Genomic DNA, 144,179 nt, shown 5'->3' on the forward strand with positions numbered 1-144,179 from the left:
AACCTACACTGTGGCAGTATACACGAAAAAAAAACTTTCAGGGTTTCTCTTCAAAATAACATAAGTATGATATCTGTACAATATTTGGTTCGTGTACAATAAATAATTGAAAGTGTTCCAAGATTATATGTACAGCCTGTATTAAAATCAGTGTTTTTTACCAGTGATATAATGCATATGAAAAGATTTATTGGATTTTTGATTAATATTAATCCATATTTTAAATACTGTTGAAGATTCCATTACATAAAATATATTTTTCTTTATTATCTAAATTTGTTAATAATTTTTCTCCACTTGCAGGTGCCAGTCGTACATCCTTATGGAAATATTATAATTTTCTAGGATTAAAAATCGACTTCTAAGATATAACCATGGTTACTGTCAACTGGTAAGGCAAGTATTTTTCTAGAATGAAAATAATTTTTCTCTAACACTCTGAAATATTTAAAAGAGAAAATGGTATAAATGACTGGCGCCCAGATATATAATATAATTTTCATTGTTTCTATGGTCTAAAGTTGGTCATATATTTATTACTAGATCTGGCATATATTTTAATACTTTGAGAAATTCCTTCTCGAATTAGCTTTTCAATAAATAAAATAATGTCATAATCTGTTAATAACTTTAATGGAAATATCATCATCATTAAGATAGGATCCTAACATATATGAGGTCCAATAAAATATCAAGAAGGATCGAGTTTATAAGATTAAATCCAAGTATCTCTAAAATTTTCAGAAATATTTGTTCTCATTTATTATGTAATCATGTATATTCTTCTAATTTTTAATATTAAATTCCTCTTCATTAGAAATTCAGGATTTATTAACTCTTGAACAAAATTTTTTTTTGTTAGGTAATTTTGTTTCTTTTAACTTTCCTTCACATTTCATATAATAATAACGATAAATTCCTTTTGAATCATTGGAGCTAATTTTTCACCTTTGAAATATTTTGAAGTTTTTTAAATTATGCGTTTTTCATATCAGAAGACGTGCTCGAGGGCATAAATTTAAAAGTATCCAAAAATCTTGAAGTTAATCCATCTTCAACCGTTTTATTGAAAGAAATATATTTTTGTTTGTTATTTGGAATAGGATTAAAGCCTTTAATATCTTTTGTCAATACTTTGATAAGGAAATCAATTTCATAATTAAGAAAATAAGCAAAAATAAAACGGAATTTTATAATTAGGAGTATAACCTTAATGAGCACTACTTCAGTATTTTCCAGTAATTTGAGATGATCTCTTACTTTTCTTTCAATGTCAATAAACTTTTCTTCACAAATAAAACAAGTTTTTGAATTTTAAATATTTATTTTGTCTTCTTTAGAGGATATCATTCGTGCAACCCGTTCATCTACTTTCTTAATTTCTCTAGATATTTGTCTTGACATTTGAACGAATTTTTCCTCTGAATCATTACAGATAGTTTATAATCACCGTTAGAATATTTTACATAATAACTAAAAGAAAATATACATGTTTTCAATATTTTTCATATAAGATTTTCCTGGGTTTGGTTGACAAGTGATATTTCTAAAAGGCATTTGAAATTTTCGTAACTACAATGATTACTACAGTGGATTATTATAAATTGTAAATTTTTTCAGTTATATAGGTATATTTATTCGTATTTCTTTATGTTCTATGCAATTGTTTTGTGATTGTCTAATTTTTCTTATAAGTTAAAAAGTCATAAGGGTCTACCACAAGAATAAACTTTTTGTTTATAACTAGTTCTTTGTGCTCTAACAAATCTAGACAAATCTTTTATCTAAAAATAATGTGAATTTTTTTTATCTTTGTGCAAAAGAAGGTATACATGTTCTTTTGCTTTTTATTTTGTGTGGTAAAGTGGGTACACAATATTTTTGCCGGCCGAAGTGGCCGAGCGGTTAAAGGCGCTACAGTCTGGAACCGCACGACCGCTACGGTCGCAAGTTCGAATCCTGCCTTGGGCATGGATGTGTGTGATGTCCTTAGGTTAGTTAGGTTTAAGTAGTTCTAAGTTCTAGGGGACTTATGACCACAGCAGTTGAGTCCCATAGTGCTCAGAGCCATTTGAACCATTTTGAACACAATATTTTTCCATCACAAGCATAAAAATTAATCGAGGATTTTTATTTTTTCAAATTTTGGTATACCTGTTAATTGAATGGGAAAATTAATTTTTGAGAAATTATCTCTATTTCAAGATCGATATACTTTATAATTGATAATCCTTTCTAAATGCTATTTTTGGGGATTAAACTGATTGTATTGAATAAAGAAAACATTATTGATTGTTGTTTTGAATATTAACTTAACCTTTTTTGTTTTTAATTATTTCTGATAAATCAATGTATGAAGATGCAAAACCTGGAATATGTTTTATTAACACTTAATTCTAAATTATTTGTAAATAATGAAGAGCAACCAGGTTTATTCTTCTGCATTTCTTTCATATCTGTTTATTTGTTTTTGACATAAATCTTCTAAATCTGTTGATCTTAATAAAACTTCGCTAATTGTATAAAAATTTATTGTCTTCATCTTATCTTTTAAAATGACAAAAAAATTCATGTTAACTTTAGTCGATCTTCTGTGTATTGAAGTATGCTTAAATGTACAGATTACTTCTACTTGAACTTGATTAAAAATTCTTATGGTTGTGCTACAGTCATGGTACTTTTAATTTTATAACTTAATTTTCTTGATTTAATAGCTGCGATTTTTATGTGAATTTATTTATTTGTTTATATTCGTCATCATCAATATTTACAAAGCTGTGATCTATAAAGTTTTTCTGATTACTTACTGTTTAATTTCTTGATGTTTATTAACTCAAAGTTTTGGTGTAATTTTTTACGATCCACTATAGTTTTAATAATACTCTTCTTGGGATTTTCGAACGATTCTTGTTTGTTAATATTATACTCTGATTTTTCAATACGTTCCAGTTATTTTTGTTTATTAAGCTTAGAATATTTCTTTAAATATTCCGATTTACAATTTACTTGTTGTTCTTTTAGAGTATTGTTTTTCAATTCATTCTAGTTGTTATTAATATATCATTTTGATTTTTCAATAACTTCATTATTTCTTGTTTACTCAGATTAGAATATTTTTGTTGATTTGTTTTATTTATTTCATGAATATCTTTTAACGTTCTGTTTTTCAGTTCATTATCATTAGTCTTAATATTAAACTTACAATATTCAGTAAGTTCGAATAACTCTCGTTTATTAAGTTCAAAAAATTCTTTTTCATAATTTCGTTTTACTATCTGCTCGAAATTTATTCATAGGTTTATACCTTAAATCATTGTTATAATAATTGTTAATAAGTCTTGATTTAATTGGAACTTAATTCTGATTTATTCTTCAATTTATTTTTTTAAAAGACTAGGTGAATCTCATAATCTAAGGCTGTCCAATTGTTTGTTCACTTTTTTGCGTTACTTATATGTTGAAAATAAGGACTTTATATTTTAAATCGTTTATGATTCAATACACTTGAGAATTTTTCCTTTTATTTAAAGAAAAATTAGATTTTTCAATTTTTAACTTTTATTGTTGAAATGCAGATAATGAAAATCTATTAAATGATGTACAAAGTTATAATAAAGGAATTAGAGATGGATTTACTTAATTAACAGAATTGAAAAGTAATTAATGTAAGATTATTTCAAATGCTGAACTTTTGTCAACTAGATATGGTTAAAAAAATTTATTTAGTTTTAAATAATAAATATAAAATTATTCTTCCTGATTGTTATAATAAAATCTTTTCTATAAAAAAATAAATTAGAAAAATGATTAACTATATATTTATGTATAGTTTTAAAAAAGAAATTAATTATTTTTCAATTCGTGATATTGATTTTGAATAAGTTTAATTTTTTTCGTTTTAAAATTTAAACAAATAGATTTATTTTATTACATATTAATTCTTTCATTACCTCTTAACCCTGATGTTTTTGTTGGGGTTAATAAAAAGTTTTTTGCGATTGACTGTATCACACAATATGATTGAGAAAATTAGGTCTTACGTATTTTACATCTGAATGTTATCCTGATGATGAAGAAGTTGTATTCTCGTAATTCATAAAACAATTAATTGCTGAAAATGAGAGTTATTTATGTAATGTACAAGGAGGAGAAATTTGTATTGTGTATGAATACTTAAAAAAACAGATATTAGTTACTTACTCTGACACCTAAAATTTCTGCATGTTATATATTAGCGATTGGTTGAAAAAAAACTGTAGCCAGATTTTGCAAATTATATGTAATTGCGTATTTTTAATTTGTTTTTTATTTGTGAAGTGTACAATTTACATTTAAAACAAGCTGCTAATAATTGCACCACTATCGAATAGTCTTAATATCTGACAGAATATTTATGCAACTTCTTTCAGACAGTATTTCATTATAGATAACTGCGTTTTCTGCAAAAGTCTGAGGCTACTGTTAATATTGTGTGGAATGTTATTAATATTCATCATGAGCAGAAACACACTTCCCTGGGTCGCACCTGAAGTTCTTCTTCATTTGAGACTGATACTTTAGCCAAGATAATTTGCTGTCTACTCCCTACCAAAGAAGTCATCTCTTCAGTTACAAAGTTCTCTTGATAATGAACTGAATAAACACATATTATGTTTTGTTAAACTTACACAAATACAAGTTAGTAACACATAAAATGCTTTCTGTGTTCTTGATTAACAAACTTGTAACCATCACGCTGTATGAGTTTCTTTATACCCAGCATGTTAATGATACAATAGAAGGCAGTTGTTGACTTCTACCACTTCTCGCTGAGGTCACAACCCTGAGGTCTGACAGTTGCATGGCTTTCCCGTCTAGTTGATCCTGGAAAAATTCTTCACTCACTGAGTCAAAGGTGGGTTTTCTGAAGCATGAATTACTTACAGGTGCATCCCTCCACCACTAGCATTACATGCACATGTTTTTTTTCTTATCCTGGTGTTGGAAACGCTACTTACGAATTTCGAGATGGCGAAAAGTGAAATTATTTGTATGGGAGTTTCATAGATTTTCGCCGACAAGCTTATAGTGACACTGATGAAGAAAAAATTAAATTGTCCCACCGATGCTGGATATGGAAAAGGGAATTTCACAAGAATCGCTTAGGAACATTATACATGCTAATAAAGGAGTATTTGAAGATGTCGATTAATACAAGTATGTGAGATGCTGTTCCAGCTCGCATTAGTGCTACATGTAATGCTGAAATATCTGGCAATTGGAGTATACTGATTGCATTCCAAATAGCATTATGTTATCTACAATACATCAACTGCTCAGCTTTGTTTTTATTTTCATAAGGTTCTGATAGGTTATAGGTGCTGTAGATACACGCATGTTTTACCTATATGGTGCTTAATTTAAAAGCAAGCTTCACACTGTTATACACTGTTATGATTGCGATTATACGAACACTCTTATATTTATATTTTTATTTTAATAGCGATCAAGAATAGTTTTAAATCTCTAAAGTCGCAAATTTCCGTTGTGTCAATACAGCTGACTGTTTTTGCAGTAATATGAACCTAAATAATTTCACATTTTCAATTTCAATATTTTTCATTCAGTTCGTCAGTTCAAACGATGGTGCGTTGATCTGTTGCAAATAAATGATTATAAGGTGTTGCAAAGTGCTAGAATGATATTCCCACCGCATTGGTAAAGAAAATTTCCTACTTTAGAAAGTATTTGTTTACCTAGGTGATGACAGAGCTCATTATTTTAACATGGCCATAAATGACTTCTTACTTATATAAACAGACCACTATAGATAGGTTATGTTAGACGAACCGCAGCACAGTTTCTGACAGTTCTACATCCTAGCGTTGCACTCGCATCAGGGATCTATGGAACACGTAAATAAATAAATAAGTACAGCAGAATGAGAGAAGATTGACTTGTTTGTAAGTTGGTGGGAGAAATGACATCTTGTAAGGAAGTAGAACGCCAAGAAGTTTGCATGACAGTGTGCAAGTATGAAAGTATTAAGTACGGTGTTTCTACATGAAAGTTGACTTACGCGAGTGGAGCAGTGGTTTGTGGTAAGGGGATGAGCATGTAAGAATTTCATGGATGTGAAATAAAATGCCGGCTTTACGAACTAGCACGACAGAGTGCAAGGAGGGTTCTTTCAAATGTAAGTTGACTAGTGATGGGGAGCTCGTGAATGAGTCGTTTAAATGAACGCTTCACTCCAGTGAAGTGTGAACTAACTACTCAATTTCAATGAACTGATACTTCAAACTCTTCACAGATAACACACTCCACACTTTTTTCTAGTTCACTCACTCTCTTCCCCTCTCCCTCATCCCATTACATCGGCGCTACGTCACTTATTCTCCCTTCACTTCAGTTCCCCCTCTACTGCCTGTCGACGAATCGCGCGGCGTTTGTGGGAAACGATAGGTTTGATTGGGGTTTTGCGGTGAGGGGCGAGGGGAAGGCAGCGTCAGCTGCTTCCTGCAGTGCTGACATCATTACCCGTGACTATTTGTGCAGTTCAGTTATACTTCGCGTCTACCGGTAGCCTACCGTTGGCAGCGCTTGCGGACAAATGAATATTACAGATACAAACGATGAGGCTGGCTGTGTGAGCACGCACACCCAACATGTTAATAACACTGAAATCGTACCAATGACTACAGGTGACAGTTTACGTTTTGAATCTGGAGGGTTATTATTCTCAACAAAAATAAATCTACAGGAAAACGTCTGAATTATTACTTAAAGTAGATATATAGACTTTGTGACAGTGGTAAACATACACATTCTATTTTGGATTAAATTTGAAAAGGAACATAAAATTGGACTGCATTTCGTTGGTAGCCCTAGTTTTCAGTCCATGAATACAACAAATAATGTTTCACTTGGCAGATAAAGACTTTTTTGGGCGCTTCATGAGAAAATGTCGAGCAAGATTAGATGTAATACCTTCTTTATATGTGACAGGCTTCTCTGTTTATCTTTCCTTTGTCCCCTTCGACCATACCATACTCTATTTAAGTTAGCTCAGACGTTGTAAGAGCGTAAAACGTTGCGTGCACGTTACTGCATAGTTCGGTCATCTGTTGGTAAAATTATGAAGTATTACGAAGCTTTATTGTACGAGTGAGGCGAAGCGAGCGTAGCCGCGGCTGAGCGGCGAACTGGGCAACTTCGCCAGGCTTCCGTACTTCATGAATGAACTACTTCATTTGAACACTTCACGGCAAAGAGTGAAATGAATGAAGCAGTTCACGGGAATGAACGAGTTCGACCCATCTCTAAAGTTGACTTATGCGAGTGTTACTGCCGGTTTGGTCGCGTTGGACGTTGTCGTGAAGGGGTAGTGGAAGAAATTTCATGTGTATATAGGCTGGGTTTACACTAGCAACATATTGCAGCAATTTACTTGCGCGGAGGAACTTGCCGCGCGAGTTTCGAGTGTAAACTTATCGCCAAGTCGACTTGCGACCGTAGCAATTTATTGCGGAAGTTGCTTGCTGCACGTTTTCCGCTTCCAGTGTGAACACCACGCAAGAGCTAACTGCAAGCGACTTGCAGCTTTTAGGATTTGTTTCTATTTCCTGCAAGTAGGAAGCGCAAGTTATAGTAAGTATGTCGTCTGCATAACACTCATATTTAACAGTTTACTTAATGTGGTGACTTAATTTTATGCAGCTATCTCACGTATTATATGCCAACAAATTTCAGAAATGGAGGAGAAACGAGAGTGGACGAAACAGGACACAGAAAATTTTATTGAAGCTGTGGAGAGCTACCCCGAAATTTGGGACGTACACAACCGGGACTTTAAGGATCGAATGAAGAAGATGTGTGCATTGAACGAAATCTCGTCAATATTCAACACGTCAGTGAAAGAGGTACAAAGAAAGTGGCACAATTTAAAGACCCAATTTTCTCAAGAAGTTAGGAAACTGCAGAAAATTAAAAGCGGCTCTCCTGGCATAGTTTCGGATTCTCGGTGGCCGTATTTTTCAGCAATGAAATTTCTAGAGAGTAGTGTTGCCACAACCTCTAACAGAATATCTTCGCTATCAGCAAAGGTAAGTAGCTGTGAAGTTAAGCTGGGATTCCTTGTTTGTTTACTGTAGCTCCTTGTTGGGAAGTAAAAGTGGGGTAGGCTGCTCTTCATTGTGAGATTTCAATTTTATGACTTTTACCACCTATCTGTTTTATGTTAAAGAATTAACTGCTAAATACTGTGATAGTGTACTCTCATGATTTATTTATCCCCCTTGAGATGTTTGAGAACCTTGTTTTTGCCTCAATATTTGTGGAAATGATTTGGGTGGGTTCATATTTTTTAAGGCTTCTTATAACACTTAATAATGATTGTTTAGCATAATATCACTGTTCAGAGCCCAATAATTAAGTATCTGTGTAGTATTTCTCTACTGAATGCTTCAGCACAACACTTATCTCCTTCCAGCATTATAGTTCCTCATGTAGGTGAATGACCTTCCAGCTAATATCCAAGAAGCAGAATTAATTCTTTTTGTTGATGAGACTAGTATTGTAATCAATCCAAGCATTCTTCAACAAAAGAATTGGTAAACAGTGTTGTTAAAAGTATCGTTGCCTGATTTTCTGCAAATGGTCCCACCCTCAATTTAAAAAGAAAAAAAATCAGTCCTGCACATCCAGGTGTGTACTACACCAGTGATAAGTTAATAGATGGTGAGGAAATAATGAATTGGGTGGAAACTTCAAAATTCTTAGGTGTCCATATTGATGAAAATTAAAACTGAAAGAATCATTGGGGAGAGACAAATCAGTAAGTTGACATATTTTCATACAGTGTTATATGGAATAGTGTTCTGGGAGCAACTCATACCCAAGTAAGAAAGTCTTCATTGTCCAAAAGCGTGCTGTGAGAATAATATGTGATGCTCACCCACAATCATCCCGTAGACACCAGTTTAAGGTATTGGGTATTCTGACTACTGCTTCACAGTATATTTATGCCTTAATGAAATTACATTAATTACTCTACATTAAAGTTGTCTTCAGCGCACCATGCTGCAACTAAAAGTTTTGACTACTTACACAGTGATATGAAGTGTCTGACAGATAGTAAAGTAAAAAATTGAAAAGAAACTGAAAAAGTTTCTCTTTGACAACTCCTTTTCCGTAGAAGAATTTCTTTTACTGTGATGTGCAGTAGGTGGTGGGTACTAGCGAGTTTGTATGTTATAGACTTTTATGGATATAAAAAATATATATATGCCTTATAAATGCATGTAGACATGTTCACAAATTAATTTGCTATGTATAATGACTCCTTACACATTATTACAATTTATCATGCTAAATGATCCACGTAACATGAAACTATATTAGTCTTTGCAAATTTGATTGCCATGTGGAATTATACATTTGCAGTAAGATCATTAGTCATAGTATTGAGTAGATCCAGTTTTTGGGAATGTAAATAAATTATTTTCATAATACCACCACAAACAGAACCAGGGCTTGTAAAGCCCTGTGATGTTCAAAACAATCTTTTGATTGCTGACTTACACAATAGTTGTTCTCGCATAACATTAACACTGATAGTACAAAATGGTATAATTAATATGTATTAGTCACATTTTACATTGTGAACTTAAATTCTATTAACCTTAACTGTCTTTTGGTTGTAGTATGAGCAATATGCTTCCAATGAAGTCTATCGACACTGTATGGAAACTTAGTTATGTTCCATTTGTTTGCCTCTTGTATTCCTTGATCTGCTGTTATATTCAATTTTGTTACTTTTTGCAGGAAGAAGAAATAGTTACAGGAGATGATGTGCCTGTTGCTAATGAGGGGAAGAAACGAAAAAGAAAGGAGACTAAAGGAAGTGGTAATGGGCTCATTGAAAAGGCAGAAAAAATTCTGGGCCAGGAAATTGATGCTTTCCAAACCTTTGGAGATTATGTGGCTAGTGAGCTGCGGTCACTAAAGAATGAAAAAAATGTAAACAAACTGAAAATAATGATTCTGAAAAACATCATTGAAATAAGCGAGATTGACAGTGCAGAAATACCATCCACTCCAGTTTCGCCAGTGAGAGATGCAAGTGCTGCCAGTCAATGCATACTTAATGTTACAGATTTTATAAACATAGAATAATGATAATAGAATATCTGTATGATACCGAAATAAAACATTTTATTTTCAGAATGTAGTGTTTATTCAACAACCTTTAAAAAAAATGGCTCAGTAAACCTGTAATGATTGGTGAATTTAGGCTCACTGGAATGTGTACATTTTGGGCTTTTGTTAAGATCTTACAAATAACATCTTCAGAAATTGATTTTTTAAATGTTTCACATATAGGAACATAAATGCTTATTAAATCTGTATGATTATTAGCTAGAAACTTAAATGTGGTACACTAATGCTGATTGTATGAGTAGTAGTTGCATTCTAATTCTGTGCCAAAATAATTAGCCACAAATGTAAGATTATATTAATAACAAATGAAAGACAGTTCATAAAGAATCTGAATGGTAGGTTGTGCTTAGTTTCTTGGCCTACACAACTCTGTTGAAGCTGTAATTGTACTGTGCAAAATATTTCAAAATTGCAATGAAGGAAGGATTTTTGTAAAGAAACGAAGTGGGTTTCAATTCCTAACCTGACCTGGATCTCCTAGTGAAAGTTATATGCAGAATAGTTATTTTCAAAACTGCAATTAAGGAAAGAATTTTTGTGAAGAAACTAAAAGGTAGGTTGTGATCCTTTCTTGGCCTGCACAGCTCCTTGTGTAAATTGTATTGTGCAGACTATAGTTTATTTCAAAATTGAAATGTTTGGTTGCATGTCAAATATAGTCTATCAGACATATTAGCTGCCATTTCCCATGTTATCCTCCAATAAAAAACATTGCCTACATATTGCTACCTTCCAGAACAAAATAGTGAACATAAATTGCCAAGTATTGTGAATACCAATTTGCAGTAATGTTGGAGGAACCTGTTTACATTTTGATTCCTCAAATAACTTAAATGCAGTTGGGCCAGTGCCATTATGTCACTTTGTACTGTCACTGACTACATCTACAATTTCTATAAATAAAATAGTATACAGTTCTCCAAATGTGAGATTTTATACAAGACAAGAGCGCCATAATGTAAATGGAATATGAATGAATATTCTCCTGTTTCTAAAAATGTGTTAAGGGTTGTAATGGAATAAGCATACAAAACACACAGTTCACAATTTAAAGGTATTACACAAAGGTAAGATAAGGTCTGTAAAGAAACCAAACTATAGAAGATTCCTTGTCCGTTCATCATAATTGTTAATTTGCAAATATATTATTCATTAATAGTCGATTTCATAGAATACCCTACTGCACCACAGCATACCATACACATGATGTTCTATCCTCTGTGCAGCTGTAATTACATTGAGTGCCCATACATTATGGCCATGTGGAACAAAATTAGGCACAACCCTTGTCAAGTAGTGCAAGCTCCAATTCTTCTGATCTTAAACTGAATTTCACTACTTACTAACACGCTTCTTTGCAGATATTGATAGGCTTTATACTTCTTTTCACTGCAGCCAATCTTTGCAATTTAACATTAAGTAAACAAGTGTTCAACTGGTCCTGCAGTTGCACGTTAAAAGAAAATTACTCAAAATTACTGAGAAACTTTACTATAAAGTCCAGGAACGTGTATGTAATGTCAGAAATCAGTAACTCCAAAAACATGCTTAGGGCCATATAGAATGTAGTGAAATGAGTGCTGGGGCAGCCAGCCACAGAAAAGAACATCACTATTTGACTTAATGGTAAGGCTATAAATGATAAGTCGCAGGCAGCAAATATATTTTCCAAGTCTACAGTTTACATTTTAAATGTATCTGTACTGCCAAGGTACTTCACCTAATGGCGATACAAAGTAATTCATGAATTCTTCACGAATTGCTCTAGTATCGTGAGAATTTCTGTTACATTGCCCTGTTTGAATGGGGATTAAATTGTGTGTTCCTTGCTCTTCATTCCTCCATGAGGCCCCTATTACCTCACCATTCTGTACATCCTCTACATCAAAATTACTTCGGTTTGCATAACTGCCATCTTTCCTGTCCATTAAGAAATTGTGTAGGGCACATATAGCTGAAACTATTGTCACAGTTTTTTCAGGACCTAGTAACAATGGACGCCTCAATATCCTAAACCGTTGTGCAATGTGTCCAAAAAAATTTTCCACAACTCTTCTGGCCCTCGATAACCTGTAATTAAACACTCTGTTCGGACCCGGCTGGTTATGGAATGGATAGGGCTTCATTAAATATGACCTCATTGGAAATGCATCATCTGCAATGATTACAAAGGGGGTGTCCTTTTCTCTGCCAGGAAGTGGTTTGGGCAGAGGAATGTCAAGATGTCCTTGCTCCAAGGCTGAAGATAAGAAACAGGTACTGAATACACCACCATCTGAAACTCTTCCATTGCAGCCTACATCCATGTATAACAACTTGTAACTGGTATCTACAAGTGCCAATAATACAACACTGTGGCAATGTTTATAGTTATAATAACAGCTTCCACTGTCTTTTGGAGCTTGCATCACAATATGCTTCCCATCCAATGCCCCAATGCAGTGTGGAAAGTTCCAGTTCTCTTCAAACCCCTTTGCCACCTGCATCCACTCGCTTGTTGTTCCAGGAGTCTAGAAACAGATGATGTGTAATTATTACATGTTCTATTTAATTAGCTAGTCACTATCCATTTTATGAGCATTAGAAAAATTTTTTTATAAGTATATCATTCTGTAAAATGCAGTTTATTTCAATAAAAATTTAGATTCATTGTTGTGTTTCCACATACCTTCAAATAATTTTCCCTTTTCAATACGTCAAAAATGGCTCTACATACGTCAGGTACGATCATAGAAATCGTGCTGACCGGAATACGAAACAAGTACATCAGGGACTTGTATGAGTCTCCTACAAAGAAAAGATTTTAAAATTTAAACTTGTTTTCGTTCTATGTTTCACACAAATAAACGAAAAGGCCTGTTTTATTTGTAGCTCACCTGTAGCTATAAATCGTAGAGTGACAAGCAAACGTTCCTTTGCTGAAATAGCAGTACGGAACTTTGTGTCTCGTTTTGATATGACGGGCGCTATTAATGTCAACAAACACTCCAGATCATTTGAGGACACTCTGCAAAAGTTTTCAAACGTATCCATGCTCTCGATACTAAGTTCTTGCAAAAGGTTATTATAGGCACCATATTGCGATCTTCTCATTATCCACTCTCTAACCCAAATACTTCTCTTTTTCTTTTTCACGTTTTTCATTACAATTACAAGAGCTGCAGCATATCTCACACGCCTACTTGTCATTTTATACTTCGGCAGACACTCGTAGTGGTACTGAAAGCATATGTAAACAGTATCTGCAACTTGTGGACGCAAGTTTCTTGCCAAAGAACTTGCGGAAGAATCTTGCTTAATTCTTGCGTTGTAGTGTAAACACAGCTGCAAGCGGATCGTAATAACTTGCAGCAATAAATTCTGCAAGCGACTTGCTAGTGTAAACCCAGCCTTACTCGCAAACTAGGGACCACCAGGGTGAATGGCTGTTGTACGTGATACCTGGTATCTTAATCTCTATCGCGGTATATATAATTTCAAAAAGTCGATCGCACTGCTAAAGGCGTCTCTTTATAAAATCACTAAAAAAAATCACCTAAGAGCATTACCAAACAAAAAATTCCCTCCTCCAGGAATAATTCAGGTCTGAAAGGGTTAAATTGATGTTAAGTCTTTTTCAAAGACTGAGCTCAGTAGATTAACGTTTCACACAAGTCAGGTTCGGATCTAGCCAGTAATCATCCATACTCTGAGCCTTTAACGAATCTGACTCCTATATAAAAAAAAACAGCCTGCAATGTGTCACTACTTTGCAAATGAGTTGATGTGTTAAGTATATGACGTTAAGCACGTAAGCGAAAATACGTTTAGGGATGCTTTCAAATGAAGTTAAAGTTCTTTTTTTTCTCTTAAGTCGCTTAGTGCTCTCATTAGCAAACACTGGATGAGTGTGGCATGGCTATTTTGCGCTCTCCGTTTTAAGCAGAAGCTGGTTTTTCACGCATCTCGGTGTTTACGGCGCCACATCTCCCGAACCGTGCGTCGTGCTATGACACAGTTTTGCAGGCACGTCCAGTGGTACGAGTGGTACGTTGGGATATTTCTGCAAAATGGGTCGCGAATATTATTAGTAGTAAAGAAGAAATCAATCATACGTCACGCTGACGTTTTACTGCTCGGACAGCGAAAATGTAGTAAACGACGAAAGCGTAGTCGACGATAAACTTATTTCAAGACAGTATGTATGTCTCGAGGCAGCGTAACTCACGGCGCACAAATTACCCTGACTATATTCACCCTGTATTTGAGAATGACAGCACTCTGCGACTTCCAGCTAACTTCACAGATAATTTCGAAACATTACGAAATTTCCCCTTGCTGAGACCCCAACCCCCTTCCCACACCATAAATAATGAAATGAAAAACGTTTATCGTTGACCACGCTTTCATCGTTTACTATATTTTCGCTGTCCGTGCAGTAAAACGTCAGCGTGACGTATAATTGATTTCTTCCTTACTACTACTAAGCCTTTTTTTCTTTACAGGAAATGAGGCGTTTCGCCCTTTCAGGGCATCGTTCGGTAAGCGTAAAAATGACAGTGGAAAACCAACGTTCCTCCATGTTTGTGTGACTGGCTTGCAGGGCTACGTATCCTATTCTTTACCGCTTTATCTACTATTTGTCGGCTGTACGCAACGCTCCATGCTGTGTACGCCGGAACGCGGTTGCCTCACTGTTACATTCCGTAATGGTTTTATTTATCTCGTGACGATAGGACGATGGTTCCTTATAAAATTTTGTCTTAATGCCATATGTGGGCATTAATGGACGAATGTTGGTTTTCCACATTAATTTGACGCCAATCCGATGATGTCCCAAAAGGGAGAAACGCATCGTGTCCTGTGAATAAAAACGATTTTGCAACCGAGACTGTCTTATTTCAAGAAATTCATAAACGATTGCTGTACGCGGCGCCCAGTATGGAATGGAACCAATTTTACACACATACTATGTTAAACCTTTGACGTGACATTATATCTCTTAATGAGTGAATCATGACAGAATTCTGCATCTTTAAACTTGGTCGATTATTTTTTTTATTTAAATCATCCGTTTTGTGACTCGTTTGAGTCACGGCCGACCGCGAATTCCTGTCTCGTGCCAATCTTTTCATCTCAGAGCAGCACTTGCAACCTACATTCTCAGTTACATGCTGGACGTATTCCCATCTCTCTCTTCCACTACACGTTTTATCTTCTACAGTTCCCTTTAGTACCATGGAACTTAATGCCTATTGTCTTAATAGATGTCGTATCGCCCTGTCCCGTCGTCTTTTCAATGTTTTCCACGCACTCCTTTCCTCGCCCATTCTTAGGAGAACCACCTAATTCCTCACCTTATCAGTCCACCTAATTTTCAACATTCTTCTGTAGCACCACATCTCAAATGCTTCGATTCCGGTTTTCCCACTGTCCATGTCTCACTGTCAAACAATGCTGTGCTCCAAAAGTACGGGGTGCGTCTCGCAAAACCGGCCAGTAAAGTAAACACACTAATATAAAACGAATGTCTGATGATTGTGGTATCGACGTAATGTGATGGGAATGTCGTGATTGTGGATATATATATGGAAGCAACTTCAAATAGCTACAGGCAGCCAACCAAGGGTGAATCGCTTTGGAGAATTGTGCTGTAGTATCTCTGACTCAATGTTTCCCGCGGAATAGGAGTATTTGAAATTGAAGGTAATATGGATAATTGTATTTTGTATAGTGAATAGTAGCTTGCAATTGTAGTTATTACCGTGAAGATGACCTGGCAACTTACGGGGGGAGCACTTGCCGTGAGTTTTTTAGTTGGTGTACCATGAGGGATAGTTTTTGTAAACTGAGATTAACGTCGTGGTTTCACGTTATCAAATCTACAGTATACTCTCGGAATTAGCTGCAGCATAATGGGTGTGAAGTTTTGGAAGTCTTGTTGTTGCGCTACACGAATGTGACATTGTGAAACTACTGCCGTGTTCAAGGTCGACTGTCGCTTTATTAGCAAATGTGCAAGGCTTAAATGTCAGTGGTGACTGTCATATAGGTTGTTTCTAATTTGTTCTACATGAAGTTGATTTGATTTTCCTTTTAGGCCATGCAAGTAGCGGTCATTATGCCTGTTGGAGCATTGTAATTGATGTCTATTATATACATGTTCTACCAGTATATTGTAGTGCGACTCGTTTCCTAATCGTCACTTTTCCAATTTGCAGACTATAATGTGTGGCGGCACCGTTGATGAGCCAGTAATGCAAATACTGGTAAGTGTTACAGTTCTGTACAATCCCCTGTTTACTGCTAGCGTTTGTATGATAGTTTGATTATGTAAGTATGCCATCTTCGAGGAAGAATCGTACGTTGAAGTATCCCTTACACTAAATTGTTACGGTTATCACCCTTTGTTAGTATAAGCGATGTTCGTTTTTCTGCCAGTGCAGACACAGAGCCATAGATAAGGTGGCTGACTTCTTGCCCTCTTGTAAGAACTTCGATGAAGAAGACATATCTGATGGCAAGCACTGTAGGTCCACATTGAGAACATTAATATTATGATGCTACCTCACTAAGAAAGAGCTAATTTTGTTATAAAATGCCTCTCTCATTGGTAGGCGGAGGGTAAACAAATGATTCTTGCTCATATTTTACAAATTGAACAAATTGCCTTATCTTGAAGTTTTTGATACCGTAAAACTCCCTTTTAATTTGAAAGCCATTTGATACACTAAAGGAAATACGCAGCGATATTAGAGCCTACTGATTTTGTGTTAATGTTTACAAAATGTGAACATGTGGAACCAATTTTTGTATCTTCATACTTGCAAGATATAAAACTGATAAAGGAATTAACATTCCAAAGCATTAATATCATTTGGCATGCTGTGCTAAGAAGATAAACGATATTTCTTTTTGTATTTCGAACCAAACCACAAGCGAGAATACATAAAATTTGCAGGTAATGCAAATGGGAAATACGGAAGCGTCCGATCCCACCCGTCTGCTTTGACCCATGACGTCACAAATTTGGCGGAAACAAAAAAAAAAAAAAAAAAAACACACACACACACACACACACACACACACACACACTCTTTCCACAAGAAGTCTAATGACACTAACGGGACAAGCGCGGGAAATGGGGTGTTTTGGGTGGGGGGCAAACTAAATATAAACAAATTTAGACGCCTTGCGTAGCTACAACGTGTAAGTGAAGACAGCCATGCATGAATACCCACCCACTTCCCCAGGGGTCGTAACCCCTGCAACCCATAGAAGATAGCTGATTAGTGTTTTTTGTCTTTTTAAAAAAAAATCTCACGGGATAGAACGAACAGATCAGAAAGATAGAACGAACAGATCAGAAAGATAAATATAATAAACTAAAACAGAAATTCGAGGAAACAGATAATTAAAATAAGTAATAAGTGTTTTTAAATTAAAAAAAAAAAATCTCACGAGATAGAACGAACAGATCAGAAAAGTAAATAAAATAAGATAAAACAGAACTGGAGACAGCCACACTCAAACCAAACTCCGCGCCGTCATGACGTCACACACGACAACACCCTTTCGTCACGGGTCAAAGCCGACGCATTGGATCGGACGCTTCTGTCGACCCTGCGATTGAGCCAATAAAGAGAGGAAGTGAGAAATTGGTGTGAAATTTCAGTGTGTCTTACTTATCAGCATGATGGAGATTCCATTCTTAGATACTGAAGTTTTTCTTGTCAGAGCTCAGTGTGGGGGTTTTTAGGCAGTCTTCTTTCACTGAAAAGTAGCAGGCAACAAATACTCATGCCAGTGTGCGTGTAACCAATTTGATTAATTTATTTTTCGATTTGCAGGGCAGCAGGAGAATAACTGATGCAGGATCAAGTGAGAGATATCAGCTTCTGGTTTCTGATGGCTGCCACTTGAACAAGTATGCCTTGCTTGCAAGACATTTGAATGACAGGTTGACGTCTGGAGAGCTGTCGGTCTACTCCATAGTTCGAGTGAACCACTTGTTTACATCTATGGTTAAAAAATTAGGAAGGCCAGAAATGTAAGTCCTCATTTGATATTTGTGTTGCTTACTGGAGAGATTCACTTACTACTGAATTTTAAGAGCCATAAAATGAATCTTTGGTATATAATTGGATGGTAAGAATGGAAATGTAAGCTCCTAGTATGTTGGCGTAAGACGTTGGTTCGCCACTTTTCCTTTCTGTCTTACTGTGATTTTAGGCACATATTGACAATGGGTTTAGTTAATAAGGCAGTGTCCAATTATACCTGTTACATCATATAATGAAAATTCATGGAAATAATTGCCAGTTCGGGCTCAAGGCTTAGGAAGAAACCCATAGTCTTCATACGCGTCTGTGTCGGATGAAAACAGTGTTTGTGTAGTAGACAGCTGTTATTATTCAGTCCTTCTTGAATGTGTAGTCATAACTGCTGCTGAGTATGGAGAGTTCCTTTTAATGTGAGGTTTTGGGAGCAGTGGATCCAGCATTTTTTTCTGTAGAGTGTGCTCCCTGTAAGATTACATTAATAATTCATACATTAAGTAAGCTGAAAAATAACCCCTCCAAATTTTTATGTGAAAACTCTTAAAGTTATTTTAACTAAAATAAAAGTTGAAATTCAACTTCTTTATTTTTTTCTGTCTACATATGTGCAGCCCTATGTCACTAGAGGGCTCAAAATTGTAACATGTAACATGTTGGTGTCTAAAGTAACTGTTGCTGCATGAGAAACAGCATGTTGTGATAGAGTTTAGAAATCAAAGAGTTAATCCACACATGGCGAGTTCTGTCCTCCAGTATGACTATGCCAGACTACACAAGAAAGCTGCAACATCTGCAACAATTACACGCCTCAGATTCACTGTCATTGGTACACTCCATACAGTCCCAACTTAGCTCCATCCAGTTTTTGCCTGTTTCAGTACCGAGCGAGGTGGTGCAGTGGTTAGCACACTGGACTCACATTCAGGATGACGGCAGTTTAAAGCCGCGTCTGGCTGTCCAGAGTTGCGTTTTCCGTGATGTCCCTAAATCTCTCCAGGCAAATGTTGGGATGGTTCCTTTGAAAGGGCACGGCCGACTTCCTTCCGCATCCTTCCCTAGTCCGATGGGATTTACGACCTTGCTGTTTGGTCACCTCTCTCAAATCAACCAACCAACCTGTTTGAATACTTTTGAGGACTACACTGTGATAGTGATAAAGTGGTGCAAACAGAGGTGGGATTGTGGCTTTGTCAACGTCAAACATTATACATCGACTGTATCGGGAAACTGATTGTTGGGAGGAATGTTGGTTGGTTGGTTGGTTGGTTGGTTGGTTGGTTTAAAGGGGGGGGGGGGAGACCAAACTACTAGGTCATTAGTCCCTGGGAGGAATGTGTGTGTCGCCAGGGTGATTGTTGAGAAAAAATTTTGATATGAAAAATAAAGATGTAGAATGGTAATAACATTTTATATAGTACCCTGTAAAGTCAAATATTGTGAATTCGCATCATACCAATGCTGAGCTGATAATTGGAGGGAGGGTTAACTGTTTTTGAGTGCTAGTGCTTGTAGCTGCTGATTCTGGATGAAGCTGTCAACGCTTCTGACAAGTGCTGCGTTTTCTTAAGTGGTTTGGGTACCTCTAAAGCAACAGAATTTTTGATTTTTATTTTTCATCTAGAAATTTATTCAGACCTGGAGTCAATAAATATTCTTAAATAGGTTAAAAGCGGTTATGCTTTGTGTAAGACCAATGGAAATGAATACAAGCAGAAGGAGCATTCACAGTACAATCACTGTTTGTCAATACCATTTACTTGTAACAGTGAGGAAACCTCTGCAGTGGAGAAAATGGAAGAGAACATGAAAGAACAAGCACTAATGAATGCGAGTTGTGTGTTATATAACTCATTGGCACCTGGGTTTGTCAGTACGATGCTAGTATAGTCGTGAAATCAAACTATGAATACAAATAGGATTATTTCGTATTGCAAACACGTGGTACGGTTTTTGTATGACAAGTAGTGTGTTGTTGAATTGCTGTAGAGGAGAGAGGATATTGATTTATGAATGTTTATGCTTGGTGACAGTGGTACTTTTACGATTGAATTGCAGCTCCAGCCTTCCTAATACATGTTTCAGAACACATGTGTCAATAGACACATGTGTCAATAGACTATTATCTTGGGCTACTCATTGCAGATGAGCAAAAATTACAGAGCTGTTTCCTATCTACTGACAACAGTTATGAAAGGTGACTTTTAGAAACTGGTCACAGTCACACTAGTTGCAAGTATTTCTTTAATGTTTTACATCTTGTGCCCAGTTCACTTTGTTCCTCTTGAATTAAGCAATTAATGACTTCACCATTTTCTTCACTTAGAAATGTAGGATGTTGACTGCTTTAGAAATTTCCTGCCAAGCAAAATTTCTTTCTTCGTTTTGTGCTGTGGATGCCTGGCATCCAGCAAACTATGACGAGATTTATATTCTTCTGTTATAATGTGTTTAAAATTAATTGCAACTTTTGACAGTTCAGTACGGAGCAAGTGAAGGGAAGTGTAGTTGCCAGCATGTGCTGAGTACACATGCAGGTGACCATAAAGTCAGGCCTATGTGGCAGGCTTGCATGAAAAGCAAGTCGCACAAACTGGCTGATCTGGAGTCTTTCTCAAACGAATTTAGAGAAACTGTTTGGTAATAAACTCTGGTTCTTACACATCTTATAGCTTATTTCATCAGCTTCATGATGAACTGTCTATCATTTCATTAATGGTCATAATTAATGTGCTATTTCGATATTCAGTAAACAGTGCTGCATCAATTTTTTAAAGTCACTGATTTGCATTTGGTGCATGTTAGGTCATATGTTGTCATATATAAAATGTCAATAACATGTTGAATTGTTCTTTAAACTTGGAAGGATATCACTATCTGTCTCCAATCTCGAGAAAATGAAATGTGTGTAAACCATTCCATCACACACACAACAGCAAAAGAAGCTAGAATGAATTAATCATTAATCCCTCATATCTCATAAATTATTATAGTGGCCAAGATAGACACGAAACCCATGCCTACTACAGTAGTACAAGTTTATATGCTAACAAGCTCTGCAGATGACGAAGAAATTGAAGAACTGTATGATGAGATAAAAGAAATTATTCAGATAGTGAAGGGAGACGAAAATTTAATAGTCATGGGTGACTGGAATTCGTCAGTAGGAAAAGGGAGAGAAGGAAACATTGGTAATGGATTGGGGCTAAGAAATGAAAGAGGAAGCTGTCCGGTAGAATTTTGCAGAGAGCATAACTTAATCATAGCTAACACTTGGTTCAAGAATCATAAAGGAAGGTTGTATACATGGAAGAAGCCTGGAGATACTGACAGGTTTCAGATAGATTATATAATGGTAAGACAGAGATTTAGGAACCAGGTTTTAAATTGTAAGACATTTCCAGGGGCAGATGTGGACTCTGACCACAATCTATTGGTTATGAACTGTAGATTAAAACTGAAGAAATTGCAGAAAGGTGGGAATTTAAGGAGATGGGACCTGGATAAACTGACTAAACCAGAGGTTGTACAGAGTTTCAGGGACAGCATAAGGGAACAATTGACAGGAATGGGGGAAAGAAATACAATAGAAGAAGAATGGGTAGCTCTGAGGGATGAAGTAGTGAAGGCAGCAGAGGATCAAGTAGGTAAAAAGATGAGGGCTAGTAGAAATCCTTGGGTAACAGAAGAAATATTGAATTTAATTGATGAAAGGAGAAAATATAAAAATGCAGTAAATGAAGCAGGCAAAAAGGAATACTAACGTCTCAAAAATGAGATCGACAGGAAGTGCAAAATGGCTAAGTAGGCATGGCTAGAGGACAAATGTAAGGATGTAGAGGCTTATCTCACTAGGGGTAAGATAGATACAGCCTACAAGAAAATTAGAGAGACCTTTGGATAAAAGAGAACCACTTGTATGAATATCAAGAGCTCAGATGGAAACCCAGTTCTAAGCAAAGAAGGGAAAGCAGAAAGGTGGAAGGAGTATATAGAGGGTCTATACAAGGGCGATGTACTAGAGGACAATATTATGGAAACGGAAGAGGATGTAGATGAAATGGGAGATAAGATACTGCGTGAAGAGTTTGACAGAGCACTGAAAGACCTGAGTCGTAACAAGGCCCCGGGAGTAGACAAAATTCCATTAGAACTACTGACGGCCTTGGGAGAGCCAGTCCTGATGAAACTCTACCATCTCGTGAGCAAGATGTACGAGACAGGTGAAATACCCTCAGACTTCAAGAAGAATATAATAATTCCAATCCCAAAGAAAGCAGATGTTGACAGATGTGAAAATTACCAAATTATCAGTTTAATAAGCCACAGCTGCAAAATACTAACGCGAATTATTTACAGACGAATGGAAAAACTGGTAGAAGCCGACCTCGGGGAAGATCAGTTTGGATTCCGCAGAAATGTTGGGACACGTGAGGCAAGGAAAGGAAAACCTATGTTTCTAGCATTTGTAGACTTAGAGAAAGCTTTTGACAATGTTGACTGGAATACTCTCTTTCAAATTCTAAAGGTGGCAGGGGTAAAATACAGGGAGTGAAAGGATATTTACAATTTGTACAGAAACCAGATGGCAGTTATAAGAGTCGAGGGGCATGAAAGGGAAGCAGTGGTTGAGAAGGGAGTGTGACAGGGTTGTAGCCTCTCCCCGATGCTATTCAATCCGTATATTGAGCAAGTGGTAAAGGAAACAAAAGAAAAATTTGGAGTAGGTATTAAAATCCAGGGAGAAGAAATAAAGACTTGAGGTTCGCCGATGACATTGTAATTCTATCAGAGACAGCAAAGGACTTGGAAGAGCAGTTGAACGGAATGGCTAGTGTCTTGGAAGGAGGATATAAGATGAACATCAACAAAAGTAAAACGAGGATAATGGAATGTAGTCGAATTAAGTCGTGTAATGCTGAGGGAATTAGATTAGGAAATGAGACACTTAAAGTAGTAAAGGAGTTTTGCTATTTGGGGAGCAAAATAACTGATGATGGTTGAAGTAGAGAGGATATAAAATGTAGACTGGCAATGGCAAGGAAAGCGTTTCTGAAGAAGAGAAATTTGTTAACATCGAGTATAGGTTTAAGTGTCAGGAAGTCGTTTCTGAAAGTATTTGTATGGAGTGTAGCCATGTATGGAAGTGAAACATGGACAATAAATAGCTTGGACAAGAAGAGAATAGAAGCTTTCAAAATGTGGTGCTACAGAAGAATGTTGAAGATTAGGTGGGTAGATCACGTAACTAATGAGGAGGTATTAAATAGGATTGGGGAGAAGAGAAGTTTGTGGCACAATTTGACTAGAAGAAGAGATCGGTTGGTAGGACATGTCCTGAGGCATCAAGGGATCACAAATTTAGCATTGGAGGGCAGCGTGGAGGGTAAACATCGTAGAGGGAGACCAAGAGATGAATACACTAAGCAGATTCAGAAGGATGTAGGTTGCAGTAGGTACTGGGAGATGAAGGAGCTTGCACAGGATAGATTAGCATGGAGAGCTGCATCAAACCAGTGTCAGGACTGAAGACGACAACAACAACAACAACAACAACAACAACATCTCATAAATGGTTTGAGATATCAGAACAAGGTTTGGCAAATGATAACATTAGGATAGGATTTTGCCATATGATTAATGTGTGAAGCTTCCATCTCTACTCTGATATTCAAGATACTACAAATTTTTGTTTCAAATGAAGTAATGTGATTTTTAAGGACAATCAATAGCTAGTGAACCAAGAATTGCTGTGGGTTTTGCAACAATATAACTGAAGTTAAACATTTATTTTTATTCTGAGAATTGGTTTTTTCATGAACTGTGGACCTTTGTTGCCCTTAGATGCTAGTTTAATAGTACAGTGTTTCAGGATTCTGTTGCAGCGCCAACTGCATTAGAATGTTAATCAGATGATATTTGTAAAGTCTGCTGTGATTTGGCAAAAGAAGCAACTTTTAACATGGCAACAAGAGAAGTTGTGTGTTCAAAACTCGTCATTGTTTTTCATGAACCCTTGTGTTTTAAACTACCTTCTCGGTACGACTGACAACTCGAGACCTGTCATGTGGTGCAACATTTGCAGTGGCTTCTTTTGTTAGCATTTCAACCTCAGGGAGTGCAGACTTCTTGGTGGTTTTTGCCATGTTGCTTTTTGTCAGGGGCCCATATATTCTCAATCGGATTTAAATGAACGTGTTACAGAGGAAGCGTGATTAAACTATGTCCTTTGGCATCAACCAGTTGGTTGACCTGCTAGTGTGAAGTTTTTGGATTGTACAGCAAAAAAGTTCCATTAACTTCACCATATTTATACATGCTAGGTTCAACCTTCGCTGCATCGTCTTAGTTTTATGCATTACAACAGAATGGTGTGCCGCTTTGTCCATTACTATTATCAAATTCGGAGGAATATTTTGCAGCAGAACGTTATCTTCACAGCTGGTGAACGTGTTCTTGTCGACCACTTTTATTGTGAAACTTGTGTTCAGACATATTACACTGTTGTTATTAATGCAGCACCAAAATAATACATTTGTTCGCAGTACCTAATAACTGCAGATAACTTAAATGCCAGAAGAAAATGCTTTGCAAGTAATGCTGCTGAACATGGATGCATCTAATGCGCAATACCACTTGGTGCTTTTCATCCATGGCATGGCAACAGGGGCGTTTTACCAGCGAACTGTTGGCGGTGTGGTAGGGAAAGCCGGCTCGCCGTTGGTGTTACCTCGGCAGTGGCGTCACATCCCCTTCAGCGAGTAAAACATCAATACCGTATTTACTCGAATCTAAGCCGCACTTTTTTTCCGGTTTTTGTAATCCAAAAAACCGCCTGCGGCTTTGAATCGAGTGCAAAGTAAGCGGAAGTTCTGAAAAATGTTGGTAGGTGCCACCACAACTAACTTCTGCCGTCGAATATATGTAGCGCTACACAGGCATGCTTTGCAAGCACAAAGATAAATACTGACGCCAAAACCTCTGCGTCAGTAAATAAATTAAAAAAAGGTGGAAGACGAGCTTTTTTCTCCGCTCCGAGTGTCGACCACTGCATTTTCATACATTATCCAACGAAGTAAATACAAATTCCGTATTGTTCTTCTTCCAATGTAACAGCATTTCAATGGGCTACGAAAATCCGACTGGCAAGACTGGGATGTTTGTCAATATGGCCAACTCTACGTTCTGAATTTTTTCCTACCTGTGAGAAGAGATGGTTGCTAATAGGAACTTTTATGAATTGTGAATCACATGCAGTATTCTCTTCACCATAAGATTAATACGAATATAAACATTTTGCCATGTATTCTTTCGTGTTTGCTGCTATGTCATTTAAATTCTGTCTGCCTAATAAACTACGAAACTAGTGTGAGACAACAGCAAACGCGGAAGAATATACATACCATGTCATGTTTATATTCGTATTATTCTTATGCCTAATAGTGATACAGTCAGAAATAAAGCATGGCACTTGACTAGATTTTTAAATCTAAGATGACTCTAATTTCTGTGCAGAATGTAATGTACTAAAGAGGCGTCTGCTAAGATTTTCAAATGGAGAAAAATTTTCGCTAAACTCTCGTTCAGAACATCATCTGTCATACGCAGTCTATTATTGAGTTCTTGTTGATCATTATCAAAGAAAGCAGCAGTGTAACTAACAACAAATAGTCTCTTGCTATTGTTTCGCTAATGTGACGATTCTTCTCCCTCTCTCTCTCTCTCTCTCTCTCTCTCTCTCTCTCTCTCTCTTGCGGCGGTAGCGCGCACACAAAAGCAAGCCATGCCGCGAGCGGCGATAGGCCGTAAACACTCATTATCCGAATGCAATAAACAATGCATGACACAGTACGGTAATGCATTTTCAGCTTAGAGTGACGTAAACACCTATAACAAAGAGAACGGCACTTATCAGATCAAAGAAAAATAAGCAATCAATTCAAACCAGACGAAGCGCGTGAAAAAGGAAGGGTACCTGTATAAATGAGGACGGAGCGCCTGACGCATAGCAATGGCTACCTGGTAAAGCTTAACTGCTAAGCTTACGACTCGAATCAAACTACTGTAGCTGTATCGTCATTCATTCGACCTAAATTGTGTCTCATATTACAATGGACCAACTTTGTTTCGATTTGGAGGTGCGGCATAAAACTTTTCTCTCCCCTTGAATTTCGAGTCTCAAATTTCAGGTGCGGCTTAGATTCGGGAAAATTTTTTTTCCTCGATTTCAAGTCTCATTTTTCAGGTGCGGCTTAGATTCGAGTGCGGCTTAGATTCGAGTCAATACGGTAGTCGCAACTAATTTTAACCCTTTGACTGCTGCGGATGTGTTAAGTTGTCATGCCTCGCCGTTCCCCTGGTGTGCCTGATGTGTATACATGCGGCCTTGGGTCTTCCCTACAGTGCTAAGGAAGTGTTTACACGTCCCACGCCACCGGCCTTCCCACCGCTAGGGACTTGTTTGGGTGCACTGAGTCACAGCTACCTGAGTGCTACGGACGTCTATACACGCAGAGCTGTCTTTCTGCCTCGCTCTTCTAATAACTGTTCAGTGACCTGACCGTGTAGTTCGAGAGTGCATATTTCTTTGTTGCTGTGTTCGCTCTTTGCAGAATTCGACTTAGATTCCTGTATTTTTGTCAGTTTTCTTGTTTTCTATGTGACAAATGTCATGTCTCCGTGGTTGCTCAGATAAAGAAATCCTGGATACGCTCACTAAGAGCGACAGTGAGTGTGAATTATCTGACGTTGCTAACAGTGATGAGTCTTCAACAGAATCTTGAAGCTGTAGCCCTCAGCCCTTTACATCAGAGGGGAGAGCAAGAATTACAGTCAGCAGTTCCTCTGAATCCGAGGAATCAGACAGTGACAGTGAAACGGTTCAGAAAAAAGCACGCTTAAGTGACACATTTGCCTGGAGAGAAACATATTTCCAGCCATTCAACCATCACTTCAATGACTCTAGTTCAGGACACAAATGTCAATTAGATACTGACCCAAGCATTGTTTCATTTTTTGTGATATTTATGTCTGAAAAACTGTTGCAATTTATTGCAGACGAAACAAATCGTTTTTATGTTTACACCAGAGAAAATACTACAGAATCTGTGAATTCTCGACTGTCAAAGTGGAAAGACACTGGATTTGAGAAAATGTATTGTTTTGTTTCTGTTTGCCTTCTAATGGCGCAAGTTAAGAAGTTAAAATTAAGTGATTATTGGTCCAGAGATACCCTTTTGAACACACCAGTTTTCAGCGAAATTATGTCCAGAGACCATTTTTGTCTACTTCTGAGAATGTACTCTGCGAGCATTGGAGGCAACAGTCTATTTAAAGTTTGCACGATTGTTGACAAAAGTTCGTAAGACGTTTCGCAATTCATTTCACCCACATCACATGCTTTGTGTTGATAAAGTCTCTTGCTGTTCAAAGGACGATTATCTTCTAAGCAATTTATTCCAACCAAGCGAAGTAGATTCGGAATAAAGATATTTGTACTGTGTGACTGTCAGAGTGGGTATACTTTAGATTTTCTTGTATATACAGGAGCAACAATAGAAATTGGGTTCCACAAATTGGGAAAAAGTGGCGACATAGTGGCAGCTCTTATGGGACCATATTTGGAAGAGGGTCATATTCTATATGTCAATAACTGGTACTCCAGCCCGGTCCTGTTCCTCTAGCTTCAAAACCATGGAAGAGCCGCATGTGGCATGTTCGTAAGAACAGGCGCAACATGCCAAAACTGCAGAAGAAATTAAAACGAGGAGAAACTGAGTTTAGGTCCACTGACAAGGTCCTTGCCATCAAGTGGTGCAATAAGAGAGAGGTGTACATGTTGACCACAAGTCACACAACACAAATGGTTGAAACAGAGAAAACCGACAGAAATACTTGCGAAAAAATAAAGAAACCGCAATGTATTCTAGATTACAATTAGAGTATGGGTGCATTTGACAATTGTGACATGTTACTGAGCTTGGTGGGATCATTGCGTAAGACTGTGAAATGGTATAAGAAATATTTTTTTCACATTCTGGATTTGTGCACTCTAAATGCTCATGCTCTCCACTGGTTGGTAATGGCGAGAAATGGCACTCGCAGAGTTTCACCTTTCTCTCGTAAGGGAGATGGTAGAAAAATATGCTACAGAATGGGGAAAAGCTGGTAGGGGAAGGCACGACGACGACGAGAATCCTCTACGATTCGCAGGGAGACATTTTCCGGCTGTTATCGTGAGTGAACAGTCGCAGAAAAGTATGCTAATGCGCAGAAGCATGGTTTGCATGAAATAGAAAGTGTGCCGGGAAACTAGATACCAATGCAAAACTTGCGACATTCCATTATGTGCTGCACCCTGCTTTGAAACTTATCATACAAAGAAGCATTGCTAATCATTGGGAACTAAATCTGAAAAAATTTATTGACACTTCTGAATGAATTAGTAAAAAAAAAGACAAAAATGTAAAAATATAAATCTATTTTTACCTTCGCCGGTCCAAAGTACAGATCGAAAAGAAGTATTGGAAATAGATGCAACAGGTGTAAAATTATTCAAACGAATCCTAACATCATATGTAGCAGTTCACTGACAAATGAACGGACTTGGTGATTGAGATGGCACAATATCTGTACTGTGGCAAATGTAATTATGCCGAGTACATTGCACCAGTATAACAAAACCCATACGTTAATCTGCATATGATACATTTAAATTATTAACATGGACAGTTATATTCTTTTATCCTTAGTAGTACAAATGTGGAGCACACTCGGTCTACTTGTACAAAACATGTTTTCCATAACTGATTTAAACACCTTTGATCAATGTTAAACAACATGCCAAAGTTAAGACCCTTTTCTAAGTGCGATTTTTCTTGCTACTTTGTCTCTGTTGTTAGCCAAAATTAAAAATTTTTGTTCTGGGGAGGGTGGGGGCTTAAAATTTGTTGTTCGAATGAGACTGGCTTTGAAGCATTAATAGAAAACGATATGTGAAAAAGAAGTATCGAATACACCCTGCTTCCATCTTTTCATAAAAATCGACATCTTTTTGACTAATTTATTGGAAAATAGTAGGGGAATAAAAATTTTGATTCCTTATCGTTGTGCAGTCAATCTATTGCACTCTAAATTTCATTTTCATCATGCCTTCACACTACTAGACATGCTAACCTGAAGTTTACATTGATTTTTGTGCCCAACTTTCATTCCAGTTGGTATGTTTTATGGAGCATAGTTTTCTAGCAAAATCGGAGTGAAAATATTGCATTTTTTATGTTTTTACAAAATCTTCAATTTTGTGCTTAATTCATTCAGTTCTGAAAAGTGATATGGAAATGAAACTTTATCCTTAAGAACCTTGTGTTGTTAGGCTACTACATGCCAAGTTGCACGTTCGTCATAGCATTAGTTCGGGAGATGCAAGAAGCCAAACTTCGAAATTTTTTCGGGCGCCTATTTTTTTGGCTGATGTACCTAAAATTTTCTGGCTCAGTATGGCTCATAAAATTCTTTTCATTATTATTCTTAAGAGAACGCATAAAATTGTACAAGATGGCCAAATTTTATTTCTTTACAAAAACAATTGCCCAAGATATTACACTGTTCACATTTAGGCAAACGCAGAAGCAAAAACCCTGCCAATTTTGATTCTCTGGAAAAAACACGTAATGAAACAAGCGCTCATGCATTAATGCAAATGAATTGCTACTGAATGTTTTTAGCATCTGTTTGTGTCCCGTTTACACTGTGTTCACTCTTTTGCAAACCAGGCTTTAGATGAAATGGGTCTAGAGCTACCTCTATAAAATATTACAGTTTTTTATTATATAATTATTTGCTTCATTTTTTTTTTACTTGCCTATTTTTCAGCTGTCTTAAAATTCATAAAATTAAAGGCATAGGACTACCTAAAAATACAGTGGACAGACAACAAATGGTAAACAATATCTGAACAGCGATTTGTTGTGGTAACGCACAAAATTACTTCAAACTGAAGAGCCAGTATTATAGAAGGTCGAGCCATCTGAAACTGAACTAGCTGATGTTTGACTAGGAGAAAACATTTCCTGTATAATTTTCAAAAATGAATCACACATACACAGAAAAGTGGGAGTGAGTGAGTTTACAGGTTACACCTTTCATTGTTGTTTATTCTCACATTGTTCCAGTGTCCAGCCCCCTTCTTTTAGTAATGCATGTCATCTGAAATTTAGTGATTATTGCAAGTCTGTGTTGCAGGAGTGTCATGATAATCCATGACCTGACAATACTGGCAAAGGGTTCGGAGGTCAGCATGATGATCGGCAATCCTGTAGCCTTGCCAGAGGACGGCTTCAGTACGGCAGCACTGCCTGCACCCACAGGGCCAGCTATAACGTCTCTTGCAGAGTCCAGGATACAAGCAAATGGCAGTAAGTACATAGTCAGAAACTTGTTGCTCTGCCGTGTGATAGATCCAATCTGCTGAGAATGCATGTAGAGAGAGTGTAACTAGCTTTCCTATCCAGAATGAGATTTTCACTCTGCAGCGGAGTGTGCGCTGATATGAAACTTCCTGGCAGATTAAAACTGTGTGCCCGACCGAGACTCGAACTCGGGACCTTTGCCTTTCGCGGGCAAGTGCTCTACCAACTGAGCTACCGAAGCACGACTCACGCCCGGTACCCACAGCTTCACTTCTGCCAGTACCTCGTCTCCTACCTTCCAAACTTTACAGAAGCTCTCCTGCGAACCTTGCAGAACTAGCACTCCTGAAAGAAAGGATATTGCGGAGACATGGCTTAGCCACAGCCTGGGGGATGTTTCCAGAATGAGATTTTCACTCTGCAGCGGAGTGTGCGCTGATATGAAACTTCCTGGCAGATTAAAACTGTGTGCCCGACCGAGACTCGAACTCGGGACCTTTGCCTTTCGCGGGCAAGTGCTCTACCAACTGAGCTACCGAAGCACGACTCACGCCCGGTACCCACAGCTTCACTTCTGCCAGTACCTCGTCTCCTACCTTCCAAACTTTACAGAAGCTCTCCTGCGAACCTTGCAGAACTAGCACTCCTGAAAGAAAGGATATTGCGGAGACATGGCTTAGCCACAGCCTGGGGGATGTTTCCAGAATGAGATTTTCACTCTGCAGCGGAGTGTGCGCTGATATGAAACTTCCTGGCAGATTAAAACTGTGTGCCCGACCGAGACTCGAACTCGGGACCTTTGCCTTTCGCGGGCAAGTGCTCTACCAACTGAGCTACCGAAGCACGACTCACGCCCGGTACCCACAGCTTCACTTCTGCCAGTACCTCGTCTCCTACCTTCCAAACTTTACAGAAGCTCTCCTGCGAACCTTGCAGAACTAGCACTCCTGAAAGAAAGGATATTGCGGAGACATGGCTTAGCCACAGCCTGGGGGATGTTTCCAGAATGAGATTTTCACTCTGCAGCGGAGTGTGCGCTGATATGAAACTTCCTGGCAGATTAAAACTGTGTGCCCGACCGAGACTCGAACTCGGGACCTTTGCCTTTCGCGGGCAAGTGCTCTACCAACTGAGCTACCGAAGCACGACTCACGCCCGGTACCCACAGCTTCACTTCTGCCAGTACCTCGTCTCCTACCTTCCAAACTTTACAGAAGCTCTCCTGCGAACCTTGCAGAACTAGCACTCCTGAAAGAAAGGATATTGCGGAGACATGGCTTAGCCACAGCCTGGGGGATGTTTCCAGAATGAGATTTTCACTCTGCAGCGGAGTGTGCGCTGATATGAAACTTCCTGGCAGATTAAAACTGTGTGCCCGACCGAGACTCGAACTCGGGACCTTTGCCTTTCGCGGGCATCTGCCAGGAAGTTTCATATCAGCGCACACTCCGCTGCAGAGTGAAAATCTCATTCTGGAAACATCCCCCAGGCTGTGGCTAAGCCATGTCTCCGCAATATCCTTTCTTTCAGGAGTGCTAGTTCTGCAAGGTTCGCAGGAGAGCTTCTGTAAAGTTTGGAAGGTAGGAGACGAGGTACTGGCAGAAGTGAAGCTGTGGGTACCGGGCGTGAGTCGTGCTTCGGTAGCTCAGTTGGTAGAGCACTTGCCCGCGAAAGGCAAAGGTCCCGAGTTCGAGTCTCGGTCGGGCACACAGTTTTAATCTGCCAGGAAGTTTTAGCTTTCCTATGTTGTAAGGTTGTTTACTAGCTTCGAAACTGCAGGTCCTTGGTATTCTAACCTCAGATAATGAAATTGTCAGTGAGGTTCAATTTAAAACTTTAGGTACCCTCTCTCCTTAGCAGTAATGAAACAGCACCTGCATTGTGTTATGTGTAGTCATCTGCTTATGTTTGAAGCTGATTTTGTTTTGGAGTCTGTAAGAGAATTTAAAGGAGCTATTTATTCAGCACTACTAGTTATATATATAACGGGAGCACAATGATGTATGGATAATCCGTTATAAATACCAATGACAGAGCAACACAGGTATGTTTCACAGCAATGAATTTAACTAATTGTGCCACACCCTACCTTGACTTTTCCATGTAATTTTAAAGTCCTTTGAAAAATGGATCCTCAGAATTCGCAGTATATATTTTATACAAAAAACTTTTGCATGTGATGCACAACAGAAGTTGCTGCTTGAACTATACTTCTGCTTTTCGTTGACTTCGCCAACTCTTGACCCGGATGTAGACCTAGTTATGGAGCAGCCTGTCAGAACAATCTACATTTTTTTTTATTTATTTATTTATTTATTTTTTTTTTTTTTGCACATACATGTCACACAGTGTCTGCAGCTCGTGGTCTAGTGGCTAGTATTGCTGCTTCTGGATCACGGGGTCCCGGGTTTGATTCCCAGCAGGATTGGGATTTTCTCTGCCCACGGACTGGGCATTTGTGTTGTCCTCAACATTTCATCATCCTCTTAATTTGTGACAGTGGCTTGATTGGACTGTGAAACAAAAATTGACTGTGAAAAAATTGGGACTTAGGATGGGCGCTAATGACTGCACAGTTGAGTGCCTCACAAACCAAACCAAACATCATGTCACACTGCTTCATTATTTCTTAACACACCAAAGCTATATCAGTAATTCAACCAACAAATGTGACAGTATGTATTTTGATAAATCCACAACTGTTGCTACAATTTTTCATAATTAATTAATCTGATGTAGTTGTAATTGACAAATCCTTTATTTGGATAAAATCTTACACATCGGGAAGTAAATCCCATCGTCAAGCTTTTTTTTTTTTAAAAAAAAAGGTAAACTAAGGGGGATACTATTTAAAATCAATGTTAAAAGGGTCTATACAAATGTGAATGTCAGGTTATACCTGGATTTTGTAAAAGAAAATTGTACCAGTCATGTAAAACATGCAGCAAGTTTATTGAGTAGCATGTGAGCTCCTGTGTGGGTGAGTCATGAAAAGATCATTTCGGTCAACTAAACAGGGCATAAGTGAATAAAAAGTAATGAATCAACATATAACATTCATTGCCAGATTAATGTAATCTAAGAAAATTACCGAACAATCAGTTTAATAAGCCACAGCTGCAAAATACTAACACGAATTCTTTACAGACGAATGGAAAAACTAGTAGAAGCCGACCTCGGGGAAGATCAGTTTGGATTCCGTAGAAATACTGGAACACGTGAGGCAATACTGGCCTTACGACTTATCTTAGAAGAAAGATTAAGGAAAGGCAAACCTACGTTTCTAGCATTTGTAGACTTAGAGAAAGCTTTTGACAATGTTGACTGGAGTGTAGCCATGTATGGAAATGAAACATGCCGGTAAATAGTTTGGACAAGAAGAGAATAGAAGCTTTCGAAATGTGGTGCTACAGAAGAATGCTGAAGATTAGATGGGTAGATCACATAACTAATGAGGAAGTATTGAATAGGATTGGGGAGAAGAGAAGTTTGTGGCACAACTTGACCAGAAGAAGGGATCGGTTGGTAGGACATGTTCTGAGGCATCAAGGGATCACCAATTTAGTATTGGAGGGCAGCGTGGAGGGTAAAAATCGTATGGCTAGACCAGGAGATGAATACACTAAGCAGATTCAGAAGGATGTAGGTTGCAGTAGGTACTGGGAGATGAAGAAGCTTACACAGGATAGAGTAGCATGGAGAGCTGCATCAAACCAGTCTCAGGACTGAAGACCACAACAACAACAACAACAACTGCGAATGGTTAGACATGGTGTAGGCTTAAGTAAAATGAAGACATAAATATCATAGAATGCCAGTTTTTGAACGTTAAAAGTAGTTTACCGCATAAGTGCTCAGCCAACCACATGATATGGACACCCAGCAAGACAGTAAACAGATGCCACGTGAACTGCAGTGAGATGTCTCGGTAGACATGTACATCATAGAGTGGCTGTTGCCAGAAATAATACGAAAGGGGCAGAGGGGGAGGAACAACCTAAGAAATCACAGCTAATAACACAGGAGTACCCCCCACGTTTCCTCTCAAACACCACCTGCTACTAAAAGTGCTAAAGCCATATTACCATCTGAATGGCGTTACCTAAGATAGGTGTGGTACAGAGCAACTGATACACAATATCCTTGTCCATCTCTACACAATCCCTGCTTCCAACCCCTTGCCTCATGGCTCATATCCCTGTAATAGAGATAGATGCAAGACCTGTCCCGTATATCCTCCCACAGTCACCTACTTCAGTCAGGTCACAAGTATCACCTATGCTGTCAAAAGCAGGGCTACCTGTGAAACTAGTCATGTGATCTACAAACTAAGCTGCAACCTCTGTACTGTGTTCTACTTGGGCATGACAACCAACAAGCTGTCTGTCTGCATGAATGGCCACCAATAAACTGTGGACAAGAATCAACTGGACTACCATGTTGCTGAGCATGCTGCTCAACATGACGTTCATTTCAATGACAGCTTCACAGTCTGTGTCATCTGGATCCTTCGCATAAACACCAGCTTTTCTCAATTGTGAAAGTGGGAACTCACCCTGCAGTATATCCTACGTTCCCAAAACCCTCCTGAACTCGTCCTTCATTTGTCATTGTCCTTAACCGTCTATCCCTTTCCCAGTTACCGTTCCAGCATTACACAGCCCTGTACTGCCCCAAAGCACCCAGTCTTCTTACTTCTCTCCCTTCCTGCTACCCCCCCTCTCTCCCCCGCTCTCTAACATCCTCATTGCACCTAGCTGCCCTACTCTCCAACTCATCGCTGCACGATCCCACAAGCAGCACTTAACTGTCCCTCATCCCTACCCCGCTATACTTCCCCCTCCCAGCTCCAGCCTCTTCCTTACCCCCATCTGTGTGTGTGTGTGTGTGTGTGTGTGTGTGTGTGTGTGTGTGTGTGTGTAATTTTCAGCTAAGGCCTTGTTAGCCAAAACCTTCTTTTCTGAAAGTCATTTTGCTGTGTCAATCTGCAACTCGCCATCTCCGCTGTACAGTGAGTAGCAGCTATCCTTCCATTGTTCAATGGATAATGTGATTGACAAGAAATAAAAAGAATAAAAATGTACAATGAAATGATCAAGAACTAAAAATAATAAAACCATTGTATAAAATATGAGAGAGATCAAATTAACATACCACAAATTATCCATTATAGTACCTGATATGCCAGGTATACAGAGTATGTCATATTAAGAATACAAGGCTACGGATGCAGATAGTACAACACAATGTATAAAGTAACCTACAGAATCATGGTTCACAAAATCACCAGTAGCAGAGAAGACAGCATGTCTAGTAAATACAAGAAATAAACTGACGGTAGCTGTAAAGCTACACATAAGTTACGTAGTTGAGGAACAGCATATTATACACAAACCCATTAAAAGAAAAAGCTCTTAAAATGGTATGCAATGCCTTCCAGTTAACATGACTCATGACCTTCAACTTTAGGGGCCATGATGTCATATCTGTAACTTATACAAAGATGACAAAATATGACAGTATACTATGGTGGGGATCATGGTAGACATAAGAAATAGTTAACTGAGCATTCAATTTGCTCATTGCTGTTTGGATGTTGCAACTTGCACTTAATAATTTCTAACTCTTCCAAAATGTTAAGCACTGAGCCTTTTGATTGTCTATGCAAGATTTCTAAGTCATCTTTAATGTTACACAAGCTGTGCATGCTGTGTGCCAAATTCACCGCTAAAGATGACTTAGCATGACTAGTGGTACCATGTTCTCTGACTTTAGTTTGTTAACTTCTCCCTGTCTGTCCATTATACAAGGGTCGTCCACAAAGTAAGTTCAGTTTCTATTTCTATCCGCGGCAACGCTACAATCGCAGTTCCGAGCATGCGCGGCAGTTACTCTTGACTCAAGGAGAAGACATGTAAGCCATTTTCAGATTGCTACTACTGACATGTGCTTTGTAGTGCTTCTTTATGTCAGCTGTAATTGAAAATGCTGTCACATGTGAAATCAAACTTGTGATTTGTTTCCTAATGCAAAGAAAGTTAAACCAACGGAAATTCATTGGCAAATCTGTAAGGCTTGCAGCCAAAATGCTGTGAGTGATTCAATGGTTAGAAGATGGGTTCCGACTGTTCAATGAAGAATGTGATCAAGTGCACGATGAAGAATGAAGTGGATGCCCGTCTGTGGTTACTGATGAACTGGTTCACACAACTGAAGAGAAGTTTCAGCACAACCGAAAGTTTACACTTAGTGCCCTTGCTATGGAAGTTCCCAAATCTGAAAATCACTGATTCATGAAATTGTTACTGAAAAACTGAAATTTCGAAAACTTTGCTTATGTTGGGCACCCGAAATTCGTAGTCAAAAACACAAAAAACAATGGATGGGCAGTGCACTTCAGTTTTTGACATGCTACAATGTAGAAGATGATGGTTTTCTTTCTCGGATAGTCACGGGTGATGAACCTTGCGTATTGTATGACACCCTTGACACAAAATGGCAATCAATGAAATTGAGGCACACTTTGTCCCCAATGAAGGTTAAGCCTAAGCAAATCTTGACACCTCGAGAAGTCATGTGCGTTTTGCTGTTTGATTTTTTTTTTTTTTAGCATGGGGCCAGATAATCAATGCACATGGTTACTGTGAGACCATTAAGAATTTGCGCTGCACGAGGATTACTGTCAAAAGCTTCTCCCACCCCCCACCCCCCTCCCCCCGCCCAACGATAATGCCCCAACCTCACACAGCGAATGTGACCAAACAAATCTTATGGGAATTACACTGGGACACTTTTGATCATCCTCTGTACAGCCCAGACCTTGCTCCTAGCAACTTTCATCTCTTCTTACACCTAAAATCTGTCCTTGTTGGTCTACACGTCAACAATGATGACAAGCTGAAAGAATGTTACCCCATGGTTGAATACACAGGCGGCAACCTTCTATGAAGAAGGCTTACAAAAACTTGTGCCATGCTATGATAAGTGTCTACAAAATTTCGGAAGCTATGTAGAAAAGTAGTTTAACAGTTGTATATTTTTGTACAATAAATATTTTTTTCTATATCTGTACATGTTTGTTTTATATAACCAAACGGAACTTACTTTGTAGACATACCTTGTATCTACACTCACACTGTGGACATTTAATACTAAGTACCAGCATTATTGTACTGTTTCTCACTTACGTAGCTAATGTGTAGTTGTGTATATATTCAACAACGTTGGAGAAAACAGATTGCTATTTACTGTAAAGAAGACACATCAAGTTGCAGGCAGGCACAATTAAGATACTCGCATACAGCTTCCGCCTACAGCCTTCATCAGTAAAAGACATGTACACATGCCGCTGCCAACTCCAGCATCTTTGGTCAGAATATATTCAGTATTTTTTGGGGGTTTACTAGTCAGACTGATATCTCTGCTGCTGGAGATTTTGTGCACCAAGGTTCTGTAGTTTACCTTACATGTTCTGTTGCACTCTCTGCATTTATAGCCTTGTATTCTTAATTGATGTACTCTGTACTTTTGACATATTGTGCACTACAATGGATAATGTGTTATGTTACTTTGGTCTCTTACATTTTATACTATGGTTTTATTATATTTGGTTCTTGACACTTTCATTATACATTTGTATTATTTTTATATCTTGAAAATCACACGATACATTGCATGTTCTGCTTTTATTGTTTGCTCTATATCACACCTGTGTTAGTTAATGCCATTCATTCAGTAACGTGATTTTAGCGCTGTTAGTAGCAAGTGGCATTTGAGAAAAATGTGGGGTTGCGACTGTGTTGTTCACCATGATGTCTTTAGTTCTCACTCCCACCCTTGTTATTACACATGTGGTAGTGGGTGCTCTGAAGTACATGTGTATTGAGATGTCTCTTTGCAGTTCATGCAGCAGTTTGTGGTGGTGAGCAATTATATCATAGGCTACTTTTCAGGTTCACAAATTGGCATTCTGTGTCATTTGTGCCTTTATTTTACTTCATTAAGCCTGTGCCACATGCCAGGCCATTCACAGTTGGTTTACATGTTAAATTAGCCTGGAGCTGTTGATGCATTCCTGTTTTTTTTTTTTTAATATATACACCCAGCTAGGCCCTGTTTATGTGGTGTGATGTTGTTTGACCCAAAGAATCTTATCATGCCTCACTCGCATTGGATGTTATATTCTACTTGATAAATTTGCTGAATTTTTTACATGACTGGTATGATTTTCTTGTACACAATCAAGGTATGACCTGGTGTTCATGTTTGTATGGGTCCTTTTAACGTTAATTAATTCTATATAGTATCCCTCTTAATTTCTCGTTTTCTGTAGTACCTGAAGGATATGATGTAGTTCCCGAAATCTGGGCTGTGTGTGATTTTATCCAAATAAAATTTGTCAATTACAACTGGAGTAGGTTTATTAATAATGAAAAACTTTAGCTACAGTTGTGGATGTCCCACAAAAAATATAAATTATGACAAAAAGTACTGTCAGCTATGTTGGTTGAACCTACTGATATAGGTTTGACCTGTGAAGAACAGAAAGGAATTGTTCTGACGGGCTGGTTTGTTGCATAGACTGAGGTCCAAGTTAGGTTGGAATGTGACAGCTAGGTCAAGAATTGGGGAAGTCAACAAAATGCGTAGGCATATAGTTAAAGTAGTGATTTGAATTTACTTCAATTAAAGTAACTTAGTGGTTGAGGTTTCAGCAACTGCCAAACAAAAGAACGTCTTCCTGAAGCACTACATGCTCACTGTGTTGCCAGTTTTGTATGTACATGCATGAACTTGTTAAAAGGGGTTGGAAACATGCTGACCCAACTGGGAAATCAGCTTCTGAGACTTACGGACTGTTTAAAACAGCTTTTGGAGATAATTGTATGTGCCAGTCAAATGTTTTTGTCTGGTTCAACAGATTTAAAAGCAGCCACAAATCATTTGAAGGTGAACCACGGTCTGACCATCCTTCCACCTCAGAGACGAATGAAAATGTTGTGAAAGTTAGTGACTTAGTGCGCTCTGATCATAGACTTAGAATTAGGGAGATGGCTGATGAACTTAATTGAAATTTCTATGCAGTTCAGTCAGTTTTAACGGAAGATCTGAACATGTGTCAAATGTCCACAAAATTCATTCAAAAGTGTTGTCAAGTGACCAGAGACAGTACCAACTTGAAGTTAGTCAAGAACTGATTAATCGGACTAAAAATGACCCAGATTTGTTAAATAGGGTAATTATAGATGATGAATCATGGGAATATGGATATTATCCTGAAACCAAAGTGCAGTCCTCACAGTTGAAAACTCCAGGTACACCACAACCGAAAAAAGCATGGCGAAGTCGGTCGCAGGTGGAGACAATATTGGTAATTTTTTTCGATTCTACCAGTATTGTGCATCATGAATTTACCTCTGAAGGACAGACAATTAACCGGAAATACTACAAATGTGTCCTCGATTGTTTGTGTGAAAAGGTGCGGAAGAAAAGGCCTGCATTGTGGGAAGACAGGAGTTGGGTGCTACACCATGACAAAACTCCAGCTCATTGTGCTTTCTCCATTTTTGAACAAATTCAAAATTTGTGTGCTTCCACAACCGCCATATTCCCCTGATTTGGCCCTTGTGGGTTTCTACCTGTTTCCTGAACTGAAATTTTCACTGAAAGGGAAGCAGTTTGACATGATTGAATAGATCCAGGCAAATATGGAGAGCGTCCTAACACACTTCAGGAAAAAAAAATTTCCAGGAATGTTTCTAAAAGTGGGAACACCGTTGGAATCGGTGTGTTCAGTCAGAAGGGGACTATTTTGAAGGAGATACATCACAGTAGCATGTAAGTACCACCATTGTACAATTACAAGCCCATTCTTAAAACAAATCACACCTCGTATGAAGTTCAAAACTATATTGTTTATGCTGTGATGACTTCATTAGTCGCCCCATACATTTTCCGTATCATCTTTCATTCAGAACATCCTATTACTCTTAAGTGTTGTCATTGTCCAGGTATCTGAGCCGTATGTTAATACTGGACTTGTTAAAGTCTTATACAGTTGACACTATATTCTCCTGGACAAATTCCTGGGCCTACCATGTGTGGCCACACCATGATAGTGTTTATTAGCTGGATGGATGTGCTGCTTTATTTCCAAACTAATATAATTCTATGATGCTACCAGTGTTCCCAGACAAACAAATTCAATAATAATTTCAGTTTGCAATTCTAACATTTTATTTAGTCCTGCTTGTCTTATTCGCATGCATTTGGTTTTATTGATGTTCACTTCCAACCCCCATTTGTACTGCTGCTACCACCGATGCTCTGTATGTTTCTGTAGTAGATGATTCTGTTCTTCCAGTAATATCCAAATCACCTGCATATACCAGAAGCTGCACCTTTCTATTATATATTGTGCCTCTTGTGTTGATTTGATCTGACCTTATTACCTTCTCTAGTGTCATGTTAGAGCATACATGAGAGTGCATGCATGTAAGGAACTGATCACATCTTTCTTTCCAAAAGTGGTTTCACATCGTGCCTCAGTACCAAACACAGAAGAAACTATTGCCACTGTTTCCTGCACCTCCATGTATGTTCCGCTTGCCTCAAGTGTACAGTTAGTTTCAAAACTGTGTGTTAAAATTTCTTGTATCCGTACTTTGCTAACTAATGGTCAGACTAATGAGGTGTAATAAATGCTGTGGTATGCCCAGGTCTTTCATAGCTTCAATAAGCCCATTTCTTTGTTGGTGTCATATGCTGCTTTAAAATAATGTGTTTCTATATTGTGTGTTTTTTCCCACTATCTGCCTCAGGGTGGATATTTTGTCAATAGTTGATTTGCCAGATCTAAAGCCTACCTGATCACCCCCAGTTGCTTTTTCTGCAGAAGGTTTTACATGGGTACAGAGCAGGGAGGAGATATTTTATGTACAGTGTTCAGTAATGTAATTCCCCCCTAATTTGTACATTCCAGGATGTTCCCTTCCTTATATATAGCAAATATCACACCATTATTCCAATCATCTGGGATAACTTTTTGTGTTTGTATATCTGAGACCAGGGATCTAACTAGATCATCTCCATCACATTTAATAAGCTCAGCTGAATGGTTGTCATTACCAGGTGACTTACGGTTGGCTCGTTTCTTTATTGCTAGCCAAATCTCTTACATTGAGGACATTCCATTTTCCTCTTCTTCCACGTAATGGTTTTCGGTTAGTTGCCATGCTTCAGCATTCTGAGTGTAATGATTCCTTAAAGTACTCTGCCTAATGATGTTACACTCTTTTCTGTGATGCTATTAGTTCACCATTTTTCTCTCTACACTGTATTGTATTTTGTTGAAGTTCCTTTCTAAGGTTAATCACCTTTCTGTAGAATTATCCACTTTCATTAGTGTATTCAGTGTTCTACAAGTGTCTTTTGAAGAACCTCCTCTTATCTGCTTTCAGAATCTGCTTTTCTGCATGCCTTTCTTCTCAACAACCATCCACAAGCATTCTTGTTCTTCTGGCCTGCATCTTTTTATATGCTTCATTCTTTGTTCTTGTTACCACCTCACATGCATCATACTATTCATTGCTCCTGCTTTGTTATTTCAAGCCAATCACTTCCCCTTCAACAGCCTGTATTTTTTTCTTTCACAAGTTAGTTTTGACAATACCTATCATTGTTATTTGGACGTATTAGTGGTTATTTCTTGTGGACTCCATCCCTCTCTGGTAGCACCAAAGGATTTACTCTCAAGACTTAGAACACTGATAGCAAGATAGATAAATAACACTCCTTAGACAGCATCTGATGATGATGACACTGAGGTGAGAATATTTGCAGGTTGTATTACAAACTTCATTGTCACAGTCAGCTGGTTTTAATCTAAGAATGTGTCATTAATGAGAGATTAAACTCATTGGATATTTTCACTTATGATCAGTACTACCACAGACTTGATGGGAAAACTGTGGGCTCTAGTAAGGCTAAAAAACATGTTGAACTTTGTAATTTGATATTCAACCAATTGAACAGCAGTGAAACTAAAATACAGTAGTTTACTAAATTAAAAATGCATTAGTATGGTGAATATATCCAGTAAATTGGAATTACTTTCAAACTCATTCAGAAAGTGAGAAAAACATAAAATACGTAATATTGGTAACTAAAATAATCTATATTTTGAGATGTGCTGTGTTTCAGAAGTTTTTGTTAGAGACAGTGGAATTTTATTGCATTGAATTGTAGATTTTTCATTAAAATTTAACTGAAATTTAATAGGTGATGGTAACATTCCGATCTCCCTTTTTCTGCTGAATGTTGGAAATTCACAAATAATTTGTGGTATGAACTCATGTTGTTGTGTTCTCACTAGTGAATGATACGACTATTTCCATAACTACAAACCCAACCTCTAAATTGCAATAGCAAGTGTAGAAAAATGTCAAACCAATGCCAAGAAAGTTCGAAGCAAAACATAAATAAATAAAATCTGATACATCAAACTTCATTGTCATTGTGAAATTAGGTGTGATGCAGTGTTAAATCACAAGCTAAATTCTTTGACAAGAAATGTTTCTCTTTCGAAGGTGTAGGATCCACCCACACACAGCCGTTGCTACCTCAGATGGGAAATAACCCTACTGAGCTTTCACCTCCAGCTGACGAGCACATATTCCCACTCACTAGTTCCAGCTGGTACCAGAACGAGTGAGTACATCAATGTCTGCATTGCACTTGATTGATGATACCATTTATTTTTACCAATTTATTCATTTATTGCTGGACTAATATTAGGTGCACTTGCCCATCACTGGCTTTGCATTACAGAAGTCAAAATAACATTTAAAATAAATTTATCTGTAGTTTATAGTGTTTCATATTGTTTATGTGACTGTTGCTTTTTTGTGTAATATAACTTGCTTCATGTATACTGATTTCTTAGCACATGCGCATAGACCGAGTAATATTGTGCATTATTATTGATCATCTATGGATAAGAGTGATGTCAGACTGTTTATTTTTCATAATTTGCTGTGTTGTATAAGCTTAATTGTGGACATGGCTTCAAAACCTGTGGAAGCTTGTTCATTTAGAATTTCTGGAAGTCTGTAGGAGTGGAGATCTCCAGCTTTGTGATGTATAAAACCAAACAAGTATAATAACTGTTGGAAGAAAACCAGCAGTACTATCAGTTGTTGTTGAAATATAGGGAAATACATCTGGAAACATTTAAGTTATAATTAGAAAAGAAGTTAAATTGATTGGAGACTAATTAAGAAAAGTGCAACGAAAAGCAGAGCTAGAGATTACGAGCTACTGGAGACAGTGCTTTGGTACTTGTGAAGTCATTTGGTCTGATTATCCTTCAGCTTTTCAGTAAATTTTCGTGTCTGTCTTCCTCTCTTTTACCATTCTATCCATATATGCTTGCTCTTTTCCTTCCCACAAGCACACAGCCAACCCGAGGGTTGAATAACGAGTGATGTTCATATCCGCCGTGCTTGCATCCCCACAATATTACTGACTGGGGTGCTATTGTATCTTTGATTCTATATGTGTCGAACATTTACATCCTGACCACATGTACCCCAGATTTGTTTGTAGGTAATGCCTTTAAAGAATAAGTAATTGTGGGTGAGTATATAGTTGCTCATGGCTACTAGGAAGGAGATTGTTGGTTTGGAATACATCGGGCATTGGGAAAGGTTGTGTTCAGTAGCAGTAAGGCCATGGGCATTAGGAATGTTAGTGTACTGGGAGGTGGCATCAATAGTGACTAGCAGGGCACCATATGGTAAAGAGACGAACTGTTGAGAGTCGGTGGAGGAAATGGTTGGTATCTTTTATATAGGAGGGTAGGCTCCAGGTATTAGGTTGAAGGTGTTGGTCTACAATAGCAGAGATTCTCTCAGTGAGGGCACAGTAACCGGCCACAATGGGGCATGCTGGGTGGTCAGGTTTATGGACTTAGGGAAGCATGTTGAAGATAGGAGTGGGGGGAGTGGTAGGGGTGAGTAGAGATGGACTCCTGTGAGAGGTTCCAGGATGGGGGCTAGGGATTTGATTAGTTACTGGAATGGAGTCACTGTAGGTGGAAGTATCTGACAGCTGGCAGAGCCCTTCAGCCAGGCAGTCCTTGCAGTTCAAAACAACAGTGGTGGAGCCTTTGTCCACAGGTAGGATTATATGGTTGGGATCAGTTTTTAGACGGTAGACTACGGTTCTTTCTGCGGATGTGAGGTTAGTTTGCATGTTGAGGGATTTGGGGAATGATGGTGAGGCGATATTAGAGGTTAAGAAATTCTGGAAAGTTTGGGGCCAGTGCGGGTGGATCACTGCTGGATGAAGGAGTGAACTGACCAGTGGCAGTTTGTACCTTGCAGTTTTGCACTGGTAGTGTGGGTATACACCCACGTTCCTTCAGTTCTTGAAAGAATCACTGTGACATCAAATTAGTTGTAGCACCTGTGTCAAACGCAATGGGTACATAAAGGTCAAATATTTTGGCTTTAATAGTAGCTTGGATCTTATCTTCTGTCAAGTTTTCCTGTGTACCCTCATTTGATACAGATCATCTTTCACATCACTACCTTGATTGTATCTCATAAAGCAAGTGTTGATTGAGCTCACATCCCCATTCTCCTCCAAGGTCACAGAACAGGGGCCTGCTGTAACCGGTGCAGGTTTTCCTGCGTCGCTGTGGCATCGGTCTCTGGGTTAGGTGTAACGTCTACTATATGGACTGTTGATTATCCTGTGAGGCTCTCGACTGAAATTCTTTTTGCCTTTGCATATGTGCGTTACTTTGCTGGCCAAATTCCACTGCCTGTGGATTATTCGGTTGTCTGGTATTGTTTTGTGTTTGCCAAGTGAACGGCTGATTATTGCCGGTAGCTTTTCTCTACATATTGTACAGCCTGGCCATACACTGCTTGCCCGTTGTAGTTGTTTTTGTTAAATTTTTGCCCAATTTTTTAATATCCGCCCTTGAATTGACAGCTTTTGCTATTGCCATTGTCGTTACCATTGCTGTAGATCTGTGTGGGGCAAGGCTGCCATCCATGTTGTACTATGTATCCGTTGTTAACCTGTTGGTCCGTAAGTCTCTATGGCACTATCTGCGTATTAACAGACTTGGATTGTACTGGTCTCTCTTCATATATCAAATCTATTGAATCCAGTACAGATAGAAAGTATTCGGTGTCGTGTTCCTGAATGGTAATGAGTTTTTCCCTAATGTGGGCAGGAAGATAGCTCTCCCGTCTACTTGAGATACCGTGTTTATCCAGTATCCGGTTTTATTCGAATAGTTTTCAAAATAGCCCCTTTAACTTCCACACATGATATTGAACGGAGCTGGGTTGAATACTTCACATCTGAGCATATTTTGTACGGACTCGGACCAATACCTGTCAGTGACAGGCGTGTTTATGTTCGCTTGGGGTGCAGTGTATGGCAACTGCCCTTGCTCAACAGTTACAGCTGCCGGCAAGTGTTGTTGCATTTTGCAACCTTTGCTATTTTTCTTTGACGAGTTAGCCACGTATTGTGGATAACCAGTGAAAGGATCTAACTTCTCTAAAAGCATGGGTTTGTTTTCTGTCAGATGTTGTTTTGGAATGTCAGTAGTTTTAGCAATACTGACTCGTAACCTTTCCTCTGCTTCCTTTAAACCTGAATCTATTTTAGCTAGAAATTGACTTTTTCTCCTTTAGAATCTCTTCTACTGTATCACATAAATTTTGTACACTATCTTTACGGCAAGGGTGCTGCCCTTATCCAGCTTCCCGGCTTCAGCTTTTTGAGTTATTTCCTTTACATCTGCACATATCTTATCTCTGTTCTGTGGCAAATTTTGACTCTTAACTTGACCAATCAACTCATAGACTTAACTTGTGTACTTCTGTAGGTAAGTTTTTGCATACGTCTTGCAGCTCACTGGCTGCATTTGTCACATTTTTTATCGATGCATCGACTTGGGATTGTGTCTCCTGAATTTGGGAATATGCTTCACTGAGGTTTTGTAACTCAACTTCTAATTGTTCCTGTTTATTGTCTACAGATGACACTCCTTCCATTAACGTATTTATATTGTGGGATATGTCAGTAATTATTTCATTTTAGTTGTTTACCTAGCTTGGTCAACTTCCCACATAGTTTGTCAGATAGTTCAGTGCGTATAGTTTCTCATCTCACTGAACTGTTGACTAATACTATTCTTGAAATCGTTGAATGCCTGCTTTTGCTGTGTCAACTGTTGTCCTATACCCTTAAGTTGTTGTTACATTTTCCTGAAATTCCTGTTCTGTAAACTGTTGTGTTATTTGTTGCATGAGTTGTATCAAATTGTCTCACTAGTTTTTACATTGTTTATATGAACTTTTTCCTGTTCCTATGTTTGCAATGTCATGAGCAAGTAATCAAAGGAATTTTCGCTGTCGCGCCCTGATACCAATAACAACAGACCTTCAGTATCAATACATTCAAAGTCAATATTCACATTAATTCCATTGTGCAAAGTTTTGGTTGTAACAATGCCGATGCAGGATCGCTGCTCGCGCAAATTCCTCTTCTCTGCTCCAAATCTCCTGATGCAGGATCTCGGTGGCAGGTGAAATGATGAGCACACAGGATGCACATCTCACATACGCAAATTAATTTTATGTTTCTAATAAGTTTTTATAACACTTTTAACGTATGGTTGAGATACAAATTTTTTAACAATGCTGGTACGATGGATCCAAGCATACATCCGCACACTGCCTCTTACAGAAACAAACGAGTGAATATACAGGAATTAATAAATTGAAGTGCGTATTTCTTTGTTTCATGAAGATGTATCAAAACATTATCCTTGCCGCAAAACAACTCATTAATTTACCTTTGGTGTTGTGTATATCCCATTCAGTTTACATATAGCTTACATGTATGAAAAGAAATGAATGAAAAAATAAGATTCAACACAGACATGCCTATCTCCTAGCCTCCTCTGCAACATCAGGAGGTAGTTTAAAAACAGCTTGTTCAACAGAACTAATAAAATCAGTCACTGTCAAATGGTCGGGCATCTGTGCAAAATTTAAACCTTTCCCTTGCACAGATAAAGCCCCATTGTCAGAAGCTTCCTTTCTCTGAGAGATTTAGCACAGCCTGTAGAGATATACTATTAGACTTCGAGCCATGGAATATTCAAACTTCGCCAAATTCTGGACAGATACAGAATAAAATTCCCAGTCAGACTGCAACCATGAAGCACCTGCAGTCAATCCCAAGAAAAAGCCAAAATTTTTGACACAGTCATTACATGAAGCCGAAACGATTCCTCGGAAACAGAACCCAAATGTCGATGAGTGTAATGGATCCTCCCATGAACATGAGGTGGGCCAGCATATTTCTTGATCAGATTGCTAGCAGTAGGACGCACAACTTCGGCAAGTGTTGGAACAATATTTTGATCACAACACCTCTACAAAAATGACAATGCACATTGCACTCACCAACAGTTGGCTTTTGTTTCCAAAGAATTGTTTTGGCATATTTTAAGGATTGCTTCAAAAATTTTGGTCACTGCCTGGTTGGGAATTTCATTGTGTATCTTCCGGCATTTGGTAAAGTTTGAACACTGCCCAAGCTGGAAGTCCCCCCTGCGGGTTCGGGGGTAAGAATAGGCCTGAGGTATTCCTGCCTGTCGTAAGAGGCAACTAAAAGGAGTTTCAACCGTTTCGGCCTTCCATGTGATGGTCCCCCTTGGGGTTTGACCTCCTTTTTTCAAAATTCTAGAGAAGTACGAGCCTTTTGGGGAAGGACGCCTTACGTGGTGTATCATTGTCCTCAGTGCACTAAGACCTTGGCACTCAGCATTGTAACGGCGTTGTAACCACTCCCATTATTCCTCAAATTAGGCCTAAACGCCTGATGGGTTGCACAAGTTACGCCCATAGTGCGTCCCCATCTGCACCTACGATCATGATGGACTTTCCATGGCACCCGAAATCCAGCACGGTAGCCAGCCCGTTGTGGTGGGGTCGTCATGTACCCTCTAGGTTATAGCCCCCTGACAACACAGGGATCGTACTGCCGATACCTGAGCTGCACCCTCCCCACGTCGGCCAAGGAGTAGATGCCCGTCTCCTTGGGGCATCGGGACTCCCGGCAACGGTCATCCTGCCAGGTGGCCCTTGCTGAGGCTGGGTGGCGCCCGTGGGGAGAGCCCCTGGTCGGAGTGGGTGGTATCGGGGCGGACGTTTCGCACATGAAACGTCAACATGTATCATGTCGCTCTGCGGCCGAGTCTTTTAAAAAGAAAGGTACTGTCTCTGGTTCTGGTTCTCCTGCCCTTTCCCCCTTGGCCACTCCCTGGGAGGAAGGACAGGCCCGCCGGCTTGGGGCGAAGTACTTCCCCCGCTATTTAGTCTGTTCTCAGACCGATGGGGGGGATGTTCGCCACCTCCAAGCCCATGTTCTTTGTCCAGCACATCGAGGACATATTCGGGGAAATTGAGGCTCTCAGTAAAATGCGTTCGGGGTCTGTTCTTATAAAGACCACCTCCGCCACACAGTCGGCGGCGCTCCAGGCGTGCGACCGACTAGGGGACATCCCAGTGTCTATTGTGCCGCATCTGGCTCTGAATAGGACGCAGGGGGTTATTTTTCATCGGGACCTCCTGCTGCAATCTGATGAGGAGCTCAGGGCCAACCTGGAGCGCCGAGGCGTGCATTTCGTCCGGCGAGTTCAGCGCGGCCCCAAAGACCGTCGCATCGACACCGGAGCCTTTATCCTCGTCTTCGAGGGGGACGTTCTCCCGAGAAGGTAAAGGTGATGTGCTACCGGTGCGACGTGCGACCTTACGTCCTGCCTCCTATGCGCTGCTTTCGGTGTTTGCGCTTTGGGCACATGTCGTCACGGTGTGAGGCTGAGCCCCTTTGTGGCGATTGCGGACGTCCTCTTCGTGAGGAACATACATGCACCCCACCACCTTGGTGCGTCAATTGTCCTGGCATCCACTCGCCTAGATCTTTAGACTGCCCCGCGTATCAGAAGGAGAAGAAGATTCAAGAATTAAAAACTTTGGATCGTCTCTCTTATTCTGAGGCCAGGAAGAAGTATGACCGCCTCCATTCCGTGACGTTGACAACTTCGTTTTCCTCAGTCGTGTCCACTCCTTCCACAGTATCCTCACCCCCTTCCTGTCCCCCCTCCCCCTCCTCACCCCATCCGGGGTCTATGCCTCTGCCTCCCAAATCCCTCCCTTCCCAATCCTCCTCCCTCGCGGCCCCTGCCCCCTCTGCCCCGGGGGCCACCCTTCCCCCTCCTCCTCCTCCTCCCCCCCCCCTCCGCCACCTGAGAAGCGATCATCTTCTCAGGCATCCATCGGGGAAACGTTCCGGACCCCGGCTTCCGAGGTCCAGCATTCCAAAACGGACCCCGCGCGTGAGGACCTCCTTCGGGTCGGCCCACCATCCCCGTGCCTCATCGGCCTTCCAAGAAGGCCTCCAAGAAGAAATCTTTCTCCCCCTCTCCACCCCGGCGCGTTTCGGCTGACGCTCCATCCATGAGTCGCTGCTCCCGGCCGTCCTCAGTTTCGCCGGGACGCTCTGCTGCTAGGCGCTCAGCTGGCCTCTCATCGGCGAATGATGCTGCCCCTCCAACGCAACCCGGGAAAGCGGCCGCCGCTGGCGATGATTCAATGGAACAGGCTCCGCCTCCCGCCGGTTGTAGCGTTGTTCCCTCGACACCTGGCCCTCCGCGGCCGTCGAGGTGACCAGCTCTTCACCTGTTTCGTACGCCGTCTTTTCTGACTAGCGATGGCTTTGTTACATTGGAACATAAGAGGTATTCGATCTATTCGGGAGGAATTACAACTGCTCCTCCGCTTGCACTGTCCGCTCGTCCTTGGTTTCCAGGAAACCAAGTTGCGCCCAACTGACCGTATTGCTTTTACCCACTATACCTCGGAGCGGTCTGAACTCCCCCCTGTGGACGGTATTCCGGCTCATGGTGGGGTCATGTTGCTCGTTCGGGACGATGTCTATTACCATCCCCTCCCATTGACCACCCCACTCCAAGCAATAGCTGTCCGTATTACTCTTTCTGCCTTTACCTTTTCTGTTTGTACCGTCTACACTCCCATCGTCATCCGCAGTTAGTCGGGCTGACATGATGCACCTGATTGTTCAGCTTCCTCCGCCGTTTTTATTGTTTGGCGACTTCAATGCCCATCGTCCCCTTTGGGGCTCTCCTGCATCCTGTCAGATAGGCTCCCTCTTGGCGGGTGTCTTCAACCATCTCAATCTTGTCTGCCTCAATACCGGCGCCCCGACTTTCCTCTCTGACTCTACTCATACCTACTCCCACTTGGACCTCTCGATCTGTTCTACCACTCTTGCCCGTCGGTTCGAGTGGTATGTCCTTTCTGACACCTATTCGAGCGACCACTTCCCCTGTGTCGTTCGTCTCCTGCACCACACCCCATCCCCACGTCCTTCGAGCTGGAACATACCGAGAGCTGACTGGGGACTTTACTCCTCCCTGGCGCCTTTTCCGGACCACGATTTTCTCAGTTGTGACAGTCAGGTCGAATACCTCACGGCTGTTATCATCAGTGCTGCTGAACGTTCCATTCCTCGTACTGCCTCTTCTTCACGTCGCGTTTCCGTCCCCTGGTGGAATGAGGCTTGTAGAGACGCTATCCGTGCTCGACGACGTGCTTTACGCACCTTTCGCTGCCATCCTACGTTGGCGAATTGTATTGGATGCAAACGACTCTGAGCGCAATGCCGTAGAGTCATCAAAGACAGCAAAAAAGCTTGTTGGGCCTCTTTCACCAGCTCCTTTAACAGTTTTACTCCCTCTTCTGTCGTCTGGGGTGGCCTGCGCCGGCTGTCGGGCATTAAGGCCCACTCCTCGGTACCTGGCCTGACTTCAGGTGGTGAAGTCCTTGTTGATCCTGTGGATATCTCCAACGCCTTCGGCCGCTTTTTCGCGGAGGTTTCAAGCTCCGCCCATTACCATCCTGCCTTCCTTCCCAGGAAAGAGGCAGAAGAGGCTACTGTCCCGGTCCTCTGCTCCCGGGCCAGATGCCATTCACGTTCAGATGCTGGCACACCTTTCTCTGGCAGGCAAAAGCTTCCTTCTTCGTACCTACAATCGCGTCTGGACTGAAGGTCAAGTCCCCATGTGTTGGCGTGACGCCGTCGTTGTTCCTATACCCAAACCCGGGAAGGATAGACACCTTCCTTCTAGTTACCGCCCCATTTCTCTTACAAGCTGTGTCTGTAAGGTGAAGGAGCGCATGGTTAACGCTCGGTTAGTTTGGATTCTTGAATCTCGACGGCTACTTACCAATGTTCAATGCGGCTTTCGTCGCCGCCGCTCCGCTGTTGACCACCTTGTGACCTTGTCGACATTCATCTTGAACAACTTTTTGCGAAAGCGCCAAACGGTCGCGGTTTTCTTCGATTTGGAGAAGGCTTATGATACCTGTTGGAGAGGAGGTACCCTCCGCACTATGCACAGGTGGGATCTACGCGGTCGCCTGCCCCTTTTTATTGATTCCTTTTTAACAGATCGAAAGTTTAGGGTACGTGTGGGTTCCGTATTGTTCGACGTCTTCCCCCAGGAGAACGGAGTGCCTCAGGGCTCCGTCTTGAGCGTAGCCCTTTTTGCCATAGCGATCAATCCAATTATGGATTGCATTCCACCTAATGTCTCAGGTTCTCTTTTTGTCGATGACTTCGCGATCTACTGCAGTGCCCAGCGAACATGCCTCCTGGAGCGCTGCCTTCAGCATTGTCTAGACAGCCTATACTCATGGAGTGTGGCAAATGGTTTCCGGTTCCCTGAAGAGAAGACGGTTTGCATCAACTTTTGGCGATATAAAGCGTTCCTTCCGCCATCCTTACATCTCGGTCCCATTGTTCTCCCATTCGTGGAAACAACTAAGTTTCTAGGGCTCACACTGGACAGGAAATTTTGTTGGTCTCCGCACGTATCTTATTTGGCAGCTCATTGTACACGTTCCCTTAATGTCCTAACAGTTCTTAGTGGTTCATCTTGGGGAGCGGATCGCACTGTCCTGCTTCGCTTGTATCGGTCCATAGTCTGATCAAAGCTGGATTATGGCAGCCTCGTCTACTCGTCTGCTCGGCCATCTCTCTTACGCCGTCTCAACTCCATCCACCATAGGGGGTTACGTCTTGCGACCGGAGCTTTCTACACTAGTCCCGTCGAGAGTCTTTAAGCTGAAGCTGCCGAATTACCATTGACCTACCGGCGTGACGTACTGCTTTGTCGGTATGCCTGCCGGCTGTTGTCAATGCCCGACCACCCCTCTTATCAGTCCTTCTTCGCCGATTCTCTCGACCGTCAGTATGGGTTGTATGTGTCTGCCCTGCTGCCCCCTGGAGTCCGCTTTCGTCGCCTGCTTCGACAATTGGATTTTGCCCTCCCTACCACCTTCAGAGAGGGTGAGAGCCCGACACCACCTTGGCTCCAGGCTCCGGTTCATGTTTATCTCGACCTCAGCTCGCTCCCGAAGGAGGGTACTCTGGCCGCAGTGTATTGCTCACGGTTTGTCGAACTTCGTGCGCGACTTGCCAGTCACACCTTTATTTACACTGATGGCTCCAAAACTGACGATGGTGTCAGCTGTGCCTTTGTCGTCGGGGCAGTCACCTTTAAATACCGGCTCCTCGACCAATGTTCCAGCTTTACGGCCGAGCTTTTTGCTCTCCATCAGGCCGTTCAGTATGCCCGCCGCCACTGCCATTCATCGTATGTACTCTGCTCTGATTCACTTAGTGCTCTTCAGTGCCTTGGAGCTCCATATCCGGTCCATCCCTTGGTGCAACGGATCCAGCAGTCCCTCCATTCTTTCGCTGAGGGTGGCTCTGTCAGCTTTCTGTGGGTTCCCGGCCATGTAGGAGTGCCTGGGAATGAGGCTGCTGATGCTGCAGCCAAGGCTGCAGTACTCCTGCCTCGGCCAGCCTCCCATTGTATCCCGTCATCTGACGTTAGTGGGGTTGTTTGTAATGGGCTTGTGTCCTTGTGGTGGGATACTTGGTCCTCACTTCAAGGAAACAAGCTCCGGGCAGTCAAACTGTTCCCAACTGCTTGGACAACCTCCTCCCGACCATCTCGGCGAGAAGAGGTCCTTCTGACCAGGTTGCGGATTGGGCATTGCTGGTTTAGCCACCGCTACCTGCTCTCTGGTGACCCAGCCCCGCAGTGCCCTTGTGGTCATGCATTAACAGTGCGCCATGTTTTATTGTCGTGTCCCCGTTTTAGTCAATTTCGTGTTGTCCTGTCTCTGCCATCTACTTTACAGGATATTTTATATCTAAAGAGAAAGATGATGAGACTTACCAAACAAAAGCGCTGGCAGGTCGATAGACACACAAACATACACACAAAATTCTAGCTTTCGCAACCAACGGTTGCCTCGTCAGGAAAGAGGGAAGGAGAGGGAAAGACAAAAGGATTTGGGTTTTAAGGGAGAGGGTAAGGAGTCGTTCCAATCCCGGGAGCGGAAAGACTTACCTTAGGGGGAAAAAAGGACAGGTATACACTCGCGCGCACACACACACACATCCATCCGCATATACACAGACACAAGCAGACATTTGTAAAGGCAAAGAGTTTGGGCAGAGATGTCAGTCGGGGCAGAAGTACAGAGGCAAAGATGATGTTGAAAGACAGGTGAGGTATGAGCGGCGGCAAATTGAAATTAGAAATTAGCGAGATTGAGGCCTGGCGGATAGCGAGAAGAGAGGATATGCTGAAGGGCAAGTTCCCATCTCCGGAGTTCTGACAGGTTGGTGTTAGTGGGAAGTATCCAGATAACCCGGACGGTGTAACACTGTGCCAAGATGTGCTGGCCGTGCACCAAGGCATGTTTAGCCACAGGGTGATCCTCATTACCAACAAACACTGTCTGCCTGTGTCCATTCATGCGAATGGACAGTTTGTTGCTGGTCATTCCCACATAGAATGCTTCACAGTATAGGCAGGTCAGTTGGTAAATCACGTGGGTGCTTTCACACGTGGCTCTGCCTTTGATGGTGTACACCTTCCGGGTTACAGGACTGGAATAGGTGGTGGTGGGAGGGTGCATGGGACAGGTTTTACACCGGGAGCGGTTACAGGGGTAGGAGCCAGAGGGTAGGGAAGGTGGTTTGGGGATTTCATAGGGATGAACTAAGAGGTTACGAAGGTTAGGTGGACGGCGGAAAGACACTCTTGGTGGAGTGGGGAGGATTTCATGAAGGATGGATCTCATTTCAGGGCAGGATTTGAGGAAGTCGTATCCCTGCTGGAGAGCCACATTCAGAATCTGATCCAGTCCCGGAAAGTATCCTGTCACAAGTGGGGCACTTTTGGGGTTCTTCTGTGGAAGGTTCCGGGTTTGAGGAGATGAGGAAGTGGCTCTGGTTATTTGCTTCTGTACCAGGTCGGGAGGGTAGTTACGGGATGCAAAAGCTGTTTTCAGGTTGTTGGTGTAATGGTTCAAGGATTCCGGACTGGAGCAGATTCGTTTGCCACGAAGACCTAGGCTGTAGGGAAGGGACTGTTTGATGTGGAATGGGTGGCAGCTGTCATAATGGAGGTACTGTTGCTTGTTGGTGGGTTTGATGTGGACGGACGTGTGAAGCTGGCCATTGGACAGGTGGAGGTCAACGTCAAGGAAAGTGGCATGGGATTTAGAGTAGGACCAAGTGAATCTGATGGAACCAAAGGAGTTGAGGTTGGAGAGGAAATGCTGGAGTTCTTCTTCACTGTGAGTCCAGATCATGAAAATGTCATCAATAAATCTGTACCAAACTTTGGGTTGGCAGGCCTGGGTAACCAAGAAGGCTTCCTCTAAGCGACCCATGAATAGGTTGGTGTACGAGGGGGCCATCCTGGTACCCATGGCTGTTCCCTTTAATTGTTGGTATGTCTGGCCTTCAAAAGTGAAGAAGTTGTGGGTCAGGATGAAGCTGGCTAAGGTAATGAGGAAAGAGGTTTTAGGTAGGGCGGCAGGTGATCGGCGTGAAAGGAAGTGCTCCATCGCAGCGAGGCCCTGGACATGCGGAATATTTGTGTATAAGGAAGTGGCATCAATGGTTACAAGGATGGTTTCCGGGGGTAACAGACTGGGTAGGGATTCCAGGCGTTCGAGAAAGTGGTTGGTGTCTTTGATGAAGGATGGGAGACTGCATGTAATGGGTTGAAGGTGTTGATCTACGTAGGCAGAGATGCGTTCTGTGGGGGCTTGGAAACCAGCTACAATGGGACGGCCGGGATGATTGGGTTTGTGAATTTTCTACCTTCTTCCCAAAATTTGTAAGAACTTTCTGGTGCCCCCCCCCCCCTTGAGTTTTACTAGATTCTATGTGCTCTAACAATTGTGACTGGGCACTAATGACCTCAGTAGTTGAGCGCCCTTAAACCCCCCCACAAAAAAAAAAAAAAAAAAAAAAAAAAAAAAAAAAAAAAAAAAAAGCTGTAAGTTTTAATCTCCCCCTGCCTTCCTTCCATCTATTGTCCACATCAAACAGTGCCCACTCCAAGTAATTAATAAGCAAAGTCTTTTATGAAGATGTGAGAGAAGCGAAGATTACCATAAACTTTAGAGTTTACTTAGCTTGCCATGATGAGATGGCTCCAGTTGTTCTTGTCTAGGGGTCTGATTCTTGAAGCTGAAAATCTAACATTAGGTCCTCACAGTAGGTTTGAACTAAATAAATTGGAAGATTGTTGTTGCAGAATTTTTTGCGTGAATATATTTTACACTGATTTTCTCACATTTTAGTATATCGTACACGTTTTTGAGCTTTCATGTTAACTAAGCTGAAGTTACGTTGTTCGCACCTATTATACAAAACTACGTCTGATCACATCAGAGGCGAGCTTATGACTTTCACACTGTGTGGAAACAACAATATTCCAAAGGATTTATAATTTTTCTTAACAAATGAATTCCTACTAGTTTTTGTTACATTATTAATTTCGATTACTATTTCATAAATGAATCCAGAAATAAACTTAGTAAACAGTACAGGATTGCGTAATTAATAATACGCATTTTAAGTGTGCAAATAATTTATAATTTCAGATCTATCTTAAAAAAATTAACTGTTCATTCAGAACTAGTAGTTATCGATTGGAACATCAAAACTAAAATATTTTATGAAGTCATTATTTTCTGAAATATAATATACTGTGTGTAAAATTATTTGAAAGTTTTCATAAAAGCAACTGAGATAATATTGATCTGTCTAAAATTCGAAAATGATACTGGTATCGACAACTACTGTTGGGGAAAAGTAATACTAGAGGGGGATGTCTCGTTACAAAGTCTAATATTACATCTCAATGTATTGTGATAAAGCTTACGGAGAAATTTAGTTTTTGATGATGCACCTTTACCGGTGCAAGGAAAAGATTTAATTTTGCACTGACGCCCAAGCCTTGGCCAGTGGTTGTTTTATTAGTTCTGATCAACAAGCTGTTCTTAGAGTACCTCCTGATGTTGCAGAGGAGCCCAGGAAGGAGGCATGTTGTGTGTTGACTGGTCGCATCCCCCTGAGAATATCATCACAGCAGTTGAGAGGACTGCTTTATGTTCACTTAGTTTATCCGGATATTGTTATTTTACCTGCAGGCAAGGGCAATGCTACTGTTGTTTTGGACAAGTGGGAGTACATTCAAAAGATGCAGTGTTTACTATATGAGTCAGAGTATCGCAGTATTGGTGCTGATCCACCTAAAAGAGAAGAGTAAACCTCCTGAAGAAAAGTTTCTTATCGCAGACCATCAGGAGTCTCAATTTGTATTGTGCTGTACACCATGGCCTTCCGAAGGTTCATAAGGAGGAGTTCCTCTTTGTCCGGTTGTGAGTAACATTGGCAGGCTGACATACAATGTACCTTGCCAGTATGTTAGTCCCTATAGTAGGTTGCTGCAAGCATCACATCAAGAACTCGGTGGACTGCTTGCATTTGTTAGAGAGAAGGTGTGTGAATGAACTGATATTATAATAAGTTTTTATGTGCTATCTCTTTTCGCTTGGGGTTCTCTGCCTGATTCGGTACATTTGATTAAGTTTGGTTTGGTTGTTGTTGAATTAATGAACCTATTTTGACATGTGTTGATTTCAACTTACTTTTTATTCAATGACCAGTACTATGAGCAGATGGATGGAGTTGCGGTGGGAAGCCTGTTGTCATTTATTATTGCCAGTTCGTTTATGGAAAATTTTAAGGAACATGCCTTGAAGTCGGCACCTTTGAAACCTGAGTGTTTTTACAGGTGTGTAGATGATACCTTCGTTGTATGGCTTCATGGCAGTGAGAATTTGAATAACTTTTTGGAAAACCTGAATTTAATTCACCCAACTATTTGCTTCATGATGGAGATGGAAAAGGATAGCAGTCTTCTCTTGCAAGATGTTTTAGATAGGAGGAAGATAGATGGTATGCTGGGACATGGCATTTATAGGAAGCCTACTCACACAGACTTCTATCAGAAGGCTGGTAGTTGTCAGCATACGGCTCTATGTGAAGAGGAGCTTCTTGTCTTGGTTCATGGTGCCCATGCCACCTGGTACCCTGAGTTACCCCATCTTGAAGTCACCTTTTATCAGAATGGCTACAGTGGAAGACAGAGCACATGTGTGTTGCAGTATCGACTAGCTGTGCAGTGGGTGAGTGATAGTAATACTGAGATAGCAAAAAGTCTATGGCCTTTTTGCCATATAGAGGGAGCATTTCAAACTGGGTTGGTCGTATGTTATGGAAACATGAGGTGAAATGTGTTCTGTGGTCACCTTCTAAGATCAGGGTCCTTTTTGGTCCCATAAAGTACAATCTTGGTTTGTGTAGGGCAAGTGTCTCCCATATCCCTTGCAGGTATGGCATGTCATATATTGGTCAGACCATAGGGACTCTGTAGGATAAGTGTACTGAGCATAAGCATCACACATGCTTCTATAACAGCTGAGCAAATCTGCTCATGTTCACTGGATAGTGTTACTAAGGAGGCTGTTGAAATCATATTAGCAAGTAACCTTATAAATACAGATGGTGGTTTTTGTTTAAATTCTGAGTGGAATCATGTTCTCTCCCTTGTCAAGAAACAGAGGGATAGAGTTAATGCTACTTCACCCGTTGATTATTAATTTCACTGACTATAACTTCCGGCTCGGTCGTCTTTGGTTTGTGATGGCGCTAGTGTTTACAGTGTGTGTTTTATCTTTCTATAGTTTCTCTTCAAACAGAGGTTTTAAATCACCTTGCCAGCACTTTCTTGCTGCAGTTTTGTCTTGAAAATGTCACCGATGACAGCTGTTTGGTCCCATAGGACATTACCACAGATCTTGAAAATGTCAGGTTATGTTCCTGTCAAAATATAACCAGTTTTCAATTATGTCACCTGCCTGCATTTATATACACTGGTAATTTTCACTTAGTCCAATAACTCTTGAAGACAAAGAAAACATTTCTCCCCGAAAAGCTCTAGCTCATTAAATTCAGGCCTCATGGAAGGGGGGGGGGGGGGGGGGTTGACAAAACCACAGAATTTGTGTAAATACTGAGTTGTGAGGCTTTGGTTATCCTTTGAGCACCCCAGTCTACCTCGCGAGGCGAGTCATATTACAGTGTCTCTAATTCCATCACATGCAGATTTCCTGTGGCTTCTTGCAATAAAGTTTCACTCAGAATTTTACACCAAAATCTGCTAGGTGATCAGACGGCGTTGTGAAATTCTTACAATTTTTTGTATTGGACTACAGACTCGCTTCTAAAGTACTGCCTTCGCCAGAAAAGTTTTATTTCTGAGTTTACGATACTAAGAAGGAACAAACATTGTTTTTATGTTACCTGGTATTTGTGCATCCTGGAAATGACTTTGGCCACTCACTAGGCAGCAGAGTTGTTCTCAGCGACACACTGTTTGGGTCTTGGCACATTGTTATGGTGTCACGATGGATGCTGATTGTGAGCAAAGAGTGAACATTAATTTCTGATTTAAGCTCAGAAAACTCCTAGTGAAATATGGACAGTAATTAACTGAGCATATGCAGAAGAGAGACTTTCAAGAAGTCGTTTTTTTGAGTTGCACAGGTTTCGTGAAGGTGGAGATTCAGTTCAAAATGATCCTTGGTCGCCTGTCCACAGTGCATACTGATGCAAATGTGGAGCGTGTGAGACAGTTACTGCAAGAAGACCGTCATGTAACTGTGAGTGTGACATCAGAACTTAATTTGAACCATGTTGTGTGTCATAAGATTTTATAGCAAGATTTAGGGAAAAGGAAACTTAATGCAAAACTTGTCCTTCACACACTAACAAACAAACAAACAAACAAAAGAGGAAAGAAAAACAATTTCTGCTGAACTACTGTATAGAGCCAGATGTGATCCTACATTTCTGTCCAAGATTATTGCTGGCGATAAAAGTTGGTGCTACCAGTAAGACCCTCACCCAAAACGTCAAAGTGCCGAATGGCAGAGTCCTGGATCACCAGCCTTTGAGAACAAAGACAGTGATCATCATGTTCTTCGATAGTAAAAGATCAGTGCAACATAAGTATGTACCTCCAGGTCCAACAGTGAACCACTGTCTTTACATCAAAGTTTTGTAATATTTGTGACAAGCAGTTCGATGTCATCACCCTGACTGGTTGTATTCTCAGGGCTGTTTCTTATTGCATGACCATAAGACCCTATACTGCTTTATCTGTTAGAGTATCTGGCCAGACGGGATGCACAGTAGCTTCACTGTTTTCTGGGTGAAAATCTTGGCTGGAAACAAATGGGCAATTCTCTGCAAAATCAGGCAGTGCAAATACTTCACCAAGCTTAACAGTTCACTCTACAGTTTTGAAATATTGTTTCATACTTTCAAGGAAAGTGGCTAAGTTAGAGATTTTTGATACCACCTCTGCAACAAAATCATTTACTGGCAGTAGGCCAGTGTGAAGTGCTACATGATTTGTTTGTATCCACTATTAGTACTTAAATTTCTTCGGGATCAGTGTTCTTGCACAGATTTATAAGGAGTAATTCAGCTGCATTTTTGTTAATCTTATTTCGAGACATTTTGCCTTTTTAGTGAACTAGCAATCTGCTCTGGCTTCACACAGGAAACATCACAGTAAGACTCAGTTTTTACAGTTTCTAACACCCAATTCAACAAAACATGATTTTTTAATTTCACAGAATGGGCATATGATTAGTGAAACTGAACAGTTTGAATTTCTAGGTGTTCAGATGGATAGTAAAGTGTCGTGGAAAGCCCATGTTCAGGATCTTATTCAAAGACTTAATGCTGCCATTTTTACTATTCGAACAGTATCTCAAGTAAGTGATTGTTCGACATGAAAATTAGTCTACTTTGCTTATTTTCATTTGCTTATGCCATATGGTATTATATTTTGGGGTAACTCTTCCCATTCTGTAAGGATACTTTTGGCTCAGAAATGCACGGTTTTTGCAATAAGTGGTGAACTTTCAATAAGCTACCACAAGAATTAAAAAATCTTAACAGTAATCCAAGCACTTTCAGATCAAAACTGAAGAATTTCCTCATGGATCATTCCTTCTATTCTGTCGAGGAGTTCCTTGAAAAATTAAACTGATTCTTGTTGTATTGTTGATTGCATTTATTTAAACTTCTGGCTTGACTTTTTTTGGGTTCATAAACATTTTATTTTTACCTGTTATTACTCTTATGTTGTAATTTCATGTACTGACACGTCCCATGACCTTGGAGAGATTTGGTCGTAGGGAACTTGATGTGTAAATAAAATGTAGTTATGACTGAATGACTCATTAGGCTTAGTGGTAATAAATTACATACATGAACCTTCAGTCTATTAGTAAAAACTATAATGTAATAGGGATAGATATAAAATATACTTACTGTGTGGCAACAGGAGAACATAGAAAGGTACACTGATGGGGAAAAATCACACCACCAAAAAAATAATTAATGTAGAGTAACAAAATTTCAGGAATACATTTGTCTAGATAATATACAGGGGAAAATGTATACAAACTTTGAACTGTCATAGAAAATTTATTTCCCATTCTACAAGGTTAAATATCTGTGAGAAAGTAGTGTTATGTTTCTTCAACAGGTGGCAGCAATGGCAAGGAAGTAACCGCAACATGGCGGAAATTCGTTTGAGTGCTAGTAGTGTGCTACGCATTCTGAAGAAAGGCAAGTTTCGTGTGTACATTCCAAGGCTGGTGCAACAGCTAAGTGACAACAATCCAGATCGAAGGTTAGAATTTTGTGAATGGGTTCAGGAGATGGTGAGACGTGAACTAGGATTTATGGGTAGCATAATTTGGTCGGATGAAGCCCAATTCAAACTCGGTGGAACTGTCAATAGGTGCAATTATGTGTACTGGGCTGAAGATAATCCTCACATTGCAGTTGAAAAGGCTGTGAATTTGCCTGGTGTAAATGTGTTTGTGGTTTGTCTGCAAGGGGACTCATTGGGCCTTTCCACTTTGAAGGTACTGTTACTGGAGAAACGTACTTAACAATGCTTGCTGACTCCATATTCCGTGCCATTTGTGCGTTATACAGTAGTGAGTTTTATTTCCAATAAGATGGCGCCCCGCTGCGCTATCATAGGGACGTACTAGCATACCTGGATCACAATGTGCCAGGCCAGTGGATAGGACACAGGGGACCAATCGAGTTTCCTGCACGCTCTCCAGACCTGACGCAGCTGGATTTCTTTTTATGGGGCACAGTAAAAGATGAAGTGTACAAACGTAAACCATGTAACCTGGACACACTTTGGAATGAGATTCAGGCAGTGTGCACAGAAATCTCATTGGACACTTTGGTACGATATACGGAATCAGTGGTGAATCGTACTCGGAAATGTATTGCTGCTGAAGGCCACCAGTTTGAATATTAATCACATTTGCAAAGTACATTTATTTTTCCAATTGGACTTCAAGCTTTCCATTTCCAGAAATTTAACATTGTAGAACGGGAAATAAATTTTCTATGACGCTTCAAAGTGTGTGTACATTTTTTTGATGCACCCTGTATTTAAGTGATGAACATTGCAAGATAATAGGTTAATGTAAGCACGAGATAATACATTGCAAATTTGAAATGCTAGAACATTAATAACTGATGTAACTGCCACAATGTTGAATGCAAGCACACAAACTGTGTGCATTGTGTCGTACATGTACCAGATGTCAGTTTGTGGGATGGATTTTCATGCCTGTTGAACTTGATCGGGCAATACAGGGACAATTAATGCTGCTTGTGGATGACACTGTAGTTGTTGTCCAATGATGTCCCATACATGGTTGATGCGGGAGAGATCTGGTAATTGAGCAGGTCAAGGCAACATGTCGACACTCTGGAGATTGTGTTGGATTACAACAGTGGTGTGTGGAGTGAGCATTATCCTGTCAGTAAACATCTCTTGGAATGCTCTTTAGGAAGTAGTGGCACAACATGTCAAATCACCAGATTGATGTACAAATTGCACCCCGTACCATAATTTCAGGTTTAGGTCCACTGTTCCCATTATGCTGACAGGTTGATTGCAGGCCATCAATTGGTCTCCTATACATAGCCATCGCTGGCACTGAGGCAGAACCAGGTTTTGTGAGAATAAGCAACAGGCCTCCACCCTGCCTGCCAATGAGCTCTCACTTGACACTGCTGAAATGGCAAATGGCGGTGGTTTGGGGCCAGTGGAATGCAATCTACAGGGCATCTGGCTTGGAGCTGTCCGTGAAATAACTGACTTGTAACAGTTCGTTGTGTCACTGTGGTGCCAACTGCTCCTAAGATTGCTGCTGGAGATACAGTACGATTCACCAGAGCCATATGCCAAACACAGTCCTATTAAACGATCTCACTTAATCACATTGAGGTACTGATAATGTCGACTTTGTTGCCTCACAGGTATTCTTGACTAACATCAGCTCACCACATCTAATCTCAAAGATAATTAATGCTCGCAACTGTTACAGTATGTATTTAAAGCAAACCTGATTTGCATCCTTACAGTGACACTGCTAGTGCCACTCTTATGCGACTGTTGTGAAATTTCCGACTTCATCTTTTGGATGGAGAAACACGCCTGCAAACTTTTATTTGTTGCGCATCTCCTTCTTCGTGTTTTGAAGTTTTTTCATCAGTGTATTTAAATTTACAATGTTTTGGAGCCAGTGGCTCCCTCTGGCAGAAGGATTGAAGGGGGAGGGAGAGGGTTGACGGAAAAGGACTGGCGAGGTTTAGGAAATGGGGTTTAGGTAAGTCAGGAAAGTGACCTGGAACCTGGGTCAGTGGAGACTTCCCAGACCCAGGGTTCTGGGTGACTTTTCTAAACGCTTCCCATTTCCTAAACCTCACCAGTCTTTTTCCTTCACCCTTCTTTCTTCTCCTTCCGCCATTCTTCCAGAAGAGGGCACGACAGTCTCCAAAAGCTTGCAAATGTAAATACGTTTCTATATGTGTTTTCTTGCTGCTGCCTGGTGTGTAGATTTTTTTTGTCTATCCCATTTACATTGTCTTTCCAAAATCGATCATTTTCATTGATATGTCAGTTAAAACTGTATCAAAAGCTATATAGTAGTACTTGAGGTTAGTCTGATCGGAGTATCAACATGAACAGGTTGGTGTACATTTAAGTGAACTGATGTGAACTGTGTTAATTAATTATCAACCAAATTTCAAACAGCTCATAGCAGAAATGACCACTGCAAAAGAACTTGAAAGTAAATTCTCACTTATTGCGTAGTGAAATATTAGATTTAAAATAAAATAAACATGTTTCTTCATTAATGTTAAATGTTAGTTCTTAAGTAAAATGGTTCTCTTTGAATCGGTTCAATGAGTTGGTGATTCCCAAAGGAATGTTGGTGGTCATCCATCGTACAGGCAGTAGGAGACATAATGTATAATTTGATAAATACACACTTTACCCTGTTAATCATTCATTTCTGTGGTTGTTTTTTTTAGGTCTACTGAGCTAGAAATTTCACGCATCAGCCATGACATCGGCTTAGAAATAGACAAAAAAAGCGCACAGATGCAGCGTGGCTTTGCTAATTTGTTAAATTGGAATGAAAGTTTCTTTGCTGAAATGATGAAAACAATAGGTAAGTTTTTCAGCATTTTAGATTCAGCATGACTGTTGTTTTCATTGTTGTTGTTGTTGTTGTGGTCTTCAGTCCTGAGACTGGTTTGATGCAGCTCTCCATGCTACTCTATCCTGTGCAAGCTTCTTCATCTCCCAGTATCTACTGCAACCTACATCCTTCTGAATCTGCTTAGTGTATTAATCTCTTGGTCTCCCTCTACGATTTTTACCCTCCACACTGCCCTCCAATGCTAAATTTGTGATCCCTTGATGCCTCAAAACATGTCCTACCAACCGATCCCTTCTTCTAGTCAAGTTGTGCCACAAACTTCTCTTCTCCCCAATCCTATTCAATACCTCCTCATTAGTTACGTGATCTACCCACCTTATCTTCAGCATTCTTCTGTAGCACCACATTTCGAAAGCTTCTATTCTCTTCTTGTCCAAACTAGTTATCGTCCATGTTTCACTTCCATACAGGGCTACACTCCATACAAATACTTTCAGAAACGACTTCCTGCCACTTAAATCTATACTCGATGTTAACAAATTCCTCTTCTTGAGAAACACTTTCCTTGCCATTGCCAGTCTACATTTTATATCCTCTCTACTTCGACCATCATCGGTTATTTTACTCCCCAAATAGCAAACCTCCTTTACTACTTTAAGTGTCTCATTTCCTAATCTAATTCCCTCAGCATCACCCGACTTAATTTGACTACATTCCATTATCCTCGTTTTGCTTTTGTTGATGTTCATCTTATATCCTCCTTTCAAGACACTGTCCATTCCGTTCAACTGCTCTTCCAAGTCCTTTGCTGTCTCTGACAGAATTACAATGTCATCGGCGAACCTCAAAGTTTTTACTTCTTCTCCATGAATTTTAATACCTACTCCGAATTTTTCTTTTGTTTCCTTTACTGCTTGCTCAATATACAGATTGAATAACATTGGGGAGAGGCTACAACCCTGTCTTACTCCTTTCCCAACCACTGCTTCCCTTTCATGCCCCTCGACTCTTATAACTGCCATCTGGTTTCTGTACAAATTGTAAATAGCCTTTCGCTCCCTGTATTTTACCCCTGCCACCTTTAGAATTTGAAAGAGAGTATTCCAGTCAACATTGTCAAAAGCTTTCTCTAAGTCTACAAATGCTAGAAACGTAGGTTTGCCTTTTCTTAATCTTTCTTCTAAGATAAGTCGTAAGGTCAGTATTGCCTCACGTGTTCCAACATTTCTACGGAATCCAAACTGATCTTCCCCGAGGTCGGCTTCTACCAGTTTTTCCATTCGTCTGTAAAGAATTCGCGTTAGTATTTTGCAGCTGTGACTTATTAAACTGATAGTTCAGTAATTTTCACATCTGTCAACACCTGCTTTCTTTGGGATTGGAATTATTATATTCTTCTTGAAGTCTGAGGGTATTTCGCCTGTCTCATACATCATGCTCACCAGATGGTAGAGTTTTGTCATGACTGGCTCTCCCGAGGCCATCAGTAGTTCAAATGGAATGTTGTCTACTCCCGGGGCCTTGTTTCGACACAGGTCTTTCAGTGCTCTGTCAAACTCTTCACGCAGTATCTTAGCTCCCGTTTCGTCTTCATCTACATCCTCTTCCATTTCCATAATATTGTCCTCAAGTACATCGCCCTTGTATAAACCCTCTATATACTCCTTCCACCTTTCTGCCTTCCCTTCTTTGCTTAGAACTGGGTTGCCATCTGAGCTCTTGATATTCATACAAGTGTTTCTCTTCTCTCCAAATGTCTCTTTAATTTTCCTGTAGGCAGTATCTATCTTACCCCTAGTGAGACAAGCCTCTACATCCTTACATTTGTCCTCTAGCCATCCCTGCTTAGCCATTTTGCACTTCCTGTCGATATCATTTTTGAGACGTTTGTATTCCTTTTTGCCTGCTTCATTTACTGCATTTTTGTATTTTCTCCTTTCATCAATTAAATTCAATATTTCTTCTGTTACCCAAGGATTTCTATTAGCCCTCTTCTTTTTACCTACTTGATCCTCTGCTGCCTTCACTACTTCATCCCTCAGAGCTACCCATTCTTCTTCTACTGTATTTCTTTCCCCCATTCCTGTCAATTGTTCCCTTATGCTCTTCCTGAAACTCTCTACAACCTCTGGTTCTTTCAGTTTATCCAGGTCCCATCTCCTTAAATTCCACCTTTTTGCAGTTTCTTCAGTTTCAATCTGCAGTTCATAACCAATAGATTGTGGTCAGAATCCACATCTGCGCAGGAAATGTCTTACAATTTAAAACCTGGTTCCTAAATCTCTGTCTTACCATTATATAATCTATCTGATACCTACTAGTATCTCCAGGATTCTTCCAGGTATACAACCTTCTTTTATGATTCTTGAACCAAGTGTTGGCTATGATTAAGTTATGCTCTGTGCAAAATTCTACAAGGCGGCTTCCTCTTTCATTCCTTCCCCCCAATCCATATTCACCTACTATGTTTCCTTCTCTCCCTTTTCCTGCTGACGAATTCCAGTCACCCATGACTATTAAATTTTCGTCTCCTTTCACTACCTGAATAATTTCTTTTATCTCGTCATACATTTCATCTATTTCTTCATCATCTGCAGAGGTAGTTGGCATATAAACTTGTACTACTGTAGTAGGCATGGGCTTTGTGTCTATCTTGGCCACAATAATGCGTTCACTATGCTGTTTGTAGTAGCTAACTCCTATTTTTTTATTCATTATTAAACCTACTCCTGCATTACCCCTATTTGATTTTGTATTTATAACCCTGTAATCACCTGACCAAAAGTCTTTTTCCTCCTGCCACCGAACTTCACTAATTCCCACTATATCTAACTTTAACCTATCCATTTCCCTTTTTAAATTTTCTAACCTACCTGCCCGATTAAGGGATCTGACATTCCACGCTCCGATCCGTAGAACGCCAGTTTTCTTTCTCCTGATAACGACGTCCTCCTGAGTAGTCCCCGCCCGGAGATCCGAATGGGGGACTATTTTACCTCCGGAATATTTTACCCAAGAGGACGCCATCATCATTTAATCATACAGTAGAGCTGCATTTCCTCAGGAAAAATTACGGCTGTAGTTTCCCCTTGCTTTCAGCCGTTCGCAGTACCAGCACAGCAAGGCCGTTTTGGTTAATGTTACAAGGCCAGATCAGTCAATCATCCAGACTGTTGCCCCTGCAACTACTGAAAAGGCTGCTGCCCCTCTTCAGGAACCACATGTTTGTCTAGCCTCTCAACAGATACCCCTCCGTTGTGGTTGCACCTGCGGTACGGCCATCTGTATCGCTGAGGCACGCAAGCCTCCCCACAAGCGGCAAGGTCCATGGTCCATGGTTCATGGTTTTCATAAATTTTAATATTATTTCTGCTTTCAGGAAGTAGTTCTGCAGTTTCTGTTCTAGTTAATCTTGCTGACTCCTCCAATTTGCATTTTATGTAGTTTGGGGGTGTAGATGCCCATACAATTTGTATAATTTACTGCTTGCCATTCTCTTTATTGCAAAGATTAAAAATGCAAGTGTGCATTGCAACTCCAAAAAACATTACTCATTGAATAATAGGATACTACAGCCATCACGGTTTCTTAAATGTAATATGTAATATACGTTTGCTTGTATGGTGGCTAGCTATTTTGCTGTCTTAATACTCCACGTGACTTCAGCATTGTTTCTTTTGGCGTTAACTAACAAGGAGAGGTCCCCATTGGTGGAATGGACATTTTGAAACATCTACGTAGTGATGTAGGTTAAGATCCCAGATATCGCACCCTGCGCCCATTCACCCTGGTGGGCCCTTGTTTGCAAGTAATTTACGGAAAAAAATTGTAATTTTATCTGACTATTGATACAGCTTTAAAGGAGAAGATTAATGTAGCCTGGCTGCATGGTGTAATAGCTACTGTAAGGCCTTCGTGTGGTGAAACTCATAGGTTTGAATCTCAAGTGTCTTAACTTTTTTATTTTTAAATCTTCACCGAATTGACTTTGATAACTATTTTTATTCAATTAATTGGTTTAAATGTAATTTTTAAATTCTATTCCTGTGTTACATTTTAATCATTGTAGAAATTTTAATTTGTTTCCATTTTTTCTTTATATCATTCTTTTTCTACTTGTAATTTTTGTGAGTTTGAATATAATTGTGTTTATCTGTTTTGATATTAAAATATTTTAAAATGCCGATTTATCAGATAAAAATAAATTTATATTGACTGTGCAGTAGTGTCAAATGTATTTTTCAGTACAAAATATACATTTTTTATAGTAATCATCATACAAACATTAAAACATAGCCTAAATTCGTACTGTACTATGTACAAAATAAAGGCAACGAAGATTTAAATGAAAGAAGGGATTACAGGAAAAATGAAATTCAAGAAAAATGAGGAATAGAAATAACCACTGCAATAGTGTGGACAAAAAAATGGAGTGATGAAATAAGAGAAATTAAATCAAAATTAATTCATAAAATTAATTAAAATCACTTGAACACGGATTTCAAATGGAAAAAGAATGATAGGAAGAAAAATGAGAGAAAATGAAAAAGCTGATATGATGATTAAAATGAGGTGATGAATAAATAGAAATATAAAATTATATTTAAACCAATTAATTGGATAAAAAATTATCAAAGTATTTTTGATAAAAATCTAATAATAAAAAAAATTTATGTACGTGACAAGATTCGAACCTAAGACCTAGTAGATAGTGTCGGAAGTTCCATGCGGCTTTTCGCGGATGATGCTGTAGTATACAGAGAAGTTGCAGCATTAGAAAATTGTAGCGAAATGCAGGAAGATCTGCAGCGGATAGGCACTTGGTGCAGGGAGTGGCAACTGACCCTTAACATAGACAAATGTAATGTATTGCGAATACATAGAAAGAAGGATCCTTTATTGTATGATTATATGATAGCGGAACAAACACTGGTAGCAGTTACTTCTGTAAAATATCTGGGAGTATGCGTGCGGAACGATTTGAAGTGGAATGATCATATAAAATTAATTGTTGGTAAGGCGGGTACCAGGTTGAGATTCATTGGGAGAGTCCTTAGAAAATGTAGTCCATCAACAAAGGAGGTGGCTTACAAAACACTCGTTCGACCTATACTTGAGTATTGCTCATCAGTGTGGGATCCGTACCAGATCGGGTTGACGGAGGAGATAGAGAAGATTCAAAGAAGAGCGGCGCGTTTCGTCACAGGGTTATTTGGTAACCGTGATAGCGTTACGCAGATGTTTAACAAACTCAAGTGGCGGACTCTGCAAGAGAGGCGCTCTGCTTCGCGGTGTAGCTTGCTCGCCAGGTTTCGAGAGGGTGCGTTTCTGGATGAGGTATCGAATATATTGCTTCCCCCTACTTATACCTCCCGAGGAGATCACGAATGTAAAATTAGAGAGATTAGAGCTCGCACAGAGGCTTTCAGACAGTCGTTCTTCCCGCGAACCATACGCGACTGGAACAGGAAAGGGAGGTAATGACAGTGGCACGTAAAGTGCCCTCCGCCACACACCGTTGGGTGGCTTGCGGAGTATAGATGTAGATGTAGATGTAGATGTAGATGTCAGGGTCTTACCCCATCCTTTACACCATGCAGCCAGTCAATGTGAAGGTACTAAATCAATGGTATTGAGCATCACATACAATTACAAAATATCCTTTTTGTCAGCAACTCACAAATGAGGGCCTACCAGGCTTAATGGCTGCAAGGTGTGATAGCTGGGATAATAACCTACATCACAGTATTGATGGTTTCAAAAAGTCAGTCCCACCACTGGAGACTTCTCTTTGTAAGTATGGCTTGCACAAAATTTTTAAATCTTGCATTTCACCAGATAGTAATGAAGAATGACTCTAAATTGATTAGGGTTTAATTTTATTGTTGAAGACATTCTTCTTACTTTTATTTTGGAGGATAGTGTAATCTAGGGTATATACTAATTACTTTATGAAAAGGAAAGTTGCTACTGCAGTCCCGTGAGTGTGTGTGTGTGGGGGGGGGGATGTCAATTTTTGACAAAGGCCTTGATGACCGATAGCTTATTTGTGACAGTCTTTTTGTTGGGCCTATCTGTGACTCGGCATCTCCACTATATGGTAACAACTTTCCTGGATTTTCTGTTGTAGGATATATTAATTATTTATTTATCCTGCCAAGTCTTCTTTTAAAGTAACTAGGCAGTCATATTTTATCGTAATATTCACAAGGATACATGATGATAGGTCTTACATTTAATATGTAGTTTAACACCCAAAAATGGATAACTTTCAGAAATAGTAAAAACAATAACAGCATTGTTGGTGGTAGTGGTAAGAGGAGGATGAGGAGAGAATAGTTTATATTAACACTCTAAGCACCAAACTTGTAAAATCTATGGGCCTAGGACTGTGTGGAAATCACCAGACAAAAATTTACGGGCCGCTATATTTAATTTAATGCAAAACACTTAAACGTTATTTCTACGGGTTTGGCCAGCGTTCTAAGTATTACAGATATTTAGTAACAAAATGCATCCATAAATGGCACAGCAGTGTTGTTTACAGCACTGTAATTAGTGTTAAAACTTGTCTTTGCGTTCTCAGTCTTCCTTACGTCGTTGTGTTGTTTCATGTTCGTAATCATGTCGGGGGGGGGATCAGATTGTCAGATGCAGAAATCGTGGATTTGATTAATGGTAGCGGTACTCTGGATAATGTAGAGAGTGATTCTGCTGATTCTGAATACAATGGTGTGTTTGAAGGCACGTATTCCCGAATTTTCAACAGCATATCACTGCTTGTAATTGTGCAGTACACACATTTCTGCTGAACATCTCTTCTGTAAGAGATATATGTAGTTACATATAATATGATATTCCTTTTAGAGAGCGAGATTGATGACAGCTTGTCTTCAGATGCAGATGAGAATGATGTTGAAGGTGTTACTTCAAATCCAGCAGCTGTGCCATATCCAAAAGATGTTGACTGGGCTGAATTTGACACACATCGACCTCTGCCTGTCAACATTACACGCAAGCAGATTCTAGTGAGTATTGATGACTCAGGTTCTGTACTGGATTTCAGTAAAGTGTTCCTTACTGACAGTGGCGTAAAAGAACTCCAGATACAGACAAATTTGTACGCATCACAGACAATCCAGAAGAAAAGAAGAGGAAATAACATGAAGCTTAATTCAGTTTTGAATTCCTGGAAGCCAGTGACTACAAGTGAGATGAGGTGTTTCTTGGGTACACTTTTCCACATGTGTATTTCAAGAAAGCCAAAAATTATGGACCACTGGAGCACTAATCCTGTCCTTAGTTGTAACTTCTGTCCCCAGGTTAAGAGTCATTTGCGTTTTACTCAGATACTGTCGTGCTTGCATCTTGTTGACAATTCTAAAGAGAAAAAACCAGGTGACGATGATTTCACCCACTTTATAAAGTTTTACGTTATTATAAGAATTTGAAGGAGCGATGTATCCAGGCATATTGTCCCACAGAAAAACTGACAATTGATGAAGGAATATGCCCATTTTGAGGTTGTGTGAGCTTCCATGTTTACATGCAAATAAGCCTCATAAGTATGAACTGAAGGTTTATGCTGTTGCTGAAGCCAGTAGTGGCTATGTTGTAAACTATGAAGTTTATGCTTGTGAGCATATTGTTGACTATTCTTCGTCCACTGTTGTATTGCAATTGTCTGACAGCGGCTTACTGAATAAAGGTCACACTGTGTATTTACAGATTTTATTCCATTCCAGAGCTTTTTCAACGACTGGCTGACAAAGGTACTGGAGCTGTTGGTACTGTGAACAATGTAGGAAAGGATTAGCTACAGTTTTAGTATCTAATATGCTGAAAGAGGGCGAAATGTCTTTTCAGCGTAAAGATAATGTATTAGCAATGAATTGGAAGGATAAGAGGGATGTGTATACATTGTCTACAAGGCATCAGGCCACATTTGGTACACATTACTAAGGAAAATAGGTCTGTAGTAATGAAACCACTTTAGGTATTGGATTACTATCTGAATAAAATTGGAGTGGATATTGGAGACGAGCGCCTTCAGTGCAATCCATTCCAGCACAGAACTGTGAAATGGTGACGAAAATTATATTTCCATCTGCTGCTGATTGGAGTATAAAATGCTTTTTGGCTATACAATGCATTGCACAACAAGAAACTCACAATAACAGACTTCATAACAGTGCTTGCTGCTCAGCTTGTTGAAGATGATACACTTGAAGTCATATAAAGGAAATAAGGAACTGTAGGTCGACTAACAAAGAGACATTTTTTTGCAGCACATACCTCAAACTACAAAGAAATATGCTGCTCGTGTGTGTCACGTGCAAGAAAGAGAATAGCAAAGTTTCTTGCAAAGAGACATGGTACAAATGTGAAAAGTGTGGTGTTTCACTGTGCCTGGAACCATGCTTCAAAATTGTCCACAGTAAAAAACAGTATGATTCTGTGTGAAATTTGTATGCAGTTATTGTAGACTGACGGAAAGATGTTATGTAGTGCCATAATATTAGTTAAAAATGAATAACAATTGCATTATCCAGGCAGACATACACTGAAGTGCCATAGAGACGAGTATAGGCATGCATATTCAAATGCTGAGATACGTAAACATGCAGGATACAGCACTGCAGTTGGCAACACCTATGTGACAACAAGTGTCTGGTGCAGTTGTTAGACTGGTTACTGCTGCTACAGCAGCAGGTTATCAAGATTTAAGCGAGTTTAAGTGGTGGGACACAGCATCTCCGAGATAGTGATGAAGTGGGGATTTTTCCCGTACGAGCATTTCACGATAGTACCGTGAACATCAGGAATCTGGTAAAATGGCAAATCTCAGACATCGCTGCGGCCGGAAAAAGATCCTGTAAGAACGGGACCAATGACGGCTGAAGAGAATCATTCATGGTGACAGAACTGCAACCCTTCCGCAAATTGTTGCAGATTTCAGTGCTGGGCCATCAATAAGTGTCAGCGTGCGAACCACTCAATGAAACATCATCTATATGGGCTTTTGGAGCCGAAGGCCCACTGGTCAACCTTTGATGACTACGAAACAAAGCTTTACGCTTCGCCTAGGCACATCAATACAGACATTGGACTGTTGATGACTGGAAGCATGTTGCCTCGTCGGATGAGTCTCGTTTCAAATTTTATCAAGCATGTGGACGTATACGGGTATGGAGACAATCTCACGAATCCATAGATCCTGCATGTCAACAGGAACTGTTAAAATTGGTGGAGGATTCTGTAATGGTGTGGGGTGTGTGCAGTTGCGATGCCTTGAAACGGGCTTTCAGAAAAGATCTCCACCCCTTGTTTCTTACGGATTTATTGACAGTCCTGCAGGATTCATGGTGTCAGTTCCCTCCAGCAACACTTCAGACATTAGTAGAGTTCATGCTATGTTGTCTTACAGCACTTCTGCGTGCTCGTGGGAGCTCTACTGGATATTAGGCAGGTGTACCAATTTCTATGGCTCTTCAGTGTACATCAGAGACACGTACCACTATCCCCACACAGTTATCACCTGGAATCTTTTTAATCACTGTTGACCATACTGGCACACTACCATATATTACCACTTTGGAGACTGGCCACTTAGAAGAATGGTGGACCTAAAAAAACGGGCCAATTATGACATTCTTCAAAGCATTACCGACACATTTGTAATTGATGTACCTTCAAAAGTAGTACATACTAAAAATGGCCAAGCTTTAAGAGTTATTTTTCATATTTACTTTAATTCTTTAATAGATGACAAATTTTAAAATAATGAAGACAGGAAGAATAGGTATCCTCCAAGAAAAAAGTGTGTATTAATTTATTGAGCAATTTCTTCCTTCTGAGATTCGAAAAGATCTTGCTTGCTCAATGAACATGACCTATTTGTATCAGAATTATAGCAAACTGTGAAGCCTTATTAGTACATGCACGAAATAACGTCGGTGCAATCTATCACATTGGCCAATACATTCATGACAGCTGTACAGGATGGGCGGATGGGAAGGCGGTGGGTGTTATGGAATGATTAGGATAATATTTAGTCAAAGGCCATTTATTGGCAAAAGCATGTTAAAAAGGGTTACATAGCCAGGCCTTGGGAGGTGAGGGTGAGCCGGAGTGTAAAGTTTGTCGAAACATAGTTCACGAAGCTAACGAAAGTTGGCATCTGCCAATCGGACCAGTCCGAGCAGCGTGCTGGCTCCAAACACTAAGCCCCTGGTGCCGCAGCAACAGGAGAAGTGGGAGATGTTCACTGCTACAGGGCGCGCGTCCAAGAGAGCGGGCCCAGAAATGGGCGGACGAGTATCTTCGACGCACCACGTGGCTTCCTCAGCCTGATTGGTCCGGACAAAGAAACCCGTCGGGGCGGCAGTGAAACTTTCCAGAGCGCCTAGCATATCCTCGTCAGCACATGAGAGAGGCGCGTGGTCAAGGTGCCCTTCCTCGGTGCTGATTTCCTGTTACTAGACCATGGGGCGAAAGAATTTCCAGGCAGCTGATGCTGCTGACCGAGGCTTGGCCGTAAGAAGAAAAATGAAGTTACCGTTTGAAAGCTCATATAATAAAGTAAAATCCCCTATGGCCTGGCTCATCCTTTACATAGCACCTGTTGATGTTCGCTAATGTTGTTTTGAAATAATTATAGAAATAGACAGCTGAAGGCAGCACCAGTCAAATTTCAGGTTGTGAGATGTCCGTACATTGTTCTCATACCAAATTATTCCAGTTTTCAAGCAATAGGTGACTTGTGTACCAAGAAAATTGCGACCTGACTTACACTCGGGCATGGTCTTTTTAACGGCCTGAGCTAGGCTCGACGTTGGTCTCCAAAGTGTTAACATTGTGTGTGCATTTTGCCTGGATGCTGTCAAGTACTGTCTTCAACTCAGCCTGCTATCTTTCTGAAAATGACATCCATCTCTTGATAGTTACCTAAAAATCATCCATATGAAGCCCATCAATCATCAACTGTATACTCACTTCGATAGCCGCTATCCTTTTCCACTGAAAGTTGCTCGTATACAGTTAACACTGAAGGTTTCACCAAGACCTTCACAGGCATGTAGTAGCCTCCAAAGTCCATCCACAAATAGATTGTGCTTGCCATCTCCACACAAGCCCCTTACTATCCAGCAACAATCATGAACTTTCTGCAAAGGAACACTCTGCATATTATCCAATACTAATATAATCCTATCCTGAGTTTTTACTATATCTCATTGCATCGTGTAATTAGAAACCTCTCTCAGAAGTGGTGGTCCACTGCCACCTACTTTAACAACTACCTGATCCATTACTATGCCATGCCTGTCTCCAGTTTGGAGCTTATGGGTCACATCCCTGTGGAATTCTAAGTTCCAAGACATGCCCTCTGCACCCACCTAACACATTTCACTCCAATCCTGTCCGACACATGCTACCCTGCTAGAGATGGGGCCACCTATGAAAGTAGTGTCATACACAGTGCCTTCTGCAGTGTCTGCGCAGCCTTTGATGAGGGCATGAGCACCAGCTAACTGTCCACTTGAATGAATGGCCACTGCTAAACTGTAACCAAGCCTGCTTCACAACCCCTCTCCTCCTGATGCCCTTCCCAACTTCTCTAAATTACATAGTTGGCCATTTTCCTCACCACACAACCTTGCTCCTAGTCCCAATCTCTAGCTCGCTCTGTTCTCTCTAGTTATTTCTTCCTTCATTTATATCCCTGTGTCAACCCACTCTACCATCTGATGTGCCATACAGATCTTCTGTCGGGTGCACAATTGTGGCCTCACCAGCAGCGTGTTTTCTCCTATTCCTTTGCTGGCTCTCCTTCCCAGTCACTGCCCCCAAACCCCCCATCCACACCTACCCCCCATCCACACCCACCCCCCATCCACACCTACCGCACCCCGTCACCCCTACCGCACCCCGTCGCCCCTACCGCACCCCGTCGCCCCTACCGCACCCCGTCACCCCTACCGCACCCCGTCGCCCCTACCGCACCCCGTCGCCCCTACCGCACCCCTACCTGCCACCCCCATTCAGCCCTACCCCCCTTCCCCTGCCCCCTTTCACCCCTACCTCACCCCCTTCACCCCCCACCTATGCTTTCACTTGCTCCTCCCCAACTTTCACCCGCCTTCCCCTCTTTTACCTCATCTTTCTCCCACATATGCTCTTTTTTTCTGTTCACCCAGTGGACATAGTCCAATATTTTATTGTAATATTGTCTAGTGATACTGTCAGCTTATTTACATTCCAAAAAATTATTGTGATGGAAATGGCACTGTGATGTAAATGGCACTGTGATGTAAATGGCTCTGTGATGTAAATGGCTCTGTGATGTAAATGGCTCTGTGATGTTACTCTGGAACTGCTAGTTAGTTACATTTCCCATAGATCATTTGAACGATTCTTTTGTTGAATATATGTGAAATGTGTCTGTTTACATAATTAGCGTTAACATTGAAGAACACTTTGTTTTGATCCTACTCATGCAGCTACACTCTGGAAGAAGAATGTTCAAATCAATGAAGGCTGTTCAAATTCAAATTTTGGTTTCCTGTAGTTTTCTTAAATCACTTCACACAAATGCCAGGGTGGTTACTTTTAAAGAAGTTTCTCAACTGATTTTCTTCTTTATCCTTTCCTACACAATCTTATTCTCCATCTGTAATGACCTACAATGCCTTCCACCCCTCTTCTCTCTATCTCTCTCTTTCTTTGTTTGTTTAAATAAAAAATTTACTTTTCCTGTAGGTGGAACAGTTTTTATCTCCAGTGTAATAGATTCACTGGAAACAAATTGTTTGGATTTTGCTTAGTTTCCAATGCCCTTAATGTTCACTTACATTGTTCCACACACAATATTAAAGTTAAGTCACAACTTGTTTGTGTTAGCACAGCAATGATCTTTTCTGCTTGCACATTTTGTTAGATGACCAGTGAGAATTGTATGTTGGACTTTGTAGCTAAGCTTCGAAAAATATGGCAAGTTTTGCAGGAGCCATTGTATGAAGGTACCATAATTTCTGAAAAATCTGATTAGTATCCAGATTTATACTGTGTAGCCCATGTACCACATTTCCTGAGTAGCTTACAGTTTACCCAAAGTTGGTAACTCTGAATTTCTTATTGTAGGTATGCAAAATTTCTGGTTGCACCAATAACTAAATGTACATGCATGTCAACTATGTAGATCCTATTAGGTGAAAGACATTTGCAGGGAATGGGTTTTTATTTTCAGATGAAGGTGTACAGGAAAGACATGAAAGTCTGTTGACATTAAGTGAAAATCTAGCGTCATCAAATCTCGTAACACAACGATTTTCATCCCTGATCCAGAATCTTCTGGCTGAAAATGTTGCTTTAGCACATCTTGTGACGAAGCAGGTGAGCAGTTACTGTGTAGAAGATGTTGTACTTATGTTTCTTGACCGTTATGTTAAAGTACAATGAAAGCCTATTTCTCGTGGTGATACAGTTAAGAAATCAGTCATTTGTGATACAAATAGTAAATGGGAATAAAAAGGCATAACTTTAACAACACTGAGTATTACCCACCTTTTCTTTCAAATGTGCTATGGATTAGATGCCCTTAAGATTATTATCCTGTAGATGTTATGTAGTTACTTAATTTGGCCTGCCAGAATATCTGTATCATTACTGCTGGAAAATTTCCTACCAGCAGACAGTTAATAGATTCTAGACTAAACAGCATTTTTACCAGCTATTTATATTTATTTGCCAGTATGCTGAAGGGAGCCTGATATTATTAAGTCTACATACCCATGATCTTCATCATCCGATAAATATCTGTAATGACAATTCAGTATGATATTGTCTTTCGCGGGTCTGTGGAACCAATCCTCCTTGAAAATGTTAATATCAGGGAACTTGTGCAAAGATAGCAGAGTTCTGGTTTAACAAGCTCAGTGCAAACTTGGGGAAGAAGAGAGGGGTGAAATGAAGGCACACTGCCAGTCTGTACAAGGATCACATTTCAATGTTTAAACAATGACATCTATGTGGTGCTATTGGAATGTTGAAAGAAATGTTGTCAAAAGGTGAAAATTTCATGTGAAGGTATTATTTGGATAATTCTTTACACATTTTGTAAATGCCTAACTCTTGGTTACCAGTAATCTCCAGGAAAGACTTAGCCATACACTAGTTTTTGCACAAAAAATTACTTGTGAAAAAAAGTTCACACTGGATTCTTCACAGTTCAGCTGAATCTCAAGAAAAAGTTCATTTCAGTTAGTGGAAACAAATACTCAACATTCATCTGAGGGAAAGCAAAATCTATGTAAAATATCATAATGGGAGATAAAACTTGGATGTATTTGCTTGACCTGGAACAGGGTGTATACGCCCCGGGACAACTGGGAAATCCAGGAAAAACCTGGGAATTTTTTCATCCAGGAGAAAACTGGGGAAAACTAGGATTTTCTAGAGTTCCAGGAATTTTAATTTTTCAATTTTCAGCTAAATTTTTGTAGTTTTGTCTGGTAAGAACTGATACTCTTAACAATGAATTTTACTTTAGCCCACTACTGCAAAATTTTACTGCAGCAATAAAATCTAAATGAGGGGAAAAAACAAAATAAAACCTAAGTTGCAAAGGAAATTCACCATTTAGAACAAAACGCAGTGCACTCACAAGCAGCTGTCAACAGCAAAATGTATCAAAGGCGTTAGGACGAAGACTGTGCAATGCTTCGTAACAACAAACTGCTTTCGATGAGCGTGACGTCACAACGGTTTACATTAGGTTGTTTTAGCAGTTACCAGCAGGCTTATGCGCATGCGCAGTAGTGTCGCGTATGAGCAGTGCCTTCTCCCGCTTGTGACTGCTGGAAGTGCTGTATCAGCGATAGTAACAAACAGCCAGATGCTAACTGGAAAAAAAATTTCCGGCGCATCAAAGCTACCACATTTGCGCATGCGCAGAGCAGTCTGAGTTGTAGTGGATGAGTAATAGTCTCCACATTAACTGTGTTTACTTTTGGTGATTTTGCTGTTTCCTCTTCGTTCACAGTTCTCAAGCCAAATGCAAACAAACATATTTCTGTGGCCAGGAGCTATAAAGTGGATTAACATACATTCACATAATTACGGAAAACTAAAATATGTTAATAATTTCAGTTTTCTGATTTCATTTTATTTCCAGGTTGGTAGCAGTCAGGCATTAATTGCCTTGCAGAACAATGAAATTATTTTTGTTGAGTTGGTAAAAAAAAGATTTTAATTAAAATCTTTTCAGTAGAGGCAGTCAATATATTTGAAACAGTATTTCCTGTTGTCAACTGTTTGTTGAATTTCAAGTGCACGTTTCTATCTTCCAGGATGTTTGGAACTATGCCATAATAAAGAACTAAACATGAGATAATAACAGTACTGCTATTCCAAGAAAATTTGCATCCTGAAAACAACACCCAAAAAGTTTAATATCAGGTTGGGGCCTACTTCTTTGTGAATCTGGACATACGAATGTGCTCTTTAAGCCAAATCGTGCAATTTAGTATGGTTTATGAAATTCAGATGCTCTTGGAGTGTCCTGTTGATGTCCTGCCGGGTTGTTGTTTACACTTGTGCCCAATGCTTCTATGACCAAACCAGCAGTCTTTCAAGTGCTACAGGTTTTGCTCTTTTAAGTCCTCACCGCTTGGTCTCCTGTGGCACAAGACCAACAATAATTCATAGTCTGGTCGTAGTAAAGGCAGCAAGGTTATACAACAGCAAAACTCATGGCACCTGAAGAATAGAACTGGGCCAGTCATTGAAATACAGGGTATTTATAAAGCATTTAAACAAAAATAAGGTTTAATTGTGAAGAAGGTAAATAACTTACAGAAATGTTTGATACAGCACTGAATGCAGTATATCTTAAAATTTCATTTGCGAACGTTCAGTGTGGCTACCTTTTGTAGCACAACAAATATCCCATCTGTTATCAGTTTCCTGCCAAATCCTATGAATGAATTCTTGGTGTATGGTGACAACTGCTTCTGTTATTCACTATTGCAGCTCATTGACATTTCCCAGAAGCACAGGAATGAACACTGTCTTCAAAGTAACACCATACACAGAAGTCCATTGGGGCTAAATCAGGTGATCGTGGTGGGCAGGATATTGTTGCATCACGTCCGATCCAAATCCGCATATTCTTACAGAGGTAACACAACTTCATGATGATTATGTGGTGGTGCGACTTCTTACTGGAAAATAAATTCTGTGCCAATCTCCTTTTGTAATTGAGACAGTAGACGATGTTAGAGTATGTCCACATGCGATATGCCAGTTACAGTTGACTTGGCAAACATGAAAGGACCAAAAATCTTTTACAGCTTACAGTGGGGGAAAAGAACAAAAGAAAAGAAAAAGAAAAAAGTTTATCTTAGCTATGTCCCATACATGTTGGATTATGTGATGTGGTTCATGCTCACCCCATATGCAAATGTTACGCTGATTAACTTTAATATGGGTACAGAAGGTGGCTCTGTCACTGAACACAATTTTATTAAGAAAATTATCTTCAGTCTGCATTTTGTTAAATGTGCACAAAACTCAGCTCGTTTTTGTCACTTTCTCTTAAAGCTTGCAACAGTTTCAATTTGTAGGATTTGAATGGTTTTCATCTCTCCATGAATACTTCCAAAACCATGTTTTAGAGACTCCAATGTCAGAGAGGAAAAAAAATTTCAGAGTATTTTCCAGTACATGCAAAAGAGCGTAATTTTTTTTAAGGGTGCATGTTTGTGGAAACAATAAAATCATTTGTACCAAAAAATGTTTCTGTATCATTGTTTTTCTAAAATCTTACCATGGTGGACCTCACATTAACGTAATACCTTTCAGCAATTACTGTTGGTGTGACAGTGACGCAGGAGAGGAATTTTGCTGGAATCACTGCTAGGCGATGCACGATCATGACAACAGTCAACCAATGGAAAACCCAGGATGGAATGTAACAGTATTACGAAAAGCATGGCTGTGGTTAAGGAGGAGGCTGGAGCTGGGAGGGGGGTGGATCATAGGGCAGGGTTTGCAGACAGTGAAGTGCTGCTGTGGGGAGTGTGCAGGCATCAGGTGGTGAGAGGATAGGGCAGCTGTGTGCAGTTGAAAGGTTAGATGGAGGGCAGGAAAGAGGTGAGGAGGGAGGGGGTGGCAGAAAAGAAGAGAAGTAAAAAGGCTGCGTGCGATGGTGGAATGAGGGCTGTATAGTGCTGGAATAGGAACAGGGAGGCTGGATGGGTGAGAACAATGACTGACTGACTGATGAAGATTGTGGCCAGGAGAGTTAGGGGAACGTAGGATATAATGCAGGAAAAGTTTCTGCATGTGCAATTCATAAAAGCTGGTGTTGGTGGGAAGCATCCATATGGCACGAGCTGTGAAGCAGTCATTGAAGTGAAGGATGTCGTGTTTGGCAGCTTGATCAGCAACCGGGTGGTCCACTTATTTCTTGGCCACAGTTTGTCAGTGGCCATTTATGGGGACAGACAGCCTGTTGGTTGTCATGCCCACATACAATGCAACACAGAGGTTGTACCTTAGCTTGTAGACCACATGATTGGTTTCACAGGTAGCCCAGCCTTTAATGAGATAGGTGAGTTTGTGACTAAACTGGAGTAGGTGGTGGTTGGAGGATGTATGGAACAGGTCTTGCATCTAGGACTGTTACAGGGGTAGGAGCCATGAGGTAAGGGATTGGGAGCAGGGGTTGTATAAAAATGGGCAAGTATATTGTGTAGGTTTGGTGAATGGCGGAATACCATTGTGGGGCGGGTGGGAAGGATAGTCGGCAGGACGTTTTTCATTTCAGGGCACGACGAGAGGCAATTGAAATCCTGGTGGAGAATGTAATTCAGTTGCTTCAGTCCTTGGTGGTACTCACTTCAGAGGGGAATGCTGCTCTGTGGCCAGACGGTGGGACTTTGAGAGGTGGTGGGAGACCAGAAAGGTAAGGCACAGGAGATTTGTTTTTGTACAAAGTTGGGAGGATAATTAGTGTCTGTGAAGATTTAAATGAGACCCTCAGTAAGTTTCTAGAGGGACCACTTGTCACCAAGATGCAACAATCACAGGTTGCTAGGCTGTATGGAAGGGATTTCTTGGTGTGGAACAAGTGGCAGCTGTTGAAGTGGAGGTATTGCTGGTGGTTATTAGGTTTGATATGGACAGAGGTACTGAGGTAGCCATCTTTGAGCTTGAGGTCAACATCTAGGAAGGTGGCTTCTTGGCTTGAGTAGGGCCAAGTGAAGCAAACGGAGACAAGTTGTTGAGGTTCTGGAGGAATGTGGTGAGGGTGCCCTCACCCTCGATCCAGATAGCAAAGACACCATCAGTGAATCTGAACAAGGCGTGGGGTTTAGGATTAAGGGTGTATAGAAAGGATACCTCTAGATGGCCTATGAATAGGTTGGCATAGTGTGGTGCAGTGCAAGTGCCCATATCCGTACCTCAGATTTGTTTGTGCATAATGCCTTCAAAGGAGAAGTAATTGTTGGGTGAGGATATAGTTGTCATGGCGACTAAGGAGGAGGTTGTTTGTTGGTTTGGAATCCGCCAGGCATTTGGAACTCCTCCCCCCCACCTCTCCACTGCCCTCTGTCTAACTGAACCTAGTTGCCCTATCCCCTCTCCACTCTGTCCCTGCACACTCTCCAGCAGTGTTGCGCAGTCCACCACCCCTGCCCTACTATCCCTCACCCCCCTGCCCCCCTCCCGGCCCCAGCCTCCACCTTACCACCACCCAGTCACTACTCTCATCATGCACTGGTGCTGCTGCTTGCAGTGGTTTCAGTTGCCCGAGATTGCAGTTGTGTGTGTGTGTGTGTGTGTGTGTGTGTGTGTGTGTGTGTGTGTGGAGTGATAGGTGCTTTGTTGTGTGTGTGTGTGTGTGTGTGTGTGTGTGTGTGTGTGTGTGTGTGGAGTGATAGGTGTTTTGTTGTGCCTATCTGCGAATCAGCATCTCTGCTATATTTTGAGTAGCAACTTTGCTTTTCATAATATTGTTATGTTCCATCCTGGATTTTCCATTGTTTAATTTTTGCCTAATAACTATCCTTCAATCCTAACCCAGTGCTGTTTCCTTTGTTACTATGTTCTAATGCGTCACTTCAGCCAACGTATATGCTTCTTCTCTTCTTTCCTGTGTTTTTCTTTTCACCTTACACATCGTACTGCATGCTCTACATACGAGCCACACAGTATCAACTGTCTCAACCGCGCACAACAGACGGCTGCAAGACCACGCTGATTGTTGGTGCTGCATTTTATGTCCTGCATTACTCCCACTGATATCATATATTATTTATATCTTTCCTTTGAGCTCATTGTGACTTAACGCCAACTTTAGTGAGTTTTTGCTGTTGTCAACTCGCTCAGATTTTGTCTTGCTTCTCCCTTTTGCTTCCGTTTAATCCTTGTTGTGACTTTATTCCAACATACTTGGGTGTACTTTTGTGAATCTTTTTAGATATCATTATACATTGTTTACATAATTTTTCGCATTTTTCCACCACCATGGATCCTTGCTCTGTACATGTGTGTCAATACACAACAGTTTTCTTACCCCTAGCAAGAACCCAGTCCCCACACTGTTCCTGTGTTGTTTCTTGGCTGATGGAAACCCCCAAATGTCCTTACCATCAACTTACCCATCTCCAGTTGCCACCCCTCCTTCCACAATGGCCTCCACCTTTTTCCGCCATCATTAGCCCTCTCCAACATAATCCTGCAAAACTTCATTACCTTCTCTCCATCTGTAAAGCTCTCTTGGTATGCAATCCAAAATTCCTGGAACCCATAACACCCATTGAAACTTTTGACCTCCAGGACCTAGAGCAACATGCAACATGGGACCTCAAAAAGTTCTCCACCCTGCTCACTTCCTACTCCTGCCTTGGAATACCACTGACCATCACCTCTACACCACCTCTTCCATGTCCCCTCATAGCTGGCAAACCGTGTCTCGCAAACCTACTACATTCACCCCACGCTCCAAAGCTCCCTCCCACCATCACACAGAATCCAGAACCTAAACAGACCTGACACACTATAAAGAACCTTTCCTTCAGAACCCTGTGCCCCACAGAAATATTAGTTCTTTCCAAAGGCCTCACCTTTTGCCCCACTCCCAAATCCAGTAATGCAGAGCTTGTTAAAGACCTTCCCCCCTTCCCCTGGCCCCCCAGGGGGCCCACAGTCCTTTTGTGTGTGTGTGTGTGTGTGTGTTTGTGTGGGTGGACGGGGCCCCGAGCTATTGCAGTCTCCTTTCTTTTCCTTTCCTTCCCAGGCTGCATTACCATCCCTGTTCCTCTCCCTCCCTATCCTTGATCCTTTGTCCCTGCCCCCTCATTTCCCTCGTAGTGGACTTCTTCATGTCGACCTGGCTATCCTCCTGGCTTTGTTTTGGTTTGTGCTATTGTTTAGTTTGCTGTTTCCATCTCCTCTTCGGCGTTTTTGGTCCCCTCAGGGTTTGACCTCCATTTCCAAAATTTTCCGTTCAGTGTGAACTCCCTACCTAGCTTTCATGGTGCAGGTTCCTCTCCCCCTCCCCTTTCCCTTTGAACCCTGGTCCCCCTCCTGCTAGGTCACCAGCACGGTAGCCAGTCCTTGTGGTGGGGCTGTTAAGTACCCACTTGGCTGAGCCCCCTGAAACCACAGGTCTCACACTACTAGTACCTGAGCTGTTAGTGCCTCGTGTATGCCCAGGAGTCGAAGCTCTTCGTTTTGGGGCACCAGAACTCCCGTCAATGGCCGCCATGCTAGACGGCCCTTGCTGTTGCTGGGTGGCGCCCATGGGGTGAGCCCCTGATCGGGAGTGGGTGTTACTAGGGCGGACGCCTTGCGCGTGAAGCAACAAAAGCTTCACCATCCTGGCCATTCTGTATCCGACTCTAAAATTGGTAGCAGACGGTGACACTCCTGATCATTCAGCCTTCCCCTCCCTGCCCACCCCCTGGGAGGAGGGTCAAGCTCGTCGGCTTTTGTCGAAACCTTTCCCTCGGTACTTGGTTTGTACCAGGATGGATGGCGGTAGTTTTGCCACGACCAAGCCTTTGTTTTTTGTGGAGACAATTGAAGATAAGTATGGCGAAGTTGAATCGATGAATAAAATGCGGTCCGGTGCTTTACTCATCAAGACATCTTCTGCTGCCCAGTCTGACACCCTGCGTGCTTGTGACCGTCTCAGTGACGCCCCCGTCTCTGTCACGCCCCACCAATCTTTGAACTCAGTACAGGGCATTATTTTCCACCGAGATCGTCTTCTGCAAACTGACGAGGAGCTCCATGCTAACCTTGAGCGGCGAGGGGTTCGTTTTATCTGCCGTGTGCAACGAGGCCCTCCAAATAATCGCATCGCTATGGGCGCCTTTATCCTAGCCTTCGGGAGGGGGGGGGGGGGGGATGTCCTCCCAGAGAAGGTCAAGGTAATGGTGTATCGGTGTGATGTAAAACCTTATATTCCACTACCGATGAGGTGCTTTAAATGCTTAAGGTTTGGACACATCTTCCCACTGCACCACTGATCCCCTCTGTCGTGACTGTGGGCGCCCCATCCATGAGGGGAGTGCCTGTGCTCCCCTGCCGATTTGTGCTAATTGTAATAGACAGCATTCTCCACACTCGCCTACATGCCTGGTGTTTGTGAAAGAAAGAAGGATTCAAGAGTACAAAACCTTAGATCGGCTCCCCTACACTGAGGCTTGTCAAAAATATAACTGGCTCCATCCCGTGTCTATGACTTGTAGTTTTGCTTCAATTACATCCATTCCCCCTCCTAACTCCTTCTCTTCCCAGCCCCACCCCCTTCACCCCATGCCTTCAGCCTCCTACTCCTACTCCTCCTCTCCCACTCCCCCTCCCCCTCAGTACCCATACCCACCCCTTCAGGTGTTGCTCCCCCTCCCCTGCCGGAGAAGTGCTCCCCTCCTTTGGCGGCTGCCAGTACTGGAGCTCCCTCCTGGGACTCCTCTTCCCTGCACCCCCCTGAAAGGCCACCTACTGCTCCACATCGGCAGCGTGATCCGCAGCCGGTGGGCATCAATATTGCCCGGTGTAATTCCGTGCCTGCCCTCGCTGAAGTCTGCCCTTCTCTTCCATCCCAAGAGAAGAAACAGAAACACAGGAACAAGGGCAAGGCCCCTCTGGTACCCCCTGAGGTGCAGCCTTCCCCTCCTACAGTCAATGAACCAACAGTGTCTGACCCCACCTATATGGATATTACCCCATCCTTATCGGTGACGGATAGCGACTAGGTGGCGTGGCCGACTGGTCCATTCGCTTCCACTTTGGACACCGACTTGAGAATCCTCCAGTGGAATTGTAATGGTTATTTGTGTCACCTTCCAAAGTTGCAGCCCCTTCTTTCCTTCTACTCTGTCTCTTGTATTGTGCTCCAGGAGACCCATTTTGTCAATTCTTACTCACCCGCCCTTCGTGGGTGCCACGCTTTCTGTCGGAACCGAATTGGCCCCTTGTGGGCTTCTGTGGGTGTTTGCACCTTCGTCTGCAAGGACATTGTTAGTAAATGAGTTCCCCTCCATACCACTCTGAAAGCTATTTCTGTCAGGGGCCATCTGGTCACTCCAATCACAATCTGTAATCTCTGCCTCCCACCTGACAGGCCGCCCATATCCCGTGCCCCCACCACCCTTCTACAACTCCCTTCTCCCTTCCTGTTATTAGGGGACTTTAATGCCCACAACCGTCTTTGGGGGAGTCATGTGACTACTTCCCTGGGTAGCACAATCGAAGCTGTTCTGGCAGGGCTTGACCTCTGTTTACTAAACACAGGCGCACCCACACACTTTCGTGTGGCACACAGCACTTTCTCAACCATTGACCTCTCCATCTGCAGTCCCGGCCTTCTTCCCTCCATTCAGTGGGTTGTCCACGGTGACTTATGTGACAGCGACCATTACCCGATTGTTTTGACCTTCCTTCAGTGCCTCTCGCTCCATCACACTCCCAGGTGGGCCATATCTAAGGCTGATTGAGGTGCCTTCTCCTCTGCTCCCATCCCCCCTGTATTGCTACACGACAGTGTTGATGAATCTACTCAGGCTTTAACTGCCGCCATCCTTTCAGTAGCTGTTTCAGCAATCCCTTCTTCTTCAGGCCCCCCCCCCCTCCCCGCACTGAAGATGGTCCCTTGGTGGACTCCGGAAATTGCTGCAGCCATAAAAGACCGCCACCGTGCTCTTCAACACTTCAAGCGGCACCCTTCTACTGCTACCTAATCAAATTTCAGAAACGGATTTGCTGGGAATGTTATGTAGCTGCCATTGGACCCCACACCCCCTCTTCACGAGCCTGGGTGAAACTCGGGCGAATTTTTGATCACGTCCTCCCACCGGGGTTGCTGGAATTTCTGTGCATGGTGTTGTCCTTACCAATCCAGACTTTGTAGCAGAAAATTTCGCTCTACACTTTGCTCAAGGTTCGGCATTGGTTCAAATGGCTCTGAGCACTATGGGACTTAACATCTATGGTCATCAGTCCCCTGTTCGGCATTGGCTCAGTATCCGTCCACATTCCTTCTCCTGTAAGAGTGTTCAGAACAACTGCCTTTGTCTTTTGTTTCTCACTGCTCGGAGCCATATAATGCCGCATTCAGTGAATGGGAATTTACCAGCACCCTCGCCCTTTGTCCTGACACAGCTCCTGGACCAGATTGGATGCATAACCAAATGCTCCAACACTTATCGGTGGCTGGCCACCATCATATACTGACCCTCTTCAACCGTGTGTGGAGTGAGGGAGTCTCTCCTACCCAGTGGCAGGAAAGCATTGATGTTCCGGGGTTGAAGCCAGGGAAGCTGCCTCTTCAGTTGGATAGCTACCATCCAATTAGCCTTACTAACACCCTCTGCAAGCTCCTTGAACTCATGGTGAGTCGGTGGCTGATTGGGATCCTTGAATCCCGCTACCTTTTGTCTCGACTCAAAAGTGGTTTTGGCTGTGGCCGCTCTACGATGGATAGCTTGGTCCACCTGGAGTCTGTTGGCATTTGCCCATTGGCAACACCTCCTTACAGGCTTCTTTGATCTGCGTAAAGCCTATGACACCACCTGGCTTCACCATATCCTCACCACCCTTCATGTATGAGGCCTTCGTGGTGCTCTGCCTGTTTTTATCCGTAACTCCCTTCCTTGTTGCTCTTTTTGAGTACAAGTTGGCTCCTCCTACAGCTCTCCCCATCGGCAAGAAAATGGGGTTCCACAGGGTTCTGTGCTGAGCGTTCCTCTTTTTCTCACAGCCTTTAATGGTCTGGTGACAGCTGTTGGGCAAACAGTGTCCCCCTCTTTGTATGCTGATGATTTTTGTATCTGCCTTGCCTCCTCTGTAATGGGCGCTGCAGAACGCTGTCTACAGGAGCAATCTGTCGGGCGCACTCAGGGCTCTCCCCCATGGCTTTCAGTTTTTAGCGGCCAAGACATATCACGCATTTCTGCCGTTGCCGTACAGTCCATCCTCATCCGGAACTGTTCCTTGATGGCCAGCCCCTCGAGGTGGTGGACACCCATCACTTCTTGGGTCTGGTCTTCGATGCCCAGTTGACATGGCTCCCCCATCTTTGCCAGCTGAAGAGGACATACTGGTCCTATCTCAATGTTCTTACGTGTCTGTGCAATACGTCCTAGGGTGCAGACCGCTCCGTTCTCCTGCAGTTGTATCAAGCTTTGGTCCAGTCTCGTTCAGACTGTGGAAGTCCTGTCTATGGTTCTGCGTCATCTTCGACACTGCAGATATTAGACCCCATCCACCACTGCGGGGTGTGACTTGCGACTGGTGCCTTCCAGACTAGCCCCGTACTTAGCCTTCTTGCAGAGGCGGGGATTCAACCACTGCAAGTTTCGCGTGAGCAACAGGTCATATCTAATGCGCTCCGCATTCGCTGCACCCCAAAGCACCTAAATATGGTATCCTTTATCCAGACATGAAGATCACCCTGCCACAGCGGCGACCACGATGTGGGCTCACCATGGCTGCCCGTATTCAGTCGCTCTTTTCTGAGCTCCAGCAAGTGCCTTTACCGCCACTCTTCTCCGCTCATGCACGTACCCCTCCAAGGTGTGCCTCTTGGCCAAAGCTCTGTCTTGATCTCTCAATCGATTCAAAGGATTCTGTCCCTCCAATGGCTCTTCGCCACCAGTTCTCCTGTCTCCTCACAATTTTTCAGGGTTCAGAAGTGATCTATGATCTATACTGATGGCTCCATGGTTGCTGGTCACACTGGTTTTGCTTACACCTAACTGCGACGCACGGAACTTTGTTCCTTGCCAGATGGCTGTGGCGTTTTTACTGCAGAATTGGTAGTCATCTTGCACGCAGTGGATCATATCCGCCCCTGCTCAGGGCTATCCTTCATGATGTGGGATTTTATCGGTTTTAGTTAATCTAAGGTCGCAGGGACTGATCACTGCCTAGTTTGGTCCCTTCTCCATCCAACCTTCCCCCGGTCCCATCAGTGGAAACACTTTTTCGCCACCAACTCTACCAATCAGACTCAATCAAAGGCCAATGTTGAACCCTGCCTAATTCAGTTCACTCCTCCATCCTACCGTGATCCACCCCCACTGCCCCCAAATCACCACCTGTTAACTTTCCAGAATTTCTTAACCTTGAACCTTGCCTCACTATCATTTCCCAGATCCCTCAACCTACAACTAACCTTACATCCACAGAAAGAACTGCAGTCCACCATCTAAAAACTGATCCTGACCTTATAATTGTACCTGCAGACAAAGGTTCCACAACTGTTGATTTGAACCACAAGGATTACCTGGCAGGAAGACAGTTGTCAGATACCTCCACCTACAAACCTTGCCACAGTGACATCATTCCAGTAATCCAGAGGGATCTCTAGTCACTACTCAAATCCTTAGGCCCATCCCAGAACCTCTCCGCAGAGTCCAGATCTCTACACACCCCTACCATTCCCTGCACTCCTACATTCTACAAGCTTCCTAAAGTCCATAAACCTTACCACCCAGAAAGCCCCATTGTGGCCTGTAACTGTGCCCCCATTGAGAATCTTTGCTCTCGTACACCAACACCTTCAACCTATTACCCAGAACCTACCCTCCGATATAAAAGATACCAGCCATTTCCTACATCGACTCTCCACAGTTCCTATCCCTTTGCCACACGGTGCCCTGCACATCACTATTGCTGCACCTCCCTTCACACTAACATCTGTAATGCTCATGGCCTACCACTATTGAACACTACATTTCGCAATGCTTGATGGATTCCAAACCAACAAGCTCCTTACTAGTTGCCATGACCGACTGTACCCTCACCCACAACTACTGTACTTCTCCTCTGAAAGATTACCTATGCTAATGCTATGGGCATCTGCATGGCATCATCCTATGCTAACCTATTCATGGGCCATCTAGTGGAATCCTTTCTATAGACACTCAATCCTAAACCCTTCACGTGATTCAGATTCATTGATGTCTCTGCAATTTGGATCGAGGGTGAGGACATCCTATCCACATTCCTCCAGAACCTCAATTTGTCCCCATTTGCTTCACCTGGCCCTACTCAACCCAACAAGCCACCTTCCTAGATGTTGACCTCCAACTCAAAGATAGCTTCATCAGTACCTCTGTCCATATCAAACCTACTAACTACCAGCAATACCTCCACTTCTCTAGTTGCCACTCGTTCCATACCATGAAATCACTCCCCTACAGCCTGGTCCCCGTGGTCATCACATCTGTAGTGTCGAGCAGTCCCTCTCGAAATATACAAGGGCCTCACTGAAGCATCCACTGACCCCTTCCCCACCTTTTACAAAAACAAATCTCCCGTACCTTACCTTCCCAGTCTCCCATCACCTCCCAAAGCCCCACCGTCTGGCCACAGAGCAGCATTCCCCTTGTAACTGTGTACCACTCAGGTTTGAAGCAACTGAATTACGTTCTCTGGGTTTTGAGTTTCTCTCGTCATGCCCTGAAATGAGAAATGTCCTGCCCACTATCCAACCCACCTCACCCGCAGTGGTATTCCGCCATCCACCAAACCTACACAATCTACTTGTCCAACCCCACAAAACCCCTGCACCCAATCCCAACCTCATGGTTCATACCCCTGTAATAGACGTAGATGCAAGACCTGTCCCATACATCCTCCCACCACCACCACCACCACCACCACCACCACCACCACCACCACCACCACCTGCTCCAGTCTGGACACAAATTCTCCTATCCCATTAAAGGCATGTGGTCTCAAAGCTAAGGTACGACCACTGTGTTGCATTGTACGTGGGCATGACAACCAACAGGCTGTCTGTCCCCATGAATGGTGTTGCTGAACACACTGCCAAACATAACATCTTTCATTTCAGTGACTGTTTCAAAGCCTGTGCCATATGGATCCTTCCCACCAACACCAGCTTTTCTGAATTGCGCAGGTGGGAACTTTCCCTGCAATATATCGTGCATTCCCCTAACCCTCCTGGCCACAACTTTCGTTAGTTATTGACATCAATCATCCAGCCTCTCTGTTCCCGTTCCAACACTATACAGGCCTCATTCCACTATCGCACTCAGTCTTTTTACTTCTCTTCTTTTCCGCTACCACTGCCCTCCCCCCTCCTCGGTCCTCCATCTAACCTTATGACTGCAGATAGCTGCGCTATCCTCTCTTCACCTCATCCCTGCACACTCCCAGGCAGCACTGCACTGTCCGCAGCCTCTATCCTATCATCCTTTTCCCTCCCTGCCACAGGCTCCTCCTTACCCCACCCAGTCACCCCTCCCATCGCAGTGTGGCTACAGTTGCCTGAGACTGCAGGCGTGTGTGTGTTGTTTATTTTTGACGAAGGCCTTATGGGCCAAAAGCTTTATGTGTGACATTCTTTTTGTTGTGCCTATCTGCGACTCAGTGTCTCTGCTATATTGTGAGTAGCAACTTTCCTTTTCAGAACTTTTGGAGAACAGATGTTTCATTTTTTTATAATGAAGTTATTGTTATATCTGGGAATATTAACTTCTAGTCTAGCCGATAATGGAATAAACAAGCCCTTTCTTTTTTAATTTTTGTTTATTTTAAGGCTTCTCTGATGTGGAGAGGTGGGAAGTTTCTCAAGAGTAGCTGGTTTGTTGTCTTTTATTACTATTATTGTCAGTTTGCCAGATGTATCTAAAAATATAATTTACTGTGTTTGTTAAACTGCCACATATGTAATAATAATTTTATGTAACAGTTATATAACTCTATAAAACTAATTTGTATGTGCACACTCTCAAATGTTTATTCTTTTTAGTCTCTGTTCTATTTTAATACACCAGTGGGTAATATTTAATGGTTTTGATACTCACTCCTGCGATGCTTAGTGTGCAAATTACAAAACAAACAATCACACCATCCAATTAATACAACAATGAAACTAGTGCTGTGGTAGTTTGGTGTGTCATTTAAAGTGAATCACAAATACTTGCAGATTTTATTTGGGGTGACTACTTAAGCAGAATATTGTTGGATGATCTTTCACAAAATCCAAAGGTAATTCTGGTTATATGTAAAGGCTGTTTGTGGCACAGATGAGACGGGAAATGAAATCTTGGGTAGCAAAGCAAAAGCAGAAATGCTTAACTCTGTTCTCAAAAGGAACACCCAGGAGATTTATCCCAATGTAATTCTCTTTCTACTGAAAAGGCGAGTGAAATAGATGTGTTGGTGATTTTGAGAAACAACTGAAATTGTTAAAATTGAGCAAAGCTCTAGGGCCAAATGGAATAGCTGTACTGAATTTGCAACCGAGTTAGTTCCTCTTTTAACAAGAAGAACCCTGTCTAGTAGATGGAAGAAAGCACATATCACACCTACCAACTAGAAGGGTAGTAAAAATCATCCACAAAACTTCCATCCAATATGCTTGACCTTGATTTGTTGTATAGTCTTGGGACCTATTTTGTTTGAAAACTTTGGATCAAAGTGGTAAGACAGATGCATACTTGCCTCGACTTTGAAAAGCATTTGACTCTGTACCGTTTCTACACTTACTATCAAAAGTAAGATTGTATGGGGGTATCAAATGAAAATTGTGACTGAATTATAGATTTTTTGGTAAGGAGTATCCAGCAAGTCTTGGATGGGGATCACTGACAGATGTAAAAGTTCTTCGGGTGTGTCCCAGGGAAGTGTGTTGGGGATCCTTGCTGATCATGTTGTATACTAGTGACCTTCCAGACAGCATCAACAGGAACCTCAGACTTGACACAGATGATGCAACCATGTGTAATGAAATAACTTCTGAAAGAAGTTGTGCAAATATGCAGTCAGATCTTGATAATATTTCAAAGTGATGCAAAGATTGGCAACTTGCTTTAGATTTTTGGATATGTAAAATTGTGCATTTCACAGAGTGAAATCCTGTGACTGTAACATCAGTGAGTCACTGTTGAAATCAGTCACCTCAAACAGATACATGGGAGTAACAATTTGTAGGGATATGAAGTGGAATGATCAGTCAGTCGTTGGTAAAGCAGGTGGCAAATTGCGGATATTGCATACAGAACACTCGTGCGACCCATCATAGAATATTGCCCAAGTGCGTGGGACCCTTAACAAATAGTACTTATGAGGGAAATTAACGGATACAAAGAAGAGCAGCACAAATCATAACCAGGTTGTTTGACTTACGGTGGTGTCTGAAAATGCTGAAAGGAATGGACTGGCACAACTGAAGATACACACAAAATATTCTGTGAAAACCTGCTTAGAAAGTTTCTAGAACAAACATTAAATGGTGAATCTAGGAATATACTGCAATTCTGTGTATAAAGAGATATTTAAGCCATCATTCTTCCAGCGTGAATGCAATGGGAGGAAGCCCTAACAACTGATGCAATGGGATGTATCCTCTTACAAGCACCTCACAATGATTTGGGGAGTATAATTGTAGATGTTTATAGACTGGTTGGTTCATGTGATCTATATGTCAGACATCAACAAACTACTGTTGTTTTTGACACAGTTTTCGGTTTCATCAGTAATTCTGTTCTTTTCTATTGCTTTAATTATCCATTCTTCCCAAATTCACATTTTTCAATTATATTCTCTTAGTACATATTTTGTGTAATTGACCTTCATAATTAAATGATGAAACCTCCAGGTTGGAATATCAACTATAGAAGAAAATGGAAAGATTGCTACTCACTGAAAAGATGACACATTCAGTTGGAGACAGGGAAAATTAAGACTGCTACACAATTAGCTTTTGACCAAAACCTTCGTCAGAAAAAACACACACACACACACACACGCTGAATGTCAATGAAGCATTCGTCTTTTGCAGCTGAGCATTCATTGTACCTTTACCGGACATTCAATGGAGTAAGTTTTTGGGACTCCATTGCTAAAGAATCCACGGAAATTCACATGACAAAAAATCTGATGAACTGTGATAGTGGCTACCAACTGGGGACCCCATCATTTCCATAATTTGCTCTAATCAGAGACAATATAGCATACTGATGGCCATCGTGAGCAGCAACTAAGTTCAGCAGTTCCACTAGGTCTTCTGTCACCACAATCTTAAAGCCCATGTAGAACACATGAATTACACTAATGAATTCGTAACGGGGCAAGTCTTCATCAACCTTGAACGACTCACCTACGGATGACTGGCAGGTGTCCAACTGAAATATCCTGGAGTGTTGTTAATGGTCACAGTCTGCAAACCCAAAATTTCTTTGAATATACCTGTCAATTTGGAGGGGCCAGTGAAGATGGATCTAGGTTTCATGGTTAATATTTTCAGAATATGTATTTTTATTAATTTATTTAAATAATTTCAGGCCCAGAGAAACAGAGCAACAGTTGAAACCTTTGCTAGAACACAATTAGAAACTCTGCAGCCATTCAAACATTTTCTCAACATTCAACTTCATAAATTTAAAGAAGTTGAGAGAATCCAGAGAGAACATATAAAACAGCTAGAAGCTAAATTGAAACATAAAGAGGTATTGTCAGCTTTAAATTTGCTCTTTATTTATATTTTAAAATTTGAATGGACAGTATTTTTGTGATGCATTCGTAATATTAAAGTATTTATTTGTTCTGTATTAATGCCGTATAACAGTATAGTGTATAGAAGAAAACAACTCGGTAACTTTTTTTTTATGCTCAATTGCCATCCAATGGAGGACAGCTTTGAAGCTAATGGGTGTTTTTAGCGTCACTCCTGCACAGTAATGAATTATTCTTTTTATTACAGGAGTTGCTCTCCAGATTACAAAACCTCATTAATGTGGCCACTGAGGATGAGAAGTTGTTTCATCATGTATCAGCAGAAAATGAAAATTATCCTCAGAAATGGGAATGACATTGATGTGTTTAAGTTTATAGATTATGGTAAGAATATATTTTTTCTTGTTGCCATAAAAATGAATACACACATACTTGCACTGCATTCAGAGTACTAACATTTAGCATTTACTACTAGATTGATGCTGCAAAACAGTGTTGTGTAGAGAAGAAAGCAAGATTGTTAACATTTTTTTTCCTTCTTTGTTTAGTGTAAGTACCATGTTTTCCAACCCTAAAGTATGATTGACACATTAAATCTGAAGCTTGCATTCCATTAAGCTTTTGGTACAGTTGTAAGGTAAGTGCTGGAGTTGAATAAGAGGGCTTTCTGTAGTTTGGTAATACGTTAATCTGGATGAAATTGAAATTATATTCCCACATCCAGTGGAAAAAGAAATATCTTTATTTAGTTAAGATGCAGCCAAACTGTTTAACGAAATATATTACAGCAAAAAATTGATTGCTGATCTAGTTTTCAATTCTCTTATATGCTTATATACACTTTTGTTTTGCAGTACTGGATGAAAGAATTGCTTACATTGATTGTATTTGAGTCTGCCATTTCTTCAGAATTACACAGTATTCACATTTGGCATGTTTTATGTTAAAATTCATCAGTTTTAATATACTGCCCTTTTCTGAGAAAGAAAAGGAGACAATGTGCCAGAATTTATGTAAAAGTTTACTAAGCTAATTTACACGGTTATCTCTTTGGGAATAAAAATCAAAATGCATATGTCTTGAAGATGCAATGCACATTACAATATTACAGACAGGATAGTTGCTACTCACCATATAGTGGAGGTCCTGAGTTGCAGATAGGTACAACAAAAAGACTATCACAAAATGAGCTCTCGGTCAACAAGGCTTTTTAAAAAAAAAACGAAAACACAGTTACGCAAACAAAACTCATACACACATGACCAGTCTCTGGTAGTTGAAGCCAGGCTACGAGCCGCAGCACATGATGGGGAAGACAACTGGGTGGGAGGCAAGGTGGCAGCTGGGGTGGGGAGGGGAGGAATAGCAGGGTAGGGGGGGGGGGGGGAGTGCTGCCAGTGCGTGCGTTCAGGGATGAGGTGGAGAGAGAGAGGGTGAGGCAGCTAGGTGCAGTCAGGAGGTTAGATGGGGGGGGGGGAGGAGAAAAGTAAAAACACTGGGTATGTTGATGGAATAGAGGGCTGTATAGTGCTGTAATGGGAACAGGGATGGGGCTAGATGGGTAAGGACAATGACTAACAAAAATTGAGGCCAGGAGGATTACGAGAACATATTGCAGGGAGAGTTCCCACCTCCACAATTCAGAAAAGCTGGTATTGGTGAGAAGGTTGCATTTGCTACAGGCTGTGAAGCAGTCATTGAAATGAAGAACATAGTGTTGCTCAGCAACAGGGCGGTCAAGTTGTTTCTTGGCCAGTTTGTCATTGGTCAATCATGCGGACAGACAGCGTGTTTGTTGTCATGACCACGTAGAATGCAGCACAGTTGTTGGAGGTTAGCTTGTAGATCACATGCCTGGTTTCACAGGTAGCCCTGCCATTGGTGGGATAAGTGACACTTGTGACTGGACTGGAGTAGGTGGTGGTGGTGGTGGTGGTGGTGGTGGTGGTGGTGGTGGTGTGTGACAGGTCTTGCATCTAGGTTTATTACAGTGATGTGAGCCGTGAGGCAAGGGGTTGAGGGGGGGGGGGTCATTGCGTAGGGATGGATGAGGGCATTGTGTAGGTTTGGTGAGCGCCAGAATACCACTGTGGACTGTGAAATGAGTTACGTGATCTACAAGCTAAGCTACAACCACTGTGCTGGATTCTGCGTGGACATGAGAACCAACAAGCTGTCTGTCCGCAAGAATGGCCCCCAACAAACTGACCAAGAAACAACTGGACCACCCTGTTGCTGAGCACGCTGCCCAACTTAACGTTCATTTTTTCAGTGACTGCTTCACAGCCTGTGCCATCTGGATCCTTCCCACCAACACCAGCTTTTCTGAATTATGCAGGTAGGAACTTTCCCTGCAATATATTCTACATTCCTGTAACCCTCCTGACCTCAACCTTGGTTAGTCATTGTCCTTACCCATCTAGCCCCATCCCTATTCCCATTCCAGCACTACACAGCCCTGTATTCCACCAATGCACTCAGTCTTTTACTTGTCCGCCGCTCGTGGTCTCGCGGTAGCGTTCTCGCTTCCCGAGCACGGGGTCCCGGGTTCGATTCCCGGCGGGGTCAGGGATTTTCACCTGCCTCGAGATGACTGGGTGTTCGTGTTGTCCTCATCATTTCATCATCATCCAGGAAAGTGGCAAAATTGGACTGAGCAAAGATTGGATAATTGTACGGGCGCTGATAACCACGCAGTTGAGCGCCCCGCAAACCAAACATCATCATCCTCATCAGTCTTTTACTTCTCTCCTTCTCCACAATCCTCCCACCTCTCTCCCCAGCCCTCCATCTAACCTCCCAACTGCACCTAGCTGCCTTATCCTCTCTCCCTCTCTCCACCACACCCCTGTAAGTTCCCACTAGCAGCACTTAACTTTCCCCCATCCTTGTCGTGCTATGCGTGTGCGCGCGCGTGTGTGCGCGCGTGTGCGTGTGCACGCGCGTGTGCGTGTGCGCGCGCGTTTGTGCGTGCGCGCGCGCATGTGCGTGTTACGACAAATCTTGCAAGACCATCAGTCATTGTCGTGGATAATGGCCTTTATCATTCTTTTGTTAAAGATAAGACACCAACATTGGCAACAAGAAAACTGTAAATTATTCAGTGGCTGAACAGGTTGGATGCAGATCTCGGAGATCATTTGAAAAGTCTGTATTGCTTTAAACTGCATTAATAATCAGTGAAATTGCTAAAAGACGTGGGCATGAAATTGTTAGGCTACCTCTTCATCATTGGCATTTCAATGCTGGTATGCTATGTGCATGGAGACATATAAAACTGTTTCTGCAAACAACAAAAAGCTTACCATCTTCAGACTTGAAAATGAAAATGTCTTGTGGTAGCTTTGAATCAAGTGACTAGTAGTGAGATATGGAAGTAAATGATGAATGCCGCTACAGCTGTTATCCATGCTACAGCCAGAAAAGAAGGCATTTTGGAAAGCTGTTGGAAAAAATTATACATCTGGAAGGGTGCAGTGATAGTTCTAAGAGTGCAAAATAGAGGGGAGGGGGTAATTACAATCTGATTGTGACAGTGATGTGAAATGGTGTTTTTCCATTAGCCTAGCTGCAATACACTTACAAACTTAAAAGGAGAACGTGCCATCAGCCATTAATCACCTCACAAGTACTTTGTTCAGATTGTAACGGTTTACGTACTGACTGGTTATTATGTTGTTCAATGAGAACAAACTTTCAGTGTACAAGTCGTTGCAGTTTTTTTGTTTGTTATTGCTGCTGCTGCTAGAGTAAAAGTCCCTGCTACCAGGTACCCTACACAAACAACTGTCAACATTGCCATTTGACCACATGAACTGTTAGTAACAGTCATTTGTCTCAAAGGCTACAATTTGTGATGATCGGTAGATGGGGGCCTCTTTCTAGATTAAATTTAATGTTAATCATTTCACTGTTTAAGTGTACACCATTTGACTTCTGTTTCAAATCGTGTTGGCAGGTCATCAGAAAGATGGCAGCTTTGCATATCTCAATTGTTGTCACCATCACTCCTACTCATTAATACATTATTATTTTTATTGCAGGAGCGGGACTCCAGTTTACAAGAATTATTTGAAATTGTTGAGAGAATGCGGAAGAATATCAAGGGCCCTAAACAGTAAATTCATTTCATTACAGGAGCTGGATTCCAGTTTACAGAAATTGATTGAAAAATGAGTTTCTGTAAACTGGAGTCCAGCTCCTGCAATAAAAACATTTAGCTGTGATAAATATTTATTTACAAAAATCAAATACCAACTTAACTATGATCATTATTTATTTATTTAGTTAGTGTTTAAAAAATAAAAGTTTATTGAAACCAAAATAACTCTTTATTACACTTCTAGTCCTAACACTTCCAATAATTGAAAACTAACATCCTAAAAACCATCTCTCTAAATTATTACATGCTATTGTCTGACAGAAAAATATATATACAGAGATGCTGTAACTTACCAAACGAAAGCGTTGGTATGTTGATAGAGACAATAAAAAACACACACACAAATTTCAAGCTTTCGCAACCCAAGGTTGCTTCATCAGGAAAGAGCGAAGGAGAGGGAAAGAAAAAAGGATGTGGGTTTTAAGGGAGAGGGTAAGGAGTCATTCCAATCCCAGGAGCGGAAAGACTTAGGGGGAAAAAGGGACAGGTATACACTCGCACGCGCGCACACACACACACACACACACACACACACACACACACACACACACACACACACACACACACACTATCCATCCACACATATAAAGTCACAGGCAGACATACGTAAATGCAAAGAGGTTGGGCAGAGATGTCATTCGAGGAGGAAGTACAGAGGCAAAGATGTTGTTGAATGACAGGTGAGGTACGAGTGGCGGCAACTTGAAATTAGCGGAGGTTGAGGCCTGTTGGGTAATGGGAAGAGAGGATATACTGAAGGGCAAGTTCCCATCTCCAGAGTTCTGATAGGTTGGTGTTAGCGGGAAGTATCCAGATAACCCGAAGGGTGTAACACTGTGCCAAGATGTGCTGGCCGTGCACCAAGGCATGTTTAGCCATAGGGTGATCCTCATTACCAACAAACACTGTCTGCCTGTGTCCGTAACCATTTATGCCACTTCCTTATACACAAATATTCCCCACGTCCAGGACCTCGCTGCGATGGAGCACTTCCTTTCACGCCGATCACCTGCCACCCTACCTAAAACCTCTTTCCTCATTACCTTAGCCAGCTTCATCCTGACCCACAACTGCTTCACTTTCGAAGGCCAGACATACCAACAATTAAAGGGAACAGCAATGGGTACCAGGATGGCCCCCTCGTACGCCAACCTATTCATGGGTCGCTTAGAGGAAGCCTTCTTGGTTATACAGGCCTGCCAACCCAAAGTTTGGTACAGATTTATTGATGGCATTTTTATGATCTGGACTCACAGTGAAGAAGAACTCCAGAATTTCCTCTCCAACCTCAACTCCTTTGGTTCCATCAGATTCACCTGGTCCTACTCCAAATCCCATGCCACTTTCCTTGACGTTTACCTCCACCTGTCCAATGCCCAGCTTCACACGTCTGTCCACATCAAACCCTCCAACAAGCAACAGTACCTCCATTATGACAGCTGCCACCCATTCCACATCAAACGGTCCCTTCCCTACAGCCTATGTCTTCGTGGCAAACGAATCTGCTCCAGTCCAGAATCCCTGAACCATTACACCAACAACCTGAAAACAGCTTTCGCATCCCGCAACTACCCTCCCGACCTGGTACAGAAGCAAATAACCAGAGCCACTTCCTCATCTCGTCATACCCAGATCCTCCCACAAAAGTGCCCCACTTGTGACAGGATACTTTCCGGGACTGGATCAGACTCTGAATGTGGCTCTCCAGCAGGGATACGACTTCCTCAAATCCTGCCCTGAAATGAGATCCATCCTTCATGAAATCCTCCCCACTCCACCAAGAGTGTCTTTCCGCCGTCCACCTAACCTTTGTAACCTCTTAGTTCATCAAAAGGCAGAGCCACATGTGAAAGCACCCACATGATTTACCAACTGACCTGCCTACACTGTGAAGCTTTCTATGTGGGAATGACCAGCAACAAACTGTCCATTCGCATGAATGTACACAGGCAGACAGTGTTTGTTGGTAATGAGGATCACCCTGTGGCTAAACATGCCTTGGTGCACAGCCAGCACATCTTGGCACAGTGTTACACCGTCCGGGTTATCTGGATACTTCCCACTAACACCAACCTGTCAGAACTCCGGAGATGGGAACTTGGCCTTAAGTATATCCTCTCTTCTCGTTATCCGCCAGGCCTCAATCTCCGCTGATTTCAATTTGCCACCGCTCATACCTCACCTGTCATTCAACAACATCTTTGCCTCTGTACTGCGTCGACTGACATCTCTGCCCAAACTCTTTGCCTTTACAAATGTCAGCTTCTGTCTGTGTATGTGCGGATGGATATGTGTGTGTGTGCGCGCGAGTTTATACCTGTCCTTCTTCACCCTAAGGTAAGTCTTTCCGCTCCCGGGATTGGAATGACTCCTTACCCTCTCCCTTAAAACCCACATCTTTTCGTTTTTCCCTCTCCTTCCCTCTTTCCTGACGAAGCAACGGCTGGTTGCGAAAGCTTGAATTTTATGTTTGTGTTTGTTTGTGTGTGTATCGACCTGCCAGCACTTTCGTTTGGTAAGTCACACGATCTTTGTTTTTAGACATATTTTTCCCACGTGGAATGTGTTGTGATTTGGGAGGAGCCAATTCACAGAGTTTTGAGGAAGCCGAAAAGCACGCGATTAAGCTCACGCAGGCGGGCGTGAGGTCTGGAACAGGTCAGAGAAATAAGACTAGCAAAACAAGAGTAACTGGTAGAATACTTAACTTTAATCCACAATTGTAGAACATCGGTCTTGATGATACAGGCATCCATAGATAAATATTAAATGATACTGGTAATGGCGCCTTGCTAGGTCGTAGCAATTGACGTAGCTGAAGGCTATGCTAACTATCGTCTCTGCAAATGAGAGCGCTATTTGTCAGTTCCATCTCTAGCAAAGTCGGCTGTACAACTGGGAGAATTGCTAGGACGTGTCCGTCTAGACCTGCCGTGTGGCGGCGCTCGGTCTGCTATCACTGACAGTGGCGACACGCGGGTCCGACGTATACTAGCGGACTGCGGCCGATTTAAAAGCTACCACCTAGCAAGTGTGGTGTCTGGTGGTGACACCACATTCCTCCCCCGCAAATTGGCGAACGGTGGTATTATAAGGCTTCCGCCCACCGTGGGGAGGACCCCGTGTTGACGTATGCGACGAGGTGGGGAGCCTAACAACAGGCGAGACTGTGCCACCCGCACCCGGCCATTCGGTCCGAGGGGATCTAGGAAACGCCTGAAAACCTAGTCCAGGGTGCACGCCAACATGTGGGGTATGCGCCCGAAGATAGTCAGGAGGGGCCGAAGGGTCGACCTCCATCGGGTCGGAGCACCCGACTGGCGAAGACAACAGATGGGCCGGGGCGGGCAAGAGTTCCATGGCGGAGGACAACTGGTCATGGGAAGCGATCGGTGATTGCAGCGACGCGTCCCCTGCGGGCGGCCCCGGCGAGAGAACAGGCGGTGGTGGCGCGTCGCCATGGGGCAAACTGGAAGGCAGCATCGGTAACACCTGGGGATGAGGTGAGCCAGTAGATGGGTTCCCAGGGCGCTGACCGGACGGCACCGCCGCTGAAAGCAGACGGGGAGCGCCAGAACCCGTGCGACGACAGAGGCGCAGCTGATTGAGATGCCGACGCACCTCACCAGAGGCCCCCAAAACCAGACACATAGCGCGGCCGAGGCAGCAAAGAATGCGCCCTGCGAGCCTACGCCGTGAACACCGAAAGCTGCAATAGTATACAACGTCGCCTGGATCATAAGCAGGTGGCTGCCGCTGCACAGGAACCTTATGCGGTGGATGTAGCAAAGACATCAAAGTTCGATGAGGACGACCATGGGGCAGCTCAGCCGACGAGCGGCCATCTCGAGGCTGAGAGCGATACAAGGACAAAAAGAGCAATAATGCGTCCTCCCGCGAATGCGACTCTTTCAACTTTAACATCTGTGACTTGAAAGTCCTGACCAAACGTTCAGCGGCACTGTTTGACTGTGGCGAAAATGGCGTGGACGTCAGATGTTGAATACCATTGGCCTTGCAGAATGACTGAAATTCTGTGGACATGAATTGTGGGCCACTGTCGGAAACAGTAGTCTGTGGTAGACCTTCAATGCAAAAGATAGCGGACAATGCTTGGATGGTGGCGGAAGACGTTGTGGAAGACATCCGGACAACAAAAGGAAAATTACTGAATGAATCGACCACAACCAACCATCGAGCATTCCAGAATGAACCAGCAAAATCGATGTGTAAGCGTTGCCAAGGGGAAGTGGCTTTCGGCCATGCAAAGAATTTCTGCGGTGGTGCGGATTGTTGTTCGGCACACGCCATGCAAGAAGAGCACATATTCGTAATCGCAGCATCGATTCCAAACCAAGTACAGTGCTGACGAGCAAGTTGTTTCGTTCTCACTACCCCAATCTCCTTGGTGGAGAAGCCGTAAGACAGAGGACTGTAACGAACGTGGGACCATGACCCTGGACTGGTCATTATCAGAACGCAACAGCAAAACGCCACGTCGAACAAAAAGTCTCTCCTTGTGAGCAAAAAATCGGCGAACAAACGGATCTCCAATCCATTGCGTAGGGCCATTGCGTAGCAACAAAACGCAAAACGGTAGCAAGGTCAGGGTCTGCAGCTGTGGCTGTAGCCACACGACGAAAATCAATCGGAAACGATTCGACCACGTCATTGGTTTTCGCATCAATGAACATGCAAGCAAGTTCGGAAGAATCGAATGCTCTATCCTCAGCAACAGGCAAACGGGACAACGCATCGGCGTTTCCGTGCTTAGCAGTGGACCGATACAAGATATCGCAGCGGTACTGCGAGAGGAAAATAGACCAGCGAATGAATTTCTGCGCTGTACGTGGAGGTACAGGCTTGGTCGGATGAAAAAGCGATGTCAAAGGTTTGTGGTCTGTGACGATGGTAAAGTGACGACCATACAAGAAATCATGAAATTTTGTAACACCAAAGACGAGAGTCAATGCTTCTTTCTCGATCTGTGAATAATTTCTTTGCGCAGACGAGAGCAATTTGGATGCAAAGGCAATAGGGCGATCATGCGAGCCATCTTTGTGCGCAAGCACAGCACCGATTCCAAAATCCGATGCATCCACCATCAACAAAAGGGGTTTCTGGGGATCGAATGGCGTAAGGCAAGTATTAGAAAGCAACGCCGATTTCAACTGGCGAAAGGCGCGTTCGCATTCCGTCGTCCAGACGAACGGAACACCTTTACGGTGTAAGCGATGAAGCGGAGCTGAAATGGAAGAGGTATGTGGAACATATTTATTGTAATAATTAATTTTTCCCAGCACACTCTGTAGCTGCGTCAAATTCTGCGGCGAAGGCAAGTCTTGGATGGCACGAAGGTGCTCTGGACTGGGATGTATGCCTTGGGCATTGAGTACATGTCCCAGATATGGCAAATCACGAGCAAAAAACACATTTGTCCTTCTGCAAGCGAAGACCATTTTGTGGCAAGACCTGAAATAATGTTAGGAGATTGGCTAAATATTCTCCTTCCGTTGTTCCGGAGATCACAATATCGTCCAGATAGTTTGCTGCAGTAGGGTCCGACGCACAAACAGTTTGTAGATACTGCTGAAACAATGCAGGGGCGGATGCACACCCGAATGGCAGTCGTTTGAATCGGTACAAACCAAGATGCGTGTTAACCACCAAAACTCGCTGGGATTCTTCGTCCACCAGTATTTGCAAGTACGCATCTGCTAGGTCCAACTTCGTAAAATATTTACCCGGGCACAGTTTGTCAAAAAGATCTTCCGGGCGGGGTAAAGGAAAAGTTGCAGTCACTAGTTGTGGATTCACTGTGGCCTTGAAGTCCATACAAAGTCTCAATTTTCCGGAAGGTTTTTGCAAAATTACTAAGGGTGATGCCCAGAGAGAAGCCTGCACACGTTCAATTACACCTTGTGATACCAAATCGTGTAATGTTCTCGCGACCTCATCACGCAATGCGTGGGGAACATTGAGCGCTCTGAAAATTTCGGTTGCGCGTTGACTTTCAGTTCCAAATGTGCTTTATAGTTCTTAGCGCAACCCAGGCCCGGTGCAAAAAGTCTGCAAATTCTTCACATAGACGAGAAACACTGGCTGAAGGCACAGTCTGGTTCACTGATAGGACCTGATTGACTATAGACAAGTTAAACAACTGAAATAAATCTAAACCAAACAAGTTCACTGCAGAAGAAGAACGAAGGACATAAAATGACACAAGTTTTGTTTGTCCCTTTGTATGTTGCAAGAAGGCTGCACTGTCCTAACACAGGTATCTGCTGTCCTGAATATGTAGTTAGCTTAACAGTTGCGGCACGCAATGGAGGTTTGCCGAGCTGTTTGTACGTGTCGTGATTGATCAATGAAACTGCAGCTCCGGTATCGAGCTGGAATGGTATCACGTTTCCGTCAAAGTCCAAATCTACAAAAAATGATTCCTGCTGACAACAAGAGCGACTGTCTCGTGCAACGTGAACTGTTTCTGGGACAGAAGCACTGGCGACTTGACGGGATTTCCGTCGATGTTGACGCACACTTTTCGTGGGACGAACACAGCCACTGTTAGAGAGAGTGACACTGGGCAGAGTGGAATTAACTACATGAATTTCCATGGGTGAAGGTTCACGAGCCCGAGTATTCTTGGTTCGATTCCGGCGCGATGCATGGGGCCTGGAATGGTGGTGAGTGTCCGATCTGAGCTTTTTCTGGCAAACACTCTGAACATGGCCTTTTTTATTACAGAAAAAGCAAATAGCCTGGCGTGACGGGCAATTCTCACGCGAATGTCTAGTAGCACACCGCGGGCATGATTTCACTGCATTTGCATGCTGGTGCGGGACATGTGGCGGAGGGCTAGGCGGCAGCTGCGCGGACGGGCACGAGGGCTGTTTACCGTTCCGTGCAGCTCGCCCGGCGGGCCAGTTAACGTGACACACGGCTGGCGAAGTTTCAAATGATTCCTGAGCAAAGTCAAGTGTGTCTTGCCGATCCAATATGTCTATCACTTGCTGAAGGGAGGGATTGACTAGTTTCAAAATCTGTTCCCATATACAAACATCAGAAACGTTCTGTGCAATTGCATCACGCACCATAGTATCTGAATAAGGGAGTCCACATTCACACTCAAAAGCACAATCCCTAGTAAGGCCTTGCAAGGTCGCAACCCACTCCCGATTAGTCTGACCTGCTGTACATTTTGTACGAAAGAACGTATACGTTTTTGCAACTACATTGACTGATTCTTTGAAATAGGCATCTAAAGCAGACAAAATTTCTTCATAGGACAGAGTTGCTACGTCGCGTCGGGGAAACAATTTCACTATCACACGGTAGGTGGACACACCTACACAAGAAAGGAGATGAGGCTGCCGCTCGTTACCTTGAATTCTGTAGGCAGCGAGATGAAATCCAAATTGGCATGACCACTCCATCCAGCTTTCCATTGCAGCATCAAAATGACGAAAAGGTGGTGCAACTGCGTGTTGTGGCTGCTGTAGCGGTGGAGCGGCGGCGGCCGCACCGTGTTGCATTGCACGTTGACCCTGGACGAGCTGTCCAAGGGCATCCAATAAAGCCTGCGTCTGCTGATTCTGCAAGCGATAAAATTCGGACAGTACATCTGGAGATTGTGGCGAAGCCATGACACAAGTAAATTAGTGCAGCAAGGGGTACAAACGCGATTTAGCTCGTCGCCAATGTTGTGATTTGGCAGGAGCCAATTCACGGAGTTTGGAGGAAGCCGAAAAGCACGCGATTAAGCTCACGCAGGCGGGCGTGAGGTCTGGAACAGGTCAGAGAAATAAGACTAGCAAAACAAGAGTAACTGGTAGAATACTTAACTTTAATCCACAATTGTAGAACATCGGTCTTGATGATACAGGCATCCATAGATAAATATTAAATGATACTGGTAATGGCGCCTTGCTAGGTCGTAGCAATTGACGTAGCTGAAGGCTATGCTAACTATCGTCTCTGCAAATGAGAGCGCTATTTGTCAGTTCCATCTCTAGAAAAGTCGGCTGTACAACTGGGAGAATTGCTAGGATGTGTCTCTCTAGACCTGCCGTGTGGCGGCGCTCGGTCTGCTATCACTGACAGTGGCGACACGCGGGTCCGACGTATACTAGCGGACCGCGGCCGATTTAAAAGCTACCACCTAGCAAGTGTGGTGTCTGGCGGTGGCACCACAGAATGTTTCCCTCTATTATATATAATAGAGTGAAACATTCCACCTGGGAAAAATATATCTAAAAGCAAAGATGATGAGACTTACCAAACAAAAGTGCTGGCAGGTCGATAGACACACAAACATACACACAAAATTCTAGCTTTCGCAACCAACGGCTGCTTCATCAGGAAAGAGGGAAGGAGAGTTGCGAAAGCTAGAATTTTGTGTGTATGTTTATGTTTGTTTGTGTGTCTATCGACCTGCCAGCGCTTTTGTTTGGTAAGTCTCATCATCTTTGTTTATATATATATTGTGTGTGTGTGTGTGTGTGTGTGTGTGTGTGTGTGTGACGTACTGTAAGATGAATATGAACAAAAATAAAACAAGGACAATAGAATGCAGTTGAATTAAATCCAGCAGTACTGAGGGAATTAGATTAGGAATTCAGATGTTAAAAGTAGGTTAGTTTTGCTATTTAGGCTGCATATTTACTGATGATCGCCTAAGTAGAGTAGATATAAAATTCAGGCTGACAATAGCAAGAAAATTGTTTCTGAAAAAGAGAAATTAGCTTGCCTCTAATACAAATTAAAATGTTAAGTGTTTTTTTCTGAAAATATTTGTCTGGAGTGTAGCCTTCTATGCGAGTGAAATTTGGATGATAAGCAGTTCAGACAAGAGAAGAATAGATTTTTTTGAATTGTAGTGAATACTGAGAATTATCTTAGAAGAAAGATTAAGGAAAGGCAAACCTACGTTTCTAGCATTTGTAGACTTGGAGAAAGCTTTTGACAATGTTGACTGGAATACTCTCTTTCAAATTCTGAAGGTGGCAGGGGTAAAATACAGGGAGCGAAAGGCTATTTACAATTTCTACAGAAACCAGATGGCAGTTTTAACAGTCGAGGGGCATGAAAGGGAAGCAGTGGTTGGGAAGGGAGTGAAACAGGGTTGTAACCTCTTCCCGATGTTATTCAATCTGTATATTGAGCAAGCAGTAAAGGAAACAAAAGAAAAATTTGGAGTAGGTATTAAAATCCATGGAGAAGAAATAAAAACTTTGAGGTTCGCCGATGACATTGTAATTCTGTCAGAGACAGCAAATGCCTTGGAAGAGCAGTTGAACGGAATGGATGGTGTCTTGAAGGGAGGATATAAGATGAACATCAACAAAAACAAAACGAGGATAATGGAATGTAGTCGAATTAAATTGGGTGATGCTGAGGGAATTAGATTAGGAAATGAGACACTTTAAAGTAGTAAAGGAGTTTTGCTATTTGGGGAGCAAAATAACTGATGATGGTCGAAGCAGAGAGGATATAAAATGTAGACTGGCAATGGCAAGGAAAGTGTTTCTGAAGAGGAGAAATTTGTTAACATTGAGTATAGATTTAAGTGTCAGGAAGTTGTTTCTGAAAGTATTTGTATTGAGTGTAGCCATGTGTGGAAGTGAAACATGGACGATAAATAGTTTGGACAAGAAGAGAATAGAAGCTTTCGAAATTTGGTGCTACAGAAGAATGCTGAAGATTAGATGGGTAGATCATATAACTAATGAGGAGGTATTGAATACAATTGGGGAGAAGAGGAGTTTGTGGCACAACTTGACAAGAAGAAGGGACCAGTTGGCAGGTCATGTTCGTAGGCATCGAGGGATCACAAATTTAGCGTTGGAGGGTAAAAATCATAGAGGGAGACCAAGAGATGAATACACTAAGCAGATTCAGAAGGACGTAGGTTGCAGTAAGTACTGGGAGATGAAGAAGCTTGCACAGGATAGAGTAGTATGGAGAGCTGCATCAAACCTGTCTCAGGACTGATGACCACAACAACTACTGAGAATTAGGTGGGTAGATCAAATGAGATACTGAATTGAAATGGGGGGAAAAGAAATTTGACACAAGATGGGCCCAGGCGATACAACACATCAAGGAGTAGTCAATTTGGTACGGGAAGGAAATGAGTGGGCTAAAAGTTGTAGAGGGAGACCAAGAGATGAATACACTAAGCCACTTCAGTTTGACAATCATTGAACTATATGAAATAAAATCATAACTTCTGAACGGTTTGCGTTATTATGTTAAAGTGCACGGTTGGCCGCAGAGCATGGTGGGAAGTACTATACGCATGCACATGCGACTTGTTGCTGTTGGCCATTACCACATGAAAATGTCATGGTACAGTATTTGTGAGAACATGAATCTGCATTTCATGATAGAGAAGTCTCTTTACCTCCGACTGGTGACTCTGTGATGTGCAATGTTCAATCACGAAATGTACAGTGTGATATTCCTTGATGACGCGGTGATTACAAAACGGCACGTGAAGGTTTTGGCAGATGATTTCATCTCCATTATCCAAAGTGACCCTAATTTCGACAAGATGTTGTTCATTAAAGACTGAGCTCGATCCCATCGAAACAAGTGTGTTTGATGTACTGGAGGAGTACTTCGGGGAACGCATTCTGGCTCTGGGGTACCCAGAGGCCACTGGCATGGATCTTGATTGACCGCCATATTCTCTGGATCTGAACACATGCGACTCCTTTATGTGGAGCCATATTAAAGCGACGTGTCCAGCAACAACCCCAAAACCATTGCCGAGCTGAAAACAGCCATTCAGGAGGTCATCGACAGCGTCAGTGTGTAGAAACTTTGGTGGGTTGTGCAAAACTTTGCTATTAATTTGCGTCACATCATCACCAATGATGGCAGGTATATCGAACGTCATAACCAAAATCTGAATGCCTGTAATGATGTTTACATGTTGAATAATGTGTGTGCACGCAGTAGTTTGTAACTAATTTGTTTTTTTCTTCGTGTGGTTCAGTAATTGTCACCCTGAAGGTTATAATAGTTACTCAGAGATGAAGTGCCTCGTACAGGACACAGTAGTGTGTACGGCTGCATCACCTTAGTCTTCAGACTAAATACCACCACAACAACAGTTCAGGAAATGAAAAATATCAGAAAAGAACCTAAAATATTGTTTCAACAAACGTTTTACAGAATCTGAATGAGAAATCTACATGTGAAGTGTGTGATGCAGTTCTCCTTGCCCAAGGTCAGCATCTTCACATGAATCATCCTCATCATTGTTCATAAGAATACATGAAGCTATGTGTTTATTTTCTTTACATACAGAATAAACAACTGCTGCCTTCAAGCAGCTTGATTCCCTATAGCAAGTTCAATGCACCAGCTGATTATAAACTACATTTCCAAGTTTTAAAAACAGCATGTCCCTTGCAATACAGTGAAGACTGACCGAGTCTGTTAATGTACACAATTTCATATTTAATAGAGTGGGAAAAGTCATAACCCCTCAAATGGCAGGATTGGCAGTTTAAATGGATGCATTAAAATACAGATACAGCTAGTCTAATGGTATCTACTTCTGTGGAAACGGAAGAGGTGTTGCTGTAATCTTATCAGTGAAAAATGAAAGAGAGCATTCAATTTCTAGTGCAGCAGATAGCCTTTGAACTGAAACTGTCCTCAAAAGTGGAAATGAGGTTTCAGAAGGTAGTCAAAATAATAAAAATGCTGGTTTTCAGAGTACAAAATAATATAGTACTAGGTTGTAAATTTATTTACTTCAGAAAATACACTTGCGTTTGCAATTATGACACGCATGTTATGATACTATAGTACATAAAAATGTTACATTTTGCAGAAGGGGGACGATAATTATAATAAAGTTTCTAAATATTTTGCATTGGTCGGACAGCAGCAATCATTTTAGCTGTTTGTTGGTGAAATGGTTATCTGCTTATGCTACTAGAGGACTTATATCTAACTTAGATGTTATGTGAGTTTACAGGTGGTGATCATATGAGCAAATTGGTCTAGTCGTGAAGTTTGTTAGGACACTTTTTTGGTGGCGAGTCTGTGGATTCGTTGCTGAAGTTCTCAGACCAGTGGGTTGTCTGCTAGGTTGAGCTTCTCGTAGAAGGTTATTGCGGACTTACTGAAGTGGCCTCTCAGAAGAGGGACATGAGCCATTTAGCGGAGTTTGTCTGTTGGAAATCTCTTGGGTAGGTTGAGTGCTCTCTTGGTGCACACTATGAAGCTGTTGGAGATGGGTTTCAGCTGTTTCCCCACAGTACTGTGGCATATTTGATGACAGGTTGCACTAGTGCAAAGTGGAATATGACACCCAATCGTGGCAGCAGTGATAAAGGATTTAAGAGCAGGCAGTGTGTGTTGCGGTGCCCCGTTGTATCTTCTCTAAAACTTAAAGCTGTGCTCCTTGGACTATCAATGTGAACTTACTTGAATGCCGGATACAGGCTCAGCTTCCCTGCAGCTCCAGCATCTTCTGCTTGCATCAAACTCTTCTCCAAAGATTCTATATTTTGAAGAAGGTGAAAATTCATCTACTATTCCAAAATCCTATTATCTAGTCCAAATAAAGACTCTCTCAAAATTCAGTTGCTGTTAACATATTCTATATTCAAAATTCAATACACTATTTCACTGCCACATTAAACAGTAAGCCCACACTTTCTTAGGGCATTCGCACATGACTGAATTCAACCAAATTAAATAACTTTTTCTCAACGATACAATTCAAATATACATGTCCGTCTGCTCGAGACCAAGTCACTATTAATAATAATCTTTTTTTTTTCTTCCGTTGTCTCCCCACAACACACAATCACCAATGTTTTTCGTGCACGAAATTCTTCCACAGAATTCTGGGCCGAAGTTTTTCTTTTTTCTTTGCTGCAACCGAGCGCGTCACTTGTTGGTCCGGTTTGCTCTTCTTTCTTGGTTAGCCTGCACAAATAATGTTCTGCGGCAGTGTGTATCTGTTTATACTACACCCACTACTAAATAACGTGTGTTCGAAGCGGCTGGAACACAAGTGACTCCACACTTTCGTAAAGTTCTGGGGGCACCACAGTGTGTCTTCTTTTGAGAGCCTACTCTCACAGCTTCTTGATCTGGGGACACTTATTTAACATCACACCCAGGTATTTTACTGTTTTTATCCATGGGGCTGGTGTCCCCCGTATGTCGATGGATTGAGTGTCTGGCTGTAGCTGCCTCCTACATATTGGTAGTACTTGAGTTTCGGTGGTGTAAAATTGTATGCGCTGTTTCATTGAACATTCACAGAGAGCGTTAGCAGCTGTTGGACCTTTGTCTGCAGGCGTGTGGCATTGATGCTGCGAAAACATATCGCAGTGTTATCTGTGTAGAATGCTAGAGGAATCCTCTTAACCTTAACCCTTCCAGGGGAAGTGGTTCCGTTTGAAACCACCTATAATTTTCACATTTTGTAGCAAAAGGCCAGTGGCTACAATTGGGGACACCATTCAGCAGCCTAGTTGGTGCTGCCCTCTAGCGACTGTCACTGGAACCACTTCAAAATCTGTAAATATCAGCAAGTAGTGAGGCGAGTTGGATAGCCATTTTTGTACGCTGTGCGCGAACGTCTTTGTTCTCAAATTGTACCTGTATTCTTCTGTATTAGGCAACTTTTATGCATGTATTAAATGCAGAATACTGTTCTGTTTACATTAATACTATATGTACTGCAATAATAACCAAAATAATGCATTTATTTCCGTGAATGTTGTGGTGGTTCCATTTGAAACCACTGCTCCTGTAACGGCAGCTTTAGTAGGTGTGAGGATTTTTTTTTCCCAGTTTCACGTGATGTATTCTCACAGAGTAAAGGATGCGGAAATTCGCAGATATTCCTTCAGATCCAGACTCACAGATTGACACTAGCAGTGACAGTGAAAGTGATGTGTTAGCTGAAGATCGTGATCTGGATTTGCGAATGAAAACACCTGTTTTATCTCAAATTATTTCGGAAAGTGAGGATCATTTTGACAATGACAGTGATGATAGTTTCAGTGCAATGGACTTTGGCGCCAATTTTTCAAAGGAAGCTGGTGTACAAGGAAAACTTAAAAATGACAGTGAAGGTATGCAACCAGTAGATTTTTTTGTGTCTGTTTTGTGACACTATGTTAGAACACATAGTTTTCCAGTCTAACCTGTACGCAACACAGAAAGGTGGCAATTTCAGGCCTCTTTCTAAAGCAGTAATAAAAGTATTTTTGGCTATAAACATTCTAATGGGAAACAAGAATTTTTTTATTATCGTGATTGCTGGTCATCCCATAAGGAACTTCGAGATGAGTACATTTCCTCACTAATGTTGGTAAAAAGGTTCAGCTGGATTTTTACACATATTCACATCAATGACAACGCTGTTATGCCTTCAAGGGAGGGCAGAAATTATGACAAATTATGTAAAATCCGTCCACTAATCAATCAGATACTGATAAACTTCAAAGAATTCTATGCACCTACTAAGGAGCAAGCTGTAGATGAATGCATGGTGAAGTTCAAAGGACGAATGACATTCAAACAATATATGCCCCAAAAGCCAATCAAGAATGGACACAAAATCTGGAAAAGTTGAAGGCGTAGTGGAAAAATCCTTAGGAGAGAGAATGTGAGAGACATGTGTAAAGGCTTGGAAGGAAAGGGATACTACATATACTTTGATAATTTTTTACCAGTATCTCACTTTTACATAAGCTAAAAGATGACGGACTTTTTGCCTGTGGAACAATTAGCTCACACAGAAAAGGACTTCCTACGCTAAAAACAGACAAACAGTTGCAAAGAGGAGAGTTTGACTGGTCAGTTTGTTCTGATGGCATTGCCTGCATCCATTGGAAAGACAAATGTGTAGTCATGTTGCTGTCTACAATTGATTCGCCTGCATGTGTTGAAGGAGTCAGCCGTAAAGAAAAGGATGGAAAAATCACAAAGGTACCTTCCCAAAAATAGTAAAATCATAAAATGCAAATATGGGATGTGTCGATAAGGCAGATATGATGAACAGTTTTTATGCAATAGACAGGAAATCACGAATGTGGTGGCTAAGATTATTTTGGTATATAGGTGATATTTCTATTGGAAATGAATTTATTCTGTTTCGATTATGTAATCCAACAGCGAAGCAAGTGCTAAAAGATTTTCGAAGACATGTTGCCACAGGCGTGGTAGGCAGTAACGTCTTCAAAGATAGTCCTGGCCATCCCAGTACACCATCAGAACCATCTGCAAAAAAATTCAAAACTCTTGTTCCCCCAGGAGAAACGTATATCGGAAGCAAAACATATGCCAAAACATGGAACATCAAGGCGCTGTGTGCACTGCAGCACAAAGAAAGAACCCCACAGAAGCAGATGGACATGTAGTCACTGCCAGGTAGCCTTACACTTATCTGCAGAAAGGAATTGCTTTTTACTGTATCATCAAAATTGATGACATTTAGCGGGCAGTGGCTCCATTTGAAACCACCCTGTATATGTTCAGTTTATGTATATTTCATTTAATTTTTACATTTTTCTGTATCACTGTGTGAAAATTAATACAATAAAAACAAGGAAAAATCAAAAATTATTATTTTTTTATTTTGCCCCTGAAAGGGTTAAGTGGGTCTGCTGTGTACAAAGCATAGCGTAGCGATCCTAGAACGCTACCTTATGGGATTCCTGCTCTGATGCACTTTATGGCTGACATCCTGGCCGGAATGCATATGTGGAATGTTCAATCATTTAGATCACGTTTGAGTAGAAGTAGATGTGACATGGGGACTCTTCTGTCTAATAGTTCTTGAAGTAGTCACTCGTGCCACATGCAGTCAAAGGCAAGAGATACATCCAGGAATACAGTGCAAAGAATTCCCATTATTCTGTGGTCCTGAATGCTTCTTCGACAACTCCGAGGAGTTGATATGTAGGGGTGAGGTTTCATCAAAAACCGAATTGTTCCTTCGGTAGTAGGTGCTAAGCCTCCACATGTTGCAGTAATCTTTTGATATAGAGCCTGTGTGTGTGTGTGTGTGCGCGTGCGTGCGTGCGTGCGTGCGTGCGCGCGTCAGTGCATTAGCCTCAGTATCTGGTTCACTGATGAAATTTTTCCCATGTGGATTGGAGGCGTCTGTTGTCCTTTACTTAGTAAACTCTTGGTCATTTTCCATGTAGACTGGTCCTACACTTGAAGTGAGCAGATTTTATGTGCCCATACTTGACTCCTGTATTCCTGGATGGCTGCTTTAATTTCACATTTGAGTCTGTTGGCTAGGCGTTTGGTAGCTGGGTTCCTGTTGGCTCGCCATTCCCTGAATATGTGGTTCTTTTCGTGTATTGTTGCTAGTATGGTAGAGGGGAGCTGGTGTAGGTTGTCCTATTGATGTGTTCTGGGCCTATGTGGGGCTCCTGCAGCTGCTGCTGCCTATAATGCGTTTGATGTGAGACAGAGGAGTGTGGTTCCTGCTCCTGCTCCTTGTGAATTGGAGATATTTTGCTCAATCTGTATCCGATATGCTTGCCAGTTGAGGCCATGAATGTCGAGTTTGGATTTTGCAGGTGGGAATGCGCCGTATAAGTCCATGTCAAATATTAGAGGGTCATGGTACGAAGACATTGCTCTTCTTATGGTTGCTGTCACTGCGTTTTGGATGCCTTTCAACAGTGTGACCTTCCAGTACATCAGGTTGTCCTCCGTCGGGGAAGTTTGTTGGTTGGTGTGGTCCTACAATTATGGTATCGTTCCTTTCTGCCACTCGCCGGAGTTGCCGGCCACTTATCTTAATGAGGTGATTGTTCCATCTTGTACGTTGGGTGTTTAGGTCGCCAGCAATAAATAGATTGTCTTGTGACAGCAGCGCATCGAAATCAGCCGGCCAATCAGTGCACTCGGCACTGGACGCTGGCTGGCTAGTGCAGTGAACAAGATAGTGGCACGACTTCACACCTCGGTGTCTCAGCACCCTGTGACGAGTTATGAAGCGTCCCCCAACACATCTCATACACCCCGTACTACTAATGCTGCTACCTGCCGACTGTGAATGGTTATTGGAAATAAACGTCGAACAGAGATGACGGTCGCATGAATTTGACTGAACTGTAATTTTTCTATTATTCTTTGTTCAGATTACATTTTACACTTAATTTTGCCATCACATACTGATATGTTTATTTCTTGGTTAAAATAAAAAAAATGTTTGTTTTTTCTTTTAACTCACAGTATACATTCCATTATGTTCCTATATGTTGACAAAATTTGTAGATTTTGTCATAAAAGCAATCAAAATTTGTTAGAGAATAACCATAATTCGTCCCTGGAAAAATCAAAAATTGGCATGAAAAACGCGGGGAAGATCTTTTGAGAACAGCTGCACACCCTGTGTTGGATTCTGGTCCTTGACAGCAGTATGGCATGCATTAATGTGAATTAGGGGATTCACATTGCAGAGGAAAAATAGTGTCTATTTGTTTTATGATTTTGTAATCAGTACAGAAACATTTTCTGGAATCCAAAATTGTTGATGCTTGTAGTTCATCAACAGGGTGTATACGGTCTGGGAAAAACCCGGGAATTTTTTCATCTGGGGAAAACCCAGGAATTTTTTAGATTTCCAGGATTTTTCATTGTTTTAGATTTCAGTTAAATTTTTGTAGGTTTGACGTGTAAGATCTGATACGCTGACAAAGAACTTTAGCCCACTACTGCTGAATAATACTGCAGCAATGAAACACAAATCAGAGAATAACACCATAATAAAATTTTAGTTGCATAGAAAATTGGTAATTTACACAATGCACAGACAAGTTTGCCAACACCGAAAAGTGTCAAAGGCTATAGGTCTAAGATTATGCAGTACGTCCGTAACAACTAACGTGCATTCGATATGCGTGACGTCACAATTGTTTACATTTCTAAAAGATCACTGGAAAATATTACTAATAGTAGCTTGAGAAGCGCTATTTTCCAAGTAAATTTCCACGCAAGATGATTTATGTTTACGTGTGAGAATGTGCAGTTAATTTCTTAAATTACAGGGCGTTATAACTATCATTCAAAACTTAACACTTTGAGGATCAGCCATTTGAAAAATTTCGGGCCCAGAAGATAAGTCATTTATGCCACTATTTAAAATTTTATCGGCGCATTTGTATTTGATATGACTTAACGTGTAACACACGCTAAAAAAACAGCGAGCTTCAAGTTAGTTTTCATATTTAATGTCGTTGTTTCATAGATAAATTATGCAATCAGTGGCAAAAAGTATAATTGACCTTCAAAAAAAAGTGCATAATGTGTTACTGAGCAATGTCACAAGTCTCTTCATGCCAGAACACTTAGACTTTTCTATAGTATAGAAAAGACGAAGTGCTCTGGCATGCAAAGCAATACCATTTAGCTTCTTTTCTACTTTTTTTGCCGGTGAATTCTGTCTTCGTCTCCGAACAGCTCTAACGTTCGCTACTACTTCTTTCTAACTAGTCCTATAAATGGACAACAGAAGGCAGCACCAGTCAAGCGACATGTAGCGGGACATCCGTACCTTGCTCTCGTACGAAATTAGTCCAGTTTAGAGCGAAAACCTGTGTCAAGCGCAGCTACTGTGTTACCCGCTCCAAAATTTGCTTTCGGTAAGGACAAGTATGTATTTTACCTCTTAGATTTCTCAATTTTTCTGATTTTATTATTGTTTTTATTTAAATACAAATGCTTGCGGTTTAATTGTTGTTGAAGACCTTTAATTACTTTCTTTCGTTTTAGAATAATAAGAGTTTTTTTCCGTAAAATATCTTTTCGGATTTTCGTGTTGCTAAATTTTACCTCTGGTCTTTATTTTAAAACTTGAAAGTTATGGTTTGAAATGTATATTTAAACACCTATGGGAGTTAGCAGTTTAAAATAAATAACACTATCGTATTCAGTTGTTTTAAAAACATTTATTAAAGAAGCATTTTAATTCTTATGAGACAATACAACAAATAATTTAGAAGGAAGTACCATGTTTAACAACAAATACTATAATTTAGGAATTGACTTCGGAGACTAGCTCACTTGGAGATGTGTGCGAGAGCATTGATTCGTTCTGTAATACGAGGGTCGGTCAAAAAGTAATGCCTCCCATTTTTTTTCTACTTAAAGAAATTAAGTTAAGTGAAAAATTTGAATTTGGCGCCATTCCTCAAACCTTCTTCTGCAATCCACTGCAGTAGTAACTTTCTGTGTCAACAGGTGGCAGCACAGCAGAAGTTTGTAAGATGGCCGACATCGATGTTCGTTTGAGACAGCGTTGTGTGATTGAATTCTTGAATGCAGAAGGTGAACCGCCCATACGCATTCATGAAAGACTGAAGAAGGTGTATGGTGTTGTGACAGTGGATGTCAGCACTGTTAGACGATGGGTTCGTCGTTGTAAGGAAGCTGAAGGGCAAACACCGTTGACTGACGAAAAGCGGAGCGGCAGGCCGGTGAGTGCAGTGACTCCACACAACATTCAGCAAGTTGATGACATCATTCGTGGTGACCGTCGGGTGACTGCAGATGAAGTGTGTCGCATTATTTCTCTTAGTAAAGGCAGTGTGATCACGATTATTAAACAATTGGGGTACTCAAAAGTTTGTGCACGGTGGGTTCCAAGAATGTTAACCGATCAGAATAAAGAGGCAAGGAAAACAATAGCCTCCCAACACTTGCAGCGCTTCCGTTTGGAGGGAGATGAGTTTCTGAAAAAAATTGTGACCGGGGACGAAACATGGGTGCATTTTTTTGAACCCGAATCAAAGAGGCAGTCAATGGAGTGGCGTCACACAAGCTCGCCGAGGAAGAAAAAATTCAAAACTGTGCGATCGGCAGGGAAAGTTATGGCAACAGTTTTCTGGGATACAGAGGGTGTGATTCTGGTTGATTTTTTGGAGCAGGGATGCACAATAAATTCTGTTCAATACGTCACAACCCTCAACAAACTTAAAGCACGTCTTCAGCGAGTTCGCCCAACAAAATCAATGGCAGATGTTCTTCTTTTGCATGACAATGCAAGACCACACACCAGTCGTCACACCTCTGACGAGATTGTCAAAATTGGATGGGAAGTTTTGCCTCATCCCCCATACAGCCCTGACCTGGCACCATCAGACTTCCATCTGTTCGGGCCACTAAAAGAAGCTCATCGTGGGATTCATTTTGAAGATGAGGAGGCCGTCAAAACATCCGTGCGTCAATGGCTTAGGAAGCAGAGCTGTGATTTTTACCGTGCTGGGATACATGCCCTTGTTCAAAGATGGACCAAAACTGTAGAGATGGGCGGAGATTACATTGAAAAATGACAAAATGATCCTCAATGTTGTGGTTTTCAACCTATGTAATTGCATTTAAATTTCCTGACAATTAAACGTAGAAAAAAAAATAGGAGGCATTACTTTTTGACTGACCCTCGTAGATTCTCCCTCTATCTGTGCGTTTTGAATAGTCCCCACAAATTTTGCCTCCTTCTCTTTAAGCTTTCTTATTTCTGCGTCAACAATCTTCCTTTTAGTCAGATGATCCGTTTTCCTGGATGACTCGTCGTTTCGATTTTTGAGGTCTTCAGCATATCGATCTCGTGAGTTTCTTACAGAGTGAATAAGGGACTTCGTTACAGGCACTCCTTGGACTCCGTCGTGTGTCTTGACTGCGTCGTACGCCAGTCTTCTGCTCACTACAGATTATTCCGTCATATTCTCGAAGAGGCACTCTTTGTTCACCGAGAATCCTCGCTCCGCAGCTGCTTGACCGTGCAACAAAGTGAGCGCGATTCCCATTGCCTTCTGCAGCTTGTGGCACTTTGCATTCTGTCTTGAGACATTTCATCCAGAACTCATCCAGCCGTTGCCCCTTTTTGTTGAATGTTTCGAATTTTATTTTGCAGTTCTCTACAACAGAAGCGTATTGCACTTCTGCTTTATCGGCACATCCACTGTCCATCCAATTGATCTCCACCAAAATCTGTAGAAAGGAATGTAATCGTTTGGGACCAGCCTTCCTGCACGCTATTGTGGGATCAAAGCAACTTACAGCTTTTGTCAACCTAAAGTGTAGGGGAGATTTCTCCATCAACTTTGACACGAGCTTGATCATTCGTCTTCCGGAACTTAGCGATTTCAAAGGCTGTGAGAGACCTGCACTTTCTGAACTCATTCTTGATGGTGTACCCAATCTCAACGAGGTTCACACCCAAAAGATTGGATTCTTTGTCCAAATTAACTGACAGCGAGATCTTCGTCGGCTGGACAAATCGTGTCATCGTTGTCTCCATTATGTCTGTCTAAGCAGAGTGGAGGAACGGTGCTAGTGGCCAATGGGATTGGAAATACTTTAGGAAAGGTGTCAAGTCTCCAGCAAAAGTCTTGAAAAAGGCAATTTTCAGACCGAGTAGCTTGTCGTTGAGGTGATCCTCCACTACTCTGTAGCCAGCACATTTTGGTTTGTTTTTTTCTTCCAGCTTTGCAACAAATATTCGCAGAAACGGAAGCATTACTAGAGCTCACTCAGCAACTTCCACATTCTCCAGCCATCGGATTGCGCAAAACTTTAAGGGAAACAGTTCCGATTTCGTTGTCGAAATATACAGAGCTCTTCTGGCAGGGACTTCCTTAAAAAGATTGTACAAGACACGTAAAAACTGAATTTTTATCCACTGTGTTTCCTGAATTGTGGACTTGAAGGCGCTGTGAACAATGTGAAGCCCACACGTTCCAATTTCCAATAAAACGCTGTCTACTCCTTCAATTTCTTTTAAAGTTCCCTTATGAACGCGAAGTTGACCTTAGGGCCGTCCATCGATACTTGTAAAAGTTTTTTCATTGCTTCGCCGGGAATTTTTTTCTTGAAGGACTCGAGTAGCTTAGCTACCGTCGAACTGCCTATAAAAGCGGATGCGTGGTAAGGGTGCACACTAGATATTTTTTAATGTCCCAATAACGCACTAAAGTGTCCATCTGGATTCTTTTGCACACCTTGTTCAAGGATTCGTCAAAACAAACAACAATCCGTGATGCGTTTACGAGGTCAGCTATAATTTCAGACTTAAAGAAGGGAGCTAGTCCATATTGCACGATATAACCGATTTTGTCCTTTTCATGCTCTTGACCACTTCACTGTTGAAGAACATTGCAGGGAAAGGTAACACATCATTCACAGAACTACGCAGCGACTTGTGTGAAACGATGCACTCCAAACACCACAATATTTCTGCCTTTGTTACTTCGTCCTTTATTATCACCTGAGAAATTCCTCTCAGTTTATCCCTGGGTTTTGACATTGAAGTGACATCCTTCTGCGGAGGCGCAACAATTCCAGCGGCCAACGCCACTGTTGTTGACCCAGTTGAATCCGCAGATGTGGTAGTGGAAGTAGAATCTGTCTGCTGGGTTTAAGTGGTCGCCGCCGGTCCGGTGTAGATGTACAAACTTGCTGTGCTTCTCATGGCAGCTGCTTTCGCGACGTGCTACTTGGATTTTGTCATGTGACTTGTAAGAGACGATCTTCCCATAGTACGGATGTTAATGAGGGTCCCTGTACATAATCCACATTTAGCACTATAAAGGTCTGTGGGTATTTTCACAACCCGTCCTTGAATGCTGGATATGAAAGCCAGCTATCTTGAAAGCCAATCGACATGGCGCAGTCGGTGGGCAACCTATACTGAGAGGAACGATAGATGTAAATAAGGCCGCGCCTCGTTGTTACGCATAATGAAATATGACACAATGAGTGTTACCTACCTTGTCAATTTATAAAACTTTGCTCCGCACGTGCACAGAACGGAATTCAACAGGTGAGCCGAGCACACTGACTAACTGACAGACTGTGTAATTTGAAAAGCGAGCGAGGCACGTTTGACAACACTGTCTCTGCCAAGCAACAATCAGCGTTAATTATGATATTATTAGTAGAGTTGCGTTTATCGACCCTTTAAGAAACTATTAATGACGACTTATCAACCAATCTTACTCCATTAATCTGTTGCAAGTGTCTAGCTAATTTTACATGTACAGTACAGCACCTCCATTATAAAGACGAAAGATACTAAGGCTACCGTGCTCATCGACCAAAGTTCTGAAGGCTTTGCCACCTCAGCGTTCTAGCGTATTCCTTACCATGAGGCTTCTTCCCCCCCCCCCCCTCTCTCTCTCTCTCTCTCTCTCTCTCGGCTGCTATTGGTTGCTTGCTCTCGTCCCCCATCCACGATTTCTAAGTTATGAAGTCTGCCGGTTACGAACGACTTGGCCTCCCAGTTACTTTACAGCTGAGGCGCTCTACTATGTATAAAATTTCCGAAGTGCTTTAGAACTTGGTAGACCTTCTGTTGTACATATACCGATTTTAATTTAAAGCCTAGATTCTGTACCAGCGTACATGTTGATTTACTTGTAGAGGAATGATTTACTCACTTAATTTTAAAATATGGTTTTACTTGACATCCAGTATACGGATAATATCGCTTTTTATGTATCCCTCCGTACCTAAAAACGTAATAAACGCTGTTCAGCTGTTATGGTTGTCTTCACGTTATGTTTTCTTGCTGCTGTGTGACGTACTTGCAAGCCCCCTCTCCACATTTTTCTGCTAATCAAGTCTGCAGTAAAGGAAACACTCTGGATGATAATTCAGTTTGTACATGCCTTGTAAAAGCTATTTAAGGATTTCCATTCCAGAGTAGCTCTGTATATTTGGACCACGGAATCGAAACGGTTGCACCTGAAGTTTTGCGTAGTCCGATGGGTGGCAACTACGATGTTGCAGAGTGCGCTCTAGTAACTGCTTCTGTATCTGCGAATGTTTGTTGCAAAGATAGAGCACAAAAACAACCCTAAACGTGCTAGCTACACGATAGTCTATGATCATCTGCACATGCTACTCGGTTCAATGAAGTATTTCGATACTCTTGCTCCAGACTTTTCTTTTTTAATTATTGACCAACTTACGTAATGTTTTTGTTTACCACTTATCTGCCAGCTAGTATATTCCTGTAATACTGTCTCGACGTTTTATGCCTCTTTATATATATTAAGTTATATTTTTTGGCATTGGATGTACAAACGGCAATTGTTTTATTTGTATTTAATCACGGTAACAGCGGCTGTATTATGGCGTTTCACGGTATTGGGATTTTGAGCAGGCATGTAACGATGTTAGCTGCTGAAAGCGATGGTTCGTCTTTCGTGTGATCGATTGCTCACTTGGTCACCTCACCTCACCATCTCAGCTCGCAGCGATATCTCTTCCCACTTCATCCAGCCACTGGATCGCTTTGCATTGTCCAGCTGACGCCGTGGTGGCTGCTCCTATTCTGTCCAATCCTTCATTGTCACTCCAGTCCCAGTCAGGCAGAACGCAGAATGCTCGCAAAGATCCCTAGACCTCGCTGTGAGTGCTCGCAGCCATACGTCAGTGGGTGTTTAAATGTTGTACAGTACATTCGGAGTTTCGAATAAAAACAATGTAAAAGTTGTTGCATCACTCTTCGAGAAAACATGACACCGACTACAGCTAAGAATAAACATCATTTTGTAAAGGTTTTCCTAAATCGCTGCAGCCATGATCACGAAATAAAAACTAAATCAATTGCGTTATTGGAAAACGGCTTATGGAAAGGTTAGGGGTTTTATACTTCCGAGCACTTTAGGAAATGAAATCCAGCAAAAAACAACGCGTTTTGGAAAGATCTTTGATTCGCATCGGCATTTGAACTGAATGTTTGCGTAATACGAAAATATATGTATGAAATACATCAAATACAGCAGTTTAGTTTCCGAAGCATTCTTAGGTTCCTGCCTAACCATGCCCTCCGAGAAAAAAACAGCAAAACATTTTTAATACCCAATATTATATGTGAAAGTTCAGCTTTTCGTGAAGATATAGTGTACTCACATTACTTTAACCCATTAACCTTTCGTCTTTGTATGGTCGCGCTACTTAACAATGATGCTGCTAGTGGTTGATTACATAACATGTCTTATGCTCTGAACGAGGCGCACGAGAAAGGCAGGCCACGGCGCGTACCTCACGGAGAACCGCCTGAGCTCAGTCGTTCCCTTAACTGGCGTGCCTAGATCTGTTAACTCGCGACTGGGTGCGTGTATACTATCGAGAATTGCATCTTGTACTGGAATCCGTTATTATGAAGTCTTACTGATTACTGTTCGTACAACAAAATTTAAAATCAGTTCTCGATGGAAATGGTATAATCGCTCGTTTACAGCATTTAGTCTCTTCTTCGTAACAGTTCTCCTTTCATAGAAGATGTGGTGCCTTACGCAACTGATAATCATTTTTGCATGATTTTAATTGCCAAATTAGAGCCTGTTAGTAGGCCTACGGTCTTCCTATCATTGTAGGACTAATAATAGTGGATTCCAATAGACGGTGCAATTCTCGTTCGTACACACACATCTAGTTACGAGTTAACCGGTGTAGAAACGCACTTTACTGAGTTGAGCGAGTTCGGCCTACCTTCGGAGTACGCGCCGCGGCTTGTCTTTCTCGTAGGCCTCGTGCTCTGAATAACTGCCGTCATTCGCTAGTGAGATCACGTGACATGAGCTTTGACTGGCTGGCAAAAGTGCATCGCTCAACGCAATCTCTATTTTAGAGCTTCGGAAGCTACCGTGCTGTAATATGTGGAATTTGTGTATATACGTTCGCAATACGAAAATAAACTCCGTGCATATTGTCTCGCATCAAACATCTTACCAAACGCATTGTTTTTCCTGGACTTGGTTTCCTAAAGTGCTGGGACATCCTCCGCCGGTATAAGACCTTCACGATTCAAAGGACTGATAGGTTTTACAGCTACGAGGGAAATTACACTGTTGCTTAACACGTATGTATTTTCACCCGTTTTATACGTAGTTTCATCCGGGAGAAATTGTGTTTTTAACTGGGAAATCCGGATTTTTTTTTTCTTGTCCACGTAGACACCCTGATCAGAAACAGTAAATTTCAACCAGGCCAAATTTTAAAGCACTAAGTAATTTTCACAATACGTTTTTCCTTAAGCTCATCTATAAATTGTCGGATATCTCCCAAACTAGTCAGTCTGTGGTATGATGGTAAGCAGATAACATCAAAGTTGGACGCGCACTTTCACTCTTTGACTCTCGCCACAGTTCCGTGTGGTACATTCTGCACGCAACTACCCACACCTCAAAACGGAAACTCACTAACTTTGATTTTTTATTACTTTTAATTGTATTTAGTATTTGAAATTAATGAATATTCTGCCTGGACTGTGTTATGATCACCAAACGTGAATGTCGTCGAACTGAGCGAGTTTTGGTCATGGTATTGCCTAATTATGGACTAACTTAAATGAACTTCCACAGTGTAATCATATCTGATGTATTACTAAGGGACTGCTAAATGTGAACTGCGTTGTTTTGTTTATATCAATATGAAATGTAATTGTGGGTGCTGACGGCATTGTATGGCAATAGCACGACCTGGATATTTCCACACACTGCACATCCTTGGCCACGGAGGTGGGTTCATTATAAATAATCGTGCAGAAACTAAACTATTTTGTGTATTCAGAAACACTTGGTATAAACTATGATATATTATGTGATTTTGAAAAAAAATGTTCAAAAAGCAATAATTAGAGAAATATGAAGATGTAATGTTTTGCTTTGTTACGCGCAGTCAGTTTTAACAGAAAACGCGTAAGTGGCAACGTCATGAATTTAGAGGCTTTTCCGACATCTGCTGATCGGAACCAGCATGGCAGGGTATTTAAAACATTATACAGATGTTTTCGTTGTACTCTTAATGAATTTCTGGATTTCACATCCTCTGCCAGCTGAAACTGATGTGAGGCAAGAGATTTATTGTTACTCCAAGGTTCGATGAAACTACCTGGAAGTCTTTCCACATCATTATTAGCGACTGATAGGCATAAGGTAAATAATATACAGAAATATAATGCACTACTGCTTGCAGAAGCTGAGCAGAAGGTGGATCAGGCGCTTGTCAGACAAGAATATGGATGTATTGTCTTCTTCCATGATAAAAATGAAATATATAGTATACAGAATATCATTGGTAGCACTGTCTATGGTCTGTAGAACGTGCCACAGTGCAAAAAAAAAATACTGACGTGAAGTACTGGAAGTTCAAACTATTCAATCAAAATTGTCTTCGGCTCCATTACTTCAAAAGTGGTAATGGTAGGGCCCCTCTCATACACCTGTGAGCATGTGTGATAGTGCATACATATCAACGATTTGTGCATGTTATTGATTTTTATACTGTATTCAAAACAATAAGAAACGTCAAACAATTTGATCTTAAGTCAACAGTGAATGATTTGCAGACTGCGCCATTGGCTTTGTTCGTGCACAGTTGCAACTTTCGTAGCACATACGTAAAGCACAAAAAGCTATAAATTTAAGTCGAGTAATTCTAAAATAGTGCTGATTATACCACAATCCATGAAACAGAAAAAAATTTACTTTGTGCAAAATGTTAGCTATCACATTTGACCCTGTCATACCCCCAAATTATTTCCGATTTGGTATCACTTACCTTATGCATGCACTTGCATCTGTACTACCTCTCACATGCACACATTAGGTTTGGATACGTCAACACACATTAAAAGATATAGGGTTTTTAATTTTTTTTCTTCAGGATTTTGAAAAGTTCTGACGAATCATGGGGTGGTGCATGGGCCGAATGAAAGTTCAGTCACACATTTCCAGTTCCTGTCAGGACTGAGTGTCAGACGGTGGTGGCGATGCTCTAGCCCATTTCTCCAGGAACCCCACATAACTGAGGCTCATCTGCATTTCTGTTGTTCCTTGCAGTGACATGGAAGGCACTAGCTTTAGAGAAAGAAAAAAGGCAAAAACGAAGTATGTGGATTCACAGTGCCTGGAAACCTAGACCAATATGAGGAGAGTTTTGAATATTTCTTCATCTCATGGATAATGAGAGATTTCATTAATATTTTAAGACGACACATCACACCTTCTGTTAACTTTTAAATAAACTAGAACCAATATTGAGAAAAAATGACACTTTTTGGAGACTATCACCTAAAGACCAGCTGGCTATGTTTTTGAAGGTAGGTTCAAAACAGAGTATACAGATGGTAAACAAAAAGTTTTAAGGACAGCATTTCTGTTTTATTCTTTGTCACAGGTGGAACAGATGATCCTGATGAGGATGCTGGTGAGATTTGAGGATAATGGCTCTGATTATTTATAAAGGAATTGTGTGAATCTCTTAGCTGATGCATAAACTGCTGAGTAGGGTTGAATGACTTGTTTTCCCCAGATGTAGTGTACGGTGTTCAACAGACTTTGGTGAAGAATTAGAGGATGATGGAGAAACTGATGGATTGGCTCGTTATTCACGAGTTGCTTTAGTTCGAAGTGTTGTATAACTGGAAAAAATCGTACTTGCAGTTTCGTTAAATTGTAGTGAATACCACAAATTTAGGACTGGTGCTATACTGGCAAAAAAAGCATAAATCGATTTTTGTACTTCCCTTTCCATTAGCTATCTCTTAAGTTGTTTTTCAGCTTTTTCCCCCTAAAATGTAAACCATTAGCTGGCTTGATGCAAATTCTTGTGGTTTAACTTCACTCTGAAGTTATTGTTTCAATTGTGGTTTCATCAACGTGTTCTTCTTATTTAAGGTGACAGAAAAATCAGCTGAGGACTCCTAGGAATGCTGAACACTTTGTATCAAATTTAGTCAGTATCCTAAGTTTTAATGATTGGTTCTTCATCTTCGTTGTCTTGTTGTGTACGTTGTTCCTATTTTTCAACAATAGACTGTTCCTCTTGGTCATCTGTATTACATTCATGTTCATGCACATTATTGTTTTGCACGTAAGAAACATTGGAAATAGTTTCTTGTTCTACCATGTAGGGCAGTAGCATGCAATGTCTTCTGTAGTTGCGTACGAGCAGATGCCAACAATTTTTTTTTTTGCATTCCACTATTCCACCTTACCAAAAAAATTTAAATTGCTTATCTGATTTCAAAAGATTTACAATACTGCAAATATTTTACAGATTATAGAGCATTTCTCATCTTCTGGAGTTAAAAACTTGTTCTAGTTCTTTGCTACAGGAGATTCCTTTGAACTGTCCTCCAGCTACAGGTTTGTAAAATCCACAGTGGAGCAAACGTCCATGACATGTCTAGAACAGTAATTGATGATTTGTTGGACGAGATGGTGCCTGTGCCAAATGAAGAATAAATGGGATGCTATAGGTAACGTGTTATGTAAAAATGACAGTTTCCAAACTGAAATGGAGTTTCTGATGGAGAGCATATAAAAATACAGGCTCCAGGCAATCCAGGAAGCCTCCACTGGAATTACAACAAAAAAATCTATTGTGGTTCTTGCTCCGCTTGTTCTGTGTATTAATTGTATTGCAACAGTCCCACCATGGGGCTCATGGCTCTTTGAGTTCATGTGTGCCACACAAGTAGCCCGAAGCTATTGCAGTCCCTTCTTCCTTCCCAGGCTGCATTTACTTCACTGTGGCCCTGCCACCCTATACTGGCTCCTTCCCCACCACCCACTCCTTCCCCCCTCTAGGTGTTTTTGTTTATGTTGACCTGGCTATCCATCTGGTTCCCTGCAATTTTGTTCCTGTTGGATGCTCTTTCATCCTTTTTGGCATTTTGACATACACTTCTAAATTTTTTGTCTGTAATGTGAGTCATTTGGGGAAGGACTCCCTCCCTAGCTTCTGTGGTTTGGATTCCTCTTCCCCCTCCCTTTCCCTCTTCTTTACCCCCCAGTAGCCCCCCTCCACCCCACTAGGTCACCAGCACGTGTAGCCAGTCAGTGTGGTGGGGCTGTTACGTACCCATCTGGCTGGGCCCCCTGCCAACACAGGGATCACACTGCTGATACCTGAGCTGTTCCTTCCCCTTGTGTGCCAAGTAGGGGTTGCTTGTCATCCTGGAGCATCGGAACTCCCGGCAAAGGCCGCCGTGTCAAATGGTCGTTGCTGTGGCTGGGTGGCACCTATGGGGAGTGCCCCTGATTGGAGTGGGTGGTATCAATGTGGATGCTTCACATATAAAACATATCAGATCTGGATGCTCTTCTATGGCCGTCTACTCTGTTGGTAATGCATCATTTAATGCTGCTTCTTATGACTGTATGGCCTTCCCTTCCCTGGCTACACCCATGGGAGAGGCCACACTCGTCTTGGGATGAAACACTTTCTCCGCTACCTGGTCGTCCTAGAACAGATGGGGACAGATTTACCGCCACAAAGCCACTGTTTTTTGTGGAGGTATCGAAGGCATGTTTGGCTAAGTAGAGTCTCTCAGTAAGATGTGGACGGGTTCCCTCTTGATCAAAGCTTCCTCTGCCACCCATTCTGCAGCCCCTCGTGCTTGTAATCGCCTTGGTGACGTACCTGTGTCTACTACCTCTCACCAGTGTCTGAATACGGACCAGGGAGTGATTTTTCATAGGGACCTCATCTTGCAAACTGATGAGGACTAATCGTGAGTGACATAGAATTCATTTTTTTGACGTGTACAGAAGGATCATAAAGACAACTACACTGATACCAGTGCCTTTATTCTGGCTGGCTTTCGAGGGGCATACCCTGCCAGAGAAGGTAAGGTTATGTATTACCACTGTGACATGAAGCAGTACCTCCTACAACCCATGAGGTGTTGTCAGCGTTTGGATTTTGGGCATGTGTCTTCTGTTGTACAGTGGACTCTGTGTAGCGACACTAGCCAACCTTCTGCAGCTCGTGGTCTAGTGGCTAGCATTGCTCCCTCTGGATCATGGGGTCCTGGGTTCAATTCCCAGCTGGATGAGGGATTTTATTCACATGGGACTGTGTGTGTGTGTGTGTGTGTGTGTGTGTGTGTGTGTGTGTGTGTGTGTCATCCATTCAGGAACATGGCGAGACTGGACAGTGTACATATACTGGGAAAACTGACTCGTACATAAAAGACTTGCGGCCGCACGGGTTGGTTGCTTAGTCTGATGTACCTTGTCATGGTCTGCATGGCTTCCCCTGTCAGAGGTTCGAGTCCTCCCTCAGGCATGGGTGTGTGTGTTGTCCTTAGCGTAAGTCAGTTTAAGTTAGATTAAGTAATGTGTAAGCTTAGGGACTGATGACCTCAGTAGTTTGCTGAGACCTTACCACAAATTTCCAAAATAAAAGACTTGATTCATTTTATTGAGAAACGTGAAGGACTAATTCTGGCTCCTGGAGATATTCTTGTAAGTTTTGACGTAGTGTCCTTATTCACTATGATTCCTGTTAGCGAAGTTATGATTTTTATAACTGATATTGTTCCAGGATATTTGACTGCTCTTTTTAGACAGTGCCTTACTTCGAGTCAGATCTAATGGGATGATGAATTATATGAGCAACTTGATTGTGTAGCAATGGATAACCCATTAGGTCCTCAAATTGTTAATTTCTATATGGAGAAATTCGAACAATCGGCTCTGGACAAAGCAAACAAGAAACGATATCGGTGATATCGCTTTTTAAATGACATATTTGTGGTTTGGTCCTATGGTACAAAGGCTTTGGACGAATTATTTGGTCATCTAAATAAAATTAATCCAAAAATCCAGTTCACTATGGAAATGGAAAATAACGTAGTGTCTTTCTTGGATGTTTTAGTTGTGAGACATTGAATTGGAAGTTTGGAACAAAGTTTTTCAGAAAGTAACACATAGAGAAAGATATTTGAATAAAAATTCCAATCACCATCCACAACAAAAGAGAGGTTTCATTAAAAGTATTGTCGAAAGAGCCAAACGAATGTGCAGATCGTAACACCTTGACATTGAAATAAAACATCTGAAGCAGGCCGTTGAGGAAAATGGCTACTGAGGTAAAGAGAATTTTGCGACCAAGGTTAGAAGACCAAAGGACAAGGATGAACCACAATGACGGAAAGATACAGTTTCTCTCCCTTTTATTAAAAAAGTAACGGATCAGATTGGTAAATTTTGGCAGAAACATGGCATCAGACTTTTCTTCAGACCAACAAAGAAAATAAGTCAAGTACTCTGATGTGTGAAGGATAAACGCCCTCCTCTCTCGACATGTTATGTATACAAACTTCCATGTAGGCTTACGTGTGGTAAAGTTTATATCGGAACTATCAAGAGGAGCGTAAATACATGGCTAAATGAGCACGAAAGTCTTTACCGCCTAGGAAAAGTAGAGGACTGCAGTTCTCCACTCAAGAAACCACAAAGAGAAGTTTTTTGAAACAGAAATGTTATCTACAACGTTAAATTATTATCAACGACTATGTAGATAAGCCATAGAAATTTATAAGCATCAGGATAATTTTAATAGGAAAGAGGAGTCAATGGAACTTAGCGACATATGGACAGTAGCTCTAGAGGATCACTAGGCAATTTTATCGATAGTAAAGTTTTATCTTTGACAAGGATTATCTCTGCTCATCACGTTTTACTTCACCACGCCCTCCCCCCTTTCCTACAGTATATATGTCGCTCTCAGACATCCCACCGACCATCACCAGACACTGAGTGGCCAGAGAACGAAGCCAACGTGCTGCAGAGCTCAAGGACTCTCTCTTTAAAGCCTTGGTTACCTCTTCGCTCCACCGACTTAGAGTTGTGCAAAATTGTCGTGTTTCGTGTTGCCCTGGAGCAAAGTTGTCGGTTTGCTCCCTGACAGAACTGCATTTTCACGTTCATAGCATAACCGTTCTCCGATTTTCTGGTGAGCGCGGAGGCGGCACGCGGGAACTGCAAGACTAAGGTGTTAGTGTTATTCACGCAAGTAGCGTAACCATTCGCTGATGTTCTGGTGGGCACAGAGGCTGCAGGCGGGAATTGTGGTGCTGAAGTGTCCGTTTGGCGGTGCCGTTGTTGTCGCCCATAGGGTGTAGGGAATTTGCAAGCGAGGGCCCGTGGTGTTGTACAGATACCCGTGTTTGTCGATGATCAGTAACTGGCTCTAATATGGGTATGGCTCAAATGGTTCAAATGGCTCTGGGCACTATGGGACTTAACATTCTAATGTGGATACCTGCCAGTTAGTTCTGGAGGCGTGAACCAAGCATTATCCAGTGTCCCATTGCAGCACCACAAAGCAACTAACCCGATAGCACGGCTTCGTCGTGTACAATGAGGGAATCCTCAACCACAGGCCATTGCAACACTCGCCAGAGTGCACTCAATCTGAATAGGGAGACATCATCCACACAGGCAATAGCCAACACCGACAAGGCGATGTCAGCGTCAGTGATCGAGAAAGACAGAACTTCGGTAATGAGAATAAATGGGTTATCGACTGTCATGACGAAAGGAATAAAGCAGTGGGAAATGGACAGTATAAGGAAATAGTCGCAAACATTCCGACAGCAAATTAGTTTTCGGCTCTGGATAACGTAGGCACAGAAGGGGAGGGGGAAATACAGGCAGTGAAGCATAAGGAAGAGCAGATACCACCGATTATCACGTACAAAACTCAGGGAGTTTCGATATTGGTTAAGGAATTAAAAGGGGGGCTAAAGGGTAAGCTCGCGGGCTAATACCGACCCAGAACCACAAAATTACAGGTTAAACTGCTAGAGGGCTACCGCATATTGGAGACAGAGCTAGAAATGAGAGAGAGACTGAATTTCATTCTTACATGATAGAGCCAAAGCAGTCACTAAGGCTATTAATCAACGCCGACGTCGGCGAAATAAAGGAAGACCTGACCCCAGAAGGCTTTAAAGTAAGTAGCGTGCACCAGTTCTCCAAACCAGCGCAACAAGGGGACGAGGGAGGCGATCGCAAAAAAGAACCGAATTTCCTAGCGATCATCGAAAATAATGAAGAGGCTCGAACAATTTTCTCTGTCAGATTCATTTTAGGTTTCCATGTCATTATTGAGAAATACAATAGCCTCAAGGTCCTGGACACTGTCATGGCTGCCAAAAATACAATCATACAAGTCAGAAATACTAAAAGGTTTCAGATAGATTACATAATGGTAAGACAGAAATTTAGGAACCAGATTTTAAATTGTAAGACATTTCCAGGGGCAGATGTGGACTCTGACCACAATCTGTTGGTTGTGAACTGTCGATTAAAACGGAAGAAACTGAAAAAAATGGGAATTTAAGGAGATGGGACCTGGATAAACTGACTAAACCAGAGGTTGTACAGAGTTTCAGGGAGAACATAAGGGAACAATTGACTGGAACGGGGGAAAGAAATACAGTAGAGGAAGAATGGGTAGCTTTGACGAACGAAATAGTGAAGGCAGCAGAGCAGCAAGTAGTTAAAAGGGGAGGGCTATTAGAAATCCTTGGGTAACAGAAGAGATACTGAATTTAATAGATGAAAGGAGAAAATACAAAAATGCAGTAAGTGAAGCAGGCAAAAAGTAATACAAATGTCTCAAAAATGAGATCAACAGGAAATGCGAAATGGCTAAGCAGGGATGGCTAGAGGACAAATGTAAGAATGTAGAGGCTTATCTCACGAGGGGTAAGATAGATACTGCCTACAGGAAAATTAAAGAGACCTTTGGAGAAAAGAGAACCACTTGCATGAATATCAAGAGCTCAGATGGAAACCCAGTTCTAAGCAAAGAAGGGAAAGCAGAAAGGTGGATGGAGTATATAGGGGCGACGTTGTTGAGGACAATATTATGAAAATGGAAGAGGATGTAGATGAAGAAGAGTTTGACAGAGCACTGAAAGACCTAAGTCAAAACAAGGCTCTGGGAGTAGACAACATTCCAATAGAACTACTGACAGCCTTTGGAGAGCCAGTCCTGACTAAACTCTACCATCTGGTGAGCAAGATGTATGAGACAAGCGAAATTCCCTCGGACTTCAAGAAGAATATAATAATTCCAATCCCAAAGAAAGCAGGTGTTGAGAGATGTGAAAATTACCGAACTATCAATTTAATAAGTCACAGCTGCAAAATACTAACGCGAATTCTTTACAGACGAATGGAAAAACTGGTTGAAGCCAACCTCGGGGAAGATCAGTTTGGATTCCGTAGAAATGTTGGAACATGTGAGGCAATACTGACCCTACGACTTATCTTAGAACAAAGATTAAGGAAAGGCAAACCTACGTTTCTAGCATTTGTAGACTTAGAGAAAGCTTTTGACAATGGTGACTGGAATACTCTCTTTCAAATTCTGAACGGAGCGAAAGGCTATTAACAATTTCTGTAGAAACCAGATGGCAGTTATAAGAGTCGAGGGACATGAAAGGGAAGCAGTGCTTGGGAAAGGAGTGAGACAGGGTTGTAGCCTCTCCCCGATGTTGTACAATCTGTATATTGAGCAAGCAGTAAAGGAAGCAAAAGAAAAGTTCGGAGTTGGTATTAAAATCCATAGAGAAGAAATAAAAACTTTGAGGTTCGTCGATGACATTGTAATTCTGTCAGAGACAGCAAAGGACTTGGAAGAGCAGTTGAACGGAACGGACAGTGTCTTGAAAGGAGGATATAAGATGAACATCAACAAAAACAAAACGAGAATAATGGAATGTAGTCGAATTAAGTCTGGTGATGCTGAGGGTATTGGATTAGGAAATGAGACACTTAAAGTAGTAAAGGAGTTTTGCTATTTGGGGAGCAAAATAACTGATGATGGTCGAAGTAGAGAGGATATAAAATGTAGACTGGCAATGGCAAGGTAAGTGCTTCTGAAGAAGAGAAATTTGTTAACATCGAGTATAGATTTAAGTGTCAGGAAGTCGTATCTGAATGTATTTGTATGGCGTGTAGGCATGTATGGAAGTGAAACATGGACGATAAATAGTTTAGACAAGAAAAGAATAGAAGCTTTCGAAATGTGGTGCTACAGAAGAATGCTGAAGATTAGATGGGTAGATCACGTAACTAATGAGGAGGTATTGAACAAAATTGGGGAGAAGAGAAGTTTGTGGCACAACTTGACTAGAAGAAGGGATCGGTTGGTAGGACATGTCCTGAGGCATCAAGGGATCACCAATTTAGTACTGGAGGGCAGCGTGGAGGGTAAAAATCGTCGAGGGAGACCAAGAGATGAATACACTAAGCAGATTCAGAAGGATGTAGGCTGCGGAAGGTACTGGAAGATGAAGAAGATTGCACAGGATAGAGTAGCATGGAGAGCTGCATCAAACCAGTCTCAGGACTGAAGACCACAACAACAAAAAGTCAGAACTGCCACCTGAAACCCATGGGCGAAAAATGTGCAGACCCACACCTAACCAAACTGTGCCATAACGAAAGGAAGGCAGACCCGGTTCCCCTAAACTGCAATGGCGAAAACCTGGCCAACTATCTAGGCTGCGAGGTGTATCAAAAACTAGTGCCAAATCAGAGGCAACAAAAAGCGGCCCCAACAACTATTATTGCGCCTGCATTTGTGCAAGAACAGCGAACAAATCGACAGACAAATTTTCAAATTAACCAAGCAGTTTCCTAGATTCCGACCGACGCGAAATGTGTCGACCTCCTCCTTCCGCTCTCGCATCCCCCCCCCCCCCCAACTTCCTCACGGTGGGGTCAACTCCCTCCAGCTACATCCACACCGCCCAAGACACATAATGCCGACTCTAACACTGCCACTGCCGCATCAGAACCGACGCCGGGAACAAAAGAGCCGCAAAGTGAACAAAGTGCAGGAAGCGTAAACCTAGTGTGTGAACTAGAAGATTTCAAAGTGCTGTTTGCTGGATTTAACCTTAGCGACATAATACAGAAGCTCAAGGATACCATGGCAGCAATGCACGAAAGTGATGATTATTGCGCAAGCTGTCATGACATTTTTCGATGGCCCTTAGGCATAAAAATTTCAGTGTCCAAAATTGGAAGCAAATAGCATTTCTGACCAAACCAGTCAACTTCATTCATTTCTAGACCGAAATGCTATAGTCGTCGCCTGTATCTCAGAGACGCAGCTATCTCCGACTTATTGGCTCAAAGTGCGCAGATACTCTGTCCACATGGTCGACCAGCCCAGCCAACACAACGGACACAACCCTGTCGGCGGAGAGGCCGCTCTCGTGCGATGGAGGATTTTCCACCGGACAGCCGATATGCCAAATTTGGCCACAGTCGAGGCTGACAGTGGAGAATTAAAGGTAGGTAACACCGTTCTCACAATAATCACCACTTACAAACAGCCTCATAGGAACACTAATGCACAGGACCTCCAGACCATGACAGATAATTTCGAGCATGTACTAGTAGTAGGGACATAAACTGCAAACATGGTGACTGGGGATGCCGATCTGGAAACACAAGTGGCGGGAGACTGAGGCGGTTTGTCGAGAGTGACCCCTCAGTGAGGATAATCGCTGCTGAGGAGCCTACTCATATCCTGCACAACGACCAACACAGTCCAGATATCCTGGATGTCTTCCTGTGTAAGGGACTAAGGTGGAGAAAGGTGGAGTGCACTATGAGCTGGACTCAGACCACAACCCAGTTGCTCTGGAATGTGCCAATACCAAACGGATATACCGGAGGTTGGCAAAAACTACTTACAATACTAACTGGGAACAATACTCCACCCTTTAAGGACATCATCTGGAGGACATACCGCAATGTGTGATAAAAGAGGGGTGGACTTAGCAATTGAATATTTTACAAGGGTCCTCCGGACCTGTGCTCGGGAGACAAGCACCAGGGTGACCACCGAACCTGGTGCTAGGGAACTACCCCTGATATCTGTGATCTGATAGTCACTAAGTGTCGCGTGAGGATCGAGTGGCAACGCTACCACGATCCCACCGACCGCCGCTTGCTTAGGCGACTAGAAGCCCAGGTAAAGCAAAATACAAGAGCACAGAGACCTCAGTTGGGAAGGGAGGCTCGTAAGTGCAAACCACGATGTGAACCAAGTATGGAAGATCCCAAATCACTGAAGGTTACTCCCAGGGTAGAGAGGACACTCCGAGATCCAAATGGGCTAGTATACCTTGATGAGTAGAGATAATGGCGACATCGCTAGAGTCACAATTCTGAACTTGTTTAATTGAAGATGACGAGAGTGATAGGTAGGAGATAACAACAACCGGACGATTGGCTCAATGGAGAGAAACCAGGCCAGAAATAGAATTCACACCCGCTTCTGACCGCCCTGTGTCTGCCTACATCAGCCGGCCGCTGTGTCCGAGCGGTTCTAGGCACTTCAGTCTGGAACCGCGCTGCTGCTATGCTCGCAGGTTCGAATCCTGCCTTGGGCATGGATGTGTGTGACGTCCATAGGTTAGTTAGGTTTAAGTAGTTCTAAGTCTAGGGGACTGATGACCTCAGATGCTAAGTCCTACAGTGCTCAGAGCCATTTGAAGCATTATTGTGCCTACATCACACACTTAGGGAACAACTAATCCCCTGTTCCTGACAATGTCCACGCCATAACCTGCAACACATACCTCCTTCAGCAATCTCCTACCTCACCTCAATCTACAACCAGTGCCTTTCTTTCCTTAACATACTTCCCACCTGCTTGGAAAACCGTTCAGATAACAACCATACCTAAACCAAAAAAAACTATCCTACCCCAAAGCTACAGACCGATCTCACCTCTGTCGTTCCTCGGTAAAGTACTGGAGTGTCCAATCCTACGAGTCCTCTCCCAGTTCCTAAAAGACAACACCACCATCATCCGTGAGCAGTTTGGCTTCTGTCCCAAACATAGCACAGTCCATCAATCTCTGTGTCTGGTGGAACACATACGCAGGGCGAGACACAGGAAACACAGCACAGGAGCAGTCTTCCTAGACATCACACAAGCGTTCGATAAGGTCTGGCATGATAGCTTGATTGATAAACTAACCCAGTTACACATTTTGGGACAAATGATCTGCATGATTGACTCGTTCCTGGCATTGAGAAACTACTGTCGGGTGGGGCAAGCAAGCCAGTTCCGTCAGGAATGCTATGGCCAGGGTCACACATGGCTCAATTTTGGGCCCCATATTATACACGTTATACACAAATGATGTACCAAAAATGGCCAGAAGTGGAATTGGTCTTTATGCCGACGACATGCCAGTTTTTAAGAGCAGTACAAACCTAAACTTCATAACCAGGAAGCTCTAAGAACACCTCGACACAATCACAAAATGGTGCAACGCCTGGAAAATCGAGATAAATCCAGAGAAAATTGTAGCCATACTGTGTACTAACAAATTAACTACACCAAATCGCCAGTTTGTGCTGAACGACAGGAACATTCCTTGGAGCAACTCGGTGACTTACCTCCGAATCGTCCTAGACAAATGTCTCACGTTTGGAAAACACATAAAGAAGGCTAAAGCTAAAGGTTGCGCAGGCTACAGCCAACTGTACCCACTCCTCAAGGGTAGGGGGCTAAGAGTTGAGACGAAACTACGACTTTACAACAGCATCTTCGTACCAACCGTGCTGTATGGATCAGAGGTGTGGTCCATGGCGGCTGATACCCACATTAGCAAATTACAGTCACTGCAGAGCAACGTTCCCCACACTATAGCTGATGCTGACAGATATACGTAAAACACAGACATTAGGGAATACCTAGATGAACAACTCATGTCATTTTACATCAAAAAGAATTCACAATCTCTGTATGAGGAGGCTTCCACATCGATCCACCATCTAATCCAACAACTAGACATACATTACTCTGATGCTTCAAATAAGAGACAGTACTCCACACATAACAGACAATTTAGGCAGTAACAAAACACACACGTGTCATACACTAAACTATCATACAGATCTATTAAAAACGCCATTTTCGAACTTCATCACAGCAATGCTTGAAGTCAAACAGGCACAGCCCAGTGGTGCTTCAGATAGAATAGAATAGAATAGAAAGACAGTCAAACACTCCCGACTGGTCATTCAGTAAGACTCAGCAGAGGTGCACCTCCGAGGATGTCCAGCACAATCCTGGACGAAACGTCAGGAACAGAAGAGTTTCTTGGACCATGACCTCACATCCTGAAACGTTTACCAACAGCTATATCATCCGATCATGAAAGCCTTCGTTCTATGACTGATCACTAACTGCAACGTTGACCAGCCTTTTTCTTTTTTTTTCTTTTCTTTTTTTTTTCTTTTTTTTTTACGTGCCAGAGTGACGACTTCGCCCAAGTGCAGCTATATTCCTAAATGTCAAAACATTATACTTACAATCACTTGTCAAAGAACCTTCAATGATGGAATGAAGTAATTCCAATTCCAGGTTACCCACATGTATTTTCAACAGATACATTAGGACACATTTACACAGTCCAGCCAAGCAATTTCCAGTGTTTCAGTTTTCATTTGTGTTAGTGAACGTCCATGGCCCAACATCATTCCAGCATCTACGAACTGTTTACAGTGAATTGTGTGTCACATCTAGAGATGCCTTTCAATGTTTGCGATTGCTAGAAAATGACGTTCATTGGGATTACACCCTCAGAGATGGTGTAATTTCGTCGGTTGCTGATCAAATACGAACATTGTTTTCCAAAAGTGATTGATTTGTGGATGGAATACAGAGATGACATGTCTAATGATATTTTGCATCAGACAAATACTAGAACATCAAATCCAGATTTGCAGCTGAGCAAGGAAATTCGCAACGAGGCATTGATATTAAATGAGGACATGTGCATGATGATATCAAAGAAGGAATTATCTCAGTCATCCATAACAGTGCCCAATCGCATGACGCAATTACTCAAGAGTTGAGACAAGGAGAACAATATGATTGTGATGCACTGATAGAATTATATCGAACGTATGTTCTGTTGTTCAATTCGTAACAAAAACATGTGTACATGACTCTCAAGAAAGCTGTGAATGATGGAGCTGGAGGGATTTTCTTCTTGGGTTCTCCTGGTGGAACAGGAAAAACTTTTTTTATTACATTCATTGTGTCCATGATTTGCTCACATAATGAAATTACGCCTGCACTTTCTTCGTCAGGAATGTTGTTGGAAAGTGGTCAAACAGCTCATTCAGTAATGGAGTTGCCATTTAGCAAATTAATCAGTGAAACTTCAGTGTGCAACATTTCGAAGAGCTGTGTGATCGCCAAAGTTTTGCAAGAATGCAGACTGACCATTTGGGATGAATTTACGATGGCACATAAAAAGTTTTTTGGAGGTGTTAGACCAAACGATGCAAGATCTTGAATTCAATCTCGCATTTTCGTCTGTTGTAGGCGACGTACTTTAATCTGCCTTTATTATTTTTTTAATGAAATTAAATATTTAAGTTCAGTATAGTTTAAACAGAAAGTGGTCTCTAAGAATAATAAGGAAAGAAATAAAAGTGTGTTACGTCGTAGACTGTTTCAGTCTATACAGGCTATTACACAATATTGTTGGCTCACTTGTTTTTTTCGCTTGCTGCAATTATTGCTCACTCTTGTTGCTAATAGGTGCTTATTTCTGTTGTTGGAATTGAGACTGAAGCAAAATTTGTATTTATCTGTGCTATGTAAAGCAAATATAGAAAATAAAAAAAAGTTTATTTAAAGATGCGTCCACATGATACCTCTTCTGTACTCACCTTTGCTCACACAAATAAATTTCCAACAGCACAACTAATCATGTGCATTTTTGCATGCGTAATTTCCTGGAAATGGAGGCAGTGAATCATACATAGTGCCTATTAAAAACTATTAAAACAATATAAAATAACGGACTGTGTTGCTTGTGGCCAGGTTCTTCATCTTGTCAATATCTGAATATGACCAGAGTAAATATATACAAAATAATATCGTCTTTACAAAGTAAAACAATAGCAAGATTTCTATCAAATCGACGCGTCAAGATCTCTGCATAAGGTGACACTAAAGTGCGCGTCATTTATGTTGGCGGCCGAGTTTAGGTTCGTCCTGCGCATCTGACGTCACAAAACACAGTCAGCCAATGAACAGAGAACGACGTTGCCAGATCTCGACTGCAGTGCAGAGCATGGACGAGTGTCTTCAGTTTTAGAAACGTTCAGTCATAAATAAAGTAATAGAACAAAAGCAATGTCTTGATAGCAGACATTCTTTTATAGAAAGTTTGGAAAAAGCATTCTTTATACCAATTGCTTCATATTCTATTAATTAATTAAACCAAACAAGCAATGAGACTCCTAATTCAGGCGATAGCAAGGAAAGGTGTTTGTATCAGTCTCACGAACAGCTTTTTTGCAATAAAGAACAGCGGTAATTGTTTATTTCCTATTGCACTTCGACGAAGCGTGAGTAATTCATACCAACAGTGTTTGCCAGTATTTTGCGTGACATGTTATAGTCCTCATGGCGTTGTGTAGTCGGACAAGGTGCGTTAGCGTAACGGTGAAGGTGTTGGGCTGCTACGCTAAAGGTTATGAGTTCACAGCTTGTGCAGTGCTTAATATTTTCATTGTTTAAAAACAATATCGAAGTGCCTTACTTCACGAATTATATTCATTTGAATGCAATTTTTTGAAATTTCTAGTGCTTTGTCTCTTCATTAACCCTTTCGCTGCTGCAGACACGTGCTCGCTGCATTCCTCGATTTTGTCATCAGTGCACTGCTCGCCTGTGCAGACACATGGTGTTCCCACTGTTTTGGCACACTTATCATTCGATTTCACATAAACTATTTGGCCCAAAAATTTGATTTTTACACGTCTTCTTGACTGATACCTTCCCCCCATAAATGACTTAATTTTGTTTCGATGTTCAACGCAGTTATTATGCAGCATTAAATGTAGTAAACCATTGCACGAAATTTTGAAGAGTTTGCAGTGGTAGAAGTCCATAGCGTATACTTTCCGTATGGTTGATTTTAGTTGCCACAATGTTGAGAATGAAATGTGGACAAGATACCTAAATTTCATATAAAATTTACTGTATAAGAATATCTCATTTAATTTAAGTACGACATAGGTGTCGTATGTAATATTGAGAAATATTCCGTCTTTCGTATAATAAAAGTGTAATAAAAGTATTATTTACACCGGGCGCGTTTGACTTTATTTTAAAGCACTTCAATCAAGGAAAAGTATGGCACAAACACAATGGTACTCATGTTCTCTTTCTTGTTTTTGTTCCACAGTCACAGTGTTACCAATGGTACTGAAATATATTCCTCTTCTGCAACTGTAATAAGGGGCTTATTTAGACCAGACGCGTTTCTCTCTTTCGAAGCATCTTCAATGGACAGTATTTTGTCTCCTCCATTGCCAAGTCACGTTTCGTAGTTTTGTGCTGCGGTAACACAATATTCAACGTTTATGTTGGCAGATCAGTGTTTTAGCAAATAAATGGTGTTTGTGTGTGCCACACACAAAAATTATATTTGACATAGCTCAGAGCACTTCACTGATAGACGGGATATTCAAGTCCTAATGTTTTTGTAAGTCCACAGTTTTGTTTAATGTATTTTGTCTACTTCCTTTTGATTGACTGAAGTGCTTTAAAATAAAGCCAAACGTGCTCAGTGTAAATAAAACTTTTGTTACAGTCGCGAAAGACGGAATATTTCTCAATATTATGTACGACACCTATGTGGTACTTAAATGAGCTATTGTTATAGAATACATTTTATTTGAAATTTAGGTATCTTGTCCATATTTCATTCTCAACATTGTGGCAACCAAAATCGACCATACGGAAAGTATGCTCTATGGACTTTTTACCTCTGCAAACTCTTCAAAATTTCGTGCAATGGTTTACTATACTTAACGCTGCATAATAACTGCGTTGAACACCGAAACAAAATTAAGCCATTTATGGGAGAAAGGTATCGGTCAAGAAGATGTATAAAAATCTAATTTTTGGGCCAAATAGTTTTTGTGGAATCGAATGATAAAGAGTGTCAAAGCAGTCGGAACACCATGTGTCTGCACAGGCGAGCAGTGCAGTGACAAAATCGCGCACAGCGCGGAATGCAGGGAGCACGTCTTTGTAGCAGCGAAAGGCTTAATGCGGCCGTGGTGGCTTTACTTCATGAACTGCGCGCTCTCCCCTAAACGTAAGCTTGCGAACTATACTATACTATGGCGCTGCTTCTACTGGCGCGTGCGTCGTGTGCAACTGGCAACGCAGCAATCTCCCGCGTCTGGGCGGGCATGCGCGAACCGCAAAGATAAAAGAATTGAACTATAGTGACACTACTACTATGAAAAGAGCCCCGAAAATCGCTAGAAATAAATTACAAGGCTTACTACCAAGTACAACAAGACAAGGTAAGACAAAATGGAACCAGCTTCAATCTATGAAATATTAAAAATCGGTT

General features: G+C 41.6%; 3 protein-coding genes across 6 annotated transcripts; 2 read left to right on the forward strand and 1 right to left on the reverse strand.

Moving 5' to 3' along the window:
* The first annotated feature begins 7,414 nt into the window (after positions 1-7,414).
* On the forward strand, positions 7,415-10,228 carry LOC126106823 (uncharacterized). Its single transcript, XM_049913218.1, has 3 exons — positions 7,415-7,629; positions 7,732-8,084; positions 9,805-10,228. Exons 2-3 carry the CDS (start codon positions 7,734-7,736, stop codon positions 10,153-10,155), a joined length of 702 nt encoding a protein of 233 aa, XP_049769175.1. The 5' UTR covers positions 7,415-7,629; positions 7,732-7,733; the 3' UTR covers positions 10,156-10,228.
* Positions 10,229-10,434: 206 nt separating this feature from the next.
* Positions 10,435-13,588, reverse strand: LOC126106822 (uncharacterized). The gene is made up of 3 exons (XM_049913217.1): positions 13,077-13,588; positions 12,869-12,987; positions 10,435-12,710 (listed from the first exon to the last, which is right to left on the reverse strand). Exons 1-3 carry the CDS (start codon positions 13,387-13,389, stop codon positions 11,889-11,891), a joined length of 1,254 nt encoding a protein of 417 aa, XP_049769174.1. The 5' UTR covers positions 13,390-13,588; the 3' UTR covers positions 10,435-11,888.
* A 2,225-nt stretch (positions 13,589-15,813) lies between these two features.
* LOC126106807 (replication protein A 70 kDa DNA-binding subunit-like) lies at positions 15,814-100,064 on the forward strand. Of its 4 annotated transcripts, none has more exons than XM_049913199.1 (10): positions 15,814-15,885; positions 16,401-16,448; positions 18,030-18,229; positions 30,480-30,652; positions 43,234-43,354; positions 64,640-64,779; positions 78,017-78,162; positions 95,601-95,765; positions 96,020-96,156; positions 99,816-100,063. In XM_049913199.1, the coding sequence occupies exons 2-9, from the start codon at positions 16,407-16,409 to the stop codon at positions 96,125-96,127; spliced, it is 1,095 nt and encodes a 364-aa protein (XP_049769156.1). In that variant the 5' UTR covers positions 15,814-15,885; positions 16,401-16,406; the 3' UTR covers positions 96,128-96,156; positions 99,816-100,063. The 4 variants fall into 4 exon arrangements, with proteins under 4 accessions (XP_049769156.1, XP_049769155.1, XP_049769158.1 ...); XM_049913198.1 differs by lacking the exon at positions 15,814-15,885 and adding an exon at positions 15,903-15,983 and having other exon boundaries at positions 99,816-100,064; XM_049913201.1 differs by lacking the exon at positions 15,814-15,885 and adding an exon at positions 16,083-16,209 and having other exon boundaries at positions 99,816-100,064.
* Positions 100,065-144,179: the final 44,115 nt, after the last annotated feature.

Source organism: Schistocerca cancellata, chromosome 10 (assembly GCF_023864275.1).
Source record: "Schistocerca cancellata isolate TAMUIC-IGC-003103 chromosome 10, iqSchCanc2.1, whole genome shotgun sequence".
Taxonomy (NCBI): domain Eukaryota; kingdom Metazoa; phylum Arthropoda; class Insecta; order Orthoptera; family Acrididae; genus Schistocerca; species Schistocerca cancellata.

Bases quoted from the DNA above. Each gene is read 5' to 3' on its own strand.
- LOC126106823 (XM_049913218.1), top strand. From the start codon at position 7,734: ATGGAGGAGAAACGAGAGTGGACGAAACAGGACACAGAAAATTTTATT. The intron at 8,085-9,804 runs GTAAGTAGCTGT...TACTTTTTGCAG, and splicing joins TATCTTCGCTATCAGCAAAG to GAAGAAGAAATAGTTACAGG.
- LOC126106822 (XM_049913217.1), bottom strand. From the start codon at position 13,389: ATGACAAGTAGGCGTGTGAGATATGCTGCAGCTCTTGTAATTGTAATG. The intron at 12,988-13,076 runs GTGAGCTACAAA...TTTTCTTTGTAG, and splicing joins TCTACGATTTATAGCTACAG to GAGACTCATACAAGTCCCTG. The intron at 12,711-12,868 runs GTATGTGGAAAC...ATCTGTTTCTAG, and splicing joins AAAGGGAAAATTATTTGAAG to ACTCCTGGAACAACAAGCGA.
- LOC126106807 (XM_049913198.1), top strand. From the start codon at position 15,951: ATGACCTGGCAACTTACGGGGGGAGCACTTGCC. The intron at 30,653-43,233 runs GTAAGTACATAG...TCTCTTTCGAAG, and splicing joins CAGGATACAAGCAAATGGCA to GTGTAGGATCCACCCACACA. The intron at 95,766-96,019 runs GTATTGTCAGCT...TTTTTATTACAG, and splicing joins CTAAATTGAAACATAAAGAG to GAGTTGCTCTCCAGATTACA.